The sequence below is a fragment of the Scyliorhinus torazame genome, chromosome 19 (genome assembly GCF_047496885.1).
Source record: "Scyliorhinus torazame isolate Kashiwa2021f chromosome 19, sScyTor2.1, whole genome shotgun sequence".
NCBI classification, from domain to species: domain Eukaryota; kingdom Metazoa; phylum Chordata; class Chondrichthyes; order Carcharhiniformes; family Scyliorhinidae; genus Scyliorhinus; species Scyliorhinus torazame.
In genome coordinates, this window is record NC_092725.1 from 62587583 (window position 1) to 62731761 (window position 144179).

Sequence of the window (144179 nt, forward strand, 5' to 3'; positions counted from 1 at the left end):
CTGTTGGTACGTCTGAATACCTGAGAGAGTATGAGGAACGCAAAGTTTGAATGCACGTGGTGATCCAGGGGAGAGGAATGTCGGAAGGACAGATCAAAACACTGGAGGTTGACGGTTGTGGAAGGCGCCCTTTAGAAAACATTGTTTGGGAGAAGATTAGAAAGCAAATCCTTTGAGCATTGAGATTGGAATCCTTCATGTGAAAGACAAAATACCAGTGTGACAGACGTCTAGGGTGAGTTGACAAAAGATCCAGAGCATCTGTTTAGGGTGGCACTTGGCTTCAGTATGGCGTGTCTGACCACAGATCACCTATTTGTTTACTGGACTATGTACTTAATGTGAACGTATGTGATAAATTTTGAAACTTTCATTTGTAATTTTCATCATCCTTACAAAGTTGAGGATATTGTAAAGCTATAGTTGTGGTTGAAGGAGTAGTGTAATGTGGTTCATCTTTTCTTGTTTAAGAAATGTTTTATTCTTTTGGTCATCAGCAGACTCTGTGACTCTGAACAGTAGCCACTCTCCACTTCTCTATACAAATAAATAAAAGTTAGGCTGCGGGCTCCGCCGTCGGCAGGATCCTCTGCTTCGCCAGCAGCGCACCCACACCTTCGGGTTTCCCGACGGCGTGGGATGGCCACAATGGGAAACCCCATTGGCTGGATGCCGGAACGGAGGATCCCGCTGCTGACGGGTACGCACTGCGCTGGAAAATGGGGCTGGCACGACGGCATTCCGCCCAGGATCTATTAGGACTAGTTTCAGTCTAGAACTAACTTGTCATACAGTCATAGAGGTTAGATTAGAACAAATGGTCAGCATAACATCGTGGGCCGAAGGGCCTGTACTGTTCTATGTTCTATTAAGCAACTCCTAGACAGGCACATGGACAGCAGTAAATTGAAGGGGTGTAGGTCAGGTTGATCTTAGATTAGGATAAATGGTCGGCACAACATTGTGGGCCGGAGGGCCTGTACTGTTCTATGTTCTATGTTTCCAGCATGGAAATAGGCTCTTCGGCCCAACTTGTCCATGCCGCCCAATTTGTACCACTAAGCTAGTTCCAATTGCCTGCATTTAGTCTATAGCCCTTTATACCCATATAACTGTCTGATGCTTTTTAAAAGACAAAATTGTACCTGCCTCTCCTATTGCCTCTGGCAGCCCGTTCCAGACACTCACCACCCTCTGTGTGAAAAAACTGCCCCTCTGGACCCTTTTGTATCTCTCCCTCTTACCTTAAAACAATGCCCATAGTTTTAGACTCCCTACTGTTGAGAAAATGACTCTATCGTATCTATGCCCCTCATTATTTTATAGACCTCTGTACGATCACCCTACCCTCCTACCCGCCAGGGAAATAAATCCCAGTCTATCCAGCCTCTCCTTTAACGTCAACCTCAAGTCCTGGTAGCACCCTAGTAAATCTTTACTGCATCTTTCTAGTTTAATAATATCCTTTTTATAATGGGGTGACCAGAACTGTACACAGTATTCCAAATGTGGCCTTACTACTTCAACAAGACTTCCCAACTCCTGTATTTAATGTTCTGACACATGAAACCAAGCATGCCGAATGCCTTCTTCACCACCCTGTCAACCTGTGACTCCACTTTCAAGGAGCTATGAACCTGTACTCCGAGATCTCTTTGTTCCATTACTCTCCCCAACACCCTACCATTAACTGAGTAGGTCCTGCCCCGATTCAATCTACCAAAATGCATCACCTCACATTTATCTAAATTAAAATGCCATCTGCCATTCATCAGCCCACTGGCCCAATTGATCAAGATCCCGTTGCAATCCTTTTGAAATTAAAAAAAACTTTTTTCAGAGTACTCAATTCTATTTCATTCCAATTATGGGGTGATTTAGCGTGGCCAATCCATCTACCTGCACATCTTTGGGTTGTGAGGGTGAGACCCATGCAAACACGGGAGAATGTGCAAACTCCACACGGACAGTGACATGGGGCCGGGATCGAACCCAGGTCCTCAGTGCCTTGAGGTAGAAGTGCTAACTACTGCGCCCCTTCCCATGCGAGGAAGCCTTCTTCACTGTCCACTATGCCACCAGTCTTGGTGTCATCTGCCAACTTACTTTTCCCTGTGGCTCTTCTTAAACAAAGGCAAAACATTTGCTACCCTCCAATCTTCAGGCACCTCACCTGTGGCTGTCGGTGATTCAAATATCTCTGCTAGGGGACCAGCAATTTCCTCCCTAGCCTCCCACAACTTCCTGGGATACATTTCATCAGGTCCCAGGGATTTATCTACCTTGAAGCGCTTTAAGACTTCCAGTACCTCCTTCATGTGATATGTACACCCCTCAAGACATCACTATTTACATCCCCAAGTTACTTCACATCCATGCTTTTCTCAACAGTAAATATCGATGAGAAATATTTATTTAGAATCTCACCCATCTCTTGTGGATCTTGATCTGGAGGATGGGCCTATCATACCAGATTTGATGGCACACAATATATCTTGTCTTCTAGTCCCGAGGTCACATGAGCCTGCCGACCACTGGTCCTATTTTGTCCTGTTCCTGATGCTAGTTGTAAGGGGTTTGAGGTGGTTGAACTATAGCCATCTGGGATGGCCACTTACAAAGGAAACATGGATACTCGCAAAGACTCAAGGGAAATATGGCCAATACAGGATTCAGGCAAACTCAGAGCCTAAATGTATATTTGCTAACAGAGAACCAGACAGTATCGAAACCCCTAGCCGATTTGCATTCTAATGGCCCATTTCCCCAGGACAAAGGTCTGGTACTCAGATATCAGATACATTTCTAGACACATTGGCGCCACTCCCTTCACCCAGGAAGCCCAAACAGCCACGGTCAATGATCGCTCAGGACACGCCCAGCCATCAAGGCACGCACCCCTTTATTGGCTCAAATCAAAGGCAGTAATCGAAGCCTGCCGAATTATTGGGTCCAAAGCTAAGGACCGCCCAAAAGAGCGCAACACCCCCCCAGGAGAAAGGGAGACACTGCCATGTGTTTGATCTCTTTTGGCCCTGGCACACCGGCACTCTTCGGCCTGGCCTATACCTGAAGCCATCTGCAGCACCACGACCAGAAGCAAGTTCAAGATCAACGATCGCTACCAGACGGATGAGCCCAGCAGAACTGAAGTTACTTCTCCAGACCCAGCCACTCCAGATCCGCACAAAGGCCTTGTTCCTCTGCCAAAGCCGGGTGCTTGAAGTTAAGTACAGGTTGTTGTAGTGTTAGGTATAATTTAGCTTGTAGTGTTTTATGTTGCATGTGTGAGTTAATCTTGTGTGTAAATAAACTATTATTGAACTTGAACTAACTGACTGGTTGTTGGGTCTTTGATCAATATTGAACCGTGTGGTGGTATCATTCGATACTTGGCGACTCTGAAAAGCAATATCGTCATTATTAATTGGCAACATTCTTGGTGACGCTGGTGGGATAGTATCCCACTCAGTATTAAAAAGGGCAACAGAACTGGTCGGGTCATCTTCCCGGCCGGGGCCTGCGCTGTAGACTGCCTGAGCTGGTGGAAGTGTTGGTTATCTTGATTTTGCTAGTCCATATCATGTTGACACAAATGTTGAATGCGGGATTTGTGCACAATTTCAACCGTAAATGAGCTCTGGTTCTGCTAATCTTTTAATTGTCTTTTCATCCCAGGTCTCTATTATGTCTGACTGTACTTGTGGTGGGTTTTCCCACCCCACCCCATCCCTCTGGAGGGAAGAGTCCTGTTTGGAGGGAAGATGAGCAGCACCGGGCCGGGGAAAGGGTGGAATATTGGGGTTTGTTGGATTAGTTTGTCCTTGCTATGATTGAGGTACAGGTCCCTTCCCCCTGGCCCGCCACACAATTAGAGCTAATCAGTTTCAGGCTTTTTGTTTGTTGGTTTTGGGTTTGAGAATTCGGGCTGTTATCCTTCTTAGGCCCGGGCAGACCTCTTGTTATCCTGGGGAGAACTGGACTCTTCCTTCGGGTCGGGTTTTTCTTTTATCCTTGTACAGATCTCTCTCTTTAGCTGTTTTTGATACTTTTTGTTCTGTTTAGAGTTTCTGTTCTGTTTTCAGTCAGCTTGAAGTGGATTTGGTTTCTGTGGCTGGGGACTGGAGATGAGGGTAACCTTGTGTATCTTTTGTATGGCAGAGGTTTCGGTGATCCCAGTTGGGTGTCCCTTCCCTGGGGGTTCTTTTCTTTTCTAATTAGTGTTGGTGTGGTGCTAATCCTGGTTCTGGCTTAGTTTTGGGAAGGAGGATGTTGGGTGGGGTGGGAGGTACGGGGGTTAGAACTGGCCCTCCGTCCTAGGATGTCCATGTTGTAGGTGTCTTGATGGTTCTTCTTCCTCTGGTTGGTCTCCTCGTGGCTAAAGTCAGAGTGTTTATCCTTTCTCTTCTCGTGTAGCTGGGAGTGGCGCCTTGCCCTGATTGGGACTAGGTTAGTGTAGGCTCCCAGAGTGCAGGTGTTGGGGTTGTGTGGAAGTCCCCAGGGTCATTTTCTCCTGTGTTGTTTTTGGACAGCACTGAGCTAGGCCAGGCCTGGCACTGTGATCAGTATCATGTTGTCCCCACGGATATAGGGTGCCCTCCCCCTGAGGACACCTAAGGAGGGAGCTCGGAGGGGTTGTGTTTGACTTCTGGGATGGGCTTAGTGCTATGCTTAGTAGACATCCTGGGCTGGAATCTCCGTCGATGGGATCCCCCGCTTCGCTGGCAGCGCACTCATGCCCGAGACTGTCCCAACAGCGTGGGGGTGACCTCAATGGGAAACCCCCATTGGCCCGCTGACGGGTGCGGCGGGTCGGAGAATCACACCCCTTATTTCTCATTTCCTGGGTTAGGAGTGATGTTCCCTGTGGTTTCTCTGGCTGGCTCTTTTCCTTGGTGACGCATGTTAGGCGGTTGCTCGAGAAGTTGGGGTTTGGATTGGTTGCTGCATTCTGGTTATTGGTGCGTTTCGTTCTGATGGTTCTCATTCTTTACTTTCTCTCCTTTCTGAGAGATTCCAGAGGTGATTGTTGCGTTACCTCAGCCTGTGCTTGTTTTTCCCCCAGGCACCTGAGGTGAAGTTTTATCTGTGTGTACGAGGTTTACAGGGTTTCGGTGTTTAGGCAAATTGGGAGCAGGTCCACCTCAAGTGTTCACTTTATGGTGATGCTAGCTTTTTTCTTTCCTGGGTGGTGCTGGTTGCTGGGATGGAGTCCTTGTACTGAGGGGAGGAGGTGGGTCAGCCCTCCCTCTCAGGAAGCAATTTTTGGGGAGACGTCTTGACAGTTACTTTCTCCTGAGGTGTGGCTCTTCCTTGTTACTGGGGGAGAGATTGTCCTTACTTTAATTTCTGGCTGGAGATTTGGGGGGGGGGGGGGGGGGGGGGAGAAGAGAGAAAGAGAGAGAATAGATATCTGCTTTGTGGACGGGTGGCTGGCTTATTCCTTTTTGCCTGTTGAGCATTTCAGTGTTGTTGACTGTATCCATTTAAAAAAATAAATTTAGAGTATCCAATTCTTTTTTCTTTAACAATTAAGGGGCAGCACAGTAGCAGAGTGGTTAGCACTGTTGCTTCACAGCTCCAAGGTCCCAGGTTTGATTCCCGGCTTGGGTCACTGTCTGTGCGGAGTCTATATGTTCTCCCCTTGTCTGCGTGGGTTTCCTTCGGGTGCTCCGGTTTCCTCCCACAAGTCCCGAAAGATGTGCTATTAGGTAATTTGGACATTCCAAATTCTCCCTCTGTGTACCCGAACAGGTGCCAGAATGTGGCGACTGGGGGCTTTTCACAGTAACTTCATTGCAGTGTTAATGTAAGCCTAGTTGTGACAATAAAGATTAAAACATTTTTAAATGGCCAATCCACCTATCCTGCACATCTGTGGGCTGTGGGAGTGAGAGCCACAGACACAGGGAGAATGCACAAACTCCACATGGACAATGACCTGGGGCCAGGATCGAACGCTGTGAGGCAGCAGTGCTAACCACTGCCCCACCGTGCCACCCTTTGTTGACTGTATCCTACATGGATGACTTTGTAGGCTATTATTTTGCTTTATATTTGTAAACATTTAAAAATCCAACAAAAATACATTTTTTTTAAATTCCAGCTGGCAAAAGCTGCATAGTGCAATTCAAGCAACTAGAAACTGCCTTTAAAAGGGCCAACACTGTACACTTAGTCTTTATTGGCACAGCCGGCAAGGGGTATGGATCAGCTATTGAAATACAGTGTGAGATTATATTCAGGAAAACTGCCAGTGACTCTACACACTCACAACCTTGCAAAGCTTAATTCTCTAACTTGACCCTGCAGCTCAGTAGGCCCCACAACTGGACTCTAATGTTGAGAACTCTTAACTATGCCCATTGTATTCAGATATTGGCCATGATAAATTGCCCTTAGTGACCAAAAAGTTTAGGAGGGGTTATTGGGTTACGGGGATAGGGTGGAAGTGAGGGCTTAAATGGGTTGGTGCAGACTCGATGGGCCGAATGGCCTCCTTCTGCACTGTATGTTCTACATATGTCTATGTATATGTTGGAGCATTGCAAATTTAGGCACAAAAAGCCATTCAGCCCACCTTGTCTAAGCTGGGCAAAGGAGATTTCCAGCCGAAACCCATTTTCCCACTTTTGGCTGTAGTCCAGTTGGTACATGACTCCAAATGCAAGTATTTTTTAAATGCCATGAGGGTTTCTGCCTCTGCGACCCTCTAGAATTCCTCGAATCCTTCTGCCAATTATTTCAAATCTATAGCCTCTGGTACAGTTAAATTTTTCATCAAGCACCTTTTAGCAAAGGAAACCGCTCCAACCTATCGTATTTTTCCTTTCAGCTAAGTTTCCATTTCTGGGAACACATTCTGTTACGTAACCCCTCCCATGCATTCACATCCTTCCTGCATTCAGAAACTATATGCAGTACACTAGCTGTGGTCTTTATTTTATACAGTTCTAGTTTAACCTCCCTGTTCTTATATTCGTCGTCTGCTAAAAAAGGAAGGCATCCAGTATTACTTTTTAATCACCATATTTACATGTCCCACAGTAGGTGTGGTCATGCACTCCAAGGTCCCTTCATTTCTCTATACTTCAGTATCATATTTGTGTATTCTGTTGCCTGTTTACCCTCCCCAAATACAACACTTCACTGGATTTAATTTAATTTGCCACTTTTCTACCCCTGCCCATTGCATTGATATCTCCCTGCATACGCATTCTTCTTCATTCTCAATCAAGCAAACAATTTGTGGCATCTGTAAACTTTGTAATCATACCTCCAAAATTTAAGTTTAAATAATTGATATACATCACGAAAAGCAAGGGGCCTATTAACTCCTCTCCATGGAGGAAACAATACATTTAGTAACAAAGTCTTAAACCTCTGTGCCAGAACAGTTCGTGCTTGGATTTTAAAGCTTACAGAGAATATACAAATTTCAATTCAATTGGATTTATTTTTTTATCTCTATATTACAGTGTTACTTTGAATTCCATTTGAGTTTTGTTTTTTTAAAACCCATTACAATTGTTTTGTCTAACCTTTTACAATTTGCAAAAGCACAAAAATATCCGACTTAGAAAATGACTGGAAAATTCCACAACCCCACCCCTCCAAAATACACAAGTGAATCTATTTACATTTGCCTTCTGATTTGGGATGGTCTCAGCATGTTCACAGTTAAGCAGTGAAGTACTCTCAATTACATAAAGTGATGAACGTAACATGTGGTGCACTGGACAGGTGATTCATTTTATAAGTAAACAGGTACAGGCAGAAAAGCAATCACACTTTAGAGCAGCAATGTCTACATCATTACAAAAATGCATAGTGGCCTTTGGAGAAGTTCGTCTGTACATGATTTTCCAAACGGCCAAGTGTAAAACTGACAGAGATGGTCTTGTAGAATTATTCACAATGGAAAAAAATAGAAAGCACTTGGTTCTGAAGAAAGCTCCTCCATAAAGGAGTATTGTTAAAGGTGTGGTTCAGTCACATTTCCATTTATACTAACACATCAATGCTGAAACTGCCCCCCCCCCCCCCCCGAGCCCTCAGATTTCTGCCTTCAGATATTTGCACAACTTATGAACGTTAATTTTTTAAAAGACATCTCTTGCAAGGATGGTTGCTCCTTGGTTAGATGACACACTCTCCTGTAAAAATTAGGACCAGTGCGCTCCAGGAATGTCAAATATTAATTCTCCACGTAGAAAAGTTTCGGGAAAAAAACCAGTACTAAAATTGATGAGCATTGCTTTACTGGGGATGGTACAGAATCATCTGTGCTGCAAAACAAATTGCATCAAATCAACATGTTTAATTACTACCATAAATTTTAAAAACATACAAAAAACTCAGAATAAATAAATAGACCCAAACATTACTTCTCATTGAATCACAGCATAAATTTACTCTTTCAGAAAATTATAAACATAATTTATTACATTGAAAGGGGGCGGGGGGAAAGAAAAATCAATATTTAAGGCTAAAATATTGATTTTTCTTGGTAATCATTAGGAATAGAGAATCATTTATTTTAAAGACAATTATAAGTCGCAAGTACTATTTAACATTGATGAGAATCATTTCAGAATAATGCCCCCAGGCTTCAGTTTGACATGCTAGCTTTCTAAGAAAAATCTGAAGTATAAAAAAAATTGTGGGCAATATATTTCATTTGTCATGATGTGTTGTATATTTGCAGACCAGGCTGCAAACACAATGGATCTCTTAAATTCAGCCTCTGGGAAAGCTTAATTTCCGATCAATTTTATTCCCATTCATTGCAATTTATCGGAGACAGATGTCCAGAGTGAATTCACCTTAGAACTGCAAGCAGTCATGTGAAAACCCAGTTTAACAAAATATTTTGTTAAAGAGGAGGGAGAACATTAACTTCTTTGTTCAGGTATGGATGCCAGATTCAGACACTGAAAGGTTCAGCAGATTCATTTTTTAAAAATCGAAGCAAAAGTATGACTGGAACGGAAAAAAGTACCTCTAAGCACTTGTAAGAAAAATAGTTTCGCTTCCATTTCCAGATCATTGCCAAACAAATCGATCAGTTTAGAATAAAACAGGTTTTCAGAATTCGGCAACGCAAAACAAAGAAAATCAGAACTGCAAAATATAACTTTTTTTTTTGTTGTGGAGTGCTCGACGTTTAATCCTTTTTCTGAGGAATGCATCCTTCCATTTCTAAAACCTCTGGCCAGCCTTCATATTTGTTTGTATTTTTATTATTCTTTATGTGCTGCAAGTAGAAAAGATTCACATTAGAACACGTACAATGTAGAACAATATCTCATGTTAAAAATATGATTGCCTGCAAAATGTTCTTTACTGTTAAAAATTTATTATGGGAAAAGTTGGCACAAAACCTAGTTCATATTTATAGCAGAAAGTTAGTCATACTTGGATCAGTAAATGGGCTCAAGAGCACTGGGAGAGACCACATCTTGAATGAGACATGGTCCAAGTGAGTATATTTGGGAATTTGAAGCAAAGTATTTGGGAATTTGAAGCAAAGTGAGAACTGAACTGGAAACCCTTTTGTTAGTTAAGTAGCCTCTATAGCCTAGTTAAATAGGTACCTAAATGAGCGATTAACTGTCAACCACCTGAAAGCCCTTGCCTGAATAGGGCATCAACCGGCATGGATTACAATAGCAGGAAGCTACAGTGATTCATCTCAGCTCCATGTAAAAAAAGGCAGTTATTTTATTCATGGATGACTTTAATCTTCATGTGGATTGGGAAAATCAAATTGCCAGAGGTAACCATGGGGAAGAATTCATAAGTGTGTATTCGGGACGGTTTCCTGGAACAATACGTTATGGCTCCAGCCAGGAATCAGGCTATTTTGGATCTGGTAATGTGCAATGAGGCAGGTTTTAAACAATCTCTGAGTAAAAGATCCCTGAGGAAACAGTGACCATAACATGCTGGAATTTGGCATTCAGTCTGAGTGAGAAATCGGGTCAGAGACAACAGTGTTAAACTTAAATAAGGGAAATTACAAAGGAATGAGGTGAGAGTCGGCTGGAGTGGACCGGGAAAGGAGTTTATCAAAAGACGATTGATCAGCAATGGCAGACGTTTATGAAAATAGTTCATGACACACAACAATATCCCAGTGAAGGAGGAGGATTCGAGAAAGGGGATAAATCAATCATGGTTAGCCAAGGAAGTTCAGGATAGTATTAAACTGAAAGAAAAAAAACATACAATGTGGCAATGATTAGTGGTAAGCCCGAGGTTTGGAATGCTTTAAAAATGAACAAAAGAGGACCAAAAAAAGAGGGAGAAGATGAACCATGAGGGTAAACAAGCAAGTAACATAAAAATGGAGAGTAAGAGCTTCTTTAAATATATAAAAAGGAAGAGGTCCAAGTGAACATAGGCCCCTTAAAGAATGACACTGGGGAAATAAAAATGAGGAACTGGGAATTGATAGAGGAGTTAACTAAATTCTAGGAAAGTCCCAACAGATTGGAAAACTGCCAATCTAACACCTTTATTCAAAAAGAGAGGGAGATTTTAAAAAACACAAGTAACTGTAGACCAGATAGCTTGACTGTCGCTGAGAAAATATTAAGAGTCCATTATAAAGAATGTAATAGCAGAACACTCAGAAACACATAATACAATCCAGCAGAGTCAGCATGGCTTCATGAAGGGGAAAGCATGCCTGACAAATTTATTAGAATTCTTTGAGGTGGTATTGAGTAATTTTGATAGGGGAACTAGTAGGTGTAATATACTTGGATTTCCAAAAAATATTTGATAAGGTACTACACAAAAGTCAATTTATTAGGGTAAGAGCCCATGGTGCTCGGGGTAGTATATTAGCGTGGATAGAGGATTCGCTAACTAATAGAAGACAGAGAGTTGGGATAAGAGGAGCATTTTCAGGATGGAGTACCACAGGGATCAGTGTTGGAGCCACAATTATTTACAATATATATTAACGACTTATTTGAGGGAAGTGAATGTACTATTGCCAAGTTTGCGGATAACACAAAAATAGGTGGGAAGGCAAGTGGTGAGGATAAAAAAAGTCTACAGAGGGATGTAGACAGGTTAAGTGAGTGGGCAAAAACTTGGCAGATGGAGTATAATGTAGGAAAATGTGAAATTATGTACTTTGGAGGAAGAATGAAGGAGCTGAATATTATTTAAATGGTGAAAGACTGCAGAAAGCTGGAGCACAGAGGGATTTGGGAGTCCTTGTGCATAAAGTACAGAAAGTGGTGGGATTGGGCACCCACACTATTTTACGTACCCCTGCAGAGAAAATGCCCAAAAATGCAGCCCATGAGGTGTGGCAATGTTACTCTGGAATTTTTTAATAACCCAATTTCACGGTGATGCAAAAATGTTAATTAAGTTATCAAAGATAACACACTGATGTCCTTACTTTGCTGATAACTTTTACTGAGCAGAGGGTTATGCAAGTATATGATTTTCAGAGTTATGATTTCATCCTCTACACCACAAACACTGAGCACACCCTTCAAAGTGATTTGCTTCGCTCCACCGGGAATTTTAGGAAAACCATTCAAATACTGAAATTACATTGATTTGTGATAGTTTTGCTCTTGTGCAGTCGCCTTATGAATTTGAATCGAACTAAAGACACTTGCCTGAAACTCTGGAATAAGTACAGATGTCATTATTGAAGAAAACATCCTTCCCTCCCAAATGTTCCTCAAAAACTTTCAGATATGCCATGTAGCTATTTATTTTTCAGCAGCACAAATATACCAGCACAATGGAGAATGATTTAGTACCGTAATCATGAAACTGTCATTGCAGAAAACTCAGCTCATGAGGCAAAATTACGTAGCGCAGCAAAGTTACAGATTAAGGGAATCAGCGTTTCACTGCAGTTCATTTTGAAAAAGCATGACGAGACTCACTTTACCTGTTCAAAAGGGCTCTTTGATTGAATGCCTTTTGCGCCAACAAAAATCCAGTTGTCCCTGAAGGCAAGACTGTAGATAGAAGAACTCCCCAAGTCGCCTACAAGTTTCCGTGCTTCGTCATTAAGTCTGCAGCAAAAGAGAGCTCATTTTAAGAAAAGCCAAAACAATTTTTTATTTTTGGCTGGAATTAATTTAGCTCTTCTGAGCACACAACGCTTAGTTTAAAAGTAGACTGACATGAGTAGGCTTACGCTGCCACTGGTGAGCAAAGTGTGCACTGCTGACAGTATCAAGGCAAAGTGGCAAAAACCAACATTGGGGGAAGTGTTCACAATGCACACAACTATAAAGGTTTGAAAGGAAAAACAAGTGGACAGAAGTGCATAAAGAGAACCTGCAAAGTCGATACAGACTAATAAACCAAAAAAAGGATTAAATAAGTTACGCATACTTACACAATACTTTCAATAATAGGTTTTTACTGGAGAACACCAATTTGAAAGACACAGCATTGTAAACCAGATTTATTTTTTGGAATATCACTTAAAAGATATACCGTGGGTGCGGTCCCTTTTTCACTCAGTTAGAAAGAATTTCTAGCGTGCAGTCCCCAAAGAAAAAGTTAGGCGAGACCCCATCATAGTTATGCGATTGTCTCCACCAATTTTCCTCCACCATGACCGTTATTTATCCACCAGGAGAAGACCATATTGCAGTTTCTCCTCTTTTAAGGCATTTTAGACCTGAGCTTGTAAGCCATCATATCACTCTTTACAACATTTAAACTTACATGATATAAAATATGCATATATTTTAACACTGAGTTTGTCATTTTCTTCAAAGACATATTCATAATTGATAAACTGGTTGATTTGATCAGATACATTTTCCAGACCAGTACAACTTTAAATGAAAACATTGAAGTAAATTGACAAACACATTCTTGATTCGTAAGGAGTTGGTAATTACTAACTTGGTTGCGCTATCATCATATGTGGCCATGAACACTATTGTTCCATCCTTCAAGGTCTTCAGGAAATCTATGAAAGGTTTTACATCTGTGGGGAAGACAAAGATCAATATTCAACTATATCCACATTTATAAATACAGAACTAAATATATCTTACTGTTCAGGGGTATAGCATTTCAAGTTCAACATACTGTCACAAAATAATAAATATAGGGGGCACCACGGTAGCACAAGTGGATAGCACTGTGGCTTCACAGCGCCAGGGTCCCAGGTTCGATTCCCTGCTGGGTCACTATCTGTGTGGAGTCTGCACGTTCTCCCGGTGTCTGCGTGGGTTTCCTCCGGGTGCTCCGGTTTCCTCCCACTGTCCAAAGACGTGCAGGTTAGGTGGATTGGCCATGATAAATTGCCCTTAGTGACCAAAATGGTTAGGAAGGGTTGTTGGGTTACAGGGATAGGGTGGAAGTGAGGGCTTAAGTGGGTCGGTGCAGACTCGATGGGCCGAATGGCCTCCTTCTGCACTGTATGTTCTAGTTCTAAATAGGTCGTGCATTGCAAATAATCAGGTTAAATATATTTCGTACATCTTTTTATTATTGATTTTCAGGACAATTGACTACCATTAAGTCACTCAAGTGTTGCAATGTGCATGACAGGGACTGGAAGAGAAATAAGGTTAAACAAGAATTATGCAAATTAATGTATCACTGGTTTTACACCTATTTCCTATCTGCAGTCATAAAAAACAGATCAATTGGAAGTGAGTGACAGTGTGGCCGCGACAGGCAGTTTATACAACGCTTATGTAAAAGTGAATTGAGATAGTTTTATCATAGGTTCAGCAGCTGAACCGCAGCACAGTTAACTTGATATGGAAAAAATTAAACTAGCAGCACAGAAGAGGGTGGTGAAATAAAGGCCGGGATTTTCCATGCGCCCCTGCGGCATGTTTTGCGGTGGCCTGCCTATGGCACGCGCGGCGATGCTGTGTTGAACAGAAATGTAGAACAACCAACAAAGGAGGAAAATATGACATCACATTAGAACTAATGCTGTGCGACAATTTGCTGTCCATTTTTACAGAAACTGCTCAATCCTTAACAAGTGCCAGTTTAGGCACTCTATTACTATCGCTACCTTTGAACACCATTTCTCCCCTTAAAATAACGTGAACCCACTCCTCAAAAAGCACTTCCCAACTGTCAGCTCAACCGTATACTTTTCTTTCAGATTCCAGGTCCAACACTTCCACATGCTGTTCCAATCCTGGTTTGAATGAACACTCAGTGATGGCATCTTTTGCAATATCAAATAATAACATTATTTCACTTATCAGCAGCATTTCTGCAATGTTAACAACAATGACCATTTCAGTTTCTTCTACTGCCTCTGCTTGTAATTGACCGTTACTTGCTCACTGTACCTGTCTCAGCGTAGACCGCACATTACCTGCAACGGTTTCTTTCCCTCCCCCAAATAGTTACCTCAGGAGTGAACTGTAGTTCCATCTTTGAACTGGTTATATTCTTTGTTTTCATACTGCATTTTATTAGTTCTGCGGACACCAAACTCTACCTACTTGCAACTACCTTTGTCTCCAGAACCACCATTATTGCTAATGTTAAGTTCTGCGAAGAGTCAGAATTTTCACCAACTTGAAACTGCTAAGATCAAATGCATCTTTTCAAGTTCCATCAAACGTGCTGCACCCACGTACTGGATTCAATCCCTCCCTCAAACGCCTGCACAAGCCAATTGCGAGCAAATTAATTCAGAGAACCAAGTTTCACATTGCCTGCTTCAACACTCACCACTAGAATTGAAACCCTCAAAACATGCCAGCCCAAAGATGTGCAGATTAGATGGGGTTACGGGGATAGAGCTGGGGAGTGGGCCTAAGTAGGGTACTCTTTCAGAGGGTTGGTTCAGACCCGATGGGCCGAATTGCCTCCTTCTGTACTGTAGGGATTCTTTCCAGTCTACTTTAGCTTCTCCCAAAACTTTCCCCAGAGATCTCCTAAGCTACATCCTGTAAAAATGAATTCCAGCACATTTAAAAACTCACATGCCACATCACGTCCTCCACATACTTTTGTTCACCCCAGAACTCATCAAGCTCCACTGTCTTCTTCCCCATCCTTCAAAGCATTTAATGCAACTGTTTTCTTTTTGCCTCTACATATCTGCCTCACCCTTCCTCTGTAATCTTTCAACCCCATTATCCAGTTATCATCCTCCATTCTCGAGTCTTCAGTTCATTCTCTCAGCTGGTGCCAGATGCCTCAAACTGTCTCAATTCTGCATTCTGAATTCTTGCCTGGCACTTCTTTCCTCTGCTTGAAAAGACTCTTCAAGTCCTGCATCCTGTATTTCTAAATATATAACCCACTCAATAGTGTCATGGGTTACGCATCACCAATTCTTATCCTACTGTGGTTATCTGCCCATTTCTTCATTGCTAAATACCGTGGGACATTTAATTTTACTCAAAAGATACATGAACGCAACTGGTTATTAAAGCAGAATGGTATGGACTTCCGGGTGCGGCGATGATTAGCTAAGTCGCACGTTTCGGCACCTCCCGTTTCAACGGACTTTTGGGCTCTTATCGGGAGCCCCAACGGAAATTTTCAAAGGCTAAACCCAGTGCGAGGCGACATAGGAAGGAGTCCCCCCGGGTGTGGATGAAAAGAAGTGATAGTAGTGGCCAGATTGTGGAGGATCCTCTGGAGCAGTGGCAGAGAAGGGAAGGGAGAAGCAAGATGGCGGCTGAGGGAGCCCAGTTGGTATGGGGCCTGGAACAGCAGGAGTTCCTCCGGCGATGTGTGGAGGAGCTCAAGGAGGAGGTGCTGGCGCCGATGCTGCAGGTGATTGAGGGGCTGAAGGAGCCACAAAAGACCCAAGAGATGGAGCTCCGTGGAGTGAAGGCAAAAACTGCCGAAAACGAGGACGAGATACAGGGCTTGGTGGTGAAGACGGAGACGCACGAGGCACTACACAAGAGGTGTATGGAGAGATTGGAAGCCCTGGAAAATAGCTCGAGGAAGAACTTAAGGATTTTGGGTCTTCCCGAAGGGGCAAAGGGAGCGGACGTTGGGGCGTACGTGAGCGTGATGCTCCATACCTTAATGGGAGCTGAGGCCCCGGCGGGCCCCCTGGAAGTGGAGGGAGCGTACCGGGTCCTCGTGAGAAGACCAAAGGCAGGGGAAACACCGCGAGCAATAGTGATGAGATTCCACCGCTACAAGGACAGGGAGATGGTCCTGAGGTGGGCTAAGACGACACGGAGCAGCAGATGGGAGAACGCGGTGATCCGCGTCTACCAAGATTGGAGTGCAGAGGTGGCGAGAAGGAGGGCGAGTTTCAATCGGGCCAAGACGGTGCTCCACAGGAAGAAAGTGACATTCGGAATGTTGCAACCGGCAAGACTGTGGGTTACACACCAGGGCAAACACCACTACTTCGAGACGGCAGAGGAGGCGGGAACATTCATTCAAGAGGAGAAGTTGGACTAGATTTGGGAAAGGATGTTTGGAATGAAGTAGCGAGGTGGTGGCAAGAAATTGTAAATCAGATGGGGGAATTTTTTCCCCTCGAAGGAGGGGGACACGAAGAAATGTGGGCGCCGGTGGGGAAGGGGATGGGGAAGGAGAGAGGGAGCTGCGCCATTAGGGGCGGGGCCGAGAGGGAAGCGCGGGCTCTGTTCCCGCGATATGGAAATTGTGGCGTGAAAAGGGGGCGTAGGAACGAGGGGGCCTCACACGCAGGGAGGCTAAGGATAAACGGGGGAAGCCGAGGTCAGCCAGAGTTTGCGGTTGCGTGGGAACCGGGTGAGGAGCTGGTTTAAAAAAGGGGATGGCTAGTCGACGAGGGGGGGGGGGGTAAAGAGCCCCCCAACCCAGTTGATCATGTGGAACGTGAGAGGGTTGAATGGGCCGGTTAAGAGGGCAAGGGTATTTGCGCACCTAAAGAAGCTAAATGCAGACGTGGTCATGCTTCAGGAGAGGTACCTGAAACTGGCGGATCAGGTCAGATTAAGAAAAGGATGGGTGGGACAGGTATTCCACTCGGGCTTGGATGCGAAAAATAGAGGGGTGGCAATACTGGTGGGGAAACGGGTATCGTTTGAGGCGAAGACCATAGTGGCGGACAGTGGGGGTAGGTACGTGATGGTGAGCGGCAGACTGCAAGGTGAAGCGGTGGTGCTGGTGAACGTATATGCCCCGAACTGGGATGATGCAAACTTTATGAAGCGTATGTTGGGGCGCATCCCGGACCTGGAGATGGGAAAGTTGGTAATGGGGGGGGGGGGGGGGGGACTTCAACACTGTGCTGGACCCAGGGCTAGACCAGTCCAGATCTAGGACCGGGAGGAGGCCGGCAGCGGCCAAGGTGCTTAAGGGCTTTATGGAGCAGATGGGAGGAGTGGATCCTTGGAGATTTACTAGACCGAGGAGTAAAGAGTTTTCCTTCTTCTCCCACGTCCATAGAGTGTACTCCCGGATAGATTTCTTTGTCCTGGGAAGGGCGCTGATCCCGAAGGTGGCAGGTGCGGAGTACTCGGCTATAGCCATTTCAGATCATGCCCCAGATTGGGTATATCTGGAACTAGGGGAGGAAAAGGAGCAACGCCCACTTTGGAGATTGGACATGGGACTGTTGGCGGACGAGGGGGTACGTGGAAGGGTGAGGGGATGTATTGAAAGATACCTAGAGGTAAATGATGACGGAGAGGTCCAGGTGGGAGTAGTTTGGGAGGTGCTGAAGGCTGTGGTGAGAGGGGAGCTGATTTCCATAAGGGCCCACAAGGGGAAACAAGAGGGTAAAGAAAGGGAGAGACTGATTGGGGAGATTCTGAGGGTGGATAGGCAATATGCGGAGGCTCCGGACGAAGGGCTACACAGTGAAAGACGGAGACTACACACGGACTTTGACTTGTTGACCACGGGTAAGGCGGAGACGCAGTGGAGGAAGGCACAGGGAGTGCAGTATGAATACGGAGAGAAGGCAAGCCGACTGCTGGCCCAACAACTTAGGAAGAGGGGGGGCGGCGAGAGAGATCGGAGGAGTTAGAGACGAGGAGGGAAGGATGGAACAGAGAGCGGAGAGGGTTTACGGGATATTTAAGGTATTCTACGAGAGGTTATATAAGGCCCAACCCTCGGAAGGGAAAGAGGGAATGATGCATTTCCTAGGCCAGTTGGAGTTCCCGAAGGTTGAGGAGCAGGAGAGGACAGGACTGGGGGCGCAGATTGAGGTAGAGGAGGTGGTAAAAGGAATCGGGAACATGCAGGCAGGGAAGGCCCCGGGACCAGATGGGTTCCCGGTGGAATTCTATAGGAAATATGTGGACCTGCTGGCCCCACTCTTGACGAGAACCTTCAATGAGGCTAAGGAAAGGGGGACACTACCCCCGACGATGTCGGAGGCGACAATATCGCTGATCCTGAAAAGAGACAAAGACCCGCTGCAGTGCGGGTCATACAGGCCCATCTCTCTCCTGAACGTAGATGCCAAGTTATTGGCCAAAGTGATGGCGACAAGGATAGAGGACTGTGTCCCTGGGGTGGTGCATGGTGACCAAACAGGATTTGTTAAAGGGAGGCAATTGAATACCAATATATGGAGGTTGCTGGGGGTGATGATGATGCCCCCACCGGAGGGGGAGGCGGAGATAGTGGTGGCTATGGATGCAGAGAAGGCATTTGATACAGTGGAGTGGGACTACTTGTGGGAGGTACTGAAGAGATTTGGATTTGGAGAGGGGTTCATTAGATGGGTTTGGCTCCTATACGGGGCCCCGGTGGCAAGTGTGATTACGAACAGGCAACGATCCGACTACATCAGACTATATAGGGGCACAGGACAGGGGTGCCCCCTGTCCCCGTTACTGTTTGCGTTGGCAATTGAGCCATTGGCCATAGCGCTGAGGGGCTCTAGGAAGTGGAGAGGGGTACTTAGAGGAGGAGAAGAACATCGGGTGTCATTATACGCGGATGATCTGCTGTTATATGTCGCGGACCCAGTGGAAGGGATGCCTGAGATAATGCAGACACTCAGGGAGTTTGGAGAGTTTTCGGGATACAAACTGAATATGGGGAAGAGTGAACGGTTTGTGATGCACCCCGGGGAACAGGGCAGGGGAATAGACGAGCTGCCGCTGAGGAGGGTAACAAGAGATTTCCGGTATTTAGGGATCCAGGGGGCCAGGGACTGGGGAACCTTGCATAAGCTTAACTTGACATGACTGGTAGTGCAGATGGAGGAGGACTTTAAGAGGTGGGATATGGTGCCCCTGTCATTGGCGGGCAGGGTGCAGGCGGTTAAAATGGTGGTCCTCCCAAGGTTTCTTTTTGTGTTTCAGTGCCTCCCCATACTGATTACAAAGACCTTTTTTAAGAAGGTGGACAGGAGCATCATGAGCTTTGTGTGGGCCGGAAAGACCCCAAGGGTAAAGAGGGGGTTCCTGCAGCGCAGTAGAGATAGAGGGGGATTGGCACTGCCGAGTCTGAGTGATTATTATTGGGCCGCTAACGAGTCTATGATATGCAAGTGGATGAGGGAAGAAGAAGGAGCGGCGTGGAAAAGGCTGGAGATGGCGTCCTGTAGGGGAAATAGCTTAAAAGCACTGGCAACGGCGCCGCTGCCGTTCTCCCCGAAAAGGTACACCACAAACCCAGTGGTGGTGGCGACTCTGAAGATTTGGGGGCAGTGGAGACGACATAGGGGAGTGACGGGGGCCTCAGTGTGGTCCCCGATAAGGAACAACCACAGGTTCGTCCCGGGAAGGATAGACGGGGGATTTCAATCTTGGCAGCGAGCAGGAATTGTGCAACTGAAGGACTTGTTCTTGGACGGGACGTTCGCGAGTCTGGGAGCACTGACAGAAAAATACGGGTTGCCACCTGGGAATGCATTTCGTTATATGCAAGTGAGGGCATTTGTGAGGCAACAGATGAGGGAATTTCCGCAGCTCCCGGCGCAAGGGATCCAGGACAGAGTGATTTCGGGGGCATGGGTGGGTGATGGTAAGGTGTCCGATATATATAGGGAAATGAGAGACGAGGGGGAGACGATGATAGGGGAACTGAAAGGAAAATGGGAGGAGGAGCTGGGGGAAGAGATTGAGGAAGGGCTGTGGGCAGATGCCCTAAGTAGGGTAAATTCCTCGTCCTCGTGTGCCAGGCTCAGCCTGATCCAATTCAAGGTACTACACAGGGTGCATATGACGGGAGCAAGATTGAGCAGGTTTTTTGGGGTGGAGGATAGGTGCGTGAGGTGCGCGGGAAGCCCTGCGAACCACACCCACATGTTTTGGTCATGTCCGGTATTGCACGGGTTCTGGGTGGGTGTGGCAAAAGTGATTTCAAAGGTGGTGGGGGTCCGGGTTGAACCAAACTGGGGGTTGGCTATATTCGGGGTTGCAAATGAGCCAGGAGTGCAGGAGGCGAGAGAGGCCGATGTTCTGGCCTTTGCTTCCCTAGTAGCCCGGCGAAGGATTCTACTTGTGTGGAAAGAAGCTAAACCCCCGGGCGTGGAGGCCTGGACAAACGATATGGCACGGTTTATAAAATTGGAGCGGATAAAGTACGCACTAAGAGGTTCGGCTCAGGGGTTCAACAGGTGGTGGCAACCGTTCCTCGACTATCTCGCAGAGCGATAAGGGAAAATAGGAAAGACAACAGCAGCAACCCGGGGGGGGGGGGGGGGGGGGGGGGGGGAGAGGGTGCATTTGGGTCTTTGGTTTTTTTTTGTGTGTTGTTACATATTTGTTGTTCATCGTTATCTTCTCAATGTTACTATTTCTTTTCTTTTTTTTTTATTTGTGTTGGCACTTGCCGTTAGTTAATATATTATTTTAAAAACGATCAATGTATATATTGTTACAAAGTTGTAAAAAAGGAAAATTCTTGGTTGATCGAAAAACTTTAATAAAATATATTTTATTTTTTAAAAAGCAGAATGGTATGAGGATCACAATTTTGTTCTGCTCAAATAAATCTTGAAAACCACCAGCATGTTCTCAATGAGGTCTCCTAGGGGCTTCTTCAAACTGAATAATCTAAGTGAGCCGTTTCATGTGAATATTCAGGGTTGAAGGTTATAGATAAGCGGAGATTATTTTTAATAAACACAATCAAAAGTGCAAACTTTGTACCTCCACTCCACAGGTCAAAAACTTTTGTGTCCAATACATTTCCAAATTTACCTGAAAAGAATCACATGTGGAATGAACCAAAATGTCCAAAAGCGAGATAGAAAAGTTAAAGAAAAGAGATACAACGGTACAGAAAGAATACTTGGTTGTCAAATTAACAATGGCGGAGTTGTTAAGTAAATCGGCTTAGTTCAAAACCTTTGATTTTTTTTCAGTCTTTAAAATGAGAGAAAATGCTTTCCGTTGATATTACACTGCCAGACAAAGGCCCCTCAATCGCACTGATAATTTGTAAATGGCATGTGAACGATATTCAACAATTACAAATCACAGTTAATACTGGGTTATAACAGAATGCCTGAAAACATAACAATGAATAAAAAGGAAGAAAACAACCAAATAAAAGAAAATAGGTTGGTCAAACAAAGGCAAGGCAAATTAAATGTCAAGAAATCCAACCTATCGATCTTACACACAAAAAATGGATAACGAACTAATTTTAATAACTTGGTGGAATTTGATCAAACCAGATTAGTTCACTTACCATCTACTATAGCAATATTCATCCCCCGACCAACGTTGTTTTTAACACCACTCATTATTCTGCAACATAGTGAACAATATTAATCAGATTTCAGTAAAGTTTTATTTTCTTCTCATTTGCTCCAGTCACTAGTGGTCAGGCATATTTGCAGATATCACATTCTCTTTTGTCCAGGTAGAATTTAAATAAATTCAGCTTCAACACCATTTTCTGCTCAACCTGAAGTAATTACTCTGCATAAGGTGTGTGGTGTTCTTTGGTTGTTCAGAAAGTTCATGTGAACCAACTTGTCTCCTTTTGCATATATAAATGTCATGCTGCAAAACAGTTTTTAAAAAAAAATTCATTCACAGCATGTGGGCTTCGCTGGCTAGGCCAGCATTCATTGCCCATCCCTAATTGCCCTCGAGAAGGTGGTGGTGAGCCACCTTCTTGAATTACTGCACTCCCTGTGCTGGAGGCACACAGTGATACCAGGAAGGGCATTCAAGGATTTTGACCCAGCAACAGTGAAGGAATGGTGATATTTCCAAGTCAGGATTAGCAAGTGACCTGGAGGGAAACTTCCAGGTGGTGGTGTTCCCATGTGCCTTCTGCCCATGTCCTTCTAAATGGTAGCAGTCATGGATTTGCAAGGTGCTGCCTAAGAAGCTTTGGTGAGTTCCTGCAGTGCATTTTGTAGATGGTACACACTGCTGCTACTGTGTGTCAGTGGTGTAGGGAGTGAATGGTCATTGAAGGGGTACCAATCATGTATGTTGCTTCGTCCTGGATGATGTTGAGCTTCTTGTGTTGTTGGAGCTGTATTCATCCAGGCAAGTGGAGAGTATTCCTTTACACTCCTGACTTTTGCCTTGTAGATTGTGGACAGGCTTTGGGGGAAAAAGAACAAAGAAATGTACAGCACAGGAACAGGCCCTTCGGCCCTCCAAGCCCGTGCCGACCATGCTGCCTGACTAAACTACAATCTTCTACACTTCCTGGGTCCATATCCCTCTATTCCCATCCTATTCATGTATTTGTCAAGATGCCCCTTAAATGTCACTATCGTCTCTGCTTCCACCACCTCCTCCGGTAGCGAGTTCCAGGCACCCACTCCCCTCTGTGTAAAAAAACTTGCCTCGTACATCTACTCTAAACCTTGCCCCTCTCACCTTAAACCTATGCCCCCTAGTAATTGACCCCTCTACCCTGGGGAAAAGCCTCTGACTATCCAAGCAGGAGGGGAGTTACTCGCTGCAGGATTTCTAGCCTCTGATCTGCTCTTGTAGCCTTCAGCCGTGATGTTGATAGTGCGGGACTCAGTGATGGTAATATCATGGGCAATGGTTCGATTTTCTATTGTTGGAGACGGTAGTTTCCTGGCACTTGTGTGATTTGAGTGTTACTTGCCACTTTGTCAGCCCAAGCCCAGATATTGTCCAGGACAAGTTGCATTTGGACATGGACTGCGGCAGTAGTGAGGAGTCCCAAATGGTGCTGAACGTTGTGCAATCATCAGCGGACATCCTCACTATTGACATCATGGTGGAAGTAAATTGATGAAGAAGCAGAAGATGGTTAGGCCTCGGACATTACCCTAAAGAACTCCTGTAGTGATGTCCTGGAACTGAGGTGATTGAAGCTGCAACCACCACAACCATCTTCCTTTGTGCTAGATATGACTTCAATCAACAGAGGTTGCCCCCGCCCCCAAATTTCCATTGACTTCAGGTTTGCTCGGGCTCCTTGATGCCACTCTGTCAAATGCTGCCTTCATGTCAAGGGCAGTCACTCTCTCTTCACCTCTGATATTCAGCTCTTTTGTCCATGTTTGAACCAGAGTCATAATGAGGTGAGGAGCTGAGTGACCCTGGCGGAATTAAAACTGAGCATCAGTGAGCAGGTTATTGTTCACTTAAGTATCACTTGATAGCACCATTGGGTGAAGCTTCCATCACTTTACTGATGTTTGAGAGAAGACTGATGGTAGGGGTGGGTAATTGGCTGGATTGGATTTGTCCTACTTTTTATGTACAGGACATACATGGGCAATCTTCCATATTGTCAGGTAGACGCCAGTGTTGTTTCTGCTGTAGAACAGCTTGGCTAAGGTCGAGGCAAGTTCGGGAGCACATGTCTTCAATGCTTTGCTGAATATTGTCAGGGCCCATAGCTTTCCAGTATCCAGTGCCTTCAGCCATTTCTTGACGTGGAGTGGATCAAATTGGCTGAAGACTGGCATCTATGCTGGGGACCACTGGAGGATGCAAAGATGCACTTCTAGTTGAAGAGTATTGCAAATGGGGCAGCACGGTGGCAAAGTGGTTAGCCTACTGCCTAGGGCACTAAGGACCCAGGTTCGATCCCGGCCTGGGTCACTGTGTTTGTATGGAGTTTGCACATTCTCCTTGTGTCTGCGTGGGTTTCCACCCCCACCACCCAAAGATGTGTTGGTTCGGTGGATTCGCCACGCTAAATTGCCCCTTAATTGGAAAACAAAATAATTGTGTACTCTAAAAAAAATTTTTTTAATATTGAGACTGCTTCAACCTAATCTTTTGTTGGGATCCTCCATTGAGGATGGGGATATTTGTGGAGCCTCCTCCTCCAATGAGTTGTTTAGTTTTCCACCACCATTCACGATTGGATGTGGCAAGACTTTGATCGATTCCACAACCAATGGATGAGGTCTATCTATTACTTGCTGCTTATGCTGTTTGGTATGCAAGTAGTCTATGTTATAGCTTCACCAGGTAGGCACCTCATTTTCAGGTATGCCTGGTATTTGCTCCTGGCATGCCTTCCTACACTCTTCATTGCAACAGAGTTGATCTTCTGGCTTGGTGGTAATGGAGAGTGGGGCATATGCCAGGCCATGTGGTTGCACATTATGGTCGAGTACAATTCTGTTGCTGCTGATGGCCCACAGCACCTCATGGATGCCCAGTCAGAGTTGCTAGATCTCTTTGAAGTTCATGACACCTTGGTCAGTGTGGAGAACAGATAAGCAATGGGCTGCAATTAATCTTTGAAATTATTTACTTGGCTTGAATTTTACTTGATCCATATTTACTTCAAAAAGGTACATTCTTAAATTACCAATTGCAACAGCAGCTGAATTTTACTTTGATAATACCTTGAACTTAAATGTTGAGATTTATCCTTCAATTACTTGAATTGTGCATTTGTCTAACATTTTCTTCTATCTTATCCCGTTAAAAATAAATCAATTATATCCCTGCCCCTCCCCCATGTTCTATTCCTCAAGATGAGGAAGCTTGCTGCTGTGGATCAAACAATTTCTTACTCCTACAGTGTCTTGAACTCTGAGTCAGTAACTTGTAGCGGGAAGCCACTGGAACACAGTCGACTTTTTACCGAGATGCCGGAGGGCCGTGGTGTGGGATGCCATGTTGGGAATGAATTGTCAGAGAAAATTTACCATCCCGAGGAAGCGGAGGACCGCCTTTTTGTCCTCTGGTGTCTTCATGGCATTGATTGCCAGCACCTTGTCGCTGTCCGGTTGCACACCTTGCTGTGAAATGTGGTCACCTAAAAACTTGATTGCGGACTGCCCAAACAAGCATTTGGCCCTGTTGAGCTGGAGGCCATTTTCATGAATCCTCTGGAAAACCTGTTTGAGGCGAGCAATGTGATCCTCGGGCGTCGTGGACCAGATGATCACGTCGTCCACGTAAACTCGCACCCCCTCGCTGCATCATTTGCTCCATTATGCGATGGAATACTTCGGAAGCTGAGATGATACCAAAAGCTGGACAATTTGAAGGAGATTTACACAAACCCAACAGAGTAGTGTGACTCCCAAATTGAAAAGAGTGACTCCACAACACATGTTAATAGTTCTTTTATCCACTCTAACATTCCTTGGGGGCTTACTGAACATGACTGCCAATTAATTTTGTATTAAGGGCTTTGTACTTGAGGAATTTGTTCAAGGCTGTCCAAATTCAATTTCCTTTAAAATTCTCACAGTGATCAGTGATGGAAAGTAGTTTTCATCCCATAATTTGCAGATAAATCTCATCCTGTATACTTCAGGCAAGTTCTTCTGTGGTCCTGGCTAACATTTATTCTTTAATCAATCGACAGCATCAAAATACTGACTATCTGGCCAGTTGATTACTTATCTCATTGTCGCCTGTAGAACCTTGCTGTCCCCAAATATGACTGCTCTGTTTGCCTACAAGCAGTGAATACCCGTTATCAAAAGGAACAGAGTGGTTGTGAAATGGTTGGTGCTGGGATATTTGAATGACACAAGGAGTGTTTTTTAGATGCCAGGTCTTTACTTAAACTTGAACCTAGTCTCCAGGGAACATAAGAAAAGGACTGGCTCATTTAGTCGACAAGCCTTTGCCATTTCAATTAGACCATGGTTGATCTGTACCTCAGCTTTATTTATCCACCTTGGCTCCAGTTCCCTTGGTAACTCTCAGCAAATTTTTAAAAATCAATTTAAGTCTTGACTGTCTCAGTACTCAGCCACTTTTTATCTTGGGGTGGGGCTGGGAATTCCAGATTTGTACTACCTTTTGTTTTAAAAAGTGCGTCCTGATTTCCATCCTGAATGGCCTAGCTCCAATTTTACGACCTCTCGTTCTTGATTCCCCATAACAGGAATTGCTTCTCTGTATCTACCCATTAAATTATTCTAACATTTTAACCATCTCTATCAGATCACCCCTCTTGCATTTATAGGACTTCATGCAGCCTGTCCTCTTAACTTAATCTTCTAAACATCAGGGCAGGGAAATGAAAAGACATGAGAGAATGCCGCGCCACAATAAATTCCAGGGTATTGTCTAATGATTCCAAGGTATAAAATATCAAGTTGCATCGTCAATGTAATACACAAGCAGAAATATTTTAATACTTACATTTTATCTTCCACACAGATTTTGGGTCCAACAACATTTGCTGCTCCACTTGCCATTTTGAATGCAAAATGGTTCTCAGGGCAAGGCATTGCAAGGCTGCATTTGTACTTCAGCAGTTTTGTTGCTATGGCAAAGGTTTAAACAACAGTTTAAAAAAAAAAAGACTTCTCATCCACATACCAAATCCACAATTTATAACTAAAAATCAGATAGGACTGTTAAGAACATGACTGATTCACAATTGAGGTTTACAGTATGCAGCTTTTGCTCCCTTTCCCCTGTCACCTTTTTAACCCATCTTATCAGCCGATAAGAATGGGCCATAAAGCAGCTTTCCAGTTTACAAAAGCGAAATTCTGCCGATGCTGGAAATCTGTGGGATTCATTACCCCAGAGTCCGGTTGATGCTGGGACAGTGAGTAAATTTAAGAAGGAGTTAGACAGAGTTTTAATTGGTAATGGGTTGAAGGGTTATGGAGAATGGGCAGGACGATGGAGTTAAGGTCAGGATGGGATCAGCCATGATAGAATAGCAAAGCAGGCTCGATGGATCAAATGGCCTAATTCTGCTTCTATAACAGAAAATGCTGGGCATACTCAACAGGTCCAGCACCATCTGTAGAGAGAAACAGAGTTAACCTTTCTGGTCGATGAGCCTTCATCAGAATCTGGAGAAGTTAGAAATATATTTGCTTTTCAGTAGGTCAAATTGGCAGTAATCAGCGCCCGTACTGAGGTTAGTGTCATAATATCCACTCATGAATGTAATGAGATGCAGACAGGCAGTGATTGACACACAGGATAACCAATGAACACACACGACACATAACAACCAATCACCAGACAGGACACCACCACTATAAAGCACACAGGGCATTAAGACTCTCCCTCGCTCTACAGGACACAGCTACTGAGATATTAAGAGTACACAAGCCAGTGAGCACTATCTCCATGAGGTAGAGAGTTAGTCTGGTCAAGCCAGTAGGAGGTTATCAGTTAGACTGATAGAGTGTCAACTCACAGCAGACTATGTACAGCAATCAGGAAGTTGAATACAACCGTGTTGGACCATCTCCTGTGTCAGAAGCCTGTTTCTAGTTTCACTGCATCCAGTTTCAGTCGACAATGAACCAACTTACTTAACACATCAGTTAGATGTGGGACTTTTGGTGGATGAAGGGGTGATGCGAGCGGCTGAGGAAATGCATCCAGAACTACCTGCAGGTCAATGACACGGGGAAAACCTCATCAGCGGTGGTTTGGGAAGCACTGAAGGCGGTGGTAAGGGGGGAGCTGATCTCGATCCGGTCTCATAGGGAGAAGGTTGACAGGGCAGAGACGGACATACTGGTAAAGGAGATATTACAGATCGATAGGAGGTATGCGGAGACCCCAGAGGCAGGGCTCCTGAGGGAACGGCGGATGCTGCACGTGGAGTTTAGCATGCTGACCACAGGGAGGGCGGTGGAGCAGATGAGAAAGGCGAGGGGGCTGATTTATGAACATGGGGAGAAGGCCAGCAGACTGCTTGCACAACTGATTAGGAAGAGGGAGGCAGCTAGGGAGATAGGGAAAGTAAAGGACGGTGAGGGGAACCTGGTTGGTGATTCGGTAGGGGTGAATAAGGCGTTTAGAGATTTTTACAGCAGGCTGTACAGGTCGGAACCCCCTAGGGGGCCGAAGGGGATGAGGCGCTTCTTGGAGGGGCTGAATTTCCCAACGGTGGACGGAGAGCGGGTAGAAGGGCTGGGGGCCCCAATTGAGCTGGAAGAGATAGTGGAGGGCTTGAAGGCCATACAGGCGGGTAAGGCCCCGGGTCCGGACGGGTACCAGGTGGAGTTCTATAAAGAGTTCTCGGGGATACTGGGGCCAGTGTTGTTGAGGATGTTCAATGAGGCAAGGGAAAGAGGGGTGTGCCCCCGACGATGTCACAGGCAATGATTTCGCTGATTCTTAAGTGGGACAAGAACCCGGAGCTGTGTGGGTCCTTCAGGCCAATTTCCCTACTGAATGTGGATGCCAAGTTGCTGGCCAAAATCTTGTCCTCCAGGATTGAGGACTGTGTTCTGGACGTTATTGGGGAGACCAGATGGGGTTTGTTAAGGGTAGGCAGTTGGAGGCCAATGTAAGAAGGCTATTAAATGTGATCATGATGCCCACGGAAGGTAGGGAGGTTGAGGTAGTGATTGCAAAGCATGCTTTTGATTGGGTAGAATGGGAGTATCTGTGGGAGGTACTGGGACAGTTTGGATTTTGGCGGGGCTTTATTGACTGGGTGTCAGGTTACCGTATCGGGCTCCGGTGGCAAGTGTGCGGACGAACAGGACAACTTCAGACTGCACCGGGGGACGAGACAGGGATGCCCCCGCTCCCCACTGTTGTTTGCGCTGGCTATAGAGCCGTTGACAATCGTTCTGAGAGCTTCAAGGGGACTGGTCGGGGTGGGGGGGGGGGGGGGGGCCACAGGGTTTCGCTCTATGCGGATGATCTGTGTCTGTACGTTTCGGACCCAGTAGAGGGGATGGAGGAAATCATGAAGATTTTTGGGGAATTCGGACTGTTTTCGGGATATAGGCTAAACATGGATAGGAGTGAGATGTTTGTGGTTCAGGCGAGGGGACAGGAGAGGCGACTGGGGGAGCTGCCGTTTAGGTCAGTAGGGGGTAGTTTTAGGTATATGGGCATCCAAGTGGCGCGGGAATGGGACCGGCTGCATAAATTGAATCTGGCCCGGCTAGTGGACCAAATGAAGGATGATTTCCAGAGATGGGACGCGCTCCCGTTGTCGCTGGCCAGGAGGGTACAAACGGTGAAAATGACGGTCCTCCCGAGGTTCCTATTTGTATTTCAATGTCTCCCCATTTTTATTCCGCGGTCCTTTTTTAAGCGGGTCAACAGGGTGATCATGGGCTTCGTCTTGGCGGGCAAGACCCCGCGGGTAAGGAAGGTAATGTTCGAGCGGAGCCGGGGAGAGGGTGGGCTGGCGCTGTCAAATTTTAGCAATTATTACTGGGCGGTTAACATAGCCATGATCAGGAAGTGGGTGGTGGGGGAGGGGTCGGCGTGGGTGCGTATGGAGGCAGCATCTTGTAAGGGCACCAGTCTGGGGGCATTGGTAATTGCGCCTCTGCCACTCCCGCCTGCGCGGTACTCCACCAGCCCCATGGTGGTGGCGGCCCTGAGAATTTGGGGCCAGTGGAGGTGGCATGTGGGAGCATCGGTCTGGGCCCCAATTTGTGATAACCACCGGTTTGCCCTGGAGAATAAGGACGGTGGGCTCAGTGTATGGCGGAGAGCAGGAATTGAGAGGATGGGGGATTGTTCATAGAGGGGAGCTTTCCGAGTATGAGGGCGCTGGAGGAAAAGTTTGGGTTGGCGAGGGGAAACAAATTCAGATACTTGCAGGTGCGGGACTTCCTTCGTAAACAGGTGGCAACCTTCCCGCCCCTACCGCTGAGGGGGATTCAGGTCAGGGTAATTTCCGAGGGTGGGTAGGGGAGGGTCTCGGACATCTATAAGGAGCTTATGGGGTCGGAGGAGACGCGGTGTCTGGAGATCCGGGAATCCAGGAGGAGCAAGAGGCAGATGTTCTGGCCTTTGCTTCCTTGGTACCCCTGGACACTATTGGCATGGAGGGACCCAAAGCCCCCGAAGTCGGAGACCTGGCTATCGGACATGGCTAGCTTTCTCTGTATGGAGAAAATTAAGTTCTCCTTGAGAGGGTCACTGTTAGGGTTCACTCGGAAGTGGCAACCGTTCGTTGACTTCCTTGCAGAAAATTAATCATCAGCAGACGGGGATAGTTTAGGTTAGAGTAGGGGGGTCATAAGGGTGGGACCTGTATGAAAGGTAAACGGTTTTTGCACTATGTTTATGGTTTCATGTATCTTGTTTATTTTGTTGTTGTTTCTATACCAAAAATACCTCAATAAAATGTTTATTAAAAAAAAGTCAAATTGGGAGGGATGGAAAAGAACAAAAGGGAGCAACTGAGATGGAGGAGGCGATGGGAAACATCAAGTGACAAAAGAGCTGGTAGGGCAGTTGAGGGGAGTAGGAATGGAACAAGTAGAGATAAAAGATGCGTGCAGTGGAAGTGTGAACGGCAGAATGGGCAGTTGTTGTCCAAAATCAAAACGAGATTAAGGCAGACACGTACAAAGAAGAGGAAACAAAATGGGGGCAGAGATTATGATCTGAAAGTGTTGAACTTAATGTTGAGTCCAGAAGGCTGTAATGTACCTAATCAAAAGATGAGGCGCTGTTCCTTGCATTCAGTTTCACTGAAGACAGAAATGTAAGCGTAAAGTAAGGTGGAGAATTAAAATGTCAGGCCACCAATAGCTGCTGACCGAATGGAGGTGTTATACAAAGTGGTCACCCAATCTGCGTTTGGTCTCCCCAGTATAGAGTACACCGCATTGTAAGCCGTGGACATAGTATACCAAGTTGAAAGTACATGCATGCTGCTGTTTCACTTGGAAGGAGTGTTTGGGGCCTTGGATGGTGAGAAAAGAGAAAGTTAAAAGGCAATTGTTACATCTCCTGCGTTTGCATGGAAAGGTGCCTCGAGGGGAAAGGGGTGTTGGAAGTGATCGAGGAGTTGACCACATGTTGTAGAGAGAATGGTAGCTTTACTTAGTGTCTGGATTTAAAGTTGTAGAAACAAATGTCATGCGAGGTACAGTAATCCCTTCGGTCCACTGGGTTGATAACCTGCTAATGGAGTAATATTGAGACAGCAGGTGACAAAATGCTCATCTTCCTCAAATCAAGTTGTGTTATGATCCATACTGAAGAGACAGAGTTCAATCCTCCTGTTCGGCAAGTTCCAGTTATGTGCAATGAGTAATTCTGTTCTCTCTGAACCCTGGAAGATCATTTGATAACACAAACACTTGCGAATGTTGGGAATTAAAGTGGTTGGTGCAATATCATTCAATTATGGGTGGAATTGTGAGACTAGCTAAGATGAAAAAGGAAGCATACATAACATCTAGGTGACTTAAAACTGGTGAAGCTTTGGAGGAATATCGCGAAAGTAGGACAAATCTCAAACGCGCAATAAAGAGGGCTAAAAGGGGTCATGAAATATCTTTGGCTAACAGGGTTAACGAAAATCCCAAAGCCTTTTATTCGTATATTAAGGAGCAAGAGGGTAACTAGAGAAAGGATTGGCCCACTCAAAGAGAAAAGAGGGAATTTATTCGTGGAGTCAGAGGAAATGGGTGAGATTCTTAATGAGTACTTTGCATCGGTATTCACCAAGGAGAGGGACATGACGGATGTTGAGGTTAGGGATGGATATTTAAATACTCTAGGTCAAGTTGGCATAAGGAAGGGGGAAGTTCTGGGTATTCTAAAAGGCATTAAGGTGGACAAGTCCCCAGGTTTGGATGGAATCTATCCCAGGTTACTAAGGGAAGCGAGGGACAAAATAGCTGGGGCCTTAACAGAGATCTTTGCAGCATCCTTGAGCACGGGTGAGGTCCCGGAGGACTGGAGAATTGCTAATGTTGTCCCTTTGTTTAAGAAGGGTAGCAGGGATAATCCAGGGAATTATTGACCTGTGTGCTTGACATCAGTGGTAGGCAAACTGTTGGAGGAGATACTGAGGGATAGGATCTATTCACATTTGGAAGAAAATAGACTTATCAGTGATAGGCAGCATGGTTTTGTGCAGGGAAGGTCATGTCTTACAAACCTAATAGAATTCTTTGAGGAAGTGACAAAGTGAATTGATGAGGGAAGGGCTGTAGATGTCATATACATGGACTTCAGTAAGGCGTTTGATAAGGTTTCCCATGACAGATTGATGGAAAAAGTGAAGTCGCATGGGATTCAGGGTGTACTAGCTAGATGGATAAAACTGGCTGGGCAACAGGAGACAGAGAGTAGTGGTGGAAGGGAGTGTCTCAAAATGGAGAAGGGTGACTAGTGGTGTTCCACAGAGATCCGTGCTCGGACCACTTTTGTTTGTGATATACATCAATGATCTGGACGAAGGTATTGTGGTCTGATTAGCAAGTTTGCAGATGACACTAAGATTGGTGGAGTTGCAGATAACGAGGGGGGACTGTCAGAGAATACAGCAAATTATAGATAGATTGGAGAGTTGGGCAGAGAAATGGCAGATGGAGTTCAATCCAGGCAAATGCGAAGTGATGCATTTTGGAAGATCCAATTCTAGAGCGGACTATACGGTCAATGGAAGAGTCCTGGGGAAAATTGATGTACAGAGAGATATGGGAGTTCAGGTCCATTGTACCTTGAAGGTGGCAACGCAGGTTGATAGAATGGTCAAGAAGGCATACAGCATTCTTGCCTTCATCGGACGGGGTACTGAGTACAAGAGTCAGCAGGTCATGTTGCAGTTGTATAGGACTTTGGTTAGGCCACATTTGGAATACTGCGTGCAGTTCTGGTCCCCACATGACCAGAAGGATGTGGATGCTTTAGAGAGGGTGCAGAGGAGTTCACCAGGATGTTGCCTGGTATGGAGGGTGCTAGCTATGAAGAAAGGTTGAGTAGATTAGGATTGTTTTCGTTAGAAAGACGGAGGTTGAGGGGGACCTGATTGAGGTCTACAGAATAATGAGAGGTATGGACAGGGTGGATAGCAACAAGCTTTTTCCAAGAGTGGGAGTTGTCAATTACAAGGGGTCGCGATTTCAAGGTGAGAGGGGGAAAGTTTAAGGAAGATGTGCGTGGAAAGTTTTTTTACACAGAGGGTGGTGGGTGCCTGGAACGCTTTGCCAGCAGAGGTGGGCACGATAGCATCATTTAAGATGCATCTGGACAGATATATGGACGGGCGGGGAACAGAGGGAAGTAGATCCTTGGAAAATAGGTGACAGGTTTAGATAAAGGATCTGGATCTGTGCAGGCTGGGAGGGCCGAAGGGCCTGTTCCTGTGCTGTAATTTTCTTTGTTCTTTTGTTCTATGCCTCACTTGTGCATTCAAGTTGGACCTAACCAAGGCATTACTGTCACAGGACACTCCAGGAGAGCTTTACTGGTGTGCATATAACTGAAGGTGCAGCATTACAACCATTACTTTCTGTTTCTATGGCAAATAACCAAGTTCAAATATATTTTCATTCTGAAATAAGCCAAAGTTTTCAATCTGTGCGTCCTACCCTTGAATTGTTATTTTTTAAACTTACGTTTCACTTCCACTTCAGCTTGTGATCTGGCTGCAAAATAAAAACATTTACGCTTAGCTATATGATTCACATACTGATAAGCATATATTCTGCAAACCCATATTTTAATTAAACATTAAATCCACTTTGTTTAAATGCATTCTTCTGGAAGCTTCCATTAATTTGAAATTAAGTTCTCGCATTGTGGCAACAGGGCGTTCAGCTTACCACAGGGAAATCTTTGGTTGTGCTGAAATGTATAACACACTGATGCAATTGAAGTCTATCACCATCTTCCTCATTACTTTCCACCACTTCTTTTTTATTTTATTTTAGAGTGCCCAATTCATTTTCTTCAAATTAAGGGACAATTTAGCGTGGCCAATCCACCTACCCTGCACATTTTTGGGTTGTGGGGGCGTGTTGCCATCTGGGATGGCCACTTCCAGAATACAAAATGGATGCTCGCAAAGAATTTAGGGAACTATAGAAAATGTTAGGAAAGCAAGCAGGCACAGAGCCCGTATACATATTGTGACGGCAGCTCCCAGACGAGACTGAAACTGTAGGTCAATTAACATATTCATCGCCCATCTCTGGGAACAAAGGAAAGACACTCAAGCAACCAATCTAGCTCCAGACATCCCGACGCCAGTTCCCCAACCGAAAGCGCAAACAAAGCCAGGCCAACGGCCACCTAAGACACGCCCAGCCAGCAGGGCACCCACCCCTTTATTGGTCAAGAACAATACCAGTGATCAAGATGCGGCCCAATTAATTGGGGCCAAGTTTAAGGCCCACCCCAAAGCGCGTGAAGCCCCTCCGGGTATAAGAAGGAACCCCCATGAGTGAATCGCTCTCTTGGACCTGGCTCTCAAAGCGGAGAGACCCGTCCACCAGCTGCACCAGAAGCAAGTAAGTCCAAGGTCATTGCTCGCTACCAGATGGACGACCTTAGCTGTTCTCCTGTACCACTTCGAACCCAGCAACCTCAGATCCGAACAACGGCCATTGTTCCTCTGACTGAGTGGGCGCCCGAAGCTAAGTATAGGCTTTAGCAGTAGAGATAGTTTAGTTTGTAGTACTTTGTGCATGTGTAGATCTTACTGTGTGTGTAAATAAATAGTATTGACTTTGAACTAACTAACTGGTGTATTGGCTCTTTGATCAGTATTCGGGTTTGAACCTTGTGGCGGTATCGAGAGATACCTGGCGATTCTAAAGCAAACATAATTAGGATTAAGGAAGGCGACCATATTGACCGCCATATTCATAACCAGAGAAACAGAACGAAACCCACGCAAACCTCCACCACTTCTAAGTTACTTGTGATCTGCATTCAAAAATTGTGCCATGTAATCCCAAGTTCAAGTCATTAATAATAAAGAAAAGGAATTTGGCCCAGCATGTCAACAAAAGGCTTTTGAGCTTTCAGTCCCTCGCTCTGTAAGTTACGACACATCCAAGTATTTTTTTTAAATTTGATGTCGGTTTCCGCCTCGATCAACATTTCAGGCATGAGCTTCAGACAACCACCATCCTCTGGGTGAAAGAAATTCTCTTCAACTTCCCTCTAATAATTCCATCAATTACTTCAAATCTATATATCTTTTGCTAAGATAAACAGGTCCTTCAAATCCACTAAATACAGGCTACACATGGGCGGCATGTGGCGCAGTGGATTGCACTGGGACTGCGGCGCTGAGGACCCGGGTTCGAATACATGCCCTGGGTCACTGTCCGTGTGGAGTTTGCACATTCTTCCCATGTCTGCATGAGTTTCACCCCCACAACCCAAAGATGTGGTTAGGTCGATCGGCCACGCTAAAATTGCCCCTTAATTGGAAAACAAATAATTGGGTACTCTAAATTTAAAAAATAAATACAGTCTACACCTTTAATTTAATACATCTAAATTACATTGCCCTCTCATCCTCTTGCATTCCAAGAAAACAACCCAAGTCCATCTAACCTTTCCTCAGTTAAAATTTTCCAGTCCTGGCAATATCCCTATAATTCTCCTCTGTACCCTCTCCTCTCTCATAAGATAACATCCTTCCTGTAATGCACCAGATCCTTTTCCAATGCCCTAATTATGGCCCACCTAGTGCTTTGTACAGTCTTGGCATAACTTCCTTGCTCTTATACTATTCCATGCCACAGCTAATAAAGAAATGCACCCTGCATGCCTTCTTACCCATTCTTTTTGACATCCTACAAGCACGGTAGCATTGTGGATAGCACAATTGCTTCACAGCTCCAGGGTCCCAGGTTCGATTCCGGCTTGGGCCACTGTCTGTACGGAGTCTGCACATCCTCCCCGTGTGTGCGTGGGTTTCCTCCGGGTGCTCCGGTTTCCTCCCACAGTCCAAAGATGTGCAGGTTAGGTGGATTGGCCATGATAAATTGCCCTTAGTGTCCAAAATCGCCCTTAATGTTGGGTGGGGTTACTGGGTTATGGGGATGGTGTGGACCTTGGGTAGGGTGCTCTTTCCAAGAGTCGGTGCAGACTCGATGGGCCGAATGGCCTCCTTCTTCACTGTAAATTCTATGAAATCTATGAAATTTATGAAGGATTCCTTTCCTGATTTGGCCTCCCTAAGTGAATTAGCTCACTTCTCCAGACAGAATTCCATTGTCACCTTTCTCCCCACCTGACCAGTCCATAGATCTCTTCCTCAGTGTACATCCTCTTCATCACCATCAATCACACAACAGTTTTTGTACCATCGTCAATAATGCCCCCTCCATTTCAGTATAAATCATTGATAGATCACAAAGTGACATAAGAATATAAAAAAATAGATCAAAAGGCCCTTAAGCCTGCTCCGCTGTTCAGTACGATTGTGGTAGATCTTCTACCTCAATTCCAATGATGGCAGCATCCACAACCCTTTGGTGTGGAGAATTCCAAAGTTTCACAGTCCTCTGAATGAATGAATTTCTCATCTCCGTCCTAGAAGCTCAATCCTTCATTCTAACCTGTCTATTCCTATTGTTCTTTTCTGCTCGTTAACCAATCCTCAATTCATGCTAATATATTACCCTCATCCCAAGAGCTACAATCCCGAAGAACAACCTCCTGTACACACCATCAAATGTCTGCTGGGAAATCAAATATATAGTCCAAAAATGTGCAGGTTAGGTGGATTGGACATGCTAAATTGCCCCCAAGAGTGAGGTTACAGGGTGGAGGATTGCCACAATCCTGCAAAGAGTTGGTGCAGACTCAATGGGCCGAATGGCCTCTTTCGGTACTGTAGGGATTCTATTATTACATCCTCGAAAACACTTGTCAAACATAATTTCCTTTTCATGAATCTTCGACCCTACCTAATCAAGTTTTCCAAGTTCGCCATTATTAACTACATCTTTAAAAAAACAGATTCTAGCTTTGTCATTACTACTGATGTCAGCCTTCCTGGCCTTCAGTTTTCGGCTCTCTCATTTTCTCCTTTCTTGAGCAGCCAGCCTACATTTGCTACCTTTCAAATCATGGAAATTCTGGAAGATCAAGACCAATGCATTCACCATCTCCCTGCAGGCACATCTTTTAAAACCCCAGGAGATAAAGGCCATCAGGTCCCAGGAATTTTCCAGCTTTTGATCACATTAACTCCTCCAGTACTTTTTCCTCATAGGAGTAATAATTACTTAAGTTCCTCACCTTCATTAGCTCAGGGTCAAGCAGGCCGTCAGCATTCATTGCCCAAAACACATGAAGATTGGCCACTTTCTGAGTGGCACTAGTCAAACTGAACAGTGTGTGAAATTCTCTACCACAAAATGGCGAAATCAAATGCATGTGATTTTTGAAGAAAGAATTATAGATGTGTTTGAAGTGGGAGAAATATTAAAGGTATAAGCAGAAGTGGGGTTAGACTGTGGTTCATGGAGCCTTTTGGTAACCATCATTCGTGTATGGTCCCAAACTATGGCCAAAGCAGAACTTGCTGTCACCTGATTTTCACACAATTGAGCAAGCGACACCAGCGTCCCTCGTATGAGGATATTGGTGTCAACAGTGCCAGAGATGGGATTAGCAGAAATTAGGAACTGGGAAGCTCCTGGCCCATACACTTCAATACTGCCTCTCTGGCGAGCACTATATTCTTTCTGCAAATCAATTCAAAAATTAGCTGAATTCAAAGTTGAGAAGTCTACAACCATTGTGCTAATTCATCTGATCAGAGTTTGCATCTAAAAGTTCATCAATATATATTTTTTTTAAAAAATTATTTTATCAGGATGTGGGAATCACTTCAAGACCAGCCTCTGTTGCCCATCCTTAATTGCCCTTGAACTGAGTGGCTTGCTGGGCTATGTCAGGAGGGAGTTAAGAGTCAATCACATTGCTGAGAGTCTAGATTCACATGCAGGTCAGACTGGGGATATGTGGCAGCTTTAGCTCCCTAAAGGTCATTCGTGAAACAGATGGGTTCTTCCAGAAATCCATGGTAGTTTCGTGGTCACCATTGCTCACTAGCCTCATTCCAGAGTTATTCACTGAATTCTCCATCTGGTTCCTAGCATATGGAAACAATTATGTACATATGCAGTGCATTGGACACAGGCAGGTCACTGAACCATTAGTCTGTAGAGGTACCAGGCCACATCTAAAGTTGAGAATAAAATACAGAAAGGGAGAAGGAAGGTGGTGGAAAGAAGGGGGCAAAAACCTCCCTAAACACCTAGCTAAAAGAAAAAAAAAACCCACAATCACATTTGACCATGTTACATTCATGAATAATCAATGTGAAACAACATTTCCGAATTGACTCGTGCCATCTACACTGTGAAACCAATGTATTGCTTCTTTCACCTTCTGATTCATGTCAAAACTTTGTACCTTATTTTATACCAAAAACGCTAACATTTCAAGGCACCAGTTATGGGTATTAAAATACTTACCAAATATGGATCCCAAGTTTGCATCTATTTTGATTTCAAATATTTGTAACGTGAAATAACCAACCAGCAAAAACACAACGCCAGCCACCGCAAACTTTATTGAACCTGAAAGTGGAGAGAAAGAAGCACACATCAATTTGAGGCGCAGTTTCAAGATCCTGAAGCAATACACACCCAAATTCACTCAAGTGGAAAGTTTGCAATATGCCTTTGCAGCATCATTGAAAATATGGTCTTTAGGAGTAAAGTCATGATTTTGCCACACCAAAGGTAAGATGGAAATCTTCTCATGGCCGTCCACTCAGAAATCTACAAGTAATAGTGACAGATCCAGAAGAAACTCCAGTGCACCATTCTCCACAAGTACAACAAATGACTGCTGAAATTAAATGAGGTGCAAAGCTCTGAGAACACTGACAAGCAGACCGCACTTGAGCGCAGCTCTCAGCTCTGTTGGAAACAAACTAATTCTCAGATTCAATTTCATTCTCTTATATTAACATTAAAATCAGCATTGCTCTTGGCACGCAGGAAAACTGTCATTTTAAAAATTTGTAACAGATTTTTAAAGAAATATTTAACTGAAACACTTTGCATTTTCAATCATGTTGACTGTACCAGGCCCATCAATGTTGCCAAGTTACACAATCCACTCCACAGTAGGAACAAAGTTTCCCCACTGGTAAGAGATCCAGAAGCCCCATAACTCACCCTGCAAACCACACATATCTACTTCCAATTTACACGCTGTCTGCAATATTCCTGAATACAGATAGCTATCAATGAAATCACCGTTTAATGGCTGTTTGTTTAGTTTTCACAGAATAATTCACAGAACAAGAAAACCTGATAAAAATGCAATGCAACCCAATTCTCTTAAATTAGTTATGGATCCAGTAATATTGTCAAAGGTGCAATAGGAATATTATGTTCTTCTAAAGGTATCTTCTGACTTGCTGTGAGAAGCACCATATGAGGCTGCCAATATCATAAAAATGATGTAAAATTCCAGTCACAATTACAGACAAATGTATTCTAAATAAAGCAAACATGCTCCACCTCATTGGCTTAAGGGAAAAGTTGACTTTGCGATTTTAGCAAATAGAAGTAAAAGTCAAACAGCGAATACTGAAATTACTGTCAAGGCAAACGAACAGTAGCTAAAAATCTGGTTTTCTTGACATCAATGCAAAGACGAGAGCTACAAAAATGAAAAAATCAACCTGCATAAAGTAAAACTTAAAATGCCTCAGGTTGAACCATCCAGCACCTCATGCCGTAAGGACTCCAGGACTGCAACTATTTCTGCCCGTGTGTGTCCCCACTCCCCAGTATTGCACAACCACTTGCCCAGTCTGTTTTGCCATCTCGGCGTGCTCCTGCACCACATAACTTCAACGCCTGTTTATTCTCATTATCTGTTGTTCTCCTGCTCACTTACCTCCCAATCAATGATAACATTCTTCTCCTAGCCTTGCTAAGCTCCCGACTTGCCATTATTTCAGCTATAATTCTTTTCAATAAACACTTGTGCCAGTCGGCACTGTTGAGCTGTTCTGTTTGTTTCCCTTCAATGAAAGATTTTCACTCTGGTGCCGTTCGGTTTGTTCCTTGGTCCCATAATCGCATAATAATTACTTAATCATTACGGCCCGAATGGTGGCACAGTGGTTAGCACTGCTGCTTCAATGCGCCAGGGAACCCAGGTTCAATTCCAGCCTTGGGTCAGTCTGTGTGGAGTTGGCATGTTCGCCCCATGTCTGCGTGGGTTTCCTCTGGGTGCTCCGGTTTCCTCCCACAGTCCAAAGATGTGTAGGTTAGGTGTATTGGCCATGCTAAATTGCCTCTTAGTGTCCAAAAGACTAGGTGGGGGTGTGGGCCGAGGCACGATGCTCTTTCAGAGGGTCAGTGCAGACACGATGGGCCAAATGATCTACTCCTGTACTGTAGGAATTCTATAATTCTAATCTCCTTTAACTAAAACTGTTTTGTTCACATTGCAAGCTCGGCATTCCCATTTTAGTAAACCATAAAGGGCTTTGCAAACAAAAGAAAATAAGGGAGTGCTCTATGCTGCTATCCTCAATACATGAACCGTGGTGACAGCAGCAAACACATACGTTCAGTGAAAATTCCAAGACACACACAAAATTAAACTTTCTCTACACACAAAGTTCAAGCAAACAAAACTAACCAACGGTAAGTACAATGCCCCTGTTGCACTCATTGCTTCAAATAAATGGAAATTAGCTCACGACAGGCGTTAGTATCCACTTGGCCTATGCACAAGGCCTCAATCTCACTCTTTCATTCAACATATTGAATTGACGCCCAAGATCCTGAATATTAAATTACATTTCCAAAATAACTGATATTTCAAACTTTTATTTTCCATTTGCAAATATAAGTTTCTGACTCTGTTCTGGTTTTTCATTCTATTTATTTCATGTAATATTACTAATGTTCAGAAATGTAATTACATTACCAAATAATTCCACTAAAGCATTTATTTTTCCAAATATCACCCATTAGATTAATTTGTTTGTTTTTACTCCTGCAGTTAAAATTTTCCACAGCTCAATCTTTGGAATATTTCTTCTTTCTGCCAACGGAACCGCACTCCGTCATCTGCTCAAAAAGAGAGACATAGCATCATATCACGTAAGCCTCACCACCCACCACCAGAATAAGAGCAGCAAGCTGAAGGCAGAAGCCTAGCCTAAGTTGCTTCCATTAATACCTCAGCCACTCCCTTGCCTCCCTCCCAAGACCCATTAACAATTAACTTTCATTCGCATAAATCTTCACGGTCAGATGTAGTCACTTATGCAGGTAGGCACACCAGGTTCCTGCAAATCAAGTACTAAATAACTAGTTAATCTATTTTTGTGGTGGTTGCGGAGGAATGAACACGGAACAGGTCCCCAGAACTTTGTCTTTGTGATTTACTGAATAGGCAGGCAGCTCTCTCCCTACAATAACACGTCAGATGATGCACCAATTCTTCGGTTCTCATAACTTGTTCAAGTCCTGAATAAGCATTTAAACTTATTTCCTTCTGACTGAGGTGGGAGTATCACAACTAAATCAAGATGACAGATTAACAAGAAGTAGTACCTGTAGTAAATAACAACCCTATACATTGAGAGACCTGTTAAGATTCCTTGCTCCAATTTTCAAGCCAGGTAGAATTTGTCGCCAACATTGCAGTAAACACCTAGCACTGGCTGGTGGCAATGAGATGCATCCAGCTTGCACTGAAGACAGTTCCCCCTGGTTGACAGACACATTGGGAGCAGAGGGAACCCACCTGCGCTTCCCATTCATGATGGGAGAAAAGGTGCAGCAGTGGTCACTTCACTCAATTTGAAGAAACAATGATGGCTCCTGCTAAGGGAGTTATGACACTTGCCCCTGGAATGTTGAGCAACCTTTCCCACCTGACCCAGAGACAATTGCCACACACCATGGACAAAGGAAATGTACCCAGCGATTGGCTGTGTCCATAAAGGAGGCAGTCTCAAAGAGGAGATTCACCAAGCCCCAACACAACTGACCATAGTCACTGGGTTGATTGATCAACTGCATCAACTTTCACTTTAATTACACTAAAGCTTTTGGGAGTTCCTCAGGGTGCTGTCCGAGGCCCAATTATCTTCAGCTACTTCACCAATGCTCTTCCCTCTATCATAAGGTCAGAAGTGGAGATATTTGCCGATTGATTGCACAGCACCATTTGCAAATCCTCAGGTACCCATTCAGCAAGACCTGGACCATATCCAGACTTGGGCTGGTAAGCAGCAACAAATGCAAGGGCTGAATGCCCAGGATTCCTGAACTGCCCCTATTCCAAACAGTCCAGCGTCTAGCACATGGCATCATGTAATAATAATATAATAATCTGTATTATTGTCACAAGTAGGCTCACATTAACATTGCAATGAAGTTACTGTGAAAAGTGGAGAGGAAGGAGCAGTTTTGCACACATCTGAAATCACTGAATTTCCCCTAGCTGCTGGGGACAGCGCCTGGGGGAAAGACCCCTCAATTATTGGAAGGTTTGGAACCCTTATTCGTTATCCAAATAATTACTGCAGTAAATGTCCAATTTATATTTACCGTCTCGTTATTGGTGCCTGTAAACAGTGAAAAATCTAAAGCTGCATTCCTATTAACTTATTTGTCAAAGTAATAAACCATTTTACATTGAAAAACAGGCCAGAAGTTCAAGCACATGAACAGACTCTGAAGGTTTTGCACAGAACATTGGAAAATGGACGAAAGAGCCAGTTTTGACACTTGCATTCAAATATAATGCATATTTCCATTCTTTTGTTTTATGTTACTGCAAGAATCTTGCCTGATAAGCATTCTTATGAATTTGAAGGAAAACAGGACCACATTTATTTTAAAATGGTAAACTTGGAAAAAATCTCCCAAAAAGAAATGCTGCTTCTCCAAAATGTTTTAAAGTCAGGCCAAAAGTGAATCTCCAAATCCACACCAGACTAATATGTGTTAACCACATTCGAGGGAAACCTGGAACTAATTTCTTTTTAACCTGTTCACATGACGTGGATGTCATTGGCAAGGTCACTGTTGTCGTGTTATGTACTCTGGGATAACACAGGCTGCAACTGGATGCAGCTTTAACCAAAAGATACTCCAGACCTTGAAGTTAGTTCAATCTGATTTATTGAACCAGTAGCACAGTTAGCATAGTTCTTTATGAGTTCGACTCTCTGCTAACCTAAGTGTGGTTACTCTGGCTGACTGAACCAGACTAGCTCTTAGCCACATGCTGGAGGTGTGATATTGTAAATACACCCTGACTCACTCTGTAGATGTTCATCAGTGGAAAGGGGCGGAGTGTGAGTGCCTCGTGCCTTTTATACTGAGATACCACCCCGAGTGTCCTGCCTGCTCATTGGTCATGTCCTATTCTCTGTGTTCATTAGCTGCCTGTCTATCATTATCTGCATGTATGCAGATCATGACATCTCCCCCTTTTTAAAAATGTTTTATTGGCATATGGCAACGTACTTACATGCGGTGGCATATATTAACATATTTACAAGCGGTGGCATATGTGAACGTATTTACATGTGAAGACAGCTGTCTAATGTGAGAAAACAGAACACAGCAAACAAAACAAATGTTCATAAGTCCAGTCTCTAGGGCTTGCGCCTGATCCTTGTCGACCGAAAGAGATGTGGCGGTGGGGACAACGGCGCCTTGACAGGCGAGATGGAAGCCTGACTGGTGGCCTCGTAGTTCGAGGTACAAGGAGGTGGCAAAACAACAGACGTAAACGGAGAAGGCGGCGGTTGCGGGCAGGCAACTGTGCGCAGTACCCGTCTGTTTCGTCGCACAACAGAAACATCAGCCATACGTACAACATACGAGCGGGGCGCAGCATGTCAAACAACGACAGCTGGAGCAGACCAGCCACCATCCGGTATCTTGATCCTGACAGTGTCCGCCGGGGATAACGCAGGCAAATCGGTGGCATGAGCATCATAGCCCTGCTTTTGCTGGTTTCGGAGCTGCTGCACCTTCTGCAGCACCGGGAGGTGATCCAGGTTGGGCAAGTGTATGTCTGGAAGTGTTGTCCGCAGGTCCCTGTTCATCAGGAATTGAGCCGGCGACATGCCAGTGAACAGTGGGGTCGCCCTTTACGCAAGCAGCGCGAGGTAGATGTCAGAAGCAGAATCCGCAGCCTTGCTGATGAGCTGTTTCACAATGTACACCCCATTTACAACATTCCCATTAGACTGTGGATAGTGTGGGCTGTAAGTGACATGTTTGAAATGGTATGACTTGGCAAACATTGACCACTCGTGGCTGTTGAAGCACGGGCCATTGTCACTCATGACAGTGAGTGGGATACCATGTCTGGAGAACGTCTCCTTACAGGCCTTGATGACGGTCCGAGATGTGAGGTCTGAGTGTTTCATGACTTCAGGGTAATTGGAGAAATAGTCAATAATCGACACATAGTCACGATCATTCGCAAGAAAGAGGTCGATGCCAACCTTGGACCATGGGGAGTTTTCGATTTCATGTTGCTGGAGCATCTCCTTGCTCTGCGCTGGCTGGAAGCGTTGAGAGGTCGCACAGTTGAGGACCATGTTCGAGATGTCCTGGCTAATACCGGGCCAGTAGACAGCCTGCCTGGGTCTGCGTCTGCACTTCTCGACGCCCAGGTGTCCCACATGGATTTGGCTGAGCACCAAGCTCTGGAGACTGAGTGGAATGACAATCCGGTCCAGCTTGAGGAGGATACCATCAATCACCGTCAGGTCGTCCTTTACATTGTAAAATTGAGGGCACTGCCCTTTCTGTCAGCCATTGGCGAGGTGGTGCATGACACGCTGCAAAGGGGGTCTTTGGCTGTCTCCTCGCAGATACGAAACACCTTCTCATCAGGCGCCGGGAGAGTGCGAGCACACAGCTGCACCTGTGATTCAATCTGCCGGATGATTTCCAGCGGTTCATTAGGCAAGGTGATGGAGTGGGACAATGCATCAGCGATGATGAGCTCCTTGCCAGGCATGTACACTAAGTCAAAGTCGTACCTTCTGAGTTTGAGGAGGATACGCTGCAACTGAGGCGTCATGTCGTTCAGGTCCTTGTGGCTAATGTGGACCAGAGGCCTATGATCCGTCTCGACAGTGAATGTCGGCAGGCCGTAGACATAGTCGTGAAACTTGAGAATGCCAGTGAGAAGACCCAGGCATTCCTTCTCTATTTGCGCATACCTTCTTTCGGTGGGCGTCATGGCCCTCGATGCGTAGGCTTCCGGTGCCCAGGTTGAAGTGTCATCGCGTTGAAGCAGCACCGCACCGATGCCATCCTGGCTCGCATCTGTAGAGATCTTCGTCTCCCTGTCTGGGTCAAAAAATGCCAAGGCGGGTGCAGTGGTGAGCTTGGCTTTCAGCTCCAACCACTCTGCCTGATGTGCTGCCTTCCATTCAAAGGCAGTGGACTTTTTCACCAGGTTTCGTAGGGCCGTGGTGTGTGAGGCCAGGTTTGGGATGAACTTCCCAGATAATTGACCATGCCCAGGAAGCGCAACACCGCCTTCTTGTCTTCAGGGACCTTCATGGCTTCAATGGCCTTGACCTTGCCTGTGTCCAGGCGCACGCCCTGCTGAGAGATCTGGTCACCTAGGAACTTGAGTGTCCACATGCCAAAGCAACATTTGGACCTGTTCAGCTTCAGGTCATTGGCATAGACACGGCAGAATACCTGCTGGAGACGGGAAACATGCTCTTCAGGGGTCGTGGACCATATGATGATGTCGTCCACGTACACATGAACTCCTTCAATGCCCTCCATCATCTGCTCCATGATGGGATGGAAGATCTCCGATGCCGAGACAATGCCAAATGGCATGCGATTATTGCAGTATCTGCCAAACGGTGTGTTGAAGGTGCAGAGCCTTCTGCTGGATTCATCCAGCTAGATTTGCCAAACTTGACGCATCTAACTTGGTGAAAAAATGTGCGTGTGCCATCTCACTGGTGAGTTTCTCCAGCTTCGGGATGGGCTAGTGTTCACGCATTATATTCTTATTGAGATCCTTGGGATCAATGCAGATGCGCAGGTTACCGAAGGTTTTCTAACACATACCATCGAGCTGACCAAGTCAGTCGGTTACCTTGGAAATGATGCCCTGTGGCTTAAGATCCTTGAGCTGTGCCTACAGGCGCTCCCTCAGCGGAGCCGGGACCCGGGACCTGGCGTGGTGCGGGGACCACTGGCTTGGCATCAGGTCATAGCAGGCTCTTGTATCGATATGGCAGCGTGCCCAAACCGTCAAACACATCCAGATACTGAGCGAGGATGTCGCCAATGCTGGCCTGAAGATCCACATTGGAGGATGTTGTTGTGTAAACCCGCTGCACGAGGTTCAACTGCTTGCAGGCATACGTGCCAAGTAAGAACCTGTCTGGCTTGACAATTTCAAAACGTAACCATGCATGGGTGCTCCGGTTGGAGACGAGTAGATGGCAGGATCCCAGTGCCCTGATGGCATTTCCGTTGTAGTCCAGGAGCCTGCAGGCTGCTGGAAGGACCTTGGGGGCTTCTTGATGCGTTTGAAATCTGCCTGTGAGACGAGGTTGGCAGAAGCACCTCTGTCCAGCTTAACCTGGATGGAGCAGTGGTTGACCTGCATCACCGCACGCCATTCGTCCGCAGAATCCACAGCGAGGATGGATTGAATTTGTGATGAGTTGGATGTGGCATATTCACATTTGGTAATGATGCCCACACAGTAGGCAGAATCCAAGCATTCTTCCTCGGGATCTATTGTGCTGCCAGGATCAGAATCCTGTAATCGTTGTTGCATACACTGAACGTGCTGTCGTCGGAATTGGGAGCGCTGGACCTGCACAAGGCTGCATAGTATCCAGGCTTCCCTCAGATTAGACATCGCCTGCCTCTTGCAGGGCAGTGTTTCTTTCAGTGGGTGTCGCCGCAGTTCAAGTCATGACGTTGGCGTCCTGACGCTCCGCGCGTCGTCGCACGTGCGCAGTGTGGGTGTCGGCCGCTTCGTTATCCCGTTTGTATCGCTCATGCGTGGGGCCCCAGGTAAAGCGCGCAAAATGGCCACTTTCATCAATGCTGAGGCGCTGCATTCAGATGGTCTACATACTCTCTGCCTCGTGGGAGGCAAGTTTCTCATTTTCAGCCTATTTGTACTGGGCATAGCGGTTTTTGCCGTGCTTATGCACAGTGCATGTTTCAATCACGACTGGCAGGGTCGTATGCTTGATTTTCAGTTGCTGCTCTCTCAGAGGATCAGAGTGAACTCCAAAAACGATTTGGTCTCTGATCATGGAGTCAGCAATATCACCAAAGTTGCAGGATAGCGCTAGCAGGCGGAGGGTAGTTAAGAAGGAGTTGAAAGATTCATCTTAACCTTGTAGACACTGTTTGAATATGTAGCGCTCGAACATTTCATTGGTGTCAACTTCACAGTGACTATCAAACTTGTCCAGGATGGTCTAAAACTTTGTCTTGTCCTGGCGTTCGGTGAACTGAAAAGAGTTGAAGAGTTTGATGGCTTGATCACCCGCTGTTGAGAGGAGAAGCGCGATCTTCCTTGCATCAGATGCACCCACGAGGTCTGAAGCTTCGATGTACAGTAGAAACTTTTGCTTGAATGTCCGCCAGTTGGCACTGAGATTGCCGGATGTCCTGAGCTGGTGAGGAGTCTGAATCTTCTCCATGGTGCCGGGATACACTCGCTGGTCGACACTCGCTGGTCATCACGGAACGGACTGAGGTAAACCACCTAGATTAAGCAGTCTCCTGGTAGCATGTTGTGTTTTGTACTCTGGGATAACACAGGCTGCAACTGGATGCAGCTTTAACCAAAAGATACTCCAGACCTTGAAGTTAGTTCAATCTGATTTATTGAACCAGTAGCACAGTTAGCACAGTTCTCTATGAGTTCCTCTCTCTGCTAACCTAAGTGTGGTTACTCTGTCTGACTGAACCAGACTAGCTCTTAGCCACGTGCTGGAGATGTGATACTGTACATACACCCAGACTCACTCTGTAGATGTTAATCAGTGGAAAGAGGCCTCGTGCCTTTTATAGTGAGATACCACCCCAGTGTCCTGCCTGCTCATTGGTCATGTCCTGTTCGGTGTTCATTAGCTGCCTGTCTGTATATCATTATCTACATGTCTGCATATCATGACAACTGTTGCCCATCCCCAAATGCCCTTGAGGTGGTGGTGAGCTGCATTCTTGAATCACTGCATAGTGCAAGTTCAAATGGACTCATTTTCAATTAGAGTACAAATTTACAACAAATTATTCCCTTCAGCAAAATTAGTACAAAGATATCACATGATAATATTGATACCGGCAGTCAGCCACCAGGTAGGTGCCCATCTATTCTTCCTAGGGCTATTGCCAGGACAGAAGAATGATACAGCTCATAAAAGCCATGCAGGAATCCCAATGACTTTCTAATAACAATGGAAAGCAGCTTGGTGGGGTGCACTGCACTGACATGGTGATCATTCAATGGTGGTATCAAATTTACCTTGATAATATTTTTGTATTTGATATTGCGAGGCCTGGATAGAATGGACGTGGAGAGGATGTTTCCTCTTGTAGGAAAAACTAGAACCAGAGGACACAGCCTCAGACTGAAGGGACGATCCTTTAAAACAGAGATGAGGAGGAATTTCTGCAGCCAGACGGTGGTGAATCTGTGGAACTCTTTGCCGCAGAAGGTTGTGGAGGCCAAATCACTGAGTGACTAAGACAGAGACAGGTTCTTCATTAATAAGGGGATCAGGGGTTATGGGGAGAACACAGCAGAATGGGGATGAGAAAAATATCATCCATGATTGAATGGAGGAGCAGACTCGATGGGCAGAATGGCCTAATTCTGCTCCTATGTGTTATGGTCTTCTGGAAGCACATCAGTGCTGGGGTCAGGAGCATGCTTACAACTTTGGGTGCTATTTGACAGCAAGTGCCCCCAAAAGCAGTATAATAGCAGTGTAATATTCCTCTGCGCTAATAATGTATCTTCTGCACACTTCAAACACATCTAAAAACCAGCATGGCACCGTGAACATTTCCCACAGCTGCCATTTGTATTGCAAGAGCCAACTTTAAACAAATCTGTGTACTGAATGGTGGGTCTATGGCATTCCAAATTTTATTTCAGACAGTCGTCTTACTCTGCAACGTTGCCACAATGGAGCAGAGCAAATGCTGATAAGTAAATGTGATTCAATGTAGCTAATCCAAGGTTGCACCTTACCTGATAATCTCATCATTCCAACTTTAAGTTTTACCATGTATCTATCAGCTCAAACTGATTTTCCTATAAAGAGAAAAAAAACTAAAAGTTGATTCCAATAAAACAAATTGCTTTCCAACAGAAATAAATAAGAACATTGGTGGCTTAAAATATGATTCCAATAAAACTATTGTGAATCTACAGATGTTTACAGTTTCAGAGTGCAATTATTTTTTACTTTGAAAAATTTCAATAGGACAAAGATCTGAAGTACATAGGAAACGTCGGACAGAAAATGATTAGACGGCACAAAGCTTAGTTTTTAAAGGCAATAGTGGGTGGGAGGGAGGGAGGCGACTGTTTGAAGGCATAAAATGGTGCAATGACTCTCATATCTTAATTTTATAGTGAGTAGCCCATCAGGATTTAATTGAGCCTGCAAAAGCTGGAAAGAGTGTACATTTAATCAGCCAGCAACTGTGAATCAGGAGGGGGTATAATACATATCAGAGTTCCATATCATATACTAGATTGTGCGAATACAGAATTAATCAATTTGGGATCATCTTCGACCTCTGACTTACAGAAAACCTCTGTTGTAAAATGATAAAGTAAAAACTGAGCATAACTCAACTGCCAAGCTTGTTGGCTCGACCTCGGTTATTGTGTCTCTTTTTGTCCCTCACTTGATCCTATCTTTGCTATTCATTTACATGATATATATATATATATATTTACTTGCCTTTCTGATTTTGTCAAATACATTGCTCCCTGCTGCTCTTCCATGGTCAACTCTGCAACATAATTCCTCAACATCGTTGCTGCAGATGCAGTAACAACATTGGTGAATGGACATTGTGTTGAAAATGAATGAATGAAAATTGCTTATTGTCACAAGTAGGCTTCAATGAAGTTACTGTGAAAAGCCCCTAGTCGCCACATTCCGGCGCCTGTTCGGGGAGGCTGGTATGGGAATTGAACCGTGCTACTGGCCTGCCTTGGTCTGCTTTCAAAGCCAGCAATTTAGCTGTGTGATTTGTTCTATTCATAAACAGCAGGATGCTTTACAATACACCCAATACCTTTGATACTCACTAGCAGAAATGTGAAGAGTGGACGGTAATTTCTCTTATAAATCACATAATTTCTAGCCTGTAGATGGACAACCAGGTCTCAACTGACCATGTCAATTTCTATAAAACTGTTCAGCGACAGCATGTCTCAAACATTCATCCCTGGGTCAACAAATATCCTTCCAGACAAAAACAAACCATGTCCCATGTACGTTTTAGGTATTAACATGAACAGTTAACATATGTTGTCTGATCTAACATGCATTGAGGAAAAGTGGAACGACTTTAACAGGCCAGAATTTTAATGCAGACACGTGTGGCACAGTGGTTAGCACTGTTGCATCATGGCGCCAGGGTCCCATGTTCGATTCCCGGCTTGGGTCACTGACTGTGCAGAGTCTGCATGTTCTCCCCGTGTCTGCATGGGTTTCCTCCAGGTGCTCCGGTTTCCTCCCACAGTCCAAAGATGTGCAGTTAGGTGGATTGGCCATGATAAATTGCCCTTAATGTCCAAAATGGTTAGGTGGGGTTACAGGGTTAGGGTGGAGGTGTGGGTTTAAGTAGGGTGCTCTTTCCAAGGGCCGGTGCAGACCCAATGGGCCGAATGGCCTCCTTCTGCACTGTTGATTCTATGGTCAAGGCACCATGGATAAGATTAATCAGTGGAGAGACTGGGAAAACTACAGGTGTTCTCCTTCAATTTTAAAATCATGAACAAATTTGATGTGATGTAGTAAAAGGGAACTGTGTTCTGTGGCAGAAGAGTCAGTAAGTGGAGGGCCTAGATTCAACAAGATTGGCAATAAAGCCAAATGTGATATAAAGACATTTTTATGTAAAAAATTGTGATCTGGAATATACTGTCAGGAAGGGCATTGGAAGCAGATTAAAGAGTAACTTTCAAAAGGAAATTAGACAAATACTTTTGAGGGAAAAAAATATACAAGGCTACGTAGACAGAGCAGTGGGGATGGACCAATTAGACAGCTCCACCAAGGAGAGGGCATGGGGTTGGGGGAGGGGGGGTTAGTTAAATGACGACTTGTATTGTATCATTGTATGATTCAAGAACATTCCTATGGTCAGCCAGCTAAATCCCTTATGAGCTTACAAGCTTGGTTAGCAAAGAATGAAAACTACAGGAAGTATTGACAGCAGAGAAACTTCATTTTTGGGTAAGAAAATTAAAATAACGCTTCTAGGCACCCAGAAAAGTGACTGTATGAAGCATGGATAAACACGGGGCCTAGTTGCAACTGCAGTTTTGCAATGTAATCAAAGCAGAGTGGAATGTGCACAATGGTCATATACATGGGTTGGTCGTGCAGTAATGACTCAACCCCTTCATTCTTTTTAAATTCTACGGGCCTTGCCTTGGCCTCTTTAAAATCTACTGGCCTGGGTTTGGCCTCTTTAACGTTTATGGGTTCCATCATGACCCTGTTTTTATTTTTTAAAACCTGCTGTCCACGAAAGCAGGCTGCGCCCAGGGAAATATTGAAGATACGGACTGGGGCTGGAGATATGGTGTCAGAGCCAGGAAAGATAAATGAGGTATTTCGGGAGTACTACCAGGGACGTCACAAGGCGGACCCAGGGAGAGAGGAGGGAGACATGGGGCGGTTTCTGGATGAGCTGGAATTTCCCCAGGTGGAGGAGGCAGAGAGGCAGGCGTCGGAGGAGCCCCTGGGACTGAAGGAGGTGCTGGATAGTATCAGGGGCATGAAGTCGGGGAAGGGCCCTGGGCCGGATGGGTACCCGGCGGAATTTTGGAGGGACCTGGCACCGCATCTGTTGGGGGCGTTTAATGAAGCACTGGAGAAGGAGTTGGCGGAGACGATGATGCAGGCAATCACACTAATCCCCAAAAAGGGAAGGGTAGACCCATATCACTATTGAATACGGATGTGAAAGAATTGGCTAAATTGTTGGCGGGGAGGATGGCAGGCTGTGTCCTGGGGGTGGTTGCAGAAGATCAAAGGCTTTGTGAAGGGCATATCCACTCGTAATATAAGACGTCGATTGAATGTGGTGATGAATCCATCTGGCGTTCAGGTACCGGAGGTGGTGGTGTCCATGGACGCGGAGAAGGCATTTGATCAGATGGAGTGGCGGTACTTGTTCAAAGTTTGGGGATAGTTTGGGCCGAGATTTGTGGCATGGGTGCAGTTGTTGTATGTGGCACCAAGGGCGAGGGTGAGGATGAATGGCATGAGCCCACGAAGCTTTGACTTATGAGGTAGGAGGCAGGGGTGCTCACTATCACCACTGCTGTTTGCGCTGGCCAGAGCCGTTGGCTATGGCTCAAAGGGGGTCGGCGGAGTGGCAGGGGATTATGAGGGGACAGACGGAGCATTAGGTGTCGCTCTATCCAGATGACCTCTTGCTGCATGTTTCGAATCCGTTGGAGAGTATGGGAAGGATTATGGCCTGCTAGGGAAGTTTGGAGGGTTCACTGGGTACAAACTGAATGTAGGGGAAAGCGAGGTATTCCCAGTGAATGAGCTGGGACAGAGGGATGTCATTTACGGTAGCGAGGGATAGGTTTAGGTATTTGGAGATTCAGGTAGCAGGGAATGGACAGGCTCCGTAAGTGGAACTTAACAAAGCTGGTGGTGGAGGCCAGGGAGGATCTTAGGAGGTTGGATACCCTGCACGTAATGCTGGCAGGGAGGATCCAAGTGGTGAAAATGAATATTCTGCTGAGGTTATTGTTTATCTATCAGGCTCTCCTATCTTTATACCAAAGGTCTTTTTTCAGAACGTGGACACGATCATCTCGGACTTTGTATGGGCGGGGAAGGTGCCGAGGGTAGGGAGGACCCTGCTACAGAGGCAGAGGAAGCAGGGGGGGTTGACGTTGCCAAACCTGCTTCATTATTATTGGGAGCTGAATGTGGACAAGGTGTGGCGGTGGTGGGAAGGAGAAGGGGTAGAGTAGGTTAGGATGGAAGAGGAATCTTGTAAGGGGTCTAGTTTGAGGGCTATGGTGACGGCAGCGTTGCCAATGGCTCAGAGTAGGTATTCAGGGAGCCCACTGGTGCAGTCCATGGTGAAGATATGGTATCAACTGAGGAGGCATTTTAGGATGGAAGGGACGTCGGTGCTAACGCCGCTGTGAGAGAATCATGGGTTTGAGGGGGGGGGGGAATGGATAGTGTATACAGGAGGTGGGGGGAAGTGGGGCTGGTCAAGGTGACGGATCTGTATTTGGAGGAATCGTTCGCCAGTCTGGAGGAGCTAAGGGAGAGGGTAGAGCTGCTGAAGGGAGTGAGTTCAGATATCTGCAGGTTAGGGACTTTGCGCAAAAGGTCTGGAGGGGGTTCCCTAGGTTGCCAGGATACACCCTGCTGGAGCGACTGTTGCTTCCGGATGTGGAAGGGGAGGGAAGAATTGAGGATATAAAGAAGTGGCTGGGGGAACAGGGAGGTGAGCGGGCGGTGAAAATCAAGGAGAAATGGGAAGTAGAGTTGGGACGGGAGATCAATTGGGGAGTATGGAGTGAGGCGCTACGTAGGGTAAACAGGACCTCCTCTTGTGCAAGGATGAGCCTGATACAGTTTAAGGTGGTGCACAGGGTGCATATGACTCGGGCGAGAATGAGTGAACTCTTTCAGGGGGTAGCAGATGAGCTTGAGAGGTGTGGGCGGGGGCCAGCGAATCACGCGCACATGTTTGTGAAAAATTGGGTAGATTCTGGGCAGGAGTGTTCGCAGTCTTAGCCAGGATAGTGGAGGAGGGACCCTTTGGTGGCGATATTTGCGGTTTTGGAGAAGCCAGAGCTCATGGAGAGGAGGAAGGCCGATGTTGTGGCCTTCGCCTCTCTGATTGCACAGCGGCAAATTTTGCTGGAGCGGCGGTTGGCATCGCCACTGGGGTAGTGGCTTGGTTGGGCGACCTGTACGACTTCTCCGGTTAGAGAAGATAAAGTATAAGTTATGGGGCTCTTCAGGGAGGTTTGAGGAAAGGTGGGGTTTGTGACCGTGTTTGAGGAGCTGTTTGGCACAGGTGGTGGTGGGGGGGGGGGGGGGGGTGAAAAAGGGGAAACATCTGTACAGACTGTATAGTTGATTGTTGGGAAGTATGTATGTTTCCCGGGGTGTTTATTTGCTGTAACCTGCTTTGATACAGGTTTGTAATAAAATAATTATTATTTTTTTTAAAACTGCTGTTCTCCGGAAAGTCCTCTGTCGTTTCTTCCATTTCCCCGACCCTTACGGGCTCTATGGTGCCCTGCCGGATGTGAAGGACGACTTCAGCTATCTACAGCTGATCAGAAGGTTTATGGTTCCTCTTTCCCCAGTCTCCATGGACTGTGTGAGTGCCTCTGGGCACAGTACCAGGTACCCCACCAAGCCACTTTTTCAATAGATCCACTCCACCGGTGGCTCAGAGTAGGTATTCAGGGAGCCCAGTGGTGCAGTCCATGGTGAAGATATGGTATCAACTGAGGAGGCATTTTAGGATAGAAGGGACGTCGGTGCTAACGCCGCTGTGTGAGAATCATGTGCCAGTAAGTACCTGTACCAGATGTGGTATTTGTCGTGCTTTCAGGAAGCAACTCAGCAACATCTGCTCCGAGCAGCGATAGAAAACACCATCTCTTAAAATTGTTATATCTTTTCTTCCTGCTTGTGATACAAAAGGAGCCATTTTTCCTTTTAGCAAGAAGTGTTTGTAGATGTTCCATCCTACCCCCAGCCTTTTCGAGTCGAAACTTGGTACTTTCAAGGCTATGGACACAGTTCCGACCGTAGCTCCCCTGTTGGTTTCTTGGCAATCCAACAGTTCTTGTGTTTGTGTGTGTGTGTGTCCCACCAGGCCTGCCGCACTGGAAGCAAGCAGTATGTGGTGCTGCTCATTACCTTTCCAGGCTCGTCCTTTTTGCTACATTTCTGATGCTGGAAAGCCTTTGCTCCATTATATGCGTTTTAAGTGAGTTTTTAAAAACTCCTTTGGCAGTACTATTTTTGCTTAGAGCGTCCTCGGTGAGGTCAACTCTTAGACCCACCGGTTTAAAGCTTAACTGTTTAATGCTCTCGAATTCCAGAAAAGTCCACGTGGGGTTTGAATTACAGGGGTTGGAGATTTGTTGGTGGCATGCCTCCGGTACAAGTTCATAGGCACGGAGAATAACCTGTTGTCTGATCATACCTGGCAGGGCTCTCCGCAGTCTGGAATAACCCTCACGGGCCTTTCCAACTCGCTGACCTTGTACCAGGACTGCCCAAGGCTCTACTGGCCGTTAATGGAGCTGCTAGTTTCACAAAGGCTGTGAAGAAAACTTCCACATCCTCTCAACTTTCGGGATGAATCCGGAAATCACAGCTAGGCTGTACATCAATGCGTTTTAAATTACCAGGAAGTAAAAGTCAACTACAATCTGTCCCGGCTCCCAATACTTCAGTGCCTGTAGTTCTCTCTCAAGTTTTTCCCAGCATTCTTGCTCGCGCTCTCTCACCTCTTGGGCATCCCTTGCCTCCCTATCCTCCTAGGCTTCCCTTTCTTTCTCGTTCTCCTGGGTCTCTTAGGCTCTGCTTCTCGAAGCAAATTTTGGCTGGACTAAACTGGTCTGTTTCAGGTCCCGTGACTTTTATCAGTTTCAAACCAATTCAGCATCTTCAATACCTCAGCTTTTGGTGCTTTACGTTCTCCCTGCTAACATATGCAGCTTTTAGTCATTCTATATTTAGGGAAGGTAATTTTGACCAAGCCCTCCTCTTGCATAAAGGCTTTACATCAAGTGCAGCAACTTTATTTTCTATTGTTAGTATTCTCAAAGCTTATTGCTGCAAGCCATTTGTGTTTCTATTTCACAATTTTGGCTGTGTTGATTTTTTTTCTTTTACTTTCAATGCCCTGGAAAGTCAGATTTGGCTTGCTTGCACTGCATTTTATTCCAGATTAAAGCCCCAATTTTTTTGACAGACAGATTGTGTGTCACCTTTTACTGCCAGTCATCAATATATTTGAATGCAAGACTTCCGGTGGTGGCCATGGCAGCTCCTGCTCGAGGCTGTTTTTTTCAGACCTTTTCTCCGTTTGGAGGGAGACTGTGCGGCCAAAAAGGTGTAGGATGTGTCAGAGGGGAGTCGGATTCCACGGCTGGGACTGGTGGATGGATTCAAGGACCAGAAGTGAGTCAAAATTAAGGGAGCAGCTGGAGCAGGAGAATCTTTGTGCGGCGTTGCTTAAGATGGCGGAGGTTGTAGGGCCGGCACTGACGACCCAATGGTCGATGGACCAACTGGTGGACTTCTTAAATGAGAAGTTTAGCCAGCAGAGGAGAGAGGCCCATTAGGATTGATCGAGTGGAGCAGAGGTTGGAGTCCCAGGGCCAGGCCATCCGTCAAGTGGAGGAGGCGGTGGGGGAGCACGAGGAGCAGTTGACCTTGCTGGTGGTCGAGATGGGAGTCATGGGAGATAACTAGAGTAGGCTGCAGGAGAAAGTGGAGGACCTTGAGAACGCCTCCCGGAGGCAGAACATAAGGACTGTAGGGGATGCCTGAAGGCATTGAGGGAGCGGACGCTGCCACGTACGTAGCTAGAATGTTGGAGAAGCTGATGGGAGAGGGGGCCTTTGGGTGGCCCTGGCGGTCGATTGAGCGTACAGGGCGCTAATGAGGCCGCAGGCGAACTAGCCGCCGAGGACAATGTTGGTGCATCTTCACCGATTCCTGGATAAGGAGAAGATTTTGAGATGGCGAAGCAGCCAAGGAGATGCACCTGGGAAGGGAGTGAGTTGCGAGTATACCAGGACTTGGGACCGGATTTGGCGGGGAGGAGGGCCGGGTTTAATCGGGTACAGGCTGTCCTCTTTAAAAAGGGGGTGAAGTTTTGGATATTGCACCCGGTTCACCTCTGGGTGACCGTTAGCAATAATACATTATATCTTGGAACACCAGAGGAGGCGACAGAATGTTTGAGAGACAATGGACTGGCAGGTGAAGGAGGACATTGAACTGTGGAGAAGGGTGTGGGTTCTTTTGCCCTGCTCTTTTGGAGATTTTTGTATTTTTTTCGGTTTGGTGTGTGGCTGGGGAAATCTTCTCAGAGATGTTTCGAGTGATGAATGGGTAAGTGCACCTTTTTTTTTTTAAACTGTTTGGGGGCTTTTTGTTTTTCTTTGGTTGTTCATTGTTGCACTTTTGTGGGAGCAAGCGGTGTTTGGAGTGTCAGAAGACAGAGTGTCCAGGGGGCAAGAGAGGTCGATGTCCTGGCCTTTGCCTCTCTGGTAGCCCAGAGACGGATCTTGTTGGGGTGGAGGGACTCGGAGCTTCTGAAACCAGGGGTGTGGGCGAGCGACCTCACGGATTTCCTTAGATTGGAGAAAATAAAATTTGCCTTAAGGGGGTCAATGGAAGGGTTCGCACGGAGATGGAAACCGTTCATTGACTTCTTCCAGGACCGTTACATCGGCAGGGGGATGAGGGGATTAGGGATTAGAGGCAGAGAGGGTGGGGGTGGTATGGTAGAGAGAGCAGATAGTTGTTGGCTATTTATTGAGTTGAGTTATGCTGTGTTCTCCTGTTTATCTTTTTCATCCTGGTTGTGTTTTGTTTGATGTTTATTTATAAATGCCTTAATAAACATATTTTAAAAAAAATCTATGTATATATTTGTAAGCAAGGGGTTTCTCTTTTTTTTAAATAAATGTTGCCAATTAAGGGGCAATTTAGCGTGGCCAATCCACCTAAACTGCACATCTTTGGGTTGTGGGGGTGAAACCCACTCAGTCATGGGGAGAATGTGCAAACTCCACACAGACAGTGACTCGGGGTTGGGATCGAACCTGGGTCCTCGGCGCCTTGGGGCAGCAGTGCTAACTATTGCGACACCGTGACACACGTTGCAAGGGGTTTCTTAGATGAAGGAAAGTCTTGTAAAGCAGAATATTCTCAGCAAACTGCAAGGCTTCATGTAGTTGAGTTTCCTGGAGGTTGGTTCTCAGGTGAACTTAAAGCTGGAAGAGATTGGAGGAGTCCTTCTCCCATGTTCAAGGTATTGCTGTTTATTAAAAAAACCTTGGCTGCTTGGATGAATTGTAGTGGCTCAATGGCTTTCGGCGAAATTTTGTCACCAAACAGCTTCTTGGTGAAGTTTTAAAGTAAGCAACAAAATGGCTTCTCATCACGTCCCTTGTACAAGTCCAAAGTCCTTTTTCCAAAGCAGGTGGCATATTGACCATACATGCCGTGTTGCTGTTTGACACCTCGAGTCTGAGATAGCCTGTGTCTTTGTGCCTGAATTACCCATTCAATTTAAAATGACCCCTTTGAATTAATTTCAGAAAAGGCATTGATGCAACATTCATCTGGATGGCTCCTTTTTCTCCCGACAGGTGTGGCCACCTAAAATGGCATCCTGCAAAGGATGTTGGGAGAATTGGCCAAGATCGAGGACAAGCAGACTGCAGCTCAAATAAACACTTAAGAAATAAACTGCAGCTCAGGTTCTACAATACACAGGAAAAAGACCATCTCCAGGAACTGTCCTGTCAATCCCACTTGTTGACTAGACACAGCGGCACCTAAACCCCTTATTTGGAAGGGCCTACAAAGCATGGCCACTAAGTGCCCACCCCAAAATCGATGTGGCAGCCCCGATTGGACTTCATCGATCAGGGTGATCGAGCATTGATCAATTGATTGACAATGACCCAGAGGCTGCCCACCAAAGGGTACAAAATCCAAGCAGGTTAAAAGATGCTGCACCACCTTAGAATCTCTCTGTGCAGCAGTACCCAACAACGGTGACCCTTCACCTGCCAAAGACGACTATCCACGACACCAGCTGAAGGAAGACCAGAGCCAAGGGCAAGGAAGACCAACAACCAACCATCGAGAATTGCAAGACTGCGGGTCACAGAAAAAGGCCATATCTGCCTGGTACTTGCTCGTCACTCTGAAGTTTAAATTAAGATCTTGTGCGTACTAGCTTTGTAGTTTAACTTATGTTGTATGTGTGTGTGATTGATTAACAGTAACAATCATGTGATAGTGAATGCATATTGTATGAAACAGATTTGTAGTAATTTGTCCATCATTAAGACACACTGTGATTTAGCACAACACAGGGCAGTGTTTCCAATTGGCAAAAGAAGTCAGGTGATACATGGGCAGCCATGTTTTAAAAATATAAAGTACTATCTGAAAGTTGATCACATACTGAAACATGACATCAGCATGCCCTGAAAAACACATTGAATTGTCAACGCTAAAAACCTGCAATGGACTGAGGTAAGATTCCGATTAACTGCACCACACTGACTTTATGTTTTAAACTGCAATGACATTATTCCACACAAAGAGTCTTAGCATAAAGAGACGCGACCATGCAAACCTCAAAGTGAAAATTAAGCATTTACAAATGTTATCTAGCAATCTCATACATGATTGAGAGGTCTGAGAGCGACAGGAAGAGAGATGACAGCAATATTCACAAACTCCATACACTGCTCCCCTTTATTTATCCTTCTTCCTGTAAACACCAGGGAGCGATTCAACAGCCATGCTGTGCCTGAAAAGCATCTTGCCGCAGCCGATAGAAGCCGGGAGACTCGCTCCTAATGCCTCACGATATCTAACGCGATCTCACAAGACGTTGTGATGTGAATCCCGCCCATTGTGGGCATAATCATTTCTTAGCAAATCTACATAAAGCGAGACAGCTAGTCTCGCAGATTCCGGAGCTACCCGATCTATCTCCTTTGCCTCTGGGACCTCGGGCGAGCACTGTTCAGCACTGGTCTCCACAAATGGGGACCAGACGGAACTTGTGGTAATCCCCGGGTGCAGGGTGGTGCCACTGCCAGCTTAGGGCCCACATCTGACACGGGTGGCGATTCGCGTGCCAGCTTACACGGAGCTAAATGTGCTCGCTATGGGACTTTGTTCTCTTTTAGTTGAATCACGCCCCGAGTCAAATCCAGTAAATTCCCCAACCCTAACTATTCGTTTCCAAGGCTCGAGCTTTAATTGCAGAAATCCACACAGGCCTGTGATGCAATTGTTTATTGCAATGTGTGCAACTAACAGGGTGCATCTGGAATATTTGCACAAAAAACATTCTATTACTGATACATCAGCTGATATATCAGCTCATACTGCACTACTGTGCTGTATTGCCAATTACTTTCTGGTGGCAGAATGTTTTGTAGTTGGTCTCTCATATATAGAACGAGAGTTTAGAAAAATTCATCAATGGGATAAATCTCTGTTGGTAGGGGGTGATGAGTTTGATAGCTACCTATTCACGTTATAGTTGCTGTGTTCATGGATCTGCCCATGGCTCCCATGGCTGCAGTGGCGGGGTTTTAGAAGCTGGAGTTAAGGCCTGTAACTTCACATTTGAGGGAAAGCTCAGGAACTTTTAAATGCAACAGTGCAGTTCCCAGCAAACACTCTTTTCACCCTCTGGTTACTGTAATCTTCAGTGAAAAATCTCAAAGGAAATAACTAACAAAGACCATCTACATCATCCTTCATGGGGAATCCACATTTCAGCATCAAACATCTACTTGCCTTCAACCAACCCAATCTAGCCAAGATGGACTGCATTGCAAATTAACCAAATGACGCCTGGCATCAATCTGTGATGCAACTGCAGGGAGATAGTAATTCTGCCCCCAAAACGGCAATAACAATATTGAGGCAGAGAAGAGTAGGGTCTGCTCCCTCGTATCATAACCAACCATCACTGAAACAAGTGACCTGAGCATTAGCAGATGGCTATTTGCTGTCCACAAAATAGTCGGCATATTTGAAATGAAATTAAAATCGCTTAGTGTCACAAGTAGGCTTCAAATGAAGTTACTGTGAAAAGCCCCTAGTCGCCACATTCCGGTGCCTGTTCGGGGAGGCTGGTATGGGAATCGAACCGTGCTGCTGGCCTGCCTTGGTCTGCTCTAAAAGCCAGCTATTTAGCCCTGTGCTAAACCAGCCCCATCGCACAGCAGTGGTTACATTTCAGAAGTACTTCATTGGCTCTAAAGCATTTGGGGTGTCCTGATGTTGCGAAAGGCATATTAAATTAAACTCTCGAGGCAGAACTGGATATCTAAATTACAAATTTTATGAAGTTGGGGTTGCGGTAGGACTCGGGAGAGGGAGCAGAAAGTGAATGCAAATATTGGCTACAGTGGAGAGATGGGCACGGTGTCATTTAACTGTCACAGAGGTACGTTGGCTGACAAGGGATAGGGTGCTAGTCAGAGTTTACGAATTGAGGTACCAAATCCATGCTTTCCTCCAAGAGAAATCATCCCGTCTGGCTGTTTTGTTTGGTGATGCTAACTCTGTCTTATCTTGCAAACATCTTTTCAATTCTAAATGAACTGAACCTCAAATTGCAAGGAAACGTTGATGATTGCTTTTGGCACTGTGAAGAAATAGATGCGTTCCAAAAGTAATTGAAAGTTTTGCGTGTGCGGGTACAAAGCCAACACTATTACATTTTCCCCACAATGCTACTACACATCGAAAAACAATGTTAGTAAGGGGACTGTCAATAGACTGGCAAGCCTTCAGTGCGACTGTTTTTGTTGCCACTTTCCAGAGAAGTTTCAGAGTGAGAGAGGCGATGTGTGAAAATCTGTTTGAGACCCCAGAGTTATTAGCTTACAGCTGACACCAAATGAAGAGACTGAACTTCTGCACCTTGCTTGCGATAGGACATTAAAAATACGCCACAAGTTAATCAGGCTCTCAGCATTCTGGAGTAGCGTCTCCGAGGAGTATCCAGCATTTTGTTGCTTTTGCCATTCACAACGACCTACATGCGAGAGGTTGGATTTTCTGTCCTCACAAAGATGAAGACAGCACAAAGGAACCGGCTGAACTCTGCACTTGATATTCGCATAGTCCTTTCCTCCCGTGATTGGCGTGAGGTTGTGAGGATCAAGCAGGATCACATGCTGTAAACTTCTATGACTCTATGACCTGTTGCATTAAAGGTTAAGAGAAAATGGGAGGTCGCGAAGGTCAGCTTGCTGGTAAAAGCGGGTCTGGGGAAAAAAGTTTGAAAAACACTGCTTAGAGCCTTTCCTGCAACAAAGGTGATCGTTTAGCCCATTGTTGAATTATAATGCACAGCTCATATTACGGTCAGAACCTATCAAGTTCTATCTTGGAATATTGTTTATTAAAGCTTTCACTGTAGCATTTAGCAACCAGTACATTGTTTTTAACTAATCAGAAGTAGATAAGGTGGACCCTATATTTTAGCCCAGTTTTGGATTAACACTTTCACAAAGCCAATTGTCACGCTCTGCTAACCACCCGAGAAATCAGCCTTTCAATATCCTGTTCCGATCCGGTTAGGAACCAATATTTGTTGTAAAGTTGTCTAAATTTGATTTCCCAGTTACTTACGATAAATCCACAGGACTCTCTGGTTTTAAACAAACTTTTACTAATTTGACTATACTAAACAGTCAGTACCATCTACTTTATATTCTAGCATACAGGATTAAAATGTGAATTACCGGGCAAACCTCAGTTGAACACAATCCACAAACTTCACACTAAATGTCAGACACAACCAAGACTGAGCCAATTAATTTTCTGAGCAATCTTCAATGATCACAAAGTCATAAAAAAATCTTTAAAACTCGGCTTCTTCATAAGGGGCAGCATGGTAGCACAGTGGTTAAGCATTGTTGCTTCACAGCTCCAGGGTCCCAGGTTCAATTCCCGGCTTGGGTCACTGTCTATGCGGAATCTGCATGTTCTCCCCGTGTCTGTGTGGGTTTCCTCCCACAAGTCCCGAAAGATGTAGAGGTTAGGTGGATTGACCATGCTAAATTGCCCTTTAGTGTTCAAAAGGGTTAAGTGGGGTTACGGGGATAGGGTGGAGGTGTGGGCTTAAGTAGGGTGCTCTTTCCAAGGGCCGGTGCAGACTCGATGGGCCGATTCTAAGGCATTTCAGCTCCTCTCCATCAAAGATTCAGCTTCTGAGTTTGCTTCGACAGCAACCCAAGACTATCTCAATGCCCGGTCAACACCCAATTGCTTAATCTCTTCACCCGATTGCACTGAATTACACGCCTGCACTCAAATCACTTGCCCAGTCCCAGCTCACTAGCTGCACGAAGACAGCTAGACACAACGGAGCTGATATTGCCTCAACTTTGCCGAGCTGTCCCTCTTTGCCCACCCCCCACCACCGAGTGTCACCGAGCCCCGGCTCCTCAGCAGCAGAGCTATAAGCTCCTGGGCTTTTGTCCTTGTGCTCCAGTTGCCTGGAGCTAGTTTCTTCTTTTTCTGCTCCCAACCAGCTGGTCATGTGGGCTCTATTGTGCAACCCAAAACCCCCCAGTTCCTTGGTTGGTTTTTCGCACGCTCCCCGAGCAGCTGTGGAAGGAAAGCTGGAACTGAGAATGAGCAGCCCACTCCCGTTCTGCGCTTTGTGCCTGCGCTGGAGACCCAAGCATACCAGGAGTTGTATTCACCTGCCTGCGCCCTAAAAACACACACAATGCTGAAATATTCACATTCCTGAGACCAGAATGAACCCAATCCAGTCACAAGGTGAGAGCGAATGCCCCCTTCCTCCCCGGTAAGAACCTCCACCACTATCCCGTTCTAGTAGAGACATCTAACCCCACCCGCCTTGGTTGGCCTTTACTTATCTTACCCTGACGTTGGTGGAAGTCTACAAAGTTGTTAACTTCTTTTCACTATGTGAGCATGTGTTAGGTGCAAGCAAGTGTTTTGAAGTCATTTTTGCATCTTTGGAACAGCTAGTTGGCAGGAGGGCAGCTGCCTTCTACAGAATTCTCCCAGTGAATGTGACTAATAAAAAAATACAAAGTAAGAAAAATGCAACCAATCACTTGACCATCACAGATGATATCAAACAATAACAGCAAAGGAATGCACCCCCTGAAAGATTGGTGGGGATTGGGCAGTAAATATTGAGCGATCAGCATTGCAAGCTCAATGCCACAGCACTGAGACAGGCAGACTACTTAAACAGAGAATTAGGACTGATCATGTCCTCAAACACCTATGCATACACATACATGGAAAATAGATGCAGGAGGCGGCAATTCGGCCCTTCGAGCCTGCGCCTCCATTCATTATCACGGCTGATCATCAAGTTCAATACCCTGATCCCTCCTTCCCCCATACCCTGCTGGAAAATAAAGATGGCGCTGGAGCGTGGCGATTCTCTCAGAGCTCTCTCATACAGATCCTATTCCTACATCTCCTATAACTACTAATATGTTGAAACATAATTCTAACACTAACCTTTCTCTTTTATGTTCTCTTGCAGGTTTGAAAATCCTCAGAGGCCCGTGAAATTGATCAGATGACCCGACCTGGCAGGACTCCTCTTATGGACTGACCTGATCTCTTCACACATCTTCTCTGAGTAGTACTACACTCCTGTATGCTTCACCCCATGCCTGCGTCTATGTATCTACATTGTGTATTTTATGTTTGCCCTGTGTATTTTCTTTTCATGTAGGGAATGATCTGTCTGAACTGTACTCAGAACAATACTTTTCACCGTTCCTCGGTACACGTGACAATAAACAAACCCAATGTAATTACCCCTTTAGCCCCAAGAGCTATATCTAATTCCTTCTTGAAATTACAAGGTGTTTTGAACTCAACTACTTTCTGTGGTAGTGAATTCCACAGATTCACCCATCTCTGGGTGGAGAAATTTCTCCTCCCCTCAGTCCTAGAAGGTTTATCCCTTGTCCTCAAACTATGGCCCTTAGATCTCAACTCCCCCACCATCAGGAACATTCTTTCTGAGTCTACCCTGTCTTATCCTATTAGAAATTTTAAAGTTTCTATGAGATCCCCTCTCACTCTTATAAACTCCAATGAATATAATCCTAACTGACTTAGTCCCTCCTGTGACAGTCCCGCCATCCCTGGAATCAGCCTTGTAAACTGTCGCTGCACCCCCACCATAGCAAGAACATCCTTCCTCAGATAAGGACACCAAAATTGCCAATACTCCAGATGTGGCCACACCAATTGCAGTAAAACATCCCTATTCCGACACTTAAATGTTCTCGATATGAAGGCCAACATACAATTTGCCTTCTTTACTACCAGCTGCACCTGCGCACTTACTTTCAGCGACTGATGCACGAAGACACCAAGGTGCTGTTGAGTCTCCGCCTCTCTCAATTTACACCCATTCAAATAATAATCTCCTTTCCTATTTTTGTTACTGAAGCAGATAGTCGCACATTATACTGTATCTTCCATGCATATACCCAGACACTCGGCCTGTCCAAATCCTATTGAAGCATCTCTGCATCCTCCTCACAGTTCACCCTCCCATCCAACTTTGTATCAAGTGCAAATTTGGAAATCATACATTTTGTTCCCTCAAAATCATTAATATATAATGTGAACAGTTGCAGTCCTAGCACACATCCCTGCAGTACTCCATTAGTCACTGCCTTCCAATCTGAAAAAGACCCATTTATTCCAACGTTTTGCTTCCTGTCTGCTAACCAGCTTTCTATCCATCTCAAGATACTACCCACGATCCATACGCTTTAGCATTACACAGTAATTTGCTATGTGAGACCTTGTCAAAACCTTCTGAAAGTCTAAATAAACCACATCCACCGGTTCTCCCTGTTCAACTCTACCAGTTACATCTTCACTCACTGGGGCCTCTCCAAGATGACCGCCACTATTACCCCTTAAGTACCTGTGCCACCAACTCCATTCACGTCAGCAACCTATCCCTACGCACCCCCCCCCCCCATCTCCAACAAGAAAAAATGATCCCCCCCTCAACAGATCTATCCTCCACTTCACTCCCATTAACTAGCCGATCAGCTAGCATGGTGGCCATTACTCTAGGCAACTGCCTTCCCCCAATGCCCCCCCCCCACACTCCCTTGTACCGCTCCTCCAAGTTCTCATTCATACCCACAACTCAATAACCCATGATACAAAACATGATACAACATTCAACCCAACTGAAAAACGGCAACACTCCCCCGCCCACCCCCCTGATTAGTCCATAGTCTTACAAATTCTTACAAGTCCCCAAGTCTATGCTCTTGCAAAAAACCTGCTGGTCTCCTCCGTCGTATCCATGTAGAACTCCTGGCCCTGGTACATAATATTCTATGTTCTATGTTCTATAACCCACAACCGGGCTGGGTACAGCACCCCAAACGTCACTCCTTCCTTGAAGAGGACCGCTTTGACCCTGTTGAACCCAGCCTGGCGCTTTGCAAGCTCTGCACTCAGATCCTGGTAGACCCGAATCATATTCCCTTCCAGGATGCACTTCTTCGTCTCCCTCACCCACCGCAGAATCTTCTCCTTGTCTCGATACCTGTGCAGTGGTACTACCATCGCCCTCAGCTGCTCGCCTCCCTCCTCAGCGGAATCGGTCTACGACTCCCTCCCTCATGAGCTTTCAAGCATGTTAGCTATATAATTTGTGGCTGCGTTCCCTCAATGCCTCTGAGCAATCTCACAATTAAGAGATTCCGCCTCCTTGACATATTCTCCAAATCGTCCACTTTCTCCCTCAGCTCGGTCCGCTACATACTCTTCCACTTTTTGCAGCAACACACTAGGTGCCTCCAGCCTCTGCTCCACTCTCTGCTCCAATTGGATCAGCCACCTTAGCCAGGTCTTCGGAGGCCTCCTTCCTTCTCTTGACCATCAAAATCTCCAACTGCTGCGTGGACCACTGAGCAGGCAATAATGCCACAGAGCTCTCTGCTATCGCACTTCTCAAAATCTCCTGGTCTGTTTTCCCTTTATAGTTACACTCCTTGTTTGATAGGACTGAGACATGACCACCCAAAGTAGAATCCTTAGGTCTATCTGTTCCTATATGTACCGGCAATCACCCCCGTGAACGGGTAACAAGGACAAAACAATCCTGCTCAAGCAGGAGCCACCAAATGTGTGACCACTAACTCCGTGGCCGCCACCAGAAGTCAGCTCGAGATGTTTTGAAGACGCTACAAGCTCAAGACAAACAAGAGATCCCACAAGAGGAGCAGAGGAGGTCACTCAATGTTCCAGCCAACGTATCCTTCAACCTACACAAAATAATCCTGGTCATTCACCAATGATGCTGTTTGTAAATGTAATATGTACAAACTGGCTGCCACAGAAAACAACAGTGACTATATGTCAAAGTATACCATTGGCCGCAAAGCACTTTGACACACCCTGATGACATGCAAGAGCTTACAAGTGCTTTCATTATTCTTCTCCTAACTGATGTGGTAACATATGATGGTAGTAATTTTGGGAAATAGGCCACTCGATTAGGTCATTGCTGATTGGATTGTGAGCACACACCCTGCCCATCCGCAATAACCTTTCACTCCCTTGTTAATCAAGAATCTATCTAGGTCCTCCTTAAAAATATTCAAAGCTTCTACAGGTGGGGAACGCACGAGTCAGAATGGAGGAAAGCATTAATGTCAACTATCACTGGAGAACCACTGTGACACGTGAAAAATAATTATTATACATGAGCAGGCAGCAATAAAGAGTGGGATGAATCAAATCAACCTCTGCTTTGATCCTGACTTCTCACCACAACCTTCCCCCATCAGCAACATTGCCTAATTTCACCTCTCCCACTGCCTCACCTCTGCTGCCAGGTCCCATTCACCCGTCACGCTGGCTCCCTCACCTACAAAGGCTCTCAGTCCAACACCACCTCAACTTTAAAATTCTCATTTTTGTGTTCAACTCCCTCCATGGCATCATCTCTGCTTGAATTTGCAGCTGCCTCCAAGCCTTCAGGAAATCGGTGTCCTCCCAATCCCGGCGGTGCCTTATGCATTCCCGATTTCATTCACTCCATCACGGCGAGCCACTTTTTCAGCGGGTCTGTGAGCCCTGAAATATTTTCTCCCAAAACCTCTCCACTTCTCTTATCATCTTTTACAATCTCTCTTTGATCAAGCTTTTCGTCACATGTCCTTATGTGGCTTGGCAATGCCCCTGCGAAGCACTCTGGGATATTTTATGGTGCAACACAAATACCAATTGTCAATGTTGCAAATATTTTTTAAAAATCTTTCATTCACCTTAGACCCAAGTACATTTGAAGCTACCAGAACTGGCTATTTAAGAACTTTTCTCATTCTTGGTACCACTACCCCCACCGTCTCCTGCACCCCCTCCCCACTCGACGAGGCTGGTTCCTCCTTTCCCAGCCTCCTACTTCACATTATCCACCTTTTCCTGCCTTGATGAAATTATCCCGCACCATCCTCTGAATATACTCGACTTACTTGGCCTCAACTACAGCCGTGCAATGCTATAAACAGCAGACTAATGGGCAACGGATACAATAAATGGAGCAACTAGAAATACAACACCAGGCCCATTCTCAATATGCAGCAATAAACTGGAGCATTTGCTTTGATTACACAGCTCCGCCTGGTAAGATCATATAGATGTAGAGCCTATTACAGGTGGGATGGAAGCTGCTACCATTGAACGTGTTGTACCCAGATAGAGACTGCACAGTTTCTGTGGCAACAATGACAATTTTCTAAACACCTGGACCTTGGGTTCAGGAAAATGCTCATCTCTAGCATTCGTTTCAGCTGCATTATCAGATTTAGATTTTTCCTAATCATATTAAGCTGTTGAGAATTGCAAGAAATTAGGATTTTCCAAATTCAGGGTCGCGATCCACGGGTGGGTCACAGGCTGGTGTCAGGAAGGTTGTGGAGCGATCGGTTGCGGCGTTCTCGATCAAGGGAGAAGTGCCCAGTGACTGCACAATGCTGGCTGCGACGGGTCTGTGACCGCTGGAGTCTTCCCGCCAGAAGGGGCGGCAGAGAGCAGGTCATGCGCTCAGCACTATACACTGACATCACATGCCCGGTACATCGTGCTTTGGGCACAAAAATCACAGAAGAGAGATTCCTCCATTTTGTAGCTGCCTAAGTAAGCAAGCAACAGGACTGTGTGAAGAACCGAAGATGGATCATTTTGTAATAAGGAAGCGAGGGACTGAGACACAAATAGGCCAGGATCTCACATCTGAAATGCAGGAGAGAGCTTCGCAGGAGAGTCCTTGGCAAGACAAAGCAGTGCTGCTATGAGCAGTGTGCAGAGCTCCAGGCCCATGTGTGTAAAATGCAGGGAAGTACTGGCAAATGAAAAGTTTAAAACCTGCAAAGGTTCAAAGGCACTTGGAGTCTAAGCATGGCGAGTTCAAGGACAAATCTCTTGATTTTCTTCAATGGATGTAACGAGAACTTAAATCATCAGCTGAAGTCCTCAGCAGAAATGTAACATTGAATGACAAAGCAAGTGAGATTTTTAGGACCAAGCAGGCTCACCTGTCACATTAAAGGTAAGTGAAAATGGTGGGTTGCAAAAGTCGGCCAGCTCAGCTCGTGACGGTCGGCCGGCTCGGCTCGGGTCGCGACGGTCGTCCGGCCGCCTCGGGCCGCGACGGTCGTCCGGCCGCCTCGGGCCGCGACGGTCGTCCGGCCGCCTCGGGCCGCGACGGTCGTCCGGCCGCCTCGGGCCGCGACGGTCGTCCGGCCGCCTCGGGCCGCGACGGTCGTCCGGCCGCCTCGGGCCGCGACGGTCGTCCGGCCGCCTCGGGCCGCGACGGTCGGCCGGCCGCCTCGGGCCGCGACGGTCGGCCGGCCGCCTCGGGCCGCGACGGTCGGCCGGCCGCCTCGGGCCGCGACGGTCGGCCGGCCGCCTCGGGCCGCGACGGTCGGCCGGCCGCCTCGGGCCGCGACGGTCGGCCGGCCGCCTCGGGCCGCGACGGTCGGCCGGCCGCCTCGGGCCGCGACGGTCGGCCGGCCGCCTCGGGCCGCGACGGTCGGCCGGCCGCCTCGGGCCGCGACGGTCGGCCGGCCGCCTCGGGCCGCGACGGTCGGCCGGCCGCCTCGGGCCGCGACGGTCGGCCGGCCGCCTCGGGCCGCGACGGTCGGCCGGCCGCCTCGGGCCGCGACGGTCGGCCGGCCGCCTCGGGCCGCGACGGTCGGCCGGCCGCCTCGGGCCGCGACGGTCGGCCGGCCGCCTCGGGCCGCGACGGTCGGCCGGCCGCCTCGGGCCGCGACGGTCGGCCGGCCGCCTCGGGCCGCGACGGTCGGCCGGCCGCCTCGGGCCGCGACGGTCGGCCGGCCGCCTCGGGCCGCGACGGTCGGCCGGCCGCCTCGGGCCGCGACGGTCGGCCGGCCGCCTCGGGCCGCGACGGTCGGCCGGCCGCCTCGGGCCGCGACGGTCGGCCGGCCGCCTCGGGCCGCGACGGTCGGCCGGCCGCCTCGGGCCGCGACGGTCGGCCGGCCGCCTCGGGCCGCGACGGTCGGCCGGCCGCCTCGGGCCGCGACGGTCGGCCGGCCGCCTCGGGCCGCGACGGTCGGCCGGCCGCCTCGGGCCGCGACGGTCGGCCGGCCGCCTCGGGCCGCGACGGTCGGCCGGCCGCCTCGGGCCGCGACGGTCGGCCGGCCGCCTCGGGCCGCGACGGTCGGCCGGCCGCCTCGGGCCGCGACGGTCGGCCGGCCGCCTCGGGCCGCGACGGTCGGCCGGCCGCCTCGGGCCGCGACGGTCGGCCGGCCGCCTCGGGCCGCGACGGTCGGCCGGCCGCCTCGGGCCGCGACGGTCGGCCGGCCGCCTCGGGCCGCGACGGTCGGCCGGCCGCCTCGGGCCGCGACGGTCGGCCGGCCGCCTCGGGCCGCGACGGTCGGCCGGCCGCCTCGGGCCGCGACGGTCGGCCGGCCGCCTCGGGCCGCGACGGTCGGCCGGCCGCCTCGGGCCGCGACGGTCGGCCGGCCGCCTCGGGCCGCGACGGTCGGCCGGCCGCCTCGGGCCGCGACGGTCGGCCGGCCGCCTCGGGCCGCGACGGTCGGCCGGCCGCCTCGGGCCGCGACGGTCGGCCGGCCGCCTCGGGCCGCGACGGTCGGCCGGCCGCCTCGGGCCGCGACGGTCGGCCGGCCGCCTCGGGCCGCGACGGTCGGCCGGCCGCCTCGGGCCGCGACGGTCGGCCGGCCGCCTCGGGCCGCGACGGTCGGCCGGCCGCCTCGGGCCGCGACGGTCGGCCGGCCGCCTCGGGCCGCGACGGTCGGCCGGCCGCCTCGGGCCGCGACGGTCGGCCGGCCGCCTCGGGCCGCGACGGTCGGCCGGCCGCCTCGGGCCGCGACGGTCGGCCGGCCGCCTCGGGCCGCGACGGTCGGCCGGCCGCCTCGGGCCGCGACGGTCGGCCGGCCGCCTCGGGCCGCGACGGTCGGCCGGCCGCCTCGGGCCGCGACGGTCGGCCGGCCGCCTCGGGCCGCGACGGTCGGCCGGCCGCCTCGGGCCGCGACGGTCGGCCGGCCGCCTCGGGCCGCGACGGTCGGCCGGCCGCCTCGGGCCGCGACGGTCGGCCGGCCGCCTCGGGCCGCGACGGTCGGCCGGCCGCCTCGGGCCGCGACGGTCGGCCGGCCGCCTCGGGCCGCGACGGTCGGCCGGCCGCCTCGGGCCGCGACGGTCGGCCGGCCGCCTCGGGCCGCGACGGTCGGCCGGCCGCCTCGGGCCGCGACGGTCGGCCGGCCGCCTCGGGCCGCGACGGTCGGCCGGCCGCCTCGGGCCGCGACGGTCGGCCGGCCGCCTCGGGCCGCGACGGTCGGCCGGCCGCCTCGGGCCGCGACGGTCGGCCGGCCGCCTCGGGCCGCGACGGTCGGCCGGCCGCCTCGGGCCGCGACGGTCGGCCGGCCGCCTCGGGCCGCGACGGTCGGCCGGCCGCCTCGGGCCGCGACGGTCGGCCGGCCGCCTCGGGCCGCGACGGTCGGCCGGCCGCCTCGGGCCGCGACGGTCGGCCGGCCGCCTCGGGCCGCGACGGTCGGCCGGCCGCCTCGGGCCGCGACGGTCGGCCGGCCGCCTCGGGCCGCGACGGTCGGCCGGCCGCCTCGGGCCGCGACGGTCGGCCGGCCGCCTCGGGCCGCGACGGTCGGCCGGCCGCCTCGGGCCGCGACGGTCGGCCGGCCGCCTCGGGCCGCGACGGTCGGCCGGCCGCCTCGGGCCGCGACGGTCGGCCGGCCGCCTCGGGCCGCGACGGTCGGCCGGCCGCCTCGGGCCGCGAAGGTCGGCCGGCCGCCTCGGGCCGCGAAGGTCGGCCGGCCGCCTCGGGCCGCGAAGGTCGGCCGGCCGCCTCGGGCCGCGAAGGTCGGCCGGCCGCCTCGGGCCGCGAAGGTCGGCCGGCCGCCTCGGGCCGCGAAGGTCGGCCGGCCGCCTCGGGCCGCGAAGGTCGGCCGGCCGCCTCGGGCCGCGAAGGTCGGCCGGCCGCCTCGGGCCGCGAAGGTCGGCCGGCCGCCTCGGGCCGCGAAGGTCGGCCGGCCGCCTCGGGCCGCGAAGGTCGGCCGGCCGCCTCGGGCCGCGAAGGTCGGCCGGCCGCCTCGGGCCGCGAAGGTCGGCCGGCCGCCTCGGGCCGCGAAGGTCGGCCGGCCGCCTCGGGCCGCGAAGGTCGGCCGGCCGCCTCGGGCCGCGAAGGTCGGCCGGCCGCCTCGGGCCGCGAAGGTCGGCCGGCCGCCTCGGGCCGCGAAGGTCGGCCGGCCGCCTCGGGCCGCGAAGGTCGGCCGGCCGCCTCGGGCCGCGAAGGTCGGCCGGCCGCCTCGGGCCGCGAAGGTCGGCCGGCCGCCTCGGGCCGCGAAGGTCGGCCGGCCGCCTCGGGCCGCGAAGGTCGGCCGGCCGCCTCGGGCCGCGAAGGTCGGCCGGCCGCCTCGGGCCGCGAAGGTCGGCCGGCCGCCTCGGGCCGCGAAGGTCGGCCGGCCGCCTCGGGCCGCGAAGGTCGGCCGGCCGCCTCGGGCCGCGAAGGTCGGCCGGCCGCCTCGGGCCGCGAAGGTCGGCCGGCCGCCTCGGGTCCCGAAGGTCGACCGGCTCGGGTCCCGCAGGTCGACCGGCTCGGGTCCCGAAGGTCGGCCGGCTCGGGTCCCGAAGGTCGGCCGGCTCGGGTCCCGAAGGTCGGCCGGCACTGGTCCCGAAGGTTGTCTAGCTCAGGTCCCGAAGGTCGGCCGGCTCAGGTTGCGACGGTCGTCCGGCTCGGGTCACGAAGGTCGGCCGGTTCAGGTCCCCAAGGAATTTTTAAAAATAATTTTTATAGGCTATGTGCTTCGCTGGCTAGGTCACGTTTATTGCAATTAATCTATTTATTGCAATTAATCTATGCAATTATTTCTCTGGCTAAGCAAAGTTGGACAGCTCGAGTTGGTCTCGAAGAATAATTAATTATTCTTTGTAGCACATGATTACTCTCCCAGTCGTCGCTCACTTCCTAAATCAGTTTATGGAACAGGAAGAAGTAGATAGAGTGAAGATACAGCTCAGCCATTATCAAACTGATCAACAGATCGAGGAGTTGAACAGTCAACGCCATCATCCTCCTAAAATCTGTTCCCCATTTACAAGATAAAAGCCACTTGCCCTGGATGAGTAAAGCTGCACAAGAACCACAACACCGGGCCGGCATAGTGGCGCAGTCGTTAGCACTGCTGCCTCAGACCCAGGTTCGAGTTTGCACCTTCTCCTCGTGTGTGCATGGGTCTTATCCCCACAACACAAAGATGTAAATTTAAGGAAACCACAAAGCTGTCCAGGTAAAAAAAAAAAAACCATCTAAAATCATCTATTTCCTCCATCAACACCACACTGCGGCTGTGATGTACGCAATGTACAGGACACATTGCAACAACTTGCCAAAATTCCTTCAATAACTTCCAAACCAGCAAACCCCTCCTGTCACCTTGAATCGCTGAATTGCGTGGGTGTGAGGGAGTTCCAGAATTCTGACGTATGAGCAATGATAATGCCCAAGTCAGGGTGATGTGCAACATCGAGGGAAACAGGACATTGGGTCTGCCCTTCACATGGAATGTAGCGATTCAAGTTGACAGCTTCCCACCATCTTCTCAAGGACAATTAGGGATAGGCAATAAATGCTGGCATTGACAGTGACCTTTTAATATTGCACCTTTGACAAAGTTGTCTGAAAGGATTTTAAAATAAAATCCTTGCGCGATATTTTGTGCAGAGTAAAATAATTGCTGATATTGTTATGGGCCAGGGTTCAGAGAACCCCAAGTGTAGCATGGAGTTCACCTGACCCACAACTTTTAATAGATTGTGGTATGGGGAGCACACGGTCCACTCTACAGGTGTGCTACAGCAGAAATGGAAAAGTTACTTTTGAAGCAAAACAATATTTATTCTATGATCTCAAGTTAACCTTTTTGAAACATGGTGAACATCTGAGCAACCATCAATTCAAATACAACCCCCAAAGAATACAACACTAAGTAATCCTTAATAACTTCCCAAACAACATCCAGAAGACAAAAGAAACACCTTTTAACAGTAGCACATTAGGTTTACATTCACTATTGAGAACATTTATAATTCTGAAATCACCAAATGATCAAGAGATAGTCTTTTCATGGCAGAGAGATCAACAGTAGACCTGCTCTGTCTGGCTTCAGCTCCAACACTGAAAACGAAACTAAAACACACCCTGCAGCAAACAACCTAAAACAAAAGTAAAAAGCTGACAGACAGCCCAGCTCCATCCATACTCTGACATCACTGGTAAACACCCATTTCTTAAAGGTACATTTCTTAAACACCCATTTCTTATAGGTACTCTCACATGACACCTCCCCCCAAGAAACAAAAATAAACCTTCAACCTCAAGATGGTTTCATTTTTCAATGTCCTTTAAGAAATGCACACAGTAAATAGACTTTTTAGTTTCAAAAAACAACACACGCAAACAGGTATAATAATATAGTCTTTTTGGTTATTCTTCCTCCAACTGAAACTGCTTTGGTTCATCACATTCGTGACAAAGCATCGGCTATCACGTTTTCTCGTCCTGCCATATGTACAATTTTTAAATGAAATGTCTGTAACAATAAACTCCAGCGAAACAGCCTTGCATTGTTATTCCGGAATCGCTCCAAAAACGTCAACGAATTGTGATCAGTATATATAACGGTGTCAGACGGATTGCTGGTCACATAAATGTGAAAATGTTGCAAAGCAAACACAAAACTCAAAGTCTCCTTCTCAATCGTGGAATACTTTTTCTGGTGAGAATTCAATTTCTTTAAAAAATAACGAAGAGGCCGCTCTAGCCCTTCGTCGTCGTCTTATAGAAGCACCGTATCTAAACCCACATAACTCACATCAACCGCCACTTTGAATGGATTTGTGTAATTTGGGATGGCTAACAGAGGAGCAGTGGTTAACACAGCCTTCAGGCCGTCAAATGCCTAGTTGACACTTCGCTGTCCACTAGAATTTGTCACGCTTCTTGAGCAAGTCCGTCAGTGGAGCGACCGCTCTGCTAAAATTCTGTACAAATTTCCGGTAAAATCCACTCATACCAAGAAATCGCATTATTTCCCATTGTGTCGAGGGTATCGGAAACACCCCAATAACTTTCATTTTCACATCCCGTGGGACCATTCGACCCTGTCCGATTGTATGGCCAAGGAAAGTAACTTGGGCCTTTCCAAATTCACTTTTCACCAAACCCGCCCCCTGAAGTCGATCGAATAACTCCATCAGATGTTTTAAATGTTCTGTCCATGTCTGGCTGAAAATTGCCAGATCGTCGATGTATACCGCACAATTGGGTAATCCTGAAACAACTTTGTTAGTCAACTGTTGAAATGTGGCTGGGGTGTTTTTCATGCCAAATGGCATAACCTTGAATTGGTATATACCATCTGGAGTCACAAAAGCTGAAATCTCCTTCGCCCTTTCGGATAAAGGTACCTGCCAGTAACCTTTAAGTAAATCCAGTTTAGAAATAAAAGCTGATTGTCCCACTTTCTCAATGCAATCCTCCAAACGCGGGATAGGATAAGAATTTGTTCTTGTAACTGCATTAACTTTTCTATAGTCCACACACAAACGTTGGGTACCGTCTGGTTAAGGCACCATCACTATGAGCTCCACGGGCTGCAATCCACTTCAATTATGCCATTTTCAAGCATACTCTCAGTCTCTTTGTTAACCTGTGCAAATTTTAAAGGGTTAGATGTATATGGATGTTGTTTGATTGGAACAGCCTTTCCCCCATCTACATCATGTATAGCCATTTTAGTACTTACCAATTTATCTCCACAAACTTGCCCATGGGATATCAATAACTCTTTCAGGTCAGTTCGTTTTTCCTCTGCACGGTAACTCAACAATTTATCCCAATTTTTAAGAACATCCTCATTTTCCAATTTAATTTGAGGTATGTCTGCCAATTTTAACTGACTGTCATGTTTCATGGCCATTTTCTGAAGTTCAAACTCTCTCTTTATCTTTATCACTGATCTGTATCCCCCTTTCTTTTTCTTTTTGTTCTGCTAGGGCTATTCTTTCTTTTCTTCTCTCTCTTTCTTTTCCATCTATATCTCTTTCGTATACAAGCTGCTTTAATTCTTTCTCATGTTCCATTTGTTTAAGTTGTAACTGAATTTTTGCCATTTCCAATGAGTCAAATTGTATCTCAGGCAACTTTAAATGCTTAGCCACTGCCATAATTACCTCATGTTTTCGCATTTTGTCAGATGTTAACTTCAATGTTCTTGCCAAATCTAACAGTCTGTTTTTAGTCTCTGTCCGTAAGGTACTGCGTGAGACCGTCTCCACCCCCAAAATCTTCAGAGCCTCTGAAAGAGCCATTGTCCACAACACATTCCCCACTTAAACTAAAATACCACACCTAAAAAGCAACCACAATATGCTCACCCCACTGTCTTTAAGTTCACTAAGCCAATCCAAAGGATAGACTTTTATCCCGGACGAGCCCACAATTTGTTATGGGCCAGGGTTTAGAGAACACCAAAGTGTAGCATGGAGTTCACCTGACCCACAACTTTTAATAGATTGTGGTATGGGGAGCACACGGCCCACTCTACAGGTGTGGTACAGCAGAAATGGAAAAGTAATTTTTAAAGCAAAACAATGTTTATTCGATGAACTCAAGTTAACCTTTTTGAAACATAGTGAACATCTTAGCAACCATCAATTCAAATACAACCCCCAAAGAATACAACACTAAGTAATCCTTAATAACTTCCCAAACAACATCCAGAAGACAAAAGAAACACATTCACTACTGAGAACATTTATAATTCAGAATTAACCAAATGATCAAGTGATAGTCTTTTCATGGCAGAGAGATCAACAGTACACCTGCACTGCCTGGCTTCAGCTCCAACACTGAAAACAAAACTAAAACACATCCTGCAGCAAACAGCCTAAAACAAAAGTAAAAAGCTGACAGACAGCCCAGCTCCACCCACACTCTGACATCACTGATAAACACCCATTTCTTAAAGGTATATTTCTTAAAACACCCATTTCTTAAAGGTACTCTCACATGACAATATGTCCATATATGAAACCTGCGAGGAAAGAAGCTCACTTGCAAAACCTTCAATCATGGAGCAATTAAAAGTTAATTACATTTGAATATGGCATTCCCAAGTCTCTCCTCCCTGATATCGCACTATGTTAGGTTTTGACAGGTAATAACAAGGAGAGATGGCTAGGTTTGGAATTCTTCCATAAAGTGTCATTGTCACAGTGGCTACAAAGATTCCAACATTTGAATTTGTGATTAAACTTTTAAAAACGAAGCATTTACATCATACATGCAACTTACTTCCTCCCAGCATTTCTCCCTTGCTCTCCTGAAGTTGCTACACTAGTTAGCTACAGGCATTGCCTGCCTGTCGAATGACTTTTTTATAGGGGTGAACCCACTAGTCTTCCACCAGTCTCCCAAATACAGCCAAACATTTCTTGCTTATATACACAAACACAATCATTCTTCCCCAGCTGCCGACTTGGCTCCAAAGGTCAAACTTAAGAGTGGCGAAACCAAGTGGTGCACCCCAGGCCATCTCATCTGCGACTCAGTGCTTCCATTTACTTCCCCATTGCCGCAAGATTGTTGAAAGCCCTCGGCTAAAGGACATGGAGTCTGCATGTGATGGTTAGGCCAGGTAACCAAGAGCTTGGGGGAGGGAATCGCTTCTTAAAAGCTTTGAAAGTGAGGTTTGAGGGTAGAATCTGAGGGAGTAGGCCCAAGTCAGCAAAAGGATTTGCTATGGAGGGCGAGGGAGAATGAGAACCGGTGTATTCGATATGGTCCAACCAAAAGACAATATCGCTCATTACAGAATCTTTTTTGGAGCACCAACCACCAACCCCCATTCAGAAGATGTGTTTAAATGTAGCCATCAATGCCAAGATTATATTTGCAACCCAACCCTTGTATCTTTCTACATGCTGTGAAATGTGTCAGCAGTGCTGGAGGACATCTGGTTTGCATTTGAAACAATTTATCTTTCCTTGCAACATTGTGGATTACTTCTGGTATTTAAAATACGACTTTGCCTTCTGATCAATCCCTCTTCTCCCCTTTTAACATGAACCTTCCCTCAATGTAACATTCCCAATTTAAAATGCCATACCAAAAGATTGCGCCTTTAACCCTGATTGAGTGCCACGCATTTCTTTCAGTCATCGGTTTCCGAAACAATCCTATTTTGCAGGTTCCACTAGTGATGCAGAACTAGATATTTTACTGGTGGCTGTTTGTGTAAGCAGGTGCAGCAGATGCTATTAGGTGATTAAAAGTAACACTCTTGAAGCTCCCTTGGGCCCCGTGACATCAATGGGCAAGCTGAGCACTGTCATGGAAGGAGGACTGGCACTGTAAACTTTCTTTCAAAAAATTGCTTACACCTTATATCAGCGGCATTTTACATTAGCTCCACAGGATAAACGGGTTACAAATTCAGAGTTCAGGGAACAGGTTATGCTGATGGAGTGGTGATAATGGAAGGGAGGAGGCTTGGTGACACCACCAGGTGCTCTGGTTTCCTCCCACAAGTCCCGAAAGACATGCTGTTAGTTGGATTGGACATTCTGAATTCTCCCTCAGTACACGAACAGGCGCCGGAGTGTGGCAACTAGGGGATTTTCACAGTAACTTCATTGCAGTGTTAATGTAAGCCTACTTGTGACACGAATAAAAGATTATAGATGATCAGTTGGACCAAATTTTTTAAAATTGCATGTATTTAAGTACATCTTTCACAATGATAAGAAGTCCAAAGTACTTTTCAGGTAAATAAGTATGATTGAAGTTTACTTCCTACTATTGTTTCTGTGCTGTACATTTTACAATCCTTCCTTCAACTTGAACCAGACTGCGGAAGCAGAAAATGCTGGAAAATATATACTGTTTACATAATAAAAATATAAATTCAATGACCCAATTTGCCCGAAAGGAATTTGCAGGAAGATTACTTCCAAACAAATCCACTTGCAACGATTAGCCTGGCAATTGATGGCTCATTGCCGGAGAGGGGCTCTTATTCATATGCTGCTCAAATACAGAGCTTAACCCAAAAATTCCCACCCCAGCCACTGAGCCTCAAGCCCATCTCACTGTAGCAGACCTCGACAAAGAAAACCTCTGAAGGCATTTGTGCCACTGCACCGATCAAAGGAGTAATGAATATTTTATTGACAACTGGTGTTGAAAGTTTATGTTCAAATTACATATCAAGATATTTGTATTGATCAGTCTTCAGTGAGGGACAGAGTTAAACTTGGCAAAATATTCAGATTGTGCAGTAATGTGGTACTTTCTTCATGACCCCCCCAGTAAGACCTAAATTTTAAGACAGCAGAGCTATGATGTTGTGAATAGCTTTCCTTGCTGCCAATTTCACATGTTCTCCATTACGGATTTGTACGTTTGGTTAAAATCACAGCTGACAAACAGCTATGAGGCCTAGGAGGATGCATGAACTTAAAGACGCCACTCTTACGTGCAGACAAAATGTTTTGGACTCGAAACATTGTTCGGAAGACAACAAATGAGTAAATCCGAGGCAGAGGCCGATAGATTTTTCAATATTACGGGAATCAAGGGATAACTTGGGGAAAGTGAAGGCAGAGTAAATTAGCCATGATCATCTTCAGTCACGAAGCTGAGGCCCAAGAGTTAAATGGCTACTCTTACTTTTTAATGCCTGGACCTCAGACGTAATTGGGAAAGATATTTGTGAGATCACCCAAGAGAAGGAAGTGTCTTTTCCGGATTGGCTCCTGGTTTTAAAAAGGCCTCTTCCGTAACCAGGGCTTGATAAATTCAAAGGTCACTTCGAAATACTTTTTACAGAAGCCTTTTACTGTCAATCGGTGTGCCTTTTAAATGGCGAAAAGCTAATGTCAAGCATTAAAGAGACTGGTTGCATGGCAGGGATGGGGGAGATGCGATGTCAGGTAGAGCAATGGACAGTACAGGGTCAAACAGCCTTATTATAGAAGAATGTCAGGAAGGAGACTGGCAGCATGTTGTGCGAATCAAGAAGCATTGCGATCGCTACCTCACATGGAGGGCAGCAAGCTTGTGAGAGAAAATGTGGGATGGAAGCTCAGTCAGGCAGACTTCGATCTGAAGTGCTCCAACATTAGGGCAAATACAAAAAGCCCAGGTGATAATGTAGCCAACAGGGGCAAGATCAGGCGACAGGAGAAATCTGCAGTAAGGCCAGAGACAGCAGCAAAGTAAGCAGAGAGTTACCCAAGGAGGAGATAGTCAGCGGAGCCAAGGGCCCAAATAACTAAACAAGTGCAATAATCAAATAACATAAAAGGAATGATATCTTTGCTCTGCACTGTGTGAAATAGGAAGAAATCTGGTTAAATTGAAGAGAATAAAAATACTCATCAGGGAATGTGATGAAAATATATGCTCGATATTCCAGTTATTATATACTAAAACATGCAAATCATCAAGGTTCCTTTGACAGCACCTCCCAAACTCTTAACCATTACCACCTAGGCCAAGAGCAGCTGATACACGGAAACAAGCCTGCAAGTTCCCCTCCAAGTCACTCACACCATCCTGACTTGGAATTACATCGCCGTTCTTTAATTTTCACTGGGTCAAAACACTGGAGCTGCCTTCCTAACAGCACTGTGGGTGTACCTACATCACAGACCTCCGTGATCAAAGGGTGTGGGGGGCTTACCACCGCCTCAAGGACAATTGGGAATGAGCACAAAAAATGCTGGCCTAGCCTTCAACACACCCAGTGGAAGAAACTGATTCCTGGATTCTACTGCTCACAAAGTGTGTTCGTCTTGCAATAATTGCCAGCTATCAACCAACTTTCCCCCCAACTCCTTGTGGCATAGTTTTTGGAATATTTAAGTTTAAATTCACGCAGCTAACAATTCTAAAATTAACAATTCTAAAGGATTTCAGGGCAGGACAGATCTATCCAGCAGACCTGCCAATCAACAAGAATTGAGGCAGGTGAGGTAAAGATCTATATATATATTTAAAAGCTGGCACAGACACCAAGTAGCAGGGCTACAGCCAGGCGAGGACACAAAGTGGATATAAATCATAGGTGAGAAACACAGAACAACTGAGCAGAGGGAATCAGGCAGAGCTGAGAGAAGTAGGAAACTGCTTCTGAGGGAAATGATTAACTGGCAAAGACTTTGGGAGTTTAAGGTTGCAATAAAATGACCAAGGGAAGACAGACCCAAGAGCTGGGAGCAAGTGGTTACGTAAAAGAAATACCCGAACAGAAGAATTCTGGAAACAACAGAAATAGGGATTAACTACCACCGAACGGAGAGGATGCTGGGAATGTTACAGGCAGTGTATACGATTTTTCACAATAGATATTGCACAGGCACCCGAGGAATGTAGATATTTAGTACAAAATTGAGAATTTAGCGGAACGGAAGTCATCAATTCATCCCAAAATATCAGCACCAATACGAGTTTGATGTTTTGCAGACTAGTTGACATATTTTAATTTCAGAGAAACTCTCCCCAGATTAGGATCAAGTCAGGGTTTTTGGCCAAGGCAAAGTTAAGAGTAATGCAAAGATAAAGTGGGGTGAAGGATGTTTCACAGAATAACAGTGCAGAAAAGGCTCTTCAGCCCATCGTATCTGCACTAATGCATGAAAGACACCTGACCAACTACCTAACCCCATTTGCCAGCACTTGGCCCATATTCTTGAATGTTAAGATGTGCCAATTGCGCATCCAAGTACTTTTTAAGGGTGTGAGGCAACCCACCTCTACCACCCTCCCAGGCAGTGCATTCCAGACCGTCACCATCCTCTGGGGGTGGTGTAGTTGGCAGTCAGGTTAAATGACATTGGGGTGGAGGTTGGGGAATCATTGAGGCTGAGGGAATGGGGATCCAGCGATACTAAGGGAATGGGATGGGGAATCCAGTGAGGCTGTGGGGATAGGGAATGCAATGAGGCTGAGGGAATGGGGACAGGGAATCCAGTGAGACTGTGGGGAAAGGGAATGCAGTGAGGTAGTGGGGATGGGACTTGGTAATGCAGTGTGGCTGTGGGGATGGGGAATGCAGTGTGGCTGTGGGGATGGGGAATGCAGTGTGGCTGTGGGGATGGGGAATGCAGTGTGGCTGTGGGGATGGGGAATGCAGTGAGTCTGTGAGGATGGGGAATGCAGTGAGGCTGTGAGGATGGGGAATGCAGTGAGGCTGTGAGGATGGGGAATGCAGTGAGGCTGTGAGGATGGGGAATGCAGTGAGGCTGTGAGGATGGGGAATGCAGTGAGGCTGTGGGGATGGGGAATGCAGTGAGGCTGTGGGGATGGGGAATGCAGTGAGGCTGTGGGGATGGGGAATGCAGTGAGGCTGTGGGGATGGGGAATGCAGTGAGGCTGTGGGGATGGGGAATGCAGTGAGGCTGTGGGGATGGGGAATGCAGTGAGGCTGTGGGGATGGGGAATGCAGTGAGGCTGTGGGGATGGGGAATGCAGTGAGGCTCTGGGGATGGGGAATGCAGTGAGGCTCTGGGGATGGGGAATGCAGTGAGGCTGTGGGGATGGGGAATGCAGTGTGGCTGTGGGGATGGGGATGGGGAATGCAGTGAGGCTGTGGGGATGGGGAATGCAGTGAGGCTGTGGGGATGGGGAATGCAGTGTGGCTGTGGGGATGGGGAATGCAGTGAGGCTGTGGGGATGGGAATGCAGTGAGGCTGTGGGGATGGGGAATGCAGTGTGGCTGTGGGGATGGGGAATGCAGTGAGGCTGTGGGGATGGGGAATGCAGTGAGGCTGTGGGGATGGGGAATGCAGTGAGGCTGTGGGGATGGGGAATGCAGTGAGGCTGTGGGGATGGGGAATGCAGTGAGGCTGTGGGGATGGGAATGCAGTGAGGCTGTGGGGATGGGGAATGCAGTGAGGCTGTGGGGATGGGGAATGCAGTGAGGCTGTGGGGATGGGGAATGCAGTGAGGCTGTGGGGATGGGGAATGCAGTGAGGCTGTGGGGATGGGGAATGCAGTGAGGCTGTGGGGATGGGGAATGCAGTGAGGCTGTGGGGATGGGGAATGCAGTGAGGCTGTGGGGATGGGGAATGCAGTGAGGCTGTGGGGACGGGAATGCAGTGAGGCTGTGGGGATGGGGAATGCAGTGAGGCTGTGGGGATGGGGAATGGGGAATGCAGTGAGGCTGTGGGGATGGGGAATGCAGTGAGGCTGTGGGGAAGGGGAATGCAGTGAGGCTGTGGGGAAGGGGAATGCAGTGAGGCTGTGGGGATGGGGAATGCAGTGAGGCTGTGGGGATGGGGAATGCAGTGTGGCTGTGGGGATGGGGAATGCAGTGAGGCTGTGAGGATGGGGAATGCAGTGAGGCTGTGGGGATGGGGAATGCAGTGTGGCTGTGGGGATGGGGAATGGAGTGAGGCTGTGGGGATGGGGAATGCAGTGAGGCTGTGGGGATGGGAATGCAGTGAGGCTGTGGGGATGGGGAATGCAGTGAGGCTGTGGGGATGGGGAATGCAGTGAGGCTGTGGGGATGGGGAATGCAGTGAGGCTGTGGGGATGGGGAATGCAGTGAGGCTGTGGGGATGGGGAATGCAGTGAGGCTGTGGGGATGGGGAATGCAGTGAGGCTGTGGGGATGGGGAATGCAGTGTGGCTGTGGGGATGGGGAATGCAGTGTGGCTGTGGGGATGGGGAATGCAGTGAGGCTGTGGGGATGGGGAATGCAGTGAGGCTGTGGGGATGGGGAATGCAGTGTGGCTGTGGGGATGGGGAATGCAGTGTGGCTGTGGGGATGGGGAATGCAGTGAGGCTGTGGGGACGGGGAATGCAGTGAGGCTGTGGGGACGGGGAATGCAGTGAGGCTGTGGGGATGGGGAATGCAGTGTGGCTGTGGGGATGGGGAATGCAGTGAGGCTGTGGGGATGGGGAATGCAGTGAGGCTGTGGGGATGGGGAATGCAGTGAGGCTGTGGGGATGGGGAATGCAGTGAGGCTGTGGGGATGGGGAATGCAGTGAGGCTGTGGGGATGGGGAATGCAGTGAGGCTGTGGGGATGGGGAATGCAGTGAGGCTGTGGGAATGGGGAATGCAGTGTGGCTGTGGGGATGGGGAATGCAGTGTGGCTGTGGGGATGGGGAATGCAGTGAGGCTGTGGGGATGGGGAATGCAGTGTGGCTGTGGGGATGGGGAATGCAGTGAGGCTGTGGGGATGGGGAATGCAGTGAGGCTGTGGGAATGGGGAATGCAGTGTGGCTGTGGGGATGGGGAATGCAGTGTGGCTGTGGGGATGGGGAATGCAGTGTGGCTGTGGGGATGGGGAATGCAGTGAGGCTGTGGGGATGGGGAATGCAGTGAGGCTGTGGGGATGGGGAATGCAGTGTGGCTGTGGGGATGGGGAATGCAGTGAGGCTGTGGGGATGGGGAATGCAGTGAGGCTGTGGGGATGGGGAATGCAGTGAGGCTGTGGGGATGGGGAATGCAGTGAGGCTGTGGGGATGGGGAATGCAGTGAGGCTGTGGGGACGGGAATGCAGTGAGGCTGTGGGGATGGGGAATGCAGTGAGGCTGTGGGGATGGGGAATGCAGTGTGGCTGTGGGGATGGGGAATGCAGTGAGGCTGTGGGGATGGGGAATGCAGTGAGGCTGTGGGGATGGGGAATGCAGTGTGGCTGTGGGGATGGGGAATGCAGTGAGGCTGTGGGGATGGGGAATGCAGTGAGGCTGTGGGGATGGGGAATGCAGTGAGGCTGTGGGGATGGGGAATGCAGTGTGGCTGTGGGGATGGGGAATGCAGTGAGGCTGTGGGGATGGGGAATGCAGTGAGGCTGTGGGGATGGGGAATGCAGTGAGGCTGTGGGGATGGGGAATGCAGTGAGGCTGTGGGGATGGGGAATGCAGTGAGGCTGTGGGGATGGGGAATGCAGTGAGGCTGTGGGGATGGGGAATGCAGTGAGGCTGTGGGATGCAGTGAGGCTGTGGGGATGGGGAATGCAGTGTGGCTGTGGGGATGGGGAATGGAGTGAGGCTGTGGGGATGGGGAATGCAGTGTGGCTGTGGGGATGGGGAATGCAGTGTGGCTGTGGGGATGGGGAATGCAGTGTGGCTGTGGGGATGGGGAATGCAGTGAGGCTGTGGGGATGGGGAATGCAGTGTGGCTGTGGGGATGGGGAATGCAGTGAGGCTGAGGGGATGGGGAATGCAGTGAGGCTGTGGGGATGGGGAATGCAGTGAGGCTGAGGGGATGGGGAATGCAGTGAGGCTGTGGGGATGGGGAATGCAGTGAGGCTGTGGGGATGGGGAATGCTGTGAGGCTGTGGGGATGGGGAATGCAGTGAGGCTGAGGGGATGGGGAATGCAGTGAGGCTGTGGGGATGGGGAATGCAGTGTGGCTGTGGGGATGGGGAATGCAGTGAGGCTGAGGGGATGGGGAATGCAGTGAGGCTGTGGGGATGGGGAATGCAGTGAGGCTGAGGGGATGGGGAATGCAGTGAGGCTGTGGGGATGGGGAATGCAGTGAGGCTGAGGGGATGGGGAATGCAGTGAGGCTGAGGGGATGGGGAATGCTGTGGGGATGGGGAATGCAGTGACTGAGGTGAGAGCTCAGAGACAGAGGGAGGTTGTAGTCAAGGTGACAGATTTCAGCTGGGGGTTCAAGGTGAAGCAGGGACCGAGCTACCACTGGCTGACCGGGAGGTACTCACCCGTTGCCTCTGCCCAATGCACAGCCCCGGGAGGAGGCCTCGACCCGATCACTCCCTCCGCTCAAACCCGACTCTCCCTCCGCACAGCAGAAACTGCCAGCGGGAGAGCAGGAAACGCCGCACAGACGCGCCCTCCACCTACACCGCCACCTGCGGGGCACAGGCAGAACGAACCGCCCTCCAACGCCACCTGCAGGGAACGGGCAAAATGATCTGTCCTCCAGCGACAGCGCCATCTGCAGAACACGGGCAGAACGACTGGCCCTCCACCAGCACCGCCACCAGCAGGGCACGGGCAGAATGATTGATCCTCCACCGGCACCGCCACCTGCAGGTCATGGGCAGAATGACTCGCCCTCCACCGGCACCGCCACCTGCCGTACAAAGGGGGAAACGACCAGCCCTCCACCGTGCCGGCACCTTGCAGGACACAGCGAGAACTCCAGCGGATGCGAGAAATCTGAAATACAATCAGCCAAGAAAAACTAGTGAGGTTTAAACAGAAAGTGCTGGAAAAACTCTGCAGCATGACTTCCTCCGAATGTGTGAGGGGTGAAATGGAAGGACCTTTTTTTTAATAGAAGGTGCTAAAGGATTTTAGCTAGGATGAGCTGCAGGTTTTGTCAGGGTATTAACTTGCACAGAAATATAGAAACTAGGAGCAGGAGGAGGCCATTGGCCTTTCGAGTCTGCTCCCCCATTCAATATAATCATGGCTGATCATCCTGCCTTCCCGTCTATATCCTTTATCCTCTTCGCTCCAAGTACTATATCTAACTGCTTCTTGGAAACATACAATATTTTGGCCTCAACTGTTTCCTGGAGTAGCGAATTCCATAGGCCGACCACTCTCTGGGTGAAGAAATTTCTCCTCATCCTGTGCTAAATAGTCTACCTCGTATACTCAGACTGCGACGCCTATGTTGTGTTTGGTCCTTTGTACCTTACGAAGGAATCCCCCAAACACTTCAACTTGGCCAAACCAGAATCTTTTATTGAATCTCATGTGGTAAGATAGCAATCTGATACAGAGCACATTATCATGGAGTCTGCTAACTACTCTGGAACTTGCACCTAACACTTGACCTTTTGTGTTGGGTGTTCTGATGCACAGATGATCCAACACGGCTGTAGATGGTACAACTCAGTTTTATTGTCTAAACAACTGTAACAACTAACCACTGGCTTGGGTACATGCTTCACCAGCTAACCTGTGGACCCAGCCCTATCACTATCTTAGTGAGGCACTCAGCACATGGTCTATGTCTGAGTGGCACGCTGTGAGCTCTGTGCTCTGAGCCATCTCCTGGTAGAACGAGCGGGAACTGTGGTGTTCCCTGTTTTATAGTGCGTGTGCTCTCACTGGTGATTGGCTGCGATGTTATGTCTGCTGGTTGGTCCAACTGCCTGTCCATCAGTGTGTGTGTGATTGCACCATGATATGCTGATGTGGATATCATGACAGACCATTCACATGTATGTCTTATTCTTAATCTTCTGAAGATGGCCGGATGTGTCTCAACCTTCTATGGGAGTCACAGGTCACATGACCTTGATCTAGAGACCACATGGTGAGTCTTCTGGTTGGAGGTTGCACAACTTCCATCTATGATAATAGCCCATAGGCATATCACCACACTGGACACACCCAGCATCAGGAACATCCTTTCTGCATCTACCCTGTCTAGTCCTGTTACAGCTTTATAGGTTTCTATGAGATCCCCACCCCCCTCCAGCAAATATAATCCTAACTGACTTCTCTCCTCATATGTCAGTCCTGCCATTCCTGGAATCAGTCTGGTAAACCTTCGCTGCACTCCTACTAGAGCAAGAACATCCTTCCTCGGAGACGGTGACCAGAACTGCACACAGTATTCCAGGTGTGATCTGTGGTCTCACCAAGGCCCTGTAAAATTGCAGTAAGACTTTCCTGCCCCTGTACTTGAAACCTCTCGCTGTGAAGGCCAACATACCTTTTGCCTTCTTTACCGCCTGCTACACCTACATGCTTACCTTCAGCGTCTGCTGTATGAGGACACCCAGGTCTCATTGCTTATTCCCCCTCTCTCAATTTATAGCCATTAAGATAATAATCCGCCTCCCTGTTTTTGCTAGCAAAGTGAATAATCTCACATTTATACACGTTATCTGCCATGCACTTGTCCACTCACTCAACTTGTCCAAATCACTCTGAAGCATCACAGCATCCTCCCACCCACCTTTGTGTCATCTGCAAATTTGGAGATATTACATTCATTCATTTAAGTCACGAATACATATTGTGAATATAGTGATAGAGCTTTACAGCATGGAAAGAGACCCTTCTACATCAGGTCTGCACCAACCATCAAATAGCTATTTACTCAAATCCCATTTTCCAGCACTTATTCATTCATAGCCTTATAGGCCTTGGGGTCGCAAGTGCTCATCTAAATACTCCTTAAATGTTGTGAGGGTTCCTGTCTCTATCACCCTTTCAGGCAGTGAGTTCCAGCTTCTCACCACCCTCTGGGTGAGAAAGTTTTCCCTCAAATCCGCTCTAAATCTTCTGCCCCTTACGTTAAATCTATGTCTCCTGGTTATTATCTGCTCTACTAAGGGGAAAAGTTTCTTCCTATCTATCCTATCTATGCCCCTCATAATCTTATACACCTCAATCAGGTCCCCTCCTCATCCTTCTCTGCTCCAAGAAAACCAACCCCAGCCAATCCAGTCTCTCCTATTAGCTGAAATGCCCCAGCCCAGGCAACATCCTGGTGAATCTCCTCTGCACCCTCTCTGGTGCAATCTCTGTCTTCCTATAATTGGCGATTAGAACTGCACACAGTACTCTAGCTGTGGTCTAACGAGTACTGTTCCATCATACCCTCCCTGCTCTTATATTCTGTGCCTCGATTAATAAAGGCAAGTATCCCATATGCCATTTTAACCACCTTATCTACCTTCAGGAATCTATGGACATGCACGCAAAGGTCCTGCTGATCCTCTGTACTTCCTAGGGACCATTCATTGTGTATTCCTTTGCCTTGTTAGTCCTCCCAAAATGCTTACCTCACACTTTCCAGGGTTAAATTCCATTTTGTCCTGCCCATTTAATCAGCCCATCTATATCACCCTATAATCTAAGGCTTTCCTCCTCACTATTTACCACACCACAATTTCTGTGTCATCTGCAAACTTACTGATCATACCTCCTATATTCACATCCAGATGATTAATGTACACTACAAACAGCAAGGGACCCAGCACTGATCCCTGCGGAACATCTCTGGACACAGGGCTTCCAGTCACAAAAACAACCTTCGACCATCACCCTCTGCCTCCTGCTTCGAAGCCCATTTTGGATCCAATTTGCCAAATAGCCCTGGATCCCATGCGAAATCTGGGTGAGGATGGCAGCTGAGCCACTACAGTGCCGCGAACATAGCTCTGGCTGCATTCCCCCAATGGAACCCTATTCCCAACACCGGAAAACAGTTCTTGAGTGAGAAGCATTCTGGCGCTTTTCTAACCACCTGCCTGGTGGTCACCCATTCCCTCTCTCTCCACACTTTCTTAAGCTGCGGGGTGATTGCATCTAAAGATGTGCTTTCCACGTAACTCTCTGCCTCGCAGATGCATCCCTAAGCCTCCAACCGATGCTCAAACTCTGAAACCCAAAGCTCAAGTTGGTCAGACTGGTTGCACCCCCCATAAATGTGGTCCTCCAGACTGCAAGGAGTGTCTACGAATTCCCACATGTTGCAGGTGGTGCAACATACAGGACTGAGCTCCCTGCCAAAACCTTAGTTAAAAGACTCTTACCATTAATTTATGCCCAGTAGAAATTTATTTAAGTCTTTTGTTAAAAGCTAGAACACTTACCTTAATGTAGCTTTAAAGTCGAGAAAACAACTTACTCACTACCGACTGAGTGTGTCTGGAGTACTCTGCTCCGCCACGGTGCTCTCTCGCAGGTCAGCTTCTGTAGCTGTAACTTAACTATTATTATTTATATTCCTCAGTCATTTATCCATATTGATTTTATACACAAGAACCTTCCGTCTTTTCTCCGAATTCCCACTGCCTCCAAATTCCCAATAAACCATTCTGTTCAGATGCCACTCCATTTCAGAACCGCTCCGCTGTACCCCACTAGTCACTGCCTGCCATTCGGAGAAAAACCTGTTTATTCCTACTCTTTATTTCTGTCTGCCGACTAGTTTTCCATCCATCTCAATACACAACGCCTAATCCCATGCACTTTAATTTTACAAGCTAATCTCTTTTTTAAAAAATATATTTTATTAAAGTTTTCAAACACAATTTTTCCACTTTACAAATCAACATAAGAGATAACACAATAACTAATAAGTAACATTATTTAAATAAAATAGTGAACTGGCAAAGTAACAAAAAATAGTACTCCCCCCCCCCCTCCCCCCTCTGGGCTGCTGCTGCTGACGATCTATTTTCCCTTAACGTTCCGCGAGATAGTCAAGGAACGGTTGCCACCGCCTGGAGAACCCCTGAACCGATCCTCTCAACCAAACTTCATCCGTTCCAGTTTTATGAACCCTGCCATGTCGTTTATCCAGGCCTCCACACCGGGGGGTTTCGCTTCCTTCCACATGAGTAAGATCCTTCGCCGGGCTACCAGGGGCGCAAAGGCCAGAATATCGGCCTCTTTCGCCTCCTGCACTACCGGCTCTTCCGCTACCCCAAATATAGCTAACCCCCAGCCTGGCTTGACCCGGACCTTCACCACCTTTGAAATCACTCTTGCCACTCCCCTCCAGTACTCATCCAGTGCCGGACACGACCAGAACATATGAGTGTGGTTCGCCGGGCTTCCCAAGCACCTCCCGCACCTGTCCTCCACTCCGTAGAACCTGCTCAGCCTTGCTCCCGTCATGTGTGCTCTGTGTAGAACCTTGAATTGTATCAGGCTAAGCCTGGCACACGAGGAAGAGGAATTTACCCTACTTAGGGCATCAGCACACAGACCCTCCTCAATCTCCTCCCCCAGCTCTTCTTCCCATTTTCCCTTCAGCTCCTCTACCAGCGCCTCCCCCTCGTCTCTCATCTGATATATTTCGGACACTTTGCCCTCCCCGACCCATACCCCCGAAATCACTCTATCCTGGATCCCCTGTGTCGGGAGCAGCGGAAATTCCCTCACCTGTTGCCTCGTAAATGCCCTCACTTGCATGTATCTAAAGATATTCCCCGGGGGCAACTCATACTTTTCCTCCAGTGCTCCCAGGCTCGCAAACTCCCCGTCAATAAACAAGTCTCTCAATCTCCTAATTCCTGCCCGATGCCAGCTCTGGAACCCTCCGTCCATCCTTCCTGGGGCAAACCTATGGTTGTTCCTGATCGGGGACCACACCGAGGCACCCGTCACCCCCCTATGTCACCTCCATTGCCCCCAGATCCTTAAGGTTGCCACTACCACTGGGTTCGTGGTATACCTTTTCGGGGAAAGCGTTAGCGGCGCCGTCACCAGCGCCTTTAGACTCGTTCCTTTACAGGACGCCATCTCCAGCCTCTTCCACGCCGCCCCCTCTCCCTCCCTCATCCACTTGCAAACCATCGCCACATTGGCGGCCCAATAATAATCGTCCAGATTCGGCAACGCCAGTCCCCCTCTGTCCCTGCTGCGCTGCAGGAACCCCTCCTTACCCTCGGGGTCTTCCCTGCCCACAGAAAACTCATAACACTCCTATCTATTTTCTTAAAAAAGGCTTTAGTAATCAAAATGGGGAGACATTGAAACACAAAATGAAACCTTGGGAGGACCATCATCTTTACCGCCTGCACTCTGCCCGCCAGTGAGAGCGGCAGCATATCCCACCTCTTGAAATCCTCCTCCATCTGCTCCACCAGCCGCGTTACATTAAGTTTGTGTAGAGTTCCCCAGCTCTTGGCTACCTGAATCCCCAAATATCGGAATCTCCTTTCCACTCTCCTATGGCAGGGCGTCTATTCCTCTTCCCTGATCCCTGGGGTGTACTACGAAAAGATCACTCTTCCCCATATTGAGCCTATATCCCGAAAAATCTCCAAACTCCCTCAATACCTGCATAATCTTTGTCATCCCCTCCACAGGATCCGCCACATACAGCAGTAGGGCATCTGCGTAGAATGACACTCGGTGTTCCTCTCCCCCTCTGACCACCCCCCCCCCCCCCCATTTCCTAGAGTCTCTCAACGCTATGGCCAGTGGTTCAATTGCCAGCACGAACAGTAATTAGGACAGGGGGCACCCCTGCCTTGTTCCCCTATGTAACCGAAAATACTCCGATCTCTGTCGATTTGTGACTACACTTGCCACTGGGGCCCCATAGAGGAGTTTGACCCAACTGACAAACACCTCCCCGAACCTAAACCTCCTCAACACCTCCCATAAATACTCCCACTCTACCCTATCGAATGCCTTCTCTGCTTCCATCGCCGCCACTATCTCTGCCTCCCCCTCCGCTGGGGGCATCATTATCACCCCCAACAGCCGTCGCACGTTGACATTCAATTGTCTCCCCTTTACAAACCCTGTCTGGTCTTCATGCACCACCCCCGGGACACAATCCTCGATCCTCGTCGCTAGCACTTTTGCCAGCAACTCGGCATCTACATTCAGGAGCAAGATAGGCCTATATGACCCGCATTGCAGCGGATCTTTGTTCCGCTTCAGGATTAATGATATCGTCGCCTCCGACATTGTCGGGGGTAGAGTCCCCCTTTCTCTGGCCTCGTTAAAGGTTCTCGCCAGCAGCGGGGCCAACAAGTCCACATATTTCCTGTAGAATTCCACCTGGAACCCGTCTGGTCCCGGGGCCTTCCCTGCCTGCATGTTCCCCAGCCCCTTAGTCACCTCATCCACCCCAATTGGCGCCCACAGACCTGCCACATCCTGCTCCTCCACCCTCGGGAACCTTAGTTGGTCCAAAAACTGTTGCATCCCCTCTTTTCCCTCTGGGGGTTGGGATCTATATAGCCTCTCATATACGGTCTTAAACACCTCATTTACCTTCTCTGCACTCCGCTCTGTAGTTCCCGTTTCATCCCTAACTCCCCCTATTTCCCTCGCCGCTATCCTCTTATGAAGCTGGTGGGCCAGTAGCCGGCTCGCCTTTTCCCCATATTCGTATCTCATCCCCTGTGCCTTCCTCCACTGTGCCTCTGCCTTCCCTGTGGTCAGCAGGTCAAACTCCGTCTGAAGTCTTCGCCTCTCTCTATGTAGTCCTTCGTCCGGGGCCTCCGCATATCTTTTATCCACACTCAAAATCTCCCCCACTAATCTCTCCCTTTCTTTGCCCTCTTTTTTCTCCTTGTAAGCCCTAATGGAAATCAACTCTCCCCTAACCACCGCCTTCAGCGCTTCCCATACTACCCCCACCTGAACCTCACCATCATCATTGGCCTCCAGGTACCTCTCAATACATCCCCGCACCCTTCCACAGACCCCCTCATCCGCCAATAGTCCCACATCCAGTCGCCAGAGTGGACGCTGTTCCCTCTCCTCTCCTAGTTCCAGATCCACCCAGTGCGGGGCATGGTCTGAAACGGCTATGGCCGAATACTCCGTTCCTGCCACCCTCGAAATCAGTGCCCTGCTCAAAACAAAGAAATCTATCCGGGAGTATATCTTATGAACATGGGAGAAAAAGGAGAACTCTTTGGCCAACGGCCTGGCAAATCTCCACGGATCCACTCCCCCCATTTGATCCATAAATCCTCTGAGTACCTTGGCCGCTGCCGGTCTTCTTCCGGTCCTGGATCTAGACCGATCTAACCCTGGATCCAGCACAGTATTGAAATCCCCCACCCATTACCAGGCTTCCTACCTCCAGGTCCCAGCATCCGCTTCATAAATCCCGTGTCGTCCCAGTTCGGGGCATATACATTTACCAGCACGACCTCCTTTCCCTGCAATCTACCACTCACCATCACATATCTACCACCGTTGTCCACCACTATATTCCTAGCCTCGAACGACACCCGTTTCCCCACCAATATCACCACCCCTCTATTTTTCGCATCCAGCCCTGAGTGGAACACCTGTCCCACCCATCCTTTCCTTAACCTAACCTGATCTGCCACCTTCAGATGCGTCTCCTGAAGCATGACCACGTCTGCCTTCAGTCCTTTTAAGTGCGCGAACACTCAGGCCCTCTTAATCGGCCCATTTAGGCCTCTCACATTCCACGTGATCAACCGGATTGGGGGGGCCGCCCCCCCGACTAGCCATCCCCTATTCTAGGCCAGTCCCCCGTCCAGGTCCCGCGCACCTACCCGTCCCCCAGGCGGCGCACTCCCGGCCCGACCTCCTCTTCCCTTGCCAGCTCCCTCTCGCAACCCAGTTGATTCCCCCTCCCCCCGCTAGATCCCCATCTAGCATGGTTACTCCCCCCATGATGCTTCCGAAAGTCAGCTGACTCCAACTGACCCCGTCTTCCACCACTCTCTCCTTGACCCCCCCCGTGTGTGGAACTCTCATCCTCCTTGCGCCTATCTTCCTGCCATCATCTCTCTAGCGCGGGAAAAAGAACCCGCGCCTTCCTGGATCGGCCCCGCCCCCTATGGCGCAGCTCCCCCATTCCCCATCCCTCACCTCAGTCCCTTTTTCCACCGCCGCCCACATTTCTCAGTGTCCCCCCGTCAAGAAGAGAAAAAACCCCGTCTATCGTCCCGATATTGTGAACCTCCCATTCCCCAATTTACATTTCTATACATCAACATCGTCGTCTCCCCCACAGCATCAGTCCCTGAGTTCTGGTTCAATTTCTCTTCTTGGACGAAGGTCCATGCCTCGTCCGACATTTCAAAGTAGTAGTGTTTATCTTGGTGCGTGACCCACAATCGCGGCGGCTGCAGCATCCCAAACTTTATTTTCTTCTTGAGAAGCACCGCCTTGGCCCGATTAAAGCTCGCTCTCCTTCTCGCCACCTCCGCACTCCAGTCCTGATACACTCGTATCACCGCATTCTCCCACCTGCTACTCCGTACCTTCTTGGCCCAGCTCAAAACAGCCTCTCTGTCGGTGAAGCGGTGAAATCTCATCACTATCGCCCTTGGTGGTTCTCCAGCCTTTGGTCTCCTCGCAAGGACCCGGTGAGCCCCTTCCACCTCCAGGGGGCCCGAGGGGGCCTCAGCTCCCATTAGCGAATGGAGCATCATGCTCACATAAGCCCCAACGTCAGCTCCCTCCACTCCCTCGGGGAGACCCAGAATCCGGAGGTTCTTTCTCCTCGAGCTGTTCTCCAGGACTTCGAGCCTTTCGATACACCTCTTATGTAGCGCCTTGTGCGTCTTCATTTTTACCGCTAGGCCCAGAATCTCATCCTCGTTCTCAGCTGCCTTCACCTTCACCCCACAGAGCTCTATCGCCTGGGCCTTTAGCGTTTCTTTTAGCCCTTCGATTGCCAATAACATCGGCGCCAGCACCTCCTTTAATTCCTCCACACACCACCGGAGGAATTCCTGCTGGTCCGGGCCCCATGTCGTCTGGGCTCCATCCGTCGCCATCTTGCTTCTTCCTTCTCTGCCGCTGCTCCAAAGGATCCTTCGCAATCTGGCCACTACCACCGATCCTTTCCATACACACCAGGGGGGACTCCTTACTTCGTCACCCCACACTGGGTTTGGTCCGAAAACATTTCCGTTGGGGCTCCCAAAAAGAGCCAAAAGTCCGTTAGAACAGGAGCTGCCGAAACGTGCAGCTTAGCAGTGCATCGCCGCAACCGGAAGTCCCCCAAGCTAATCTCTTATGTAGGACTTTGTCGAAAGTCTTCTGAAAGTCCAAATGAACCACATCCACTGGTTCCTCCTCTACTCATCATGGGCAGAAAAATCAAGGGCCAGATTCAAACAAGGCCTCAGTGAAAAATAGTGGGAATGGGAATTATGTAGCTCTAGTTGTTATATGCTTGGATAATTGCAGCGGATTTGTCAAGCATGATTTCCATTTCGTAAGTCCATGCTAACTCTGTTCGATTCTGCCATTGTTTCCAAAGTGCTCTGCTACTAAATCTTTTAGAATGGACTCTAGAATTTTCTCCACTACTGACGTCAGGCTGACTGGTCTATAATTCCCTGTTTTCTCTCTACCTCCCTTTGTATATATGCAGGATACATGAACTACCCTCCCACCTGTAGGAACTGTTCCAGAGTCTATACAATCTTGGAAGGTGACCAATAATGCATCCACTATTTCTGGGGTCACTTACTTAAGTATTCTGGGATGGAGATTATCACGTCCTGGGGATTTATCGGCCATCAATCCGATCAATTTCCCCAAACTATTTCCCTACTAATACTGGTTTCCTTCAGTTCCTCCCTCTCACTAAACCCTGTGTTCCCCAACATTTTTGGGACATTATTTGTGTCCTCCTTTGTGAAGACAGAACCAAAGTATTGTTGCTAACTTTTGGTTGGCTCTTAATTCGTAATTTGCTCTGTTTGTTTAACCTTTGCTCTAGAGTCGCCAGGTATCTTTATGATACCGCCATGAGGTTCAAGTTCAAGTAATGATCAATAACTCAACACACCAATTAGTAAGATTCAAATGAAAACACATTTATTGTACACAGTAATTCACTACTCATGCATAAACTCTACTTTCTAGGCTATTCCTATCACTAAAAGCTTCGGACTGGCCCACCAGGTCAGGGGAACAAATGGCCTTTCGTTCAGGTCCTGAGTCTGCAGGATTCAAAAGCTGGTATGGACTGGTAGCTAGGAGCGGCTATCTCGTAGCGAGCGTTGACTTGAGACTTACTTGGTTGGCGGCCGCTGAGACAGGTCACTCTCACGGGTTGATTCAAGTTGGTGAGTGACCCTGCCAAAGAAGGACGATTTGAACTTGGGGGCTTTACTTTATAGTTCCCAGGGGCTTCCCGCCCTTCGGGGCAGACCCCGTACCTGGTTCCAAGTGATTAGACTGCATTCCGATCACTTGGATCGATTTCTCCAATACTGGAGTTGTTCCTTGATCGCTGGGCGGTCCCTAAATGTCCGTTGGCCTTCCTTTGTCTTGGCTCCTGCTGGCGCCGAGGAGTCTGGCTTGGCTTTATTCACCTTAACTGTTGCAATTGTGCCTTGGAATTGCTCATTACTATGCAGATGGCTGCTGGTTTCAGTGCTGTCTGGTTTCTTACAGGTTTCAATACACATGATTTCTGTATTTGCTAGTCTTTGCCTGTGTTGGCTGAATTTCCCTTCAGCCTTTGCGGTTCTCCATTTTAAGTCAGGGAGTGGCCAACCCAGGTGGCTACAGTATGTATTTGGTTGGTCAGCCATTTCTTTATTCCTGAAGGATTGGAATTTGGGTTTTCCTCCATTTTGTATTGTTCCTCCATTTTGTGTCGGTCAGAACAGAACAGACTGTTCATTTAGCTGAATTTCATTTTGGACAAAATAGGCAAATCAAGCATAACTAAGGAGGCTGGCCCCTCTTGTCTGCTATGCTCACTATCAAGTTGTGATGAATGGTTACTGTACCCTTAACACCATGTAGGTGATGCCCATTTAAGACCGGGTTTGGAACCCTGGGGGACTCCGCCTCCGGCTCTGCCCACCAGGGAGCCGTATATAAGGTGATGCCCTGTAGGTGGCACTCAGTGAGCACTAATCTCTGTAGCTGGCTAGTTCTCTGCTTATTAAAGCCTTAATTTACCATTCCACACTCTCGTGTCGTTCCTGAGGGTACTACAACTTAATAAGCAGAGTGCGTTAGGATGGACGATGGTCTCAAGCCAGAAAAGCTCAACCTGGAAGCACGGACAGCGGAGGACAAAGAAATTTTCAAGTACTGGCTCCGCTGCTTCGAGGCCTGCCTGGAATCCTCGGCACCTCCCGTCGAAGGGCCTCGCACGCTGCGCCTACTCCACGCCCGGGTGAGCCATAGAATCTCCGCCATGATCGAGAAGGCGACCACTTACGACGAGGTGATCGAGATCCTGTGAAAGCGTTTCGTCAAACCCATAAATGAGGTACATGCACGGCACCTGCTCTCTACCTGCTGGCAGCACTCAGGGGAAACGCTGGATGAGTACGTGGAAAAGCTCACCGCGCTCGCCAGGAACTGCAACCATCAGGATGTGACGGGGAAGTCCACATGAACCTGCACATCTGAGACACCTTCGTGTCCGGCATCCATTCGACCTATATCAGGAAGCGCATCCTCGAAAATGGAGCTGAGGACACGGTAACACTCGCCACCTCACTGGAAGTGGCCCGCCACAACCTAGGCACGTATCCTGCAGACCCTGCGAGCCTCCCTCGGACTTCCCCAGACTCGGCCACGCTACGGGCCTGCGCCGCGCGGCGACCCACCCAGACCGGGGGCACACTGTGCTATTTCTGTGGCAGGGCCAGCATCAACGTCAACGCTGCCCAGCCCGCTCCACATCTGCAGCGACTGCGGAAAGAAGGGGCATTTCACGAGGGTCTGCTGGCCAGGCCCAAGCCCAAGAAACAAAAAGCTCACCAGGCCCGAAAATCGAGCTCACAGGCCCCGCAACACGGCTGTTATGCGCCGGCCTGTCACGCCCCTTTCTGACGCGGCATCGGCCTCGTGCGAGTCATGGTGGTGACCATCTTGGCGGTGGCCATCTTCTAAACCCGACACGTGCGACCGACGGCGGTGGCCATTTTGTGATTCAGACTACCCGCAACTGGGAGCGATCACCCTCAGCCAATCGCGGCCAAAGCACCTGCGGAACTCCATGATGCAGGTCCAGATCAACGGGCGCAACACTCCATGCCTCTTCAACTCCGGGAGCACGGTGAGCTTTGTCCATCCAGAAACGGTAAGGCCCTGCTCCTTGCGCACCTATCCACTTCCCAAACCATAGCCCTCGCCTCTGGGTCTCACTCGGTCCAAATCAAGGGGTATTGCGAATCTTGTGATCCAGGGCGCCGAATACACTCGTTTCAAGCTTCATATCCTCCCTCACCTCTGCGCCCCCCTGTTGCTCGGTCTGGATTTCCAATGCAGCCACCGAAGCCTGACCCTGAAGTTCGGCGGACCCTTGCCCCCCCCTCACGGTATGCAGCCTTTCAACACTGAAAGTTGCACCCCCCTCACTATTCGCGAACCTCACTCCCGACTGTAAGCTCGTCACCACCAGGAGCCGGCGGTACAGTGCCCAAGATTTGACTTTTATCAAGTCAGAGGTCCAGCGTTTACTGAAGGAGGGGTTCATCGAGGCTAGCAACAGCTCCTGGAGAGCACAAGTGGTGGTAGTACGGTCCGGGGAAAAGAAACAGATCGTCGTGGACTACAGCCAGACCATAAACCGCTTCACGCAGCTCGATGCGTACCACCTTCCCCGCGTAGCAGGGATGGTCCCCTGCACGGCCACGAATGAGACCCCTCACAACCTCTTGTTTGTCTTCCCCAGGAAGTCCACCTCTGGGGTCTCGCTTCCACTTTGGTTGACGACACCGGGACCTGTTCTTCTCCGGAGGCCCACGAGGAGCCATAGGACTGACCCCCTGGTCGAAAGGGTCCAACTGCTACATGCAAACCCCCGATACGCCTACGTCGCGCACCCCGACGTAAGGCAAGATGCGGTTTCCCTCTGGGATCTGGCACCCGCTGGTTCCCCCACTGACGCCCCCCCTCGCGGTTTCCCTACAGGATCTGGCACCTGCTGGTTCCCCCACTGATGCCCCCCCTGGGCCCCCACACCGCCGGTAGACACCGACCACGCCCCCCCCACCCCCAGCGCCCCCCTCCACACTCCCCGCCGGCACCGGCACCGCTACCCCCAGCTATTCCCCCTGCCCCCCAACCCAGACCAAAGCTCCGACCACCGTGCTCCCCGATGTACCCTCACCAAAGACGTCCGTGTCCGCCGCACCACCGCCCGAGCTGAGAAGGTAGACAATGACGATCAGGCCGCCAAAAAGAATAGACATGTAATTCCACTTCAGCCCCGACGGACTCTGCGTTTTTTTAAACGGGGGCGAATGTGATGAATAGTTACTGTACCCTTAACACCATGTAAGTGATGCCCCTTTAAGACCGGGTTTGGAAACCTGGGGGACTCCGCCTCTGGCTCTGCCCACCAGGGAGCCGTATATAAGGTGACGCCCTGTAGGTGGCACTCAGTGAGCACTCATCTCTGTAGCTGGCTAGTACTCTGCTTATTAAAGCCTTCATTTACCATTCCACACTCTCGTGTTGTTATTGAAGGTACTACACAAGTGTAGCTCATGGCCATCTGACATTGGTTCCTGATCATTAACAGTTGTTGTTCTATTTGCCTTCAAAAGTAACTGACGGTTTCTGACAGAAACTTCATTAACTTTTGCCTCAGTGTCATTGGTCCAGCTGGCCAGTGGATATAGCTCACAGGCAACGGACAGGGGACTCTGCTTGAGATAACAGAACTTGTAGAGTTTACAGCATATGTGTTATCCAAATGGCCGAGCTGAATTAAGCCTTCATTAAACCAAAATGCTGCTTGTGATATCCATTGATTTAAGACCAGGCAAACAAAGGACAGACAATTATCACAGAAGTGTTCATCCATCAAGGCAACCGGACTGTTCGGCTTTTGCTATCAGTAGAAACAGCAATTAATAGAGGGTGGTAATATCAGAGACATGAAGTAGAATCACAGGTGCTAGCATAACGATCTATTTTATAAGTGTTACAAAGAAGTAATTGCTTTCGACTCTGTACTGGGCTTTGTAACAGTATATGGTTAACCCATAATGACATAAGTTTTAGCTATTATTATCCAACATTATGTGTTAACTCAAACATATGTAGGTAGTGGTATGGAAGGTCACATTTATGTTACAAATTCACTCTGTATAACCTTTATAAATGGTAATCATGGATACACACTTATATTAAGGACACACCTTAAATATAATTTGAATTACACCAAGCCGTTATAAAATATTCTGTGAATTAGGAGGAGTGATCATATTATCATTTACGTTAAAAGTAAAAAGATCTAGTACAGCTTTCAAGGCTGTTGTGAAACTGGCTGGGGCTTCGTATAAGGACAGGAATACAGGTTCTCGCCCTCTGTTTGGTTCTAGCCCTTTATTTGTCTGTCTATCAGCCTGTTACAGGGGGGAGGCAGCCATCAATTTAACCAATGTTGGGTGAATGAGTCTCAGGCTAACAAATGTCTGTGGACGTAACCAATTCTAAAAGTCAAAGGAGACTTCTTGAACATTCGGGATGATAATGTCATCCAGTACTTGTTAGTAGGAAACAAGGATCAGAACGGAGGGAGGTACGGTATAATGGGGTCAAAATTGTATCTAACTTCAGCTCCCGCATTTGTAAGCCAAGAGGAGTTTGGTCGAACTCCTTTCATGAAGGATAAGACAGACTCGGTCTCCCGGCCATTTTACAATCTTTAATAAATCATATAAACCAAATTCAACGCTTGATCCTTGTCTACTTTTTCGCGTCTAACATTCCCCATTATACATTTCCCTGTTTCTGACTGTAATGGTCCTACATTTGTCTTCACCAATCTTTTTCTCTTTACACACCTATAGAAGCTTTTACAGTCAGTTATTGTATACCCCACAAGCTTACTCTCATACTCTATTTTCCCCTTCTTATTCAATCCCTTGGTTCTCCTCAGTTGAATTCTCAACTGCTTCCAATCCTCAATTTAGCTATTGTTATTATTCAACACGGTGTATTGTTTTTTCTGGCCAATTTGTATGCCTCTTCCTTGGATGTAATACGATCTTTAATTTCCCTTGTAAGCCATGGTTTGGCCATCTTTACTTTTTCAATTTTGCACCAGACAGGAATGAACAATTGTTGCAGTTCACCCATTTGAACGTTTGCCATTGCCTATCCACTGTCATCCCTGTTATGTTCTTGTCAAGTGGCCTGATTTATATTCCAAGAACACTTGTAGCTAAAGCTGTAAACAATTTATTAACATTAACTGTGGGTGAACTATATACAAAACAATAGATGAATACCAGTATTAATATTCATAAGCAACCTCTTTCTTCCAACTCTCCAGTCAGTCTTGGGTCACCTGACTCTAACATTCCTTTAAATACAAATTAGATTCCTAGTAGTCAGTCAGTGAATTACAACACCACCATGAAATCACCACAATCCCTTTAAGTAATATGTCCCAATCCATCATACCAACTCATGGCTCATACCATCGTAGTTTCCTTTATTAATATCCATAACCCTAGTCTCAGAATCAAGGACATCACTTTCTATCTTGATGAAGAATTCTATCATATTATGGTTGCTCATCCCCAAGGGGCCTTGCACAATTAGATTGCCAATTATTCCTTTCTCATTACACAATATCCAGTCTAGGATGGCCTGTTCTCTAGTTGGTTCCTCAATGTATTGGTCCAGAAAACCATCCCACATACTCTCCAGGAATTCCTCCTCTACGGTAATCTGATTTGCCTAATCTATATGCAGGTTAAAGTCACCCACAATTACAGATGTTCCTTTATTGCATGCATCTCTAATTTCCTGTATAATGCCATTCCCAATATCACCACTACTGTTTCGGGTCTATATACAACCTCCACAAATGTTTTTGACCCCTTTGTGTTTCTCAACTCAACACATACAGATTCCACCTTATTGGTGCTAACATCTTTCCTCACTATTGCATTAAGTTAATCTTTAACCAGCAATGCAACCCCATTGCCTTTTCCTTTTTGCCTGTCTCATAAATACTGAATACCCCAAATATTCAATTCCCATATCTGGTTACCCTGCAGCCATGTGTCCGTAACCGTGTGTTAGCGATAAGGCCCTGTTTGTGCTAAAATGACTGATATGCAGGCATGTTGGGAAGATTTTGGTCAACTTGAAATGAGACCTTTAGACCAATGGCCTATTTAAAGGAGGGCTTGCAATGCACAGATCAAACGTTTACAGAATGTACAAGAGAGGAACTCCAAGCTGACGGCTGTGACCACAATATCTGAATATTAAGGAACAATGTCTGAAATATGAGCCTGAGGTTAGAAGAAAGACGTAATTCAACAATTCAAAATAGAACAGAAGAGTATAAGAATCAAGCATCCAAAGATTTTGCTTCAGCGATGACCTAGGACCAACTGTGCAAATTCAGAACCCTGAGTGAAGGCTCAGAGAACAGACAGACCTCCGAGAAGAATTTGATCAATTCAGTTCAAAGGGGTAATATCTACTTATGTCTGAAGCTGTGTGAGACAAATTATGATCAGTTGTATAGCATAAGATTTGACTACATAGTGTATTTGATGCAAGTTTAGTGAATGAATTGTGTTGAATCATAAGTTCAGTGCAGAGCGTTTGTTTGATACGTGACTGTCCTTTTAAAATTGCTTGTCCCCATCCCATTGTTTATCACTGAGACCCTGGGCTGGATTCTGTGACTCAGGGTTTTTACGACAGCCGCTCGGCCCATCCCGGGCCGAGAATCGGCAGGCCAGCCATGTCGAGAGGCCCCCGACCGGCGCCGCGCCAACCAAGTCGGCGTCGGGGCGGCGTGGCGTGCGCGATTCGTGCCGGTCGCAGGGATTCTCCGGCCCAGTCGGGCTGAGAGAATCCCGCCCTCTGTTTATTCTAGCCCTTTATTTGTCTGTCTATCACTTCTTTCCCCCCTTACTATCTTTTATTCTTGTCCCTCATTCCCCCACCTCTAACTCCTTACATAGGTTCCCATCCCCCTGCCATTTTAGTTTAAACCCTCCCCATCCACTCTAGCAAATACTCCCCAAAACATCAGTACCGCTCCTGTCCAGGTTAACCCATCCAGTTTGTACTGGTTTCACCTCCCCAGAACTGGTCCCAATGCCCCAGAAATCTAAAACTCTCCCTCCCACACCATCTCTTCAGCCATGTATTCATCAGATATATCCTACCATTTCTACTCTGACTAGCACGGGGTACTGATAGGTAGTAATCCTGCAGTCATTACCTTTGAGGTGCTGTAGCACAGTGGTTAGCATTGTTGCTTTATAGCGCCAGGGTCCCAGGTTCGATTCCCGGCTTGGGTCACTGTCTGTGCGGAATCTGCATGTTCTCCCCGTGTCTGTGTGGGTTTCCTCCAGTTTGCTCCCACAAGTGCTGTTTGGTAATTTGGACATTATGAATTTTCCCTCAGTGTACCTGAACAGGTGCCGGAATGTGGTGAACAGGGGCTTTTCACAGTAACTTCATTGCAGGGTTAATGTAAGCCAACTTGTGACAATAAAGATTATTATAGATTATTATTATAAATGAAAGCATCGAGCCTCGCTCTCTCTTTATCATCTCCTCAGTACAGGGTGTCCCTCACAGATCCAGGCTGTCGCCGCTCTTGGAAGGAAAATGAAGGCCCCAAACCTTTTACCCTCTTTCTCCTCTTCCCAGTACAGGGTATCGTTCGCAGGCCTAGCTGTCTCCATTTCCAGAAGGTATGTAAGATAACTTGAAGACTAGTTTATTTACACTATTTATATCAGGTACATGGTGAGTTGTAGGGAAGGCACATCACCCCTCAGGAATACCTGTCAGCTGCCTACAGTACCTATAGTCCAATTGCCTAACATTAGTGCCGCATCATCATGCGTCCCCCAATAGTATAGCTATTCTGTCAACCTGTTATACTATAACCTGACCAAAGTCCAACATCACCAAGACGGGCCTTTTAAACAACCCACCTTGGTACCTTGCAGCCCTTTAGCTGCTTTTGATCTTTCTACTTTGTAGCTGGCCCGATTCTAGTTCGTACCACACCTCTCCGTCGCCACAGAAATGAAAATCCCGTCCTTGTGGCATTTTCTCCCGAGACGGGGGACTAAGCTCGGACTTTTCCCAACCTCAGCTAACTGCTTTGAGGACAAAAATCCAGGCCTGTATGTCCATTTGGTTATAACTCGTCTCATTGGCCAATTCCCTCATCTCAGCAATCAATGAAACTTTATTGATAAGTATATCCTTCCTGAGGTAAGAAGACCTAACTTGCATACAGTACTCGAAACCAAAGCTCAAAACAATTGCAGCAGGCTTACTCATGTACTCAATACCTCTTGCAATAAAGGCTAACATACTATGTGTCTTCCTATTGCTTGGTTTTATGTGATTCTTGCACCTGATGCTTTGGTGTATATAGTGCATTTAATGTAGAAAAGCAAGACACTTTGCAGAAGTCCGACCAAACAAAATTCATAAGAACTCGGAGAAGGCTATCTGACCCCTCGAGCCTTCTCCACCATTCAATAAAACCTTGGCTGATCTTTTTGAGGACTCAGCTCCACTTACCCGCCCGCTCACCTTTTATTCCTTTGCTGCTCAAAAATCTATTTACCTTTGCCTTGAAAACATTTAACGAGGTAGATTCAACTGCTTCACTGGGCAGGGAATTCTACAGATTCACCAACCCAATTCCTCCTCAACCCAGTCCTAAATCTGCTCCCCCTTATTTTGAGGCTATGGCCCCTAATTCTAGTTTCACCCGCTAGTGGAAACCCCCTCCATGTTTCTATCCTATCTGTTCCCTTCATAATTTTATATGTTTCTATAAGATCCCCCCCTCATTCTTCTAAATTCTAATGAGTATAGTCCCAGTCTACTTAGTCTCTCCTCATAAACTAATCCTCTCAAATCCGAATCAACTGAGTGAATCTCCTCTGCACCCCCTCCAGTGCCAGTACATCATTTCTCATGTAGGGGCATTTGAGGGGAAGCAGGTGGTTTTAGTGAATGTGTATGCCCTAGATTGGGACAATGTGTAGTTTATGACACGGCTGCTGGCTACGGTGCCAGATTTGGACACACATCAATTAATTTTGGGGGATATGAACTGTGTCTTTGACCTGAGGGTGGATAGATCCTGACCAAAATCATTGGTCTCAGCTGGGATGGCGAAGGTATTGCCTGCATTTAAGGGGGAGATTGGCGAGAGGGTGGGTGGGGGGGTGGTGGGGGGGGGGGGGGCGGGGGGGGGGGGAAGCAGGTCCATGGCGGTTTGCACACCGCAGGGAGAAGGAGTTCTCTATTTTGTTTTTCGGTACACAAGATGTACTTGATTATTATATTATGGGTTGTTCTCTTCTCGCTGGGGTGAGGAAGGCTGAGTACTCGGCTGTGGTTATTTCAGACCATGCCCCATATTGGGTGAACTTGGTGTTGGAAGTCAGTCGGGAGCATCGTAAGGGGTGAGGGTTAGATATAGGGCTTGGGGTTTTGCGTGAGGATTTCGAGGGCCATATGCAGGCAGAGAAGGCACCGGGGCCAGATGGGTTCCTGGTGGGATTTTACAGGACATTTTCAGATCAGTTGCGTCCGTTGTTGTTGGGCATGTTTAGGGACTCTTTGGCCACGGGACAAACTCTGAGACACTGGGCAGGCATCCATCTCTAAGCTCCTGAACAAGGATAAGGACCCCACAGAGTGTAGGTTGTATCGTCTAATCTCTCTGTTAAATGTAGATGTCATTACTGAACAAGGTATTGGCATCAAGGCCTTGCCTCCAGGAGGTAGTAGGGGAAGATCAGACGGGGTATTGATTGGACATTGGTTGCTGAATGTGGTGCTTACCCCTGCGGCCGGGCCGGTACCGAAGATAATTGTATCATTGGACGTGGAGAAGGCATTCGACCGGGTGGATTGGGGGGGTACCTTTTTGTGGTGTTGGGCTGTGTCGTGGGTGCGATTGATGTATGTCATCCCGTTTGCTGGTGTTTGTACCAATACCATGAGCTCCGGGTCCTTTCGGCTGCATTGGGCTATGAAGCAGGGGTGTCCAATTGTCCTTATTGTTTGGTTGGCAATTGAGCCATTGACTACTGTTGAATGGAGGTGGGGTAGAACATAGGGTGTTGTTATATGCTGATGATTTGTTGCTGTTTTTTAGGGGCCCAGGGTCATCTACAGGGAATATTATGGTTATTTTGCAGCACTTTGGTGCCTTCTCCGGTTACAAGTTGACCATGGAGAAGAGTGAATATTTTGTGGTCAGTGCATTGGGGGTTGGAGCCGGATTAGGGGGTTGACGTTTACTTTGGTGGCGACTAGATTTCGATACCTAGGCATCCAGGTGGTGGGGGACTGGGGGCGCATTCCGAGGTTGAATTATACAAGCCTGGTGGGTAGCGTTAAGATGGATTTCCATAGGTGGGATAGTCTCCCGGTATCGTTGGCGGGTCGGGGCCAATCGGTTCAGATTTCTATTTTTATTTCAGTGTATCCCGGTGTTCCTGCCCAAGTAATTTTTCCGAAAGATTGAGCGGCTTATTTCCGGTTTTATTTGCATAGGTAAGGCCCCAAGGATTCGGAGGGGGACCCTCCAGAGGGAAAGACAGATAGGGGGCTTTACATTACCAAATTTGCTGTGCTATTATTGGGTGGCCAAAGTGGAAAAGGGTGGTGTGGGGACCCAAGGGCTCTCTGGGTTCAGGTGGAGTCAGGATCATGTAGTGGGACAAGTTTGGGGGCATTGGTAACAGCACCACTTCCGTTGGCACCGGCAAAGTACTAAACAAAATCAGTGGCGGTGGCCACGTTAAAAATATGGGGCGACTCTGCCAGCATTTCAAGTTGGGGGCAGCTTCAAAGCTGATTCCTGTTTGAGCCAGCACGGCTAGATGCCACATTTTGTGCATGGATGGAGACAGGGCTGGAGAGAGTGGGGGATTTATTTTTGGAGGAGCGGTTTGCCAACCTGGAGGAGCTGCAGGAGAAATTTGGGCTGTTAGACTCGGACATGTTCAGATACCTCCAGCTGCGGAGCTTTGTCAAGAGTTTTGTTTTAGGATTTCCTGGTGGTGCCACCATCTTATTTATTGGAGCGGATTCTCTCCTGTTCGGGGTCGGGGGAAGACAGTCTGGCTTGTGTGCATGGAAAACGCAGGGAAAGAGCTGAGTTGGGTGGAAGGGGTGAAAGCTAAATGGGTGGAGGAATTAGGGCCAATACTGGAGGTGGGGGGTGTTGAGTGAGGCACTGTAGAGGGTGAATGCTACGTTATTGTGTGCAAGACAGCCTTATCCAGTTAACGGTAGTGTACTGAGCACACCTCACCACGGCGAGGATGAGTTGTTTTATTGAAAGGGTGAAGGATAGGTGCAGGTGCTGCACACCACACACACATGTTTTGGTCCTGTTCTAAGCGGGTGGGTTTCTGGAGGTCCTTTTTTGACAATATGTCGGTGATCCTAAATATTGAGTTAGAGCCCTGCCCCTCGATGGCTATTGTTGGTGTTTCGGATGTGCCGGAGCTTCGGATGGGTGCAGGGCGGATGTCCTTACCGTTGCTTTATTGGTGGCGTGGAGCTGCAGCCTGCTGGGTTGGAGGTTGGGGACACCGCCAAGTGCCTCGAGGTGTCTAGGGGATTTGATGGAGGTCAAATATACCGTGAGGGGGTCGATTGAAGTGTTCTACTGGAGATGGCATCCATTTCTATCATATTTCAGAGAATTGATCACAGTTAGCTGTTCGAGGGTTGGGAAGGTGGGGGTGGTGGTGCGGTGGGAAGAGATAAGTCGCTTTGAGGGGTTCTTTTCTTTTTTGTTTTTGTTGTTTTCGGAGTTGGAGGGTTGTAGGGGGGGATTTGTATGGGGTTGGTGTTTAGTTAAAAGTATTTGTTTGTATGTTTGTAATTTTGTATCAAATGTTAAATATTTAATAAAAACATTTCCCATAAAAAGTCAGTGGTGAGGTAAACAACCTAAATCCCACTGTTATTTGTTTCAACAACACTCCAAGTCTACCACTGGCATTTCAGTGAGAGACGACTTTTACTGTACATTAAGTTGCAGGTTACACATGGTTGTGAACTTTCTCACACTAAGAACCCTTCTCAAATGTTTGCTGTATTTTATTTTCCATAGTGTACAGGCTTCATTCACATACTCTATTGGCATATCAAACTTCTGCATTAAAAAAAACAGACAGCTACAGCGGCAGGAATTTGTCAGGCGACAAATTAAAACCAATAAGGAAACCATCCACACCCCCCACCCCACCAACCATGAGGGTTGGTTTGTGTTCACTGTACTCCCACAGTGCTACAAGGCTGTTGGACTGCCTCAGAGAAAGTAATGACCCTGGTAGGGAACTCCTAGTGCTCTGATAAAAGGCCATTGAGCTGAAATGTTGCTTTGATTTTCTAATTGGGCTTGGGAACCTAACGCCTGAATAACCTCCGGGTCCTGACTCCGCAATCCAACTTTGTCACTCCCACGATGCTACCTTGAAATGTAAAAGCCCGAATTTGGCTGGTACTCAGCGCTGAGTGTAACCATGAGGGAGCTGCCTGCTGTGTGCAAGTGGCAAAGGCAGATGTAAGCCATCTTGGGAGCTTCACTGAGCACAAAAGTGGCCAAATAACAAAGACGAAAGTAAAGTATTAATAATAATCTTTATTAGTGTCACAAGGAGGCTTACATTAACACTGCAATGAAGTTATTGTGAAAATCACCTAACCGTCACACTCCGGCACCTGTTCAAGTACAATGAGGGAGAATTCAGAAAGTCCAATTCACCTAAAGCATGTCTTTCGGGACTTGTGAGAGGAAACCCGGAGCGCTCGGAGGAAACCCATGCATACACGGGGAGGACGTGCAGACTCCGCACAGTGACCCAAGCTGGGAATCGAACCCAGCTCCCTGGCTCTGTGAACCAACAGTGCTGACGATTGTGCTACTGTGCCACCCGTAGATTATCCGGAGCAAGAATCCCTCAGAGCCATGAACTCTGCTCCTCTCTTCATAGATGCTGTTTTTATTTCAGATTTCTAGCATCCGCAGTCTTTTTGGTCGCCTGTCTCTATTCAATCCCAATGTGCACTATGGAATTGAATTTATTGTAAACCACAGTGAAACTGCCGTGCTATTTCGTGTGGCTGAGGTTTGTTACAAGCATGTTCATGAAAACACAATGCACTTATTTATGCATTGCTTCATCTATCTTTATAACCAGTGAACACGTAATAAAACCTCCTCCCAGACCTTCAGCACACCCTGTAGCTCAACATTATAACACATGGCAACCTTGCTGGATACATACCAGTCCACAATAAAAGTGTGATGCCACTCCCCTCTGGTTACACCAAATGTCAGAATGTCCTTGCAAAGGTTCACTGTGGTTTAATTGGTCTGTCTTTTGAGTGCACAAAGAATGCTCTGATCTATTTAAGAATTCACTCCTCTTTATTTCAATTCCTACGTTTCTGTTGCAAATCAGTGGCAACTTTGAGGAGGCAAAATGAGCAGTTATAGTGGTATCTGCTCTGCAGTTATTCATGAAACCCTCCTCAGAACAATTATCTTTATGTAACATGAATGCTTATCTTTTAGTTTGCAAATATTACCTTTCATGGGTGATGCACGATCAATGACCACTAAAGCGAGGTTGTAGTCCAACTGAAGGCTTTAATAAGCTCGATGCTTCCCCCAGCAGCTCAGGTACAGAAGGCTGCTGGGGCGGCACAGGTTATTATACCCCGCCTTTCAGAGCGGAGCTACCATACAGCTTGACCAATAGGAAACATACAATATCTCCCAATGGTGTTCCAGCATTACCGTAATACCTCTACACAGACTACCACATTCACCCCCTGTTAAAAAAGAATCCGGCGGGGGTGGTGGCTTGATATTACAACATGGTAACGTGGTAGAAATAATAGTTATGGAGGTACCGTAATACCTCCGTACAGCGTTTTGTAACTATTTACAGATTCACAATTAACTATATACACTTTAAAATGAAGCAATCGGTCGATCGGGGGCCCTGGTCGTCCTCTGTGATCATCGAAGCTTTGGTGGTGACGCCGGTGGAGGCTCGGGCATCTGTGTCTCCGGGAGCGTGGCCTCTATCTCTATGGCAGCTTCATCACCCCTAGACAGCGCTGGTGGGGAAAACGGTTGACCTGGGAAGGGAGCGTCTACGGGGTGCGTCCGTGGGTGAGGGGGCCTAGACGGGGCCGACGGAAGGACCGATCCTCCTGTAAGGTGCACCGGTGGGAGGGAGGGTAGGACTGGTGACTGGGGTGTGCGTGGTAATCCGGCAGGCACCAGGTCTCGTAGGGAGACCGTATCTTGTCGGCCATCAGGGTACGCCACATAGGCATACAGGGGGTTAGCATGGAGAAGATGGACCCTCTCGACCAATGGGTCCGACATGTGCGCCCGCATATGTTTTCAGAGCAGGATGGGTCCGGGAGGTGCCAGCCAGGTCGGGAGCGAGGTCCCAGAGGAGGACTTCCTGGGGAAGACAAGGAGACGTTCGTGAGGTGTTTAGTTGGTCGTGGTACAAAGCAGTGACCGGATGGAGTGGAGGGCATCCGGGAGGACTTCCTGCCAGCGGGAGACTGGGAGATTCCTGGACCGCAGGGACAGTAGGACGGTCTTCCTGACCGTTCCGTTCTCCCTCTCTACCTGTCCGTTACCCCGGGGGTTGTAACTGGTCGTCCTGCTCGAGGCGATGCCCTTGCTGAGCAGGAATTGACGCAGTTCGTCGCTCATAAAGGAGGACCCCCTATCACTATGTATGTAGGCGCATATCCGACCTGGTAAATAGCGTCGCGCATTGCAAGGTCTTCTCCACGGTGGATCTCGAGTCCGCCTACCACCAGCTTCCCATCCGCACTGACTGCAATACACTGCCTTCGAAGCAGATGGGCGGCTCTACCACTTCTTAAGGGTTCCCTTCTGTGTCACTAACGGGGTCTCGGTCTTCCAGCGCGAGATGGACCGAATGGTTGACCGGTATGGTTTACGGGCAACATTCCCGTATCTCGATACTGTCACCATCTGCGGCCACGACCAGCAGAACCACGACACCAACCTCTGAAAATTCCTCCAAACCGCAAAGATCCTTAACCTTGCGTATAACATGCGTGTTTAGCACTGACTGCCTAGCCATCCTCGGCTTCGTAGTGCGAAATGGAGTTATAGGCCCTGACCCTGAACGCATGCGCACCCATATGGATTTCCCCCTCCCTAACTGCTCCAAGGCCCTGAAGCGCTGTCAATATCTACCAATGGTGTTCCAGCATTACCAGGTACCGTAATACCTCTACACAGACTACCGCAATGGATGGCGGAAGACAGTGGCACATTGGCAATGTAGCTGGATGAGCAATTGAGAGGCCCAGACCCTCACTCTGGGGAGATGGGTTAAAATCCCACCATTGCAGCTCAATTAATAACATCTGAAATATAAAGGCAGCATGGTGGCACAGTGCTGCCTCACACTGCCAGGGACCCAGATTCTGACCTTGGTTGATTGTTAGTGTGCAGTTTGTACGTTCTCCCCGTATCTGCGTGGGTTTCCTCCAGGTGCTCCGGTTTCCTCCCATAGTCCAAAGATGTGCAGGTTAGGTGGATTGGCCATGTTAAAATTGCACTTTAGTGTCCAAGGATGTACAGGACAGGTGGATTGGCTATGCTACATTTGCCCTTAAGTGTCCAAAGATGTGCAGGTTAGGTGGCATTACGGGGATGGGGCAGGGGAGGAGTCGGGTGGGTTAGCCCTGCAGCCTCACGGCGCCGAGGTCCCAGGTTCGATCCTGGCTCTGGGTCACTGTCCGTGTGGAGTTTACACATTCTCCTCGTGTTTGCGTGGGTTTCGCCCCCACAACCTAAAGATGTGCAGGGTAGGTGGATTGGACACACTAAATTGCCCCTTAATTGGAAATAATAAATTGGGTACTCTAAAATTTTTTTTAAAGGGGAGGAGTCAGTAGGGTGCTCTTTTAAAGGGTCAGTCGAGACCCGATGGGTCAAATGGCCTCCTTCTGTACTGCAGGGATTCTATAAAGTTTGTCTCAGTAATGGTGGCCATGCCAACTATCATCAATTGTTAAAAACCCATCTTGTTCACTCATGTTCTTTAGGGAAGGAAATCTGTCATCCTTACCTAGGCTGACCTACACATGATCCAGATCCAGAATGTGGTTGATTTTTAACTGCCCACAGGAATGGCCCAGCAAGCCACTCAGTCCATGGGCAACAAGGGGCTGGTTTAGCACAGGGCTAAATCACTGGCTTTGAAAGCAGACCAAGGCAGGCCAGCAACACGGTTCAATTCCCATACCAGCCTCCCTGAACAGGCACCGGAATGTGGCGACTAGGGGCTTTTCACAGTAACTTCATTTAAAGCCGACTTGTGACAATAAGCGATTTTCATTAACTTCATTCATTCAAATGCTGGCCTTGCCAGTGACGCCCCTGCGCTGTGAAAGAATAAAGGATGTATACCATAGAATACCTGAAAGAGGAGCACATTTTCAGATAAATTAGAGAAAGACGTAAGACTTTTAGAGTAGTGATAATTTGGAATTTGGTTAAAAAGGAGTGTAAAGGTTAACGGGGAAGAACCTCTGGAACGTGTATGAAAATGTTCTTGATTGGAATGTTTACAGCCCACCGTAGAAGGAAGAGGTGCTGGATCTCGTTCCGAGAAATGAAGTGATCGGAATTTCATTAGATTTAGAAAACTTATGGGAAAGAAAAAGGAAAAATCAAAAGTGAAAAAATAAATCGACGGGGTACATGAGGGAGAACATTTTTATGTGTGAGCTATTATGATCTAGAATACACAAGCTGAAAGATTGATGGAAGCAGATTGAATAGTAACTTTAAAAAGAGAATTGGATAAATGTTTGAACAGTAAAAAAAAAGCACAGGGCTACTGGGAAGCAGGGAGTGGGATTAGTCAGGTAAGTCTTTCATTGAGCTAGCAGTGCTGAATGGCTACCTGTGCTGGATCATTCTGCGATATAGCTGTGATATTCTGTGATACAAATTACATGGGCTATAATTCAGGATGATCCCAGGGTTTCCTGGATAAATCGTGACCTTTGTCACCTTCCACAGATTCTGTAAACTTACTCAACCATTTCTTGGAACAAGTGTGATCAGTGAGTGAGGAAGTGGCACAACCTTTGGTTTTGCCCCAGCTACTTTGAAACTAAAACAAGCTGAGTCAGTGATTTCTGACTGTGGTAGTATGCATTAGGGGTCATGTGGGACTGTGAAGCCGTGATGTCATTGGCTGACAGATCCCGGGTCCTGGTTGGCTGTTGACCTCTAGCTCCGCCCTGAAGGCGGAGTATAAGAACCAGGAGTTCTCCCCCGCAGGCCAGTCTGCTACTGAACTGCGGGGAACAAGTCACGCTTAAGAAAGCCTCATCGACTTCATCTCTATTCGTCTCTCGTGAGTCTTTGTGCGCTACAATTTATTAAGCGTGCTTAAAGAACTATGGAGCTCAGGTTCATCCCGGAATGCCTGAGGACCAGCCCCCACGCAGTGAACTCAGCAGCAGTTTTCAAACACTGGCAGACTTGTCTCGAGGCCTACCTCAGAACGGCCCCCGGCCGGGTCACAGAAGACCAGAAACTACAGTCCTGCACTCGAGGGTAAGCCCGGAAATTTTCCCTCTCATCGAAGACGCAGAGGATTTCCAGACGGCGTTCGCAGCACTAAAGAGCATCTATGTTCGCCCAGTGAACCAGATCTACGCACGCTACCAACTCGCAACGAGACGGCAAAGTCCCGGAGAATCGATAGATGAATTCTACGCCGCCCTACTAATTTTGGGACGGGCCTGCAGCTGCCCGCCGGTAAACGCGATGGAACACACGGACATGTTAATGCGTGATGCTTTTGTGGCTGGTATGAACTCTTCCCAAATCCGCCAAAGACTTTTAGAAAAAGAGTCGCTAGGACTCTCAGAGGCACGGGCCCTTGCAGCCTCCCTGGATGTGGCCGCGCGAAACGCCCGCGCCTACGGCCCCGACCGCGCGGCAGCCCCTTGGGCTCCGTGGACCCCCGTCGCGACAAACCCCCCCCCTTCCCCCCCACCCCACAGACTGGCGCGGTTCAGACGCCAAGTCGTCCCGGGGGAGCCCGCTGCTATTTCTGCGGCCAGGCGAAACACCCCCGGCAGCGCTGCCCGGCCCGCGCAGCGATTTGTAAGAGCTGCGGGAAAAAGGGCCATTTCGCGGCTGTGTGCCGGTCCCGGGAGGTCGCCGCTGTCCCCGGAGAACAAGGAGTCCTGCGCGCTTCTAATGCTCCCAACCCCCCCTCCAGCGCCCCATGTACGACCTGCAGGCGCAACCAGTTTGGGTCCCGGCCACCGCTGTCCAGCGCCCCATGTCCGACCCACAGGCGCAACCAGTTTGGGTCCCGGCCACCGCTGTCCCCGGAGAACAAGGTGACCTGCGCGTTTCTAACGTTCCCCAACCCCCCCAGCGCCCCATGTGCGACCCGCAGGCGCCGCCATTTTGGGTCCCGGCCACCACGAGGGGAGGAGGGGCGCCGCCATCTTGGGACCCCCCAGACCTGTGCGACGCATGGGGACGGCCATTTTGTCCACCCCCGCCGCCATCTTGTGACACCCCAGCCATGTGCGATGCATGGGGGCGGCCATCTTGTTCACCCCCGCCGCCATCTTGTTCACCCCCGCTGCCATCTTGGACGGCAACAACGGACCCCAGTGTCGACGGCTCCACGGTTCGAGGAAGACGCTCAAGCACTACGATCACGTCTGGCCTCAATGACGCTGGACCAAGCACGGCCCCGGACGCTCCAGATGACGACAACAACGGTGCTGATAAACGGGCACGAGACACCATGCCTGGTCGACTCCGGGAGCACGGAAAGCTTCATCCACCCCGACACGGTAAGACGCTGTTTTTTGACCATCCGTCCCAGTGCGCAAAAGATTTCCCTAGCTGCAGGATCCCACTCCGTACAGATTAAAGGCTTCTGCATAGTGACCCTAACGGTGCAAGGGAGGGAGTTTAAAAACTACAGGCTCTACGTCCTTCCCCAACTCTGCGCGCCCACATTACTGGGATAGACTTCCAGTGCAATCTGCAGAGCCTGACCTTCCAATTCGGCGGCCCAATACCCCCACTCACTATCTGCGGCCTCGCAACCCTCAAGGTTGAGCCCCCATCCTTGTTTGCAAACCTCACCCCGGATTGCAAACCCGTCGCCACTAGGAGCAGACGGTACAGCGCCCAGGACATTCATTCGGTCCGAAGTCCAGCGGCTACTGAAGGAAGGCATAATCCAGGCCAGCAACAGTCCCTGGAGAGCACAGGTGGTAGTAGTAAAGACAGGGGAGAAGCAAAGGATGATCATAGACTATAGCCAGACCATCAACAGGTACACACAACTAGATGCGTACCCTCTCCCCCGCATATCCAACATGGTCAATCGGATTGCCCAATATAAGGTCTTCTCCACCGTGGACCTCAAGTCCGCCTACCATCAGCTCCCCATCCGCCCAAGTGACCGCAAGTACACAGCCTTCGAGGCAGACGGGCGATTATACCACTTCCTAAGGGTCCCATTTGGCGTCACAAACAGGGTCTCGGTCTTCCAACGAGAGATGGACCGAATGGTTGATCAACACGGGTTGCAGGCCACGTTCCCGTACCTCGACAACGTAACCATCTGCGGCCACGATCAGCAGGACCACGACGCCAACCTCCAAAAATTCCTCCAGACCGCTAAAGCCTTGAACCTCACATACAACGAGGACAAGTGCGTTTTTAGCACAAACCGGCTAGCCATCTTGGGATATGTAGTGCGCAATGGGATAATAGGCCCCGACCCCGAATGCATGCGCTCCCTCATGGAATTTCCCCTCCCGCACTGCTCAAAAGCCCTAAAACGCTGCCTGGGGTTCTTTTCATATTACGCCCAGTGGGTCCCCCAGTACGCAGACAAGGTCCGCCCCCTAATACAGACCACGACCTTCCCTCTGTCGACAGAGGCTTGCCAGGCCTTCAGCCGCATCAAAGCGGATATCGCAAAGGCCACGATGCGCTACATCGACGAGTCCCTCCCCTTCCAGGTCGAGAGCGATGCCTCCGATGTAGCTCTAGCGGCCACCCTTAACCAAGCGGGCAGGCCCGTGGTCTTTTTCTCCCGAACCCTCCACGCTTCAGAAATCCGCCACTCCTCAGTGGAAAAGGAAGCCCAAGCCATAGTGGAAGCTGTGCGACATTGGAGGCATTACCTGGCCGGCAGGAGATTCACTCTCCTCACGGACCAACGGTCGGTAGCCTTCATGTTCGATAATGCACAGCGGGGCAAATTTTAAAACGACAAGATCTTAAGGTGGAGGATCGAGCTCTCCACCTTCAACTATGAGATCCTGTACCGTCCCGGAAAGCTGAACGAGCCGTCCGATGCCCTATCCCGCGGCACATGTGCCAACGCACAAATTAACCGCCTCCAAACCCTCCACGAGGACCTCTGCCACCCGGGGGTCACTCGATTCTACCACTTTATAAAGTCCCGCAACCTCCCCTACTCTGTGGAGGAGGTCCGTACAGTCACAAGGAACAGCCACATCTGCGCAGAGTGCAAACCGCACTTTTTCAGGCCGGATGGTGCGCACCTGATCAAGGCTTCCCGTCCCTTTGAACGCCTTAGTCTGGATTTCAAAGGGCCCCTCCCCTCCACCGACCGCAACACATACTTCCTGAATGTGGTGGACGAGTACTCCCGTTTCCCCTTCGCCATCCCCTGCCCTGACATGACAGCGGCCACAGTCATTAAAGCCCTTAACACCATATTCACACTGTTCGGTTGCCCCGCATACGTCCACAGCGACAGGGGGTCCTCCTTCATGAGTGACGAGCTGCACCAGTTCCTGCTCAGTAACGGTATAGCCTTGAGCAGGACGACCAGCTACAACCCCCGGGGGAACGGGCAAGTAGAGAGGGAGAACAGCACAGTCTGGAAGACCGTCCTACTGGCCCTACGGTCCAGGGACCTCCCAGTTTCACGATGGCAGGAGGTCCTCCCGGACGCTCTCCACTCCATCCGGTCGCTACTGTGTACTAGCACTAACCAAACGCCTCATGAGCGCCTCCTCGTCTTCCCCAGGAAGTCCTCCTCTGGAACGTCGCTGCCGACCTGGCTGGCGGTCCCAGGACCCATCTTGCTCCGAAAATATGTGCGGGCGCACAAGTCGGACCCATTGGTCGAGAGGGTTCGCTTCCTCCACGCGAACCTGCAGTACGCTTACATACCCCGACGGCCGACAGGACACGGTCTCCCTGCGAGATCTGGCGCCCGCCGGCAACACGCACACCCCCCCGACACCAATCACCCCCTCCCTGCCACCGGCGCACCCCGCGAGCGCCCCCGTCCTGGGAGGATCGGTCCTCCTCCCAGGTCCGACCAGAAGTGAAGCTGAAGCAGAAACCGTAAGGCTCCCGGAGATGACAACACTGGAACAAGCACCAGCACCGGGGCCGAGGCGATCGACGAGGACGACCAGACCGCCCGACCGACTCGTGGCATCGATGTAACACTACAATGTTGTGGACTTTAACGAGAACTCTTTCCTTTTCCCGCTTTTTACTGTAAATAGTTCAAAACAAAAAAAAAACCTCTGTACATACTGTGATGACATGCAAAAGTTTTCCTCCCAGGACCAGCCTTGTAAACCCTTACCAGTATGCGAAGCACCACCCCGCCGGGTTCATTTTTAATAAGGGCTGAATGTGGTAGTATGCATTAGGGGTCATGTGGGACTGTGAAGCCGTGATGTCATTGGCTGACAGATCCCGGGTCCTGGTTGGCTGTTGACCTCTAGCTCCGCCCTGAAGGCGGAGTATAAGAACCAGGAGTTCTCCCCTGCAGGCCAGTCTGCTACTGAACTGCTGGGAACAAGTCACGCTTAATAAAGCCTCATCGACTTCATCTCTATTCGTCTCTCGTGAGTCTTTGTGCGCTACACTGACTTTTTCAAGTTGTTTCACTGCGCTGAATTCGACCTCTTGCAGAACATTATATGAGTTGTGACTATCTGCAGTTGCTTTTTCCAGGTTTTCAGGAGCACTCTGCAAACTTTTTCAACCACTTATTGGTTATTTGTTATTTGTTAGCTAATTTCAATTAACTAAAAAGTCTCAGATCAAACAAATTGGGATGCAAAGTTTGACGATATTTTGTTTGTTCCATTGCCTTGAAACTGGGCACAATGTCCAATTTCAGCATCTACATTTCATGCCCCAAGGCCTGTTGAGTAATGTTGTACCGGAAAGGCTTGTCATCATTGGCTGCAGCTGATAATGAAAATTCCAGTCCTATGAAGAGGGTTAAATAGCTACTGAGCATGTGTGTAAGGAGCAATGTCACAGTGAAGGCACTCACAATGAAGATGACTGAGTACCATTTCAGAGAGTAAAATCCGTACAGTGCAGGAGGAGGCCATTCAGCCCATTGAGCCTGCACTAACCCTCTGCAAAAGCACTCTACCTTGTCCCATTCCTCTGCCCTCCGCTATCCTATGCCCGTAACCTAACCTATACATGTTTGGAAACTAAGGGGCAATTCAGCATGGTCAATCTACCTAACCTGCATATCTTTGGTCTGCGGAAGTGTGGTGATCCACTGTAATAGGAGATGAAAGGCAGGACCTGCACTACAGATTCGCCGGTAGCTCCTGCCGGCTGGCTCCCCCCAGGGAAAACTGTATAAATATGCATGACCTCCAGTGCCCTGCCATTTCGCCAGCTGCAGCAGGAGGCCTCGCATCTGACTGTAATAAAGCCACAGTTGTACCCAACTTTAGTCTTTGTGCAATTGATCATGCATCAGGGAGGAAACCGGAGCACCTGGAGGACAATTGAGCTGCTGCTGAATTCAAATGCTCGGTGCCTACAGAGGGAATGGGTACACTTTGCTGTTAGTGCAAAAGAAAATTATGTCAGTTGCACATTGCACAATGTTTCCTTGCAGGAAGGGTTGAACATTCACATTGCTGATGGGATTGTGCCAGAAATCATGAAGCGATAATGAAAACAAAATATTCACAACTCTTCTAACAAACTACTGGAATAATGCTTTTCACATCTTCAGGATAATCTAAAGCTCTTTACAAACAATATTTTTTGGAGTTCAGTCACTGTTGTGATACAAGTCAAGATCTTTTATGCTTCGATTTAAAAAATCTTATCTATTGCTGGCACATCGGACAGTCGCCCCCTAACCCCTATACGTTCGGAAAGTCCAGCTTTGATCATGTGCCCAAGACTGTAAATGGGTTTTGAACCCACAACCAGAGATGCTCACGTTGAGCCACAGCTGTGGCGAAGACACTTACAGGAAACGGGTTTACCTGGCCTTCAGTTGCCAACATTGAACCTTGAACATGTACAAGTGGTCAGTGCAAAGAGAATCATACATATAAGTAGTTAACAAAGTAGAATTTATTTAGCAGTTGCAAGACCAACATAATCTAATTGATTTAATTTACCAGCCAAAACAGCTTTTTAACTTGAACAAACATCATTTTATATCCACAAGTACCACGTCCAAACTATCCTGAATTACTTCAGAAATGATAAAGTTCACAGCATTAGAAAAGAAAATCCATATTGAATGCACCAAGAACTGGAAACTCACCACCAAGTATTGCCCTCCCCTCCCCCTCCCCCCTACAAATCCAGGCCAATTGCAATTAAACCAATGTAAATGAGGTGATCTGGTTCTTTAGGTCATGAACTACCTGACTCCAAGCTGGTACGAGTAATGTTCCAACGATATGCTCCACTCAGGTACCTCTCTTTCCAATAAACGTCACAATTGGAGAAGGGCTGATACCGGCCAACACGGTAGTGTTTTGTGGCACAAGTTAGAACTTATTGCATAAGTTTGTCACTGCCGACCTTAGAACACCAGGGTGGAGTCTTAAATGGAATTATTTTTTATCTCTTGTTTGTTTCTCTATTCTTTACCAACAATTTAAAAGAAACTTGCTTGATGAGTGGTGATTAGGCTGGTTTCTAAGCAACCCTGGTGCTTAATTCTTTTGATGTTGAAAGCTCTGAGCTGAGCAAAGAAATGCCTGATGACGCCCAAGTTGGAAAGCCTGACTCAGGAGATCAGCCAATTTTCTTCACGTTATTTGCTTTGATTTAAAAATTCAAAATTTGATACAATGCAAGGATATTTTTCCCCAGAAACACTCAATAGAGTCAAGCCATTGTGGAATTCCATTTACTTGTATCCTTTGGCATCTTCCAGTACAAAGCCTTATGTCGTCACTGGGCAGGTGCCCCACTTTGACTCACGTTAGGCTGCTGTCTCTCAGACTTGGAGCGGTGAACAATTCTGCCTTTTGATGATCACGTAGCTCCTGATTCAGTCAGTTCATTGGGAAAACAATGCAGAAGTAGCAAGGAGATGACTGGCCAGTGTCCTGGTTTCAGGTACCGGTGGATGTCTGAGGGGCCCTTTGTCATGGGAATGAGCTGGCTTGGTTGGGCCCCTGCCTGTCTGAAAGTTCAGCAGCCATCGCTGTGCATAGCTTTATGTAGGCCACTGTTTCAGTGTGCATATACAATAGTATTGTTAGTGCATTTCAAAATAATGCAAGATGTCAGTAAAGGTCCTTTATGATACACTTCAACTTGGCAACTGAATCCTTAACATCAGAACTAAACAAGGCAAAAATTATTTAATGCAAAAGACTCAACGGAAATGGAGATGAAGGGAACTTTGGCTTGAGGAATTTACTCGGAGAAGCTAACACTCTACTGTTGTAAGTTATTTACATGGCTCCAGCTCAGGAATTAAGTAATTATTTCTTGTTAAGTTAATTACTTTCACAAAGGGTGATACGTTTCTTCATACAATTTATGGATGAGAGGATAGGTATAACAGAAGAGAGAGGCAGGTGTAGTCGTAAATGCGAGCTTGAAAATGCTAGGGGTGGGGAGCCTAATTATTCAGCATTTTCAAATATTTTTAGTGCAGTGAACTCACAGTCTGGCCCACCAGATCTGGAGGTTCTGAGGGAGGATGATTAATTATTAAGTTGTTTCATCTTTGTGGAACCCCAATCAAAGTATTGGTATATAACCTTAAAAAAAAATCAATTTGTCATTTCAGTAAAATATATTCAATCAACATGCAGTGTAACGATCACAAGACACTATTATGCATCTTGGCTGGGACTGGAAGTCAGACGCTATTGCATGAGTTTTTCAAAAGACGCTATTGTATACCCCTGCCCAATATCAGATTAAGTGTAAATTAATATTGGGTGGGGCATACAATGAGCGACTGCTGCACTGGTTTTGGGTGACAAAGAAGAATTTCTACTCCAGATGCAGCACAGAGATAAATAATGCGATCGCAGACAAGAAACAGACAAGCAACAATAAAATAAATGACAATTTTTATTTAAGGACAAAAACATGGCCCCAAATCTCTTTGCATCTGCTGGTCTGATTTCAGGAGGATACCAATGGAAACTGGCCATTTACGCTCTCGGCATCGGGAGAGGGTTCTGCCGATTTCCTGCCGAGATTACGCCGGAAGATTGGGACAATTTCCACGAATATTGCGGCCCTTACATTGAAATTAAAGTTACCTTTGCTCCCTGAACAGCACTTCTTGAGGATGCAACATTCCCCTGCTTTCATGAGGTGAATACATCACCAGAAGAGCCTCTTGTGTGACAAGGTGAAGGGTAATGTGGTAAATCTCTATCTCCACAGGCTGGCCAGTAATCTGGTAGAATGGAATCCATCGCCTGCTCAAATTTAATGTAAATCAGACTGGTGGTTCTTAAATGGTGATAGATTGAGACCCAGGCAGTGAAGACAAATGTTTAACTCCACTCCCCTCCCCTCTCTCAAAGAGGCTTATTGTTTTGGACCAGACATAATGTCTTTCCCATCCCAGTTTTATCCTGTAAATGAGATTCCACGCACAGTGCTAACGTGTACACATCCACACACAATTAAAAGAACTATACTTTCACCATCTTTTTTATTAGCAGTGGCACAAAAAAAAACTTGCTTTAAATTTGTAAACAGCAGATGGCTGGCAAAAGAGACTGTCTAGCAGGAAGGAGGTTCTGCCAATGGCAGCAGGCAACATTTTTTTTGCACAAGGTTTATAACCTGATGAGTCAAAGTCCGTTTTGCAGATTTAAGTCGGCAAATGATCATTTTCATATTGTCCAGGCCAAGGGCAGGCTTATTCAAGAAGATCCTGGGGAGTGGGGAGGGGTGGGAAAAAAAATGTTTGATATTTTTAACCGAATATTTACACTTAGGAAGCCAAGACAAACAAAATTACGTTCAGCTCACATTTGCCCAAGCTGTTCCATAAGCAGGTATTTGCTGGACATATTGAGTATCCCATAACAAAGAACTTATGACCTGTGCATTTCTGGGATAAGTAAATAACTAGTTAGAGCGTTCATGTAAATACTCAATTGGGTTAAAGTTTATTTTTTAAGGCAATTGTGGCCTTGTCTTTTGCAAAATTTACTCGATGGGATAAGAGAGTTTCACTTGTTTTGTGAGTAGTGTGTTACTGATCAAGTATTTGAACTCCGACTTCCGGGTGCGGCGATGACCAGCTAAGTCGCACGTTTCGGCAGCTCCCGGTGGAACGGAATTTTGGGCTCTTAATAGGAGCCCCAATGGCAATTTTAACAGCAAAAAACACTGTGCTGTAATCCAGAAGGGAATCCCCCCTGGACACGGATGGAAAAAAGAGAGGAAGGTGGCCGGATTGCGGTGGATCCTCTAGAGCAGCGGCCAGGAAGGCAGGCACAAAGCAAGATGGCGGCGGAAGGAGGCAGTTTAATATGGGGCCCTGACCAACAAGAGTTCCTGCGGCGTTGCGTGGAAGAACTCAAAAAGGAGATGAAGAAGGAGCTGTTGGCCCCGATATTACAAGCGATTGAGGGGCTAAAGGAGGAGCAAAAGACCCAGGAACAGGAGCTTCGGGTCGTGAAGGCAAAGGCTGCTGAGAATGAGGACGACATACAGGGCCTGGTGGTGAAAACGGAGATGCACGAGGCACAACACAAAAGGTGTGTGAAAAGGCTGGAGGTGCTGGAGAATAATGCGAGGAGGAAGAATTTAAGGATTCTTGGTCTTCCCGAAGGGGCGGATGTCGGGGCATATGTGAGCACGATGCTGCACTCGTTAATGGGATCGGAGGCCCCGACGGGTCCGCTGGAGGTGGAGGGAGCCTATCGAGTTATGGCGCGAAGACCGAGGGCTGGAGAAACTCCTCGAGCCATAGTGGTGAGATTTCTCCGATATAAGGACAGAGAGATGGTCCTCAGATGGGCAAAGAAAACTCGGAGCAGTAGGTGGGAGAACGCGGTGATTCGCGTATATCAAGATTGGAGTGCGGAGGTGGCGAGAAGGAGGGCAAGCTTTAATCGGGCCAAGGCGGTGCTGCACAAACGGAAGATTAAATTTGGAATGCTGCAACCGGCAAGACTGTGGGTCACACATCAAGGGAAACACCACTACTTCGAAACGGCAGATGAGGCGTGGACATTTATTGTCGAGGAGAAACTGGAGTGAGCGGGCCATAAAGAGAACGTTTGGGACAAAGTGGGGGGGTGAATATGTGGGATGAAGGGGGGGGAAAAGAGGGAAGAGATGACTTCCCAAGTTGTTAATCCTGCGACCCTGTAACTTTTCTCTCTTCCCCATGTCGTGGGGGAGGGAGGATGAGGAGCTGAGGGCGCCGGCCATTGGGGGTGGGGCCAAAAGGGAAGCGCGGGCTTTGTTTCCGCGCTATGGTAATCACGGCAGGAACAGGGAAGCAGGAAGGAGGGGGCCTTGCACAGTGTAAGCCGAGGTCACGGGGGGACGCCGAGGTCAGCCAGAGTTTGCTGACTTCTGGGAGCAACATGGGGGGTGCAATTACGCTAGTTTGGGATCTAGCGGGGGGAGGGGGGGTTAACTGGGTTGCTGCTGCTTGGGAGAAGGGGGAGCTGGTATGGGGGGGGGGGGTCGGGGCGGGGGGGCGCCGCTTGGGGGAGATACGGCTACGTGGGAACCGGGTGAGGAGCTGGTTTGGAAAAGGAGATGGCTAGTCGTCAAGGGGGGGTAAAGAGCCTCCCAACCCGGTTGATCACGTGGAATGTGAGAGGGCTGAACGGGCCAATTAAGAGGGCACGGGTACTCGCACACCTAAAGAAACTTAAGGCAGATGTGGTTATGCTTCAGGAGACGCACCTGAAGCTGATAGACCAGGTCAGACTACGCAAAGGATGGGTGGGGCAGGTGTTTCATTCGGGGCTAGACGCAAAAAACAGGGGGGTGGCCATACTAGTGGGGAAGCGGGTAAGGTTTGAGGCAAAGACCATAGTGGCGGATAGTGGGGGCAGGTACGTGATGGTGAGTGGCAAATTGCAAGGGGAGGCGGTGGTATTAGTGAACGTGTATGCCCCGAACTGGGATGATGCCAACTTTATGAGGCATATGTTAGGACGAATCCCGGACCTAGAAGTGGGGAAGTTGATAATGGGTGGAGATTTTAATACAGTGCTGGACCCAGGGCTGGACAGATCGAGGTCCAGGACCGGAAGGAGGCCAGCTGCAGCTAGGGTGCTTAAGGACTTTATGGAGCAGATGGGAGGAGTAGACCCCTGGAGATTTAGTAGACCTAGGAGTAAGGAGTTTTCGTTTTTCTCCTATGTCCACAAAGTTTATTCACGGATAGACTTTTTTGTTCTGGGAAGGGCACTGATCCCAAAGGTGACGGGGACGGAGTACACGACTATAGCCATTTCGGATCATGCTCCACATTGGGTGGACCTGGAGATAGGGGAAGAAAAACAACAGCGTCCACCCTGGAGAATGGACATGGGATTATTGGCAGATGAGGGGGTGTGCTTAAGGGTGAGGGGGTGTATTGAAAGGTACTTGGAACTCAATGATAATGGGGAGGTACAGGTGGGAGTGGTCTGGGAGGCGCTGAAGGCAGTGGTTAGAGGGGAGCTGATATCTATTAGGGCACATAAAGGAAAGCAGGAGGGTAGGGAAAGGGAGCGGTTGTTGAAAGAACTTCTGAGGGTGGACAGACAATATGCGGAGGCACCGGAGGAGGGACTGTACAGGGAAAGGCAAAGGCTACATGTAGAATTTGACTTGTTGACTACGGGTAAGGCAGAGGTACAATGGAGGAAGGCACAGGGTGTACAGTACGAATACGGGGAGAAGGCGAGCAGGTTGCTGGCCCACCAACTGAGGAAAAGGGGAGCAGGGGGGGTGAGAGATGAGGAGGGAAAGATTGAGCGGGGAGCGGAGAGAGTGAATGGAGTGTTCAAGGCATTTTACGAAAGATTATATGAAGCTCAGCCCCCGGATGGGAAGGAGAGAATGATGTGCTTTCTGGATCAGCTGGAATTTCCCAAGGTGGAGGAGCAGGAGAGGGTGGGACTGGGAGCACAGATTGAGACGGAGGAAGTGGTGAAAGGGATTGGGAGCATGCAGGCGGGGAAGGCCCCGGGACCAGACGGATTCCCAGTTGAATTCTATAGGAAATATATGGACTTGTTGGCCCCGCTACTGATGAGAACCTTTAATGAGGTGAGGGAAAGGGGGCAGCTGCCCCCGACTATGTCAGAGGCAACGATATCGCTCCTCCTAAAGAAGGAAAAAGACCTGCTGCAATGCGGGTCCTACAGGCCCATTTCCCTCCTGAATGTGGACGCTAAGATTCTGGCCAAGGTAATGGCAATGAGGATAGAGGATTGTGTCCCGGGGGTGGTTCATGAGGACCAAACTGGGTTTGTGAAGGGGAGACAGCTGAATACAAATATACGGAGGCTGCTAGGGGTAATGATGATGCCCCCACCAGAGGGGGAAGCGGAGATAGTGGTGGCGATGGATGCCGAGAAAGCATTTGATAGAGTGGAGTGGGATTATTTGTGGGAGGTGCTGAGGAGATTTGGTTTTGGGGATGGGTATATCAGGTGGGTACAGTTGCTGTATAGGGCCCCGATGGCGAGCGTGGTCACGAATGGACGGGGGTTTGACTATTTTCGGCTCCATAGAGGGACGAGGCAGGGATGTCCTCTGTCCCCATTATTGTTTGCACTGGTGATTGAACCCCTGGCCATTGCATTGAGGGGTTCCAGGAGGTGGAGGGGAGTACTCAGGGGGGGAGAAGAACACCAGGTATCTCTGTATGCGGATGATTTGTTGCTACATGTGGCGGACCCGGCGGAGGGGATGCCAGAGATAATGCGGATACTTGGGGAGTTTGGGGATTTTTCAGGGTACAAACTGAACATGGGGAAAAGTGAGTTGTTTGTGGTGCATCCAGGGGAGCAGAGCAGAGAGATAGAGCATTTACTGTTGAGGAAGGTAACAAGGGACTTCGGGTACTTGGGGATCCAGATAGCCAAGAATTGGGGTACATTACACAGGCTTAATTTAACGCGGTTGGTGGAACAGATGGAGGAGGACTTTAAGAGATGGGACACGGTGTCCCTGTCATTGGCAGGTAGGGTGCAGGCGGTTAAAATGGTGGTCCTCCCAAGATTCCCTTTTGTGTTTCAGTGCCTCCCGGTGGTGATCACGAAGGCTTTTTTCAAAAGAATCGAGAAGAGTATTATGAGTTTTGTGTGGGCTGGAAGAGATTGGAGAGGGCGTCCTGCAGGGGGACTAGCCTACAAGCAATGGTGACGGCACCGTTGCCGTTCTCACCAAAGAAATACACCACAAGCCCGGTGGTGGTGGCTACATTGAAAATTTGGGGGCAGTGGAGATGGCATGGGGGAAGGACGGGAGCTTCAGTGCGGTCCCCGATAAGAAACAATCATAGGTTCGTCCCGGGGAGGATGGGGGATTTGGAGCATGGCAAAGAGCTGGGGTAGTACAACTGAGAGATCTGTTTGTAGATGGGACGTTTGCGAGTCTGGGAGCGCTGACGGAAAAATATGGGTTGCCCCAAGGGAATGCATTGCGGTACATGCAATTGAGGGCTTTCGCGAGGCAACAGGTGAGGGAATTCCCGCAGCTCCCGACGCAGGAGGTGCAGGATAGAGTGATCTCAGAGACATGGGTGGGGGATGGTAGGGTGTCGGACATATACAGAGAAATGAGGGACGAGGGGGTGATCATGGTGGATGAGCTGAAAGGGAAGTGGGAAGGGGAGCTGGGGGAGGAGATTGAGGAGGGGCTGTGGGCTGATGCCCTACGTAGGGTAAACTCATCGTCCTCGTGTGCCAGGTTAAGCCTGATACAATTTAAGGTGTTACACAGGGCGCATATGACAGGAGCACGGCTCAGTAAATTTTTTGGGGTAGAGGATAGGTGTGCGAGATGCTCGAGAGGCCCAGCGAATCACACCCACATGTTCTGGTCATGTCCAGCACTACAGGGGTTCTGGGTGGGGGTGGCAAAGGTGCTTTTGAAGGTGGTGGGGGTCCGGGTCGAACCAAGCTGGGGGTTGGCTATATTTGGGGTTGCAGAAGAGCCGGGAGTGCAGGATACGAGAGAGGCTGACGTGTTGGCCTTTGCGTCCCTAGTAGCCCGGCGCAGGATATTGTTAATGTGGAAGGAAGCCAAACCCCCGGGTGTGGAGACCTGGATAAACGACATGGCAGGGTTTATAAAGTTAGAACAGATTAAGTTCGTGTTAAGGGGTTCGGCTCAGGGGTTCACCAGGCGGTGGCAACCATTCGTCGATTACCTCACAGAAAGATAGAGGGAATGGAAAAGAAGTAGACAACAGCAGCAACCCAGGGGGGAGGGGGGGGGGGGGGGGGGGAGAGAGGAATCGAACGGATTCTCAGATGTTATTGTATATGTATAACATGTATAGGTAGTTGTTATAGGTAATTGTATATTGGATTGCTGGATTGTATTTTTGGAGAGTATTTATTTTGGACAAGGCAGTTGCCATTCAGTTTTGTTTTTGTTTATATATTATTTATCTATTTGTTTAAAACTGGCCACTGTTATTTATATTGCTTTATTGTTGTGTAAAAGAAACACTACATTTGGCCAAAAATCTTGAATAATATATATATATTTTTTAAAAAGTATTTGAACTCCAAACATCCTCTGTTCTTGTACATTCATTGAATTGTGCAGGGGGAATTATACTCATTGTGCCTGTATCGACTATTTGACAGAATTATCCAATCAGGCCGCTCTCCCTGCTATTTCCCCATAGCCTGACCTTAGAAAATCATCACATGATGGAGCAAGAATTAAAGACTATAAAAGTACTACTTCAACTGAGTTCTTAGTTTCCTGATAGAATGACTTGGGGGAGTGGGAATGGTCTCTGTATCCGCTGGAACACAAAGCAGCTGTGCTCATTCCTCATGTGAGAGAGGGGGAGGAATGAACCTTATGCCACTTTTTAGATTCCAAAAGTATTTTCAAGAAGGTCAGTCAACACATCACGTTTGTCTGTTTCAGGTGGGAGGCTGGTTAATTGTGCAAATTTGTGATCATGTACTGTCATTGGATCTCAATAGCAATTAAGAGGTAGAAGTGTAGGAGAGCTTACTAGGGATGCTTCAACTATTTGTAAACGTGCACTGGTTTAACAGTGGTAACAGCTGGTGGCCAAGTCACCAAAATACCCAAATCTCTTTTTTTTTGTCTCCCTCAGCTGTGCTGTGCAAAAATACTGTGGCTCAGTGCGGCCTGTGATCAAATGCTCCCACCAACCAGGCTCAATCTTTTGAAAGGCTCAACATCAGACCGGCCATGTCCTGAGTTCCCACAGCTCACTGCAATCCAAAGAAGCCCAAATCAGAAAATGGTTCTTTGTCTCGGGCTCCAGCTCGCAATTATTTTGGGTGGAAATTGAAAATCCCCTCTTCTACTATGGGAAGTGTGGAAGATTTTGGCACAATACCCTTTCATGGCAAAGGGCCCTAAAGCAAAGTTCACTGAGGAAAGAAGGTTTGCAGGTGAATGTCAATTCCGTGACATTATGAAGTCATTTCCTTTTTACTGAAAATGCTGAAATGACAGCGAGACCCATTGAAAATCTCATGTGGCTTGGGTTCATTAATGCGTGAAGTAAGTACAGTGCTTCAAAGTTTCAGGGTCTCCACTGGGCCATTTGGGAACCACAAACGCAAGCAAAGGTTTCCAAAGATATTTTAATAAAAGCTAACAGTCAAAGTATATGGGGTGAGCAGCTCCATGCATGAGCATGAGGACAGAGGGGGTGAAATTGGTCATCAATTGGTGACACGTGCTCCTAGTGAAGGAATAGACTGCTTTGCACTTTGAGATCTATAAGAAAATAATCAGCTATGTTGTAAAGTGGGCTGCCCATTCACTATGGTTCAGTTTTATACGAAGGATAAAGGCCAATTTTACCCCACAGAGAATGCAATTCCAACCAGACACCATCAAGCAGGTGCTGACAAGTGGCACTTTTCAATCTTTGTCACCTGGACTGTCGGACGGTTTAAGCTGGGCCTCCAGTGATTCATTCTTGATTCAGTAAATTTTTTGATTCTTCATATACAGTATCTGCATTCGCCTTTTTATTTCCTTTCCAATAGAGGGATTGAATCCTGTTCTTCATATTCTTGACTGTTTTATTTTATGGGAGCATCTTTCAGGTCACATCAGCAACTCAGGTTTTCTCCTTACTAATGAAGTTGCTGTTCGTACCAGTATAGAAGTGGGACTGTTGGAGCTTCCCACTTTTCTACAAGCTGCTCAATATTTAACTTTCTTCTGTTGACAATTCAGTCTGGAAATTAGAATTTTTAGTCTCATTTTTATGAAGCTCGAGAACAGACAGGGGTGTGATTGCCTTAGTTCGGAATTTCCATCTCAGATGGGAAAGTTCCGCAGTCTGAAGACCCCTCTAAATTTGGGACATGCTCCCCAATGGGACCTGAGACCTCCCCTCCCCCCTACCCGACCCAAGATCTATCTACGACTCAGAGATCACCCATCTCCCAACCCCCAAGGGGCGTCCCCTAACCTCCTGCACCTGGGACTTGCCTCAAGGACCAGGACGTACCTTAAGTGTGGTCCTGGGATTTAGGCTGAGGAACCTTCAAGTACCTCTTCTGGCCACTGCAGTGCTGTGTTTGGCGGTTGGAGAGCTGTCGATCAACAGCTCTCCAAAGCGAGATATCCTTCCAAGGGCGGACGGAAGTCCTGGTAATTTCCAATCAATGCCCAATTGACCTTGAAATGGAAGTGGGCCTCTCAGAGTTGGCGGGAAATGATTATGCACCAACTCTCAGGGTACACTCACTTAACACACTTTTAAAATAGGTGAAATACTCACAACATCAGAATCATCATGGTAAACTCTCTCAGTGTTTGATCTGCTACTGTCCAGGTTATCAGCAATGCAGGCTTCATCAGTGTTAGTTTGCAGAACTGAATAGCGATAGACCAAGGCCCTAATGAAGAGGAGAAATTTAGCCGTTTTGAGTAATTTCATACATGTTGAACTGAGAAATATGCTGCATCAAACCTCTAAACCCAACAACCACGAGGAAATAAAAAGATAGTTGCATATCCTGCCACTAATTGGATGCAGATGCAAAAGGTACATTAGCAGGAAAAAGCTGTTGAGCCATCATGTACCCAGACGCCAAAATAACATTTCAAAAAGTAAGAGAAGAAAGATTATAATAATAATCGCTTATTGTCACACGTAGGCTTCAATGAAGTTACTGTGAAAAGCTCTAGTCGCCACATTCGGCGCCTGTTAGGGGAGGCCGGTACGGGATTTGAACCCACGCTGCTGGCATTATTCTGCATTGCAACCCAACTATTTAGCCCACTGTGCTAAACCAGCCCCAGATTGGAAAACTCTTCAAATGTTTATGGGCTGTAGAGTCTGTGGCCAACTCCTTTGATTACATTGATTAGTTTCTGCTCATGTTGACACAAGTATCCTAACTGAAATTGCCTGGCAACTTTGCTTTATGATGAACAGAAACTTCCTAAATTGGGTTGAAAAAAACTGAAACTCATTCAGGCAAGCTGGGAATCGCAGCCTTTCTAGGTTCAGCGTTAGCTGAAAGTAAGATGATGAGGGATCAGAATGACACCGTTTCTTGCTACAGTCTTTATGATCCACACCTTTTGAACGTGCTCATAATGAATGCATGGCTAAAATAGAATCATAGAATTTACAGTGGAGAAGGAGGCCATTCGGCCCATCGGGTCTGCACCGGCCCTTGGAAAGAGCACCCTACTTATCCCTGTACCCCAGTAACCCCACCTAACGTTTTAGAAATGAAGGGGCAATTTAGCATGGCCAATCCCCCTAACCTGCACATCGTTGAAATGTGGGAGGAAACCGAAGCACCCGGGGGAAACCCACGCAGACAGGGGGAGGAGGTGAAGACTCCACACAGTCACCCGAGGTCGGAATTGAACCCGGGTCCCTGGCGTTGTGAGGCAGCAGTGCTAATGACTGTGCCACCATGCTGCCCAATACTGCAGAGCAGGGGCTAGTTTCACTTTCAATTCAATAAAAAAATGTGAGTAAAACAAGGAAAAGCAATGAGAGATTTCAGGTTCTTACCTTCCTCCACACACATATTTCTTGAAAATAAGGATAATGCCGGACATCATCAGGACTGATGCTCCCAATACACTTATAACTATCATGACGATAGTAATCTTGGGTAACTGTTAATAAATACAACAATGTTTACATAATACAGACAGCGAAAACTCATTTTAATTAATAGCACCATATCACATATTTCAGGAACATGCCAAAACTCTTTACTATCTCCAGAAACTTTTCGCTGGAACAACTGGGTACTGACAATTTCTGGAGCAAAATCCTAAGGAAATTGCGGCACAAGTGACTTACAGCCGTTTTCCTCAATCTCTGAGATTGATTCTGTGAAACCTCTGCCTAAACCCTAGCTGTGCCCCCTCATTCATGTAGGCAGCTCCACCTTCCCCCAATTCCCATACAAATATACAGCTCAAACAAATTTCCTAAGCTACACCGTTCTGAACGTGGCTGTAAATTTACACATAACTTTCAGAACGACAAAACCCAGTCATACTTCTGATTTTTTAATCAAAGTCTTTTGCATTTTGCCTCCCCAAGGGCTGAAATAGGTTTTCTTTATCTTAAAATGCATTGAGCGGGATTCTTTGGCCCCGCAGACAGGTGTTTCTTGGTGGCGGGAGGCAGCGCTCCGTTTGCTGGTGGCGGGATTCTCTGCTCCCGTTGCTGTCAATGGAAATTTTCAATCAAGCCAGAAATCGGGAATCCCGCGTGCGTGGGTGCTCTGCCGGCGGGACCAGAGAATCCCGCCATCATCAGAGAATTCCTGCCATCATCTCTTTTGCATCAGAACTTGAAAATCCACAAACTTCCGACAAATGCATTTTCTTTAATGTGCTGTGCCTATTGAGTGCAAATGACCACTCGATGGATTCCTTCTTTAAGTTCCTCTTTGCTCTTTCAAACTAAAGAAGGAGCATGGAAATCTGTGCCATCTTTCAGCTCTGATTGTTTACTCTGATTTTACCTTTCTGTGTAGGCTCATGAGATTTTCAGGAAATCGAGTTATTTCCCACTGGGAAGATTTTGGTTTAAATTTTGGTATAACCAAAAGTTTGTTGCAGAAATTTCGGCACTTCTATGTACAACCCTTTTGAAACTATTTTTTGTTACGTAGGCAAACAGCCATTTTGCAAACAATGAAGTCCCACCAACAGCAATGATCTTGGATTGTCAGTGAATCTGTGCTTTTGGTGGCTGAGAGGGGAATGTAGTTCGGACACCAGGGGCGTCATTCTCCGACCCCCCCGCCGGGTCGGAGAATGGCCGTTGGCCGCTGTGAATCCTGCCCCCGCCCCCGCCGAAGTCTCCGCTCCCGGAGATTGGGCGGGGGCGGGAATCCGGGAATCCGGATGGGCCGAAGTCCCGCCCAGGAATTGCCTGTCCCGCCGGCGTAAATCAAACCTGGTATTTACCGGCGGGACCAGGCGGCGTGGGCGGGCTCCGGGGTCCTGGGGGGGGGGGGGGGGCGTGGGGCGATCTGACCCCGGGGGGTGCCCCCACGGTGGCCTGGCCCGCGATCGGGGCCCACCGATCCGCGGGCGGGCCTGTGCCGTGGGGGCACTCTTTCCCTTCCGCCTCCGCCACGGCCTCCACCATGGCGGAGGCGGAAGTGACTCTCCCCACTGCGCATGCGCGGGAAACTGACAGCGGCCGCTGACGCTCCCACGCATGCGCTGGGAAACTGACAGCGGCCGCTGACGCTCCCGCGCATGCGCCGCATTTCCGCGCCAGCTGGCGGGGCAACAAACGCCATTTCCGCCAGCTGGCGGGGCGGAAATCCCTCCGGCGTCGGCCTAGCCCCTCAATGTTGGGGCTAGGCCGCCAAAGATGCGGAGACTTCCGCACCTTTTTGCCGGCACGATGCTCGTCTGATTTGCGCCGGCTTTGGCGCCAGTCGGCGGGCATCCCGCCGTTGGGGGAGAATTTCGCCCCAGAACTTGATGTGCTTCTTCAAAGGTTGCTATGGCACTTCAATTTCTGCCGGAGTAGGTGGATCACGGTCTGGAGTGGGATGGTGGACAGAGATGTGCTTGGTCCATTGGAATCTCTACAAAATACAGAACTCCCTCAGTGCTGCACTGGAATCTCAGCCTAGATCATTTGATCCAAAACTGGAGTGCCAAGCTGACACTTGGCTTTGTAATGTATATAATGTTGCGACATTGTACTTGCACCACAAGGACTGCAATGGTTCAAGACGGCAGTTCACCGCCACCTTCTCAGGGGAATTAGGGATGGGCAATAAATCCTTGAAAGAATAAAAAGTTAGGCAAGATCAGCCAAAATGCAGCTAATCACTTGCAAGGATGAGCTAACAGTATAATGTGTAATATAATTAGATAATACCTGTACTATCACTTTGCCTCTCTGAGATTGACATTTGCCCCAGTTTGGTTGGTTTTCAGTCTCTTGTAAATTGTGAGGGTTACACACAAAATGATGTTCAATGTTGATATTGGTCCTTGTGGGCTCGGGTGTGCAGCATGTAAACACTCCATAAACTTTCAATAAAGGCTAGCAGCTCCCCTGTGGTGTTGCTCACAAGTAGGATTCTGTTTGGATTGTGATTGCGATGGTTAGCTAACCTGGCTGTTGCTGCTCTAACTTCACATAACTGCAGCTCACCTTTAAGGCTGCTGAGGCCAAAAGTGAAGTTGTGCCTGCTTGTGAATCTCTGGCTCCAGGACAATGATTGTCTCTGTGCATACAATAAAAATATACATTAAAAGAAGAGAAAGCCAATTCAACCTCACAACAGGCAATGTATTATTCTGCTGTCAAGGATATTCTACCCATCAGTGACACAGTGCCCTGCAATTAGTTAAGCTGGGGGGTGAGGCACCATGGGGTGGCGTGTATCCAGGATATTGCCCCTATGACTTCAGTCAGAATCTGCTCCCGGTGCACAACAAAGAATATCAATGGATAAGTTGTTCCTTTCTCATGCAGCTCAGCTTACTTACAGGATCTTCCAGCGACAACATTTGTTCACATTTCATGTTTGTCATCTGTTCTGATCGATTGGGTGTGAAACCGCCTTTACATTTATCACCAGGGACCTTTCGATACCTTTAAGAATTAATGGAGTAAGCAATCTTTTATGCCGATCATATGTAATTATGTATTTTTACCATTAACCTAAAAATAAGCAGAGAACCAATCAGAAAATATCCAATGTGTCACTGAGAATAGTGTGAACAACCTGGATGCAATGGTTGTGTCTGTCATTCAACCAACTGGGTTCAAGTTCTGGTTTTGCCTCGTGCTTGTATTTGCCAGCCCTGAAGAAAAGTTGAGTTAGTTTTCGGCTTGGCAGCATTTGTATCCTTGAGTATCCTAAATGATCCATCTCAGGGCAGCAATAATAGAGACCGCCCATTCAGTCTACTGGCAGGAAATTGTGAACCAGCGGTAATGGCACAGTTGTCCATCGTCCTGTGCATTCTCCGCTGTACAGATGATTATGGCTTGGATATATCTCTTACAAACGGGAACTTCTTATGCTGGGTAGAGCAGAAACCGAAAACAAAAATAAATGTGATCAAGGTCGTTATCCTATTCAACTGATAATGATAAAATTAAGTTGTAGGCCAGTGCAGACAGATTCACAGCTTGTTCAAGGGCCGAATTAAAACAAGGAACACAGAAAAACTAATGTTAGTGGACGTTATTTAATTTCCCCACCCCACTCCCACAGCTCTGAGGGCGACTACCTCCAGAAAAGAGTTGGGGTGGAATTGGTTGGTGAGGATCGGTCAGGGAGGCAAACAGTGGTGAGGTTGGGTCAAGAGGAGGCGGGGGACAGAATTGGTTCATGAGGTGGGGTCGGGGGGGGGGTAGTAAGGGGTTAAGGAATGTAGTAGGGAGGGTATCTAGTGAGGAGCCGAGGTGTTAGCAGTCAGTTGTATCATTACCTAGGAGTCAGACTAGGATTTTTCTGTCTTATATTTTCTGTGTAACTATCCAGATAAGAGTATCAGAACTGTCTGAAGTATCCCATTCTAACTGGAGACCTTTCTTCATGTCCTGGGGAGTAGGGAAATTTCCCATTGGAAGATCTAAGTTCCCGGGAATTCCCAAAGAATTATAGCATTTGGAATTCTGAGATGTCCTGTAGCGAATCTTGGATGGGGGTGGAGGGTTCTGTTGTTGCAAACAAGCACAGCCACATTCCTATTATTCAGTAAGATTTAGGCACTCCAAAAGGAGGAATGTAACTGTTGTAAACCGAGTATTAACTCTTTTGAAGCGTGCAAAACATACAGAAAGTTTCAATGCACTGTGGCTTCAGCAGTCTTGGTGTGTGAACATTCTTTGTGTGAAGATGAGTTCTGCGTTTTCTCTGCTAGGTAATAATCAAGGCATGTAGTTCATTTATGAGTAAAGCTAATTTGATTTAAAAGTTATTGCTATCAGAATTTATCTGACCCAAGTTTGCCAACTCTGGGTGGATTTCTTCAGGTTTTTCATCACGGTGGAGTGGCTGTCCCCCACAAAGCATCAACTAATAATGTGGGTCTATTGTCACTGTGCAGTTCCCAGCTGCACCCGTAGGCATTCACAGGTTCAAGTTTAGAAAACTTTACCAGGCCAGTAAAAGCCAAAGACTTTTCCCTACTGAGCGCAGTACAATTGTCTACCTGAGGCAACCTGTGTGGAAATTAGGTATAACTCACGCTGACCATCAGGGGCTGCATTAAGTACTAAAGACATATTGCAAAAAAATAGCTCACCCTTGTGTTTTCAGCAGTTCTTCCTTTCCTTGTAAGCAGAATTCCAGTACACGATCCGCCAGGTCAGGCTGCTCCACACATTTATCACTATTGTCTGCACGGTAATATCCAAAATCACTTGTGTGGAAAGAAGGGAAAAATATTTTTTAAACTTATTGATACTTGCTGAAATTTTTTTCTCATGGACACTGAAGGTAGTGTCCCTCACTAAATCAAATACTGTAATTTACCTATTTTGTTTAATAAAAATTACTTTTCACACAACCATTTGACAATCATGGGGCCATGGCAATGCTTTGACAAGGAGCCTATTTTCAACATTGTAGAGAAAAGCATCATTCCCATTTCCAAATGGTAGCCATTTGGTGCAAAGGGAAAAGTCAGAGTGTAGAATTTGAAAACATTATTCAATGCCTTTGTCACGTGCGGTACCCTGGGGTGAAATATTTTGTCCTATGGCGCTTTCAGCAGGTGCAAAGTTTAATAATAATTAGGACTGCCATTCACGTCGCTCTTGAGCGAGCGAGTTTCTAAATAATTGTCCCAAGTCTTGTAATCATAAACCTGGAGATGCCAAGAACGGCCGCACAATTAATCATACGAAAGGTTTTTAAATCGCGTCATCAGAAATTAAAACAGAATTCAAGCTAAGTCCCCATCCAGATTGTACTTCCTGAGGGGAACTGGACTTGACAAAAGGTGTTCGAAAAAAAAAAGAGTCCTTGTTATATTTGGAGATTATTTCCTCTGCATGTGCCAAAGAATAAGATCCTGAAGCTATTCTTTATAAAGGGTCCTCTCAATTTCTCCATACTATCCCTTTTCAAAATGTAACAATCCTTCCCAAAAGAGGTCGAACTCCGTCTTCCATCCTTTTTATTGAATACGCTGTTCTGATCTCTGCTGCCATTACCCCTCCCTCCTCCCCCACTTGCTGTAATTATCTCTCTTCTCTGTAAACTGCTTGCCTCTAACTCGCTTGCTCCACCTGCTATATATGTTGCCACAGGCTCTTCAATTCAAGGAATGCTGCCTCAGGATCCTGTGTACTAAAACCGATTAATTCCCCACAGTGAGATCAGACAGCTCTCACGTAGCAAGGTTTTCACCAACTTTGATTTCTCTTCGCTGTACTTATTATCTTTGGATTATAAAGTCTGAATGACGAGAACGACCTTGTCGCGTTACCGAGTCAGGAGCGACGAGGCCATTCGATCGCACCCTTAGGTTTTTTTAACCAAATAGTATTTGGTTTTTTAACCAAACAGTATTCATTACTGTGTTGATATGAATGGAGTTCACATGACTACATTTAATATTCAACTTAACACTAAGGTGATAGACAGAATTATATAAGAAAGAGAATTCAATTATGTGAAACTAATTGAACAAACATACCACATATAATCACCCATAGTGCATGGGCATAAACTTTGGTCTTTGCTAACGACATAGTCCCTTCCATTTCTGCAAACAGAGGCCTTTGCGAGTCTCTGAAACGTTTCTTTATATCCCAAGATGCAGCCGTCAGTTTTCTCACCAGCATCCGTGGAATGAGCTAACCACCTTACATAATCCTTTTCTTGGCCTGATTGAAGAGAATGTTTCAGTTTAAAGAAGGCATTTTCAGCAATTAGAAGGTTTTTGAAACAATGGCTTATGGAAACACTACATGGAAAAGAGATATACAAACAAATTCGGAGCAGGAAGAGGTCATTCGGCCCCTCGATCCCGGTCCACCATTCAATAGGATCATGGCTGATCTGATTGTAACCTCAACCCCACATTCCATCCTACCCCCGATAACCTTTCACCCTCTTGTTTATCAAGAATCTCTCTAGCTCTGCCATAAAACTATTCAAAGGTTCTGCTTACGCTGCCTTTTGAGGCAGAGTTCCAGAGGCTCACGGCCCTCTGAGAAAAAAATGTTGCTTCATCTCGTTTTAAATGAGCAACCCCTTATCGTTAAACAGTGACACTTCGTTCTGGATTTCCTGACAAGGGGAAACATTCTCTACATATCCCTCAGGATCTTAAAGATTTCAACCAAGTCACCTTTTACACTTCTGAACTCCAGTGGATTTCAACCTTTCCTTGTAAGACAACCCACTCATTCCTGATATTAGTAAACCTTCCATGAACTGTTTCTAACGCATTTACATCGGAGACTTTCCTGAGATAAGGAGACTGATACTGTACACTTGGCATAATCCTGTAGGGATTAACAGGGAACAGGGAATGATCGTAGCTAATTCACCAGCAACAGATACCCAGGGAATGATCCAAGGGCCCATAGCATCGGACAGTGCCTCAAGCATAGCGTGGATTGAGGCAGGTACTGTCAGCTGTAGAGAGAGAGAGAGAGAGGAGCGAGCCATTTCTCAATGTGGAAATGTAAGCATCCAAAGGGAGGTATGGCAGATTGACGCAACCACCCCCAACCCCAACCCGTAATCTCTCCCCCTTTCTGCCTTGCATTAGTTGGGACGTTGGTCAGCTCCAGCCTGCTACATGGAAGGAGTTAAATAACTAGCCACAAACTTAGTTGTAACTTACAGTCTCTTGTTAAGAGCTCCTCAAAATCGATTGTTATTGACATCCAAGTTGTTGAATAAAGGCTGTCTTGTCTGTATCCCCACAGGCTGACATTCATTGACTTGGTTCCTGGTTCTGACACAAGTCCGGCAAATATAAATGTCTCATTTGTGAAGTTATAATTTTTCCAGCACTGCCCTTCATCAGTCGAGTACCTTTTTTTAAAAAAAGGTGTTAATATGTACAAGGGTGCAGTTGATGATAAACGGTACAAACAGGTGGCACCGAAACAAATATGGATATTAGTCAATGGACAATGTCAGTCGGGACAAACAGAAAGGAGTACAACTATGGACGGTGAACCAATTCAGCTACTCAGATCAGATGGATTAGAACAAATGTAATCTCGGATTTTGAAGGGTTAGGGTCAATTTTAGTAGTCGGACGGTGGTCATCCGATAATGACACATTTTCATCTTAATATCTGAAATATGTTGTAATAATTGCACGCGAACAGACTTTGTCAGGAATGCAAAGGTTATGTTTAAATAAGAAAAAGCTGTACAGAGGCAGACAGGCCCGAGCTGCCCTGGAGCAGCCCAGCGGCTACATCAGTCCCCATATTTATTCTGGCTGTCTCCTGCCATCCTAGGGTGATCAGCTACTCTTAGTCCCAACTGGTTCCTCAAGACAGCTGACCCTCTTCTGCTGTGCTTCCCATATAGGGATAAACACTGCAATCATCACATCCCTTCCCCTTTATCTCTTTTATACAACTTTCAATAACCAAGTTACTCAAGCCCATATTCTAACTAAACATTATACACGAGTTCGGCAATTATAAATAGAGTCTTTGAGGGTTTTTCTGTTTCTTGTAGAACGGTAATGGCTCATTGATGAAATCTTAAGGCTGAAATGTAAACACATTTATCGGTATGCATCCAATATGGTTGCTTACCGAACCTCTGTCCCAGGCTGTACTCTGACCGTGTGACTAAATACTTCACACAAAGGGCTGTGTCACTCTCCAGTCCCATGTTGACTCTTCCTCTGCCGAACACTTTACATTATATTGCATGCAGGCACATACAACCCAGTCTTATGTCTTCTGTCTTGACAGTTCTTTCAAAATTTTGGTTCTTAGGTTTCTTCTCATTTCAACATTTCAATTCAGCGGACTAAATTCTCTGATACCACATGCAGTGCAGCCCTGCCAGCATGTTTCCAGCGGTATGAGGTGGTTTCAATGAGTGATTCCATTGACAAGCAGTGGCAGGATATAATCCCGCTGCCAGTGAACGGCGTACCTCCGAGAAACATGCAACAGGAGGACGGGAGAATCCCGTCCAGCATCTTTTTCATCGACCATTTCATAGAATCATAGAATTTACAGTGTGGAAGGAGGCCATTTGGCTCTTGGAGAGTGCACCCTACCTAAATTCACACCTCCCCGTAACCCAGTAACCCCACCTAAACTTTTTTGGATACTCATGGGCAATTTAGCATGGCCAACCACCTGCACATCTTTGGACTGTGGGAGGAAACTGGAGCACCTGGAGAAAACCCACGCAGACATGGGGAGAAAGTATAAACTCTGCACAGACAGCAACCCAATCCCGGGAATCAAACCTGGGACCCTGGAGCTGTGAAGCAACTGTGATAACCACTGTGCTATCGTGCTACCGTGCTATCATATGGGTTCTTGTGCTTTTCCATTCGTGTGACGATTTCACCAATCTTGTTCTGGCACATCATCTCTTCCTTTCTGTCAGAATTGCTGATTCTGCGTCAATTTCAATGATGTTACCTTCAGCTAATTTCTCATGTCAAACCTCCTTCTTCAAGCTCTTGGGCGGGATTCTCAGAGTCGCCAGGGGGTGGGCCGGCTGGCGAATTCTCCGGCGCCGGGGATTTGGTGGGGGCGGGAATCATGCCACGCCAGTCGGCAGCCGCTGGCAGCGCCCCCCCCCCCCCCTGTCGATTCTCTGGCCCATGATGGGCCGAGTGGCCGCCCGTTTTCGGCCATTCCCGCCGGAGTATGTTACACCAGGTATTTGCCGGCGGGACCTGGCTGCGTGAGCTCGGGGGGGGGGACCTGGCCCCGGCCCCGGGAGGTGCCCCCACGGCAGCCTGGCCCGCGATCGGGGCCCACCAATCCGCCGGAGGGCCTGTGCCGTGGGGGCACTCTATTCTTCCGCGATGGCCACTGTGGTACTCCGCGATGGCCGACACGGAGATGAACCCGCCTGCGCATGCACTGGGATGACGCCAGCACATGCTGGCGCTCCCGCGCATGCGCCAACTCGCGGTGGTCGGTGGAGGCTCTTCGGCGCCGGTTGGCCAAGCCCCTTCCCCACCGGCCGGCGCAAACCACTCCGGCGCCGATCTAGCCCCTGAAGGGGCGGAGGATTCCGCAACTTTGGGGTGGCCCGACTCCGGAGTGGTTCACGCCACTCCTCCCCGCCAGAGTTGCCCGCCCCGCCGATTCCCGCAGAATCCCGCCCCTTATTCTCCTAATTCAATTCTGCACTGGATTTGTTCTTATTTTCTAGTTGCTTTTTCATGAAGTTCAGCTTACTCTACATTGTCTTATTAATTTCTCTTTCTTTTTAACTTAATTTTGTATTGTACAACTGTTTTTTTCCATGTTTGCTGTCAGTCATTTCAGCTTGTTATTTGATTTTCTTCTCTCGAGCTTTAATTCTTTTTGCTGATTCCTCTTTTTGTTCAATAGTTCCTCGTTTCTTTTGCTAATTTCCGTGTTTCTTCCCAAGGGAATCCATCAGGTTCTTACTGGACATGTACATTTCACAAATGGAACCTTCATTTCTACTTACCTTAACTTCAGCCAGACCTTTTTGGCTTAACCGTTGGTTGGGTCTGTCACCAATGAAGTGTTGACTTATTTCAATTCTGCAATCCTCTCTGTTGTTCTTCATTTATTGTCTTTCAGTGCCCTCTTTCTGGGGTTGTGTTGTCTCTTCCTTAAGTCTTTGTTGCTATGGACCTTTTATGAAAGCTGCCCTCTATCTGGGGTCTTCATTTGTTTCTTTTTGTGGTTGCTGCATTAAATGTATGACCACTTTAAATGCCTTACCTCGTTACATGCATTACCCCTTTAAGGCTGTGGAGCAATACTTTTTCACTCACACATGCTGTAACTGCTTGGATACAGTTGGCTTTGTTTTGCAGGTGCATGTTGCATCAAAATGTATCAATGCAGATACAGAATGTCTTGGGCTGTTTCTATTTATTTACACTTAAAGCTACAGCACTACTTTCTAGTGCCTGCCATGTTTCTTTAGTTTATGACCTTGTTTAACTGCGGTACATCTTTGTCTTTTATCCAAATTCCTTCTTTTTAAATTCAAAACCACAGCTCTTCTCCTTCTTGGGCATTCCCTCAGGGTCAAGGATAACTTGCTTCCACTCCGGGGAGGTGAGTTCTGCAGCGGCTCATAGCCCAATGCTGGATCCGCAGACTCTGCCACAGGTTTGGCAGGTGGTGTTTGACGAGGTGGGTGGGTGGGTTTTGTGAGGGCCACGAAGAATCCAGCACAAGTTTCAAGGATACAAAGAAATAACATTAATTTACAATAACATATATATACACATAACAGCAGCAACCTCACTTGCTGCTTACTCCTTCCTGCTGGTTCCAAACTGGCCAGCTTTATTTATACAGGGAGTCTGCTAATGATTTCTCCGCCCTCCTCATTGGGGAAGGTCATACTCCCACAGGATTGTGGGATTGTCATTAGTCCCCAGCCAATGGTAAGCAGGCAGGTTATAACATCCCTCCCACCCCCCAAAGTCCAAGGAATCCACCGAAGACTCTGGCGAAGGAGGGCGTCAGACTCGTTTTGCCGCAGGCCGGACACTATTTGCACGAGGTGCTGGATCAGGGGCGTGTAACGAGACGGATACTGGCACTTCCGTGATGAACGGCGTAACGGTTGTACATCCACGGCCCATGGGCCCGAGGATTCCCCCTCTGATGCGTCCTGTGTCTCCAGCTCGGAGTCAGAGTCTGCTGCCTCTGCCAGCTCGGCGTCTCTATCTCCGCGCGGTTCTGTAACGAACTGCGCAGGCTTTGAGTGAGGCACCAGAGGAAGATTGTGAGGACTACTTTCCATTGTCTCTGGTCTCTGCAGCTGTACAAATGAGCTTCGGGGGCGGGGAATCTTTGGAAGGGATAATCTTCTGGACCGAACGTCTACACGTTTGCGCTGGAGA

The 144179-nt window shown here is 47.9% G+C and overlaps 2 protein-coding genes across 3 annotated transcripts in view; both read right to left on the bottom strand.

The window, feature by feature from the left end:
* Positions 1–7436: 7436 nt before the first annotated feature.
* On the bottom strand, positions 7437–86577 carry fam3c (FAM3 metabolism regulating signaling molecule C). 2 transcript variants are annotated; one of them, XM_072484413.1, is made up of 10 exons: positions 86407–86577; positions 49338–49400; positions 38540–38644; positions 33650–33679; positions 26484–26607; positions 21604–21662; positions 21060–21110; positions 12904–12988; positions 11930–12056; positions 7437–9256 (listed from the first exon to the last, which is right to left on the bottom strand). In XM_072484413.1, the coding sequence occupies exons 2-10, from the start codon at positions 49372–49374 to the stop codon at positions 9167–9169; spliced, it is 708 nt and encodes a 235-aa protein (XP_072340514.1). In that variant the 5' UTR covers positions 49375–49400; positions 86407–86577; the 3' UTR covers positions 7437–9166. The 2 variants fall into 2 exon arrangements, with proteins under 2 accessions (XP_072340514.1, XP_072340515.1); XM_072484414.1 differs by lacking the exon at positions 49338–49400 and having other exon boundaries at positions 86407–86551.
* A 35951-nt stretch (positions 86578–122528) lies between these two features.
* LOC140396165 (sortilin-like) overlaps positions 122529–144179 on the bottom strand; it is a 175135-nt gene continuing 153484 nt past the window's right edge. The window contains exons 15-21 of the mRNA XM_072484416.1: positions 139965–140158; positions 138807–138996; positions 137409–137525; positions 135639–135744; positions 132670–132776; positions 131416–131533; positions 122529–123366 (exon numbers count right to left, since the gene is read on the bottom strand). Of these exons, the coding sequence (XP_072340517.1) occupies positions 123352–123366; positions 131416–131533; positions 132670–132776; positions 135639–135744; positions 137409–137525; positions 138807–138996; positions 139965–140158 (847 nt within the window). The 3' untranslated portion in view covers positions 122529–123351. The remainder of the gene's footprint in view (positions 123367–131415; positions 131534–132669; positions 132777–135638; positions 135745–137408; positions 137526–138806; positions 138997–139964; positions 140159–144179) is intronic.

What these genes read in the sequence shown, in the direction of transcription:
- fam3c (XM_072484413.1), bottom strand. Translation starts at nt 49,374, where the DNA reads ATGGTAAAACTTAAAGTTGGAATGATGAGATTATCAG. An exon ending in AAACTTGGGATCCATATTTG is followed by an intron (nt 33,680 to 38,539) that starts GTAAGTATTTTA and finishes TTTATTTTGCAG; the next exon opens with CCAGATCACAAGCTGAAGTG. An exon ending in AGCTGAAGTGGAAGTGAAAC is followed by an intron (nt 26,608 to 33,649) that starts GTAAGTTTAAAA and finishes CCTTTGCCATAG; the next exon opens with CAACAAAACTGCTGAAGTAC.